A 129,833-nucleotide genomic window follows, 5' to 3' on the forward strand; every position below is an offset into this window, starting at 1 on the left:
AAAGAGTAGCGCATAAGGTTGAAACCCTAAAAAATGCCACAGCTTAAGTTGAAGAAAGAAGAGAAAAGAGAGGATTAGAGAAGAGAAAGGAGTAGAGAAGAGACATGCGAAGCTAGTAAATGAGAAACGCCAAAGATGAAGATGAGCATAAGAATACAGTCAGAACAGAGAAGAGACACATTGATTTAACAAGGATTCTTTGACAAAGAGGAAGAGCTCCATTGATAGCCATTGAAGGCCTTTATGAGTGTAAAGCATAAGAGATAAAAGCTTCTTCGAGACAAAAGCTTGTTACAGAGAAAAACAACTTTGAGACCTCCACGCATCAATGTTCCAGACAACCACGTTCTGCCATATAAAAGAGCCACTTATGCAATTTTAGATAGCGACGTTCTTTTCCTTTTTGAGTGTGTTTGTAATTATTTTTTGTTTTAGATTTTTCTCATTGGTCCATGTTTCCCATGATTTTTTTCCTCATTTTGTATAATTCATATATGTCACCTTTATCACATTGTTATTTGATATTTTGATTTTTTATTTATATAATTATTTATATTTATAATTTTTTTATATTGATATTGGAGTAAAAAATGTACATTTGTTTCTGTATGACCGGTCGTCCGCAAATTTTTTTAGAATAGTTTATTTGGTACTGTTCTTTTCTCTTATTTGTTTGGTTTGCAAGATTTTTGTTTGTCCAAAATCATTCGAATGATACTTATAAAAAGTATAACTTTGATGTTAAAGTTAATAGGTGACCCATCGGAAGAGTATTAATGCATTGATACATGTGTGTACAGTCATACCTTATACTTTTAGTAATAATAGTTGTTATAGGTTTTTACTTTTTTTATTGGTCTAATCATGACACACTTATAACTTAATAATCATTGTTTGGTTGATTCATGATTATCATCGACAAAATGTTAATCTTATCTTTATTATGCCATCAATCGATTTTGCAAGGGTGATCGATCCAAGGGTGATCAATCATGATAATTAGACAAAGTGATTGATTCAAGGATGATCCGTTAGAATGATTGATCCAAGGATGTGTCGGTCTAAGGATGATTAGTCTAAGGATGATCAAAGAGAATAATTGACCGAGATAGTCGATCCCAAGAGAAATCAACCCAAACTAGTTGATATGATTTATTAACCCAAAGAGTATGTACCCTATAACAAATATATATTTTAATATTTGATATTTGATAATATTTGCGGGAGCACATGATCGTGACAATTGGAAATTAAAGAGAAATAACACAGAAAGATTTACTTGGAAAACCTCTTTTGAATGTAAGAGGAAAAACCATAATGAACAAAGTCCTACTATGAAAAGAAGAGTGTATATTACAAAGCTCTTGAATGGGAACAAGAATCCTCACCAAAATACACTCAGGTGTATATTACAAAGTGTGTCTCTCTAAATGTTTTTCTATAAGTCATGAAGATGTTATTTATAGGCTTCAAAACTAAATCAGTAAATAGGCCATATGAAGAGTTTTCAAAACTTAAGTAGTAAATAAATCATATGAAGAGTCTTAAAAACTAAACCGAAATACTAAATAGATTATATGAAAAATCTTCAAAACTAAGCAGAATAATGATTAATAATTAGTACCTAAATAATGTATGGTATTAAGTATTGAATGAGAACCACATATTCTAACAATTTATTTATTATGATATTAACACAAATATGAATATATTATTTCTCATGGAGATTGAGATAAAACAATATTATTTTACAATAATGAAAATAAAACAAAAATCACTTAACCATGGAGATGAATTTTTACTTCAAAAATATAAATAAGATAATCCAACTCACATATACCATACCATTATCATCCTTAATTCTAACAATACCTACCAAAATAAATTAATTTGTCATCTCTTCTCTTAAATATTATTGCGATGAATGCATATAAAAATCTGAACTCATTCTTTCCTAATTCCTCGTTATAGTTTTCTTACCGTTTTTTCCTGTGTGTCTCGTCTCCGGAAACATTTGATTGATATAGTGATATTGTTCGCAAATAATAATGTTTCACGCAATATTGTTTTTTGTTCATGATTAAGATCATGAAAAACAGTTATCGTTGTTGCTTGCTTTCTTCGTTGCAAAGATATTTGTATTATTTGTTCATATATAAAATATGCAAAGTATTCTTTTTTTTCTTTTCTATTCAAACTTTATAATGAATAACTAGACTATAGGTACTAACAAAATTGGTACCAATTTTCTTAAATTGTTGACAAAAATGTGAGAAAATCTGCGTGGAACCCACTATGTTGCTATTCTTGTAATCTAAGCTTTCCATTTTAATATTTTTTTTTTATCACCAAATTGAATCTGGTAAAATGTGGTATTCTCATTTACGCGGTGTTGGAGAGTCAGAGCAGTACAATTACTACACACAACAAATAAAATATCCCGTTCGCACATATCCTCAGAACCGACCATTGCTTTGGATAATAAATGCAGAGTGTGATTCCTTCAGAGAAACAGAAGCGCCATGGAGAATCTCATGAATCTCAAGGATTTTGAATTGAGTCCCAACGATCGCTCCATCGAAGCCCTTGCCAAATGGAGATCCGCCGTGTGGCTCGTCAAAAACCCTCGCAGGCGCTTCCGTTGGGTTGCCGATCTCGCCAAACGCAAAAACGCCGAGGAGAAGCGCCGCAAATTACAGGTTCTATCTCGCTCTTTCTCTTTTTTCCGCACTTCCACGCATGTGCTTTTACCTCAACGGTAGCTGGTAAAAAACAAAAGGCCAGACTCCAAAAGACGAAACCGATTGAACACTGTAGAGTAGTGTAGAATAGAGAAAACGTGAAACGAAACTGAGTCACAGGCAAATCTGGCGGTGCGGATTGGAACTTACAACAGTGTCTGAAATTGAAACCAGATAGCGATTGTTTAGGAGCGGAATTTGATACCGCTATAATCTAAGAAAATGATTTATGAAATAGTGGTAAATCTTAGAACTGTGATTGTAGGGATTTTGTTTGTTTTGTTTGGGAAAAATATTCATATTCATAATAATACATCTGAAAGGATTTGTAGAAATTGAAAAAATGAAAAAAAAAATAGAAGAGCTTTAACGAAATTAATTTCGAGAATGATTTTTGTGTAGATTTTTGTAAAACATATTTCCGAAAATCTTCTGTTTCTCAAAACATTGTATGGATCATACTTTTTCAATTTCTTATTTTTGAAAATTTTTAAAAATCATCTGATGCTTGAAAATATTCTGCAACCGTGATTTTGTTGCTAGGTCACATTTTGTTTGCGATGACCAAAATCGCAATGTGAAATCTTCATTTGATCTCAGTTTTAAATTTGAATCGTAATCGTTACGGTTTCATAGGGGATTTTTTATGTTGTGAAACTTGACAGTGCTAGTGTGGCTGTCCGTTAATTTGGTCGATTGAAAATCTGAAATCTTTGACGATTCAGCGATAAATGCGGATTTTGACCGGTTTTTAAAATCTTGAGTTTACTTGGGAATAAATGACTTTTCACATGTATGTATGATGCATTGCGGTAGTTTTGTCGAAAAAGAAATGGATGATTGACTTCATGCTGTCTAGGGTTTTTTTTATTATTATTATTATGAATCTATTGGCTGCTTTTGATTTAAAATCAGAATATAGTTTGAGCTAATTGGATCTAGCTTCAATTGTACTCTTTAAAAATGTTAGTTTTTAATTTGTCAAACTTCACTGCAAACAATTTTATAAGACATAAAAAATCGAATATTAAATATAACTCTAACCGATTATCCATTGCGTATACTCAGAATGGAAAGAAGAAATTCAGTTTAAGTTAGGGCATGCTAAAAATTCTGACCGTAACTGTATTTAATTTGGAAATAAAAAATTAATAAAGTTTGGTTTTCTATTGTTTCGAATATTTAAATTCTTTAATTGGATTATTTGTAATATAAAAATATATATCTAATGCACTGTTGCAACTTTTTCAAGTACAAATAGTAGACGTTATATATTTACAGGTAATAATGATAAATAGATTATGTTTGTGTGGTCAATTTCCGGAATGGCCCGCTCTTATCTTTCTTGCGGATATTCAGTCATTTTCCGTGAAAATTATACTTAAGAAAATTGTGCAGAGTTTTTTTGTACAATATTACCTATGAATTATGGAAGTGGGTTTTTATAATTAAATATGGAAGAAAGTATATAATTAAGTATAAAACACCAATGTGATTATTGCGAAATTTGCGCTTTACTTCCGCGTTTGAATTCTTTTTTGAGTAATTTGTAGTATTCTTTCTATGATTTTGTATTTTTTTCTTCATAAATTTGCACTTTTTCTATGACTTTATGTTTTCATACTAAAAGTTATACATAGAAGTCAGGAATATAAAAAGCTTAAAAGTCAAAGATGTCTCTCTCGAACATTAACATGATCTTTCTTTTTTAAGAGAAAATACAAAAGTAGAATCACAAAAAGAAACGATATTATCTAAAGGTCAATCAAATGAGGAATTTACCTTTGTACTAACTTAGGCGAACTTTCTACTTTTTTTTTTAACTCCAGATTTTTATTTTGTTTTATATTATACCTCCAGAATTTACCTTAAACGATAACATTTTTTTTTTTAAAATAACAATGACATATTCTTAAATTAAAGATCGTTTAAATAATGCACATTATTTGATTATTCAATACTAAAATACGCAGCAGTAATAGATTGTTTTTTTTATGTGACGAATGTTTTTTAGTCACATATTAAAAACAATTTCTATTTTTTAGTGAGATATTGAAAACCAATTCTATCTATGATAATATATAAATATAAATGTTACTGACCCAACGAATACTTTCCGTAGTCACTAGCGATCTTTATTTTGTCTGCAGATTAAACTATTGGAAAAAGTAGCCATGATATGTGGTTAAAGAAAAATAATATCCACTGTCTTCTAAATACTTGAGAATCATTGTATATATCAATGGACTTGGTCATTGCAGTGGCTAACGTGTCGTTATCACGTTCGTTGGTGCGTTATCCCCAAAAATAGTTGTTGGGTTTTAGTATATTTTAATTGGACTAAGTTGGGAATGGACGGCAACAAACGTGATTGTCTTGTCGACGTTGAGGCGCACTGAAGAATGTGAAATGTGAAATTGTGTTTGTCCTGTTTATTGCGTTGCTCATTGGGAGCTTTTTCTACGACCTTTTATATTTATTTTTTTCTTTTTTAGTTCAGCTTGTTGATAACTTTCAGCAAGGAAGTTTCCTGGAAATTTCCGCGACCAACAAGCATTTTACTTTGGTGATGTCGCTGATGCGATCGACCTTTTTTCGGTATAGTTAATTGATACGATGAAAATAAAATAAAAGAGAAAAGGTTTAGAATTTAAATTTAAAAAGAAAGATATTTTGGTATTTTATTTTATTTTTTAGTTAATAAAAAAGAAAGTAGTTTTTTTATGTTCTTTTTCTTTCTCTACTTTGTATGCATCCCAACATAAACATCTTCTGTGTTGAGTGTTTCAACTAAATTTTGAATCAGAGAAAAAAAGTATTTTGACATTCTCGTTTAGAAAAATACAAATATTTTTAATAGTAGAATATAATAAAATAAGATATTTAATTAAAGTATACATTATAGTATTTAATTAAAAGTAAAAAATAGGTGTGAGATGAATGCAAATATTTTAATGGTTGTTTATGACAGTTTAACCGTTCAGTTTAATAATATAATAATGTTAATTATATCTATGATGACTTCAAGTAAAAAAATAAAAAAAATAATTAAAGCATTAAAATATTTTAAATTTTGAAGTGAGTGTTTATTAAGCAACAAGTACGCCCAAGATGTTTATGGCTCATCCCATTGATCTATCACTCTCATTGGTGCACGTGAACCTGATTTTTTTTTTTACATAAAGTTTGGAGTTTGAGTTTTTGTGGATAAGAATCTATCTACCTGAACTAGGATTAGCTGGAATCTAACGAAGGCTTCCGGTTAGGAAGGGTTTAAGATCAAAAGATGCTGATAGGATGTAGTTTAGCAATTCTAAAATGAATGGATCACATTATTTGAGAATAAAGGAAGATACGTCGATATTTCATCAGAAAATAGAACACTTGGAATTTTAGTAAATTAATGATGTATCATGTAGAAGGAACACTAACAATATTTTCTTTAACACTCTTCTAATATTTTCTCTGTTCTTTATTTGTTAGAAACAGACTGTTGTTAAGATTCCATGTTTACCTTCTATTGTATGTGAGGACTTATCTTAGGAAAGTAAAATGACTTAAATATTGCATTTCATAACTATATTTGAAAACGAAACATAAAAGGGAAAAGAAGTAAATAATATCATACTTATAACGGACTGTGAATGCAAAAATTGAGGTTTAATTTTGATATTCATGAATCAGTATCATTCGTCAGCATTAGACTGGGCTAAGCAGCTTAAATTGATGTACTGTAGAAGAAGCAGGACAAGCAAGCCTTGGCCTAGAATAATTCCAACTTTAATTTACTTGATCATAAGATTCACTCCATTTTTTCTGGAAAGAATTCGCATAAACATTCACAAAGTTCAATTTTAGCCATGATTATATGGAATACATTGTCTATAGAAATGATAAAGGATTTTGCATTTTTCTTTGAAGGGAGATGTCATTCTAAGTGCTAAATGCTAACGCATAGCCATGACCTCTATCAGATGCAACGACCCCTGTTCTCCTATTAAATCTTCTTTTAGATTTTGTTAATTTGTTATCTAGTTTGACAATATTATGTTCATCTACTCCATCAGGGAAAGATTCGGGCCATTATCTATGCTGAAAGGGCAGCAATGCAATTTATGGAAGGTAAGATGCTCCAATTTTATAATTAAAATTCATATGATTTTTTTGAACTAATTATTTTTTCTTAACTTGTGTGGTCTCTCTCTTATAAGTTCATCTGATTTTCTTCTCCAGCTATTGCTCCAGCTGAATACAAGGTGTCAGAAAAGACGAGAGAAGCTGGTTTTGGCATTGAACCGGATGATATTGCCTCACTGGTTCGAGGCCATGATTACAAGAGCTATAAAAGAATTGGTCAAGTTGAAGCAATTATAGAGAAACTCAGTGCCTCAGTTGATGATGGTGTTGGTAGCGACAGTATAGATACCAGGCAGGAAGTTTATGGAGTCAACCGTTATACTGAGAAACCTTCTAAAAGCTTCCTGATGTTTGTTTGGGAAGCACTGCATGACTTGACCCTAATCATTCTCATGGTCTGTGCGCTAGTTTCTATAGCCATTGGGCTCCCCACCGAAGGATGGCCAAAAGGTGTTTATGATGGTCTGGGAATCATACTTAGTATCTTCTTGGTAGTCACTGTTACTGCTATCAGTGACTATCAGCAATCCCTGCAGTTCAGGGATTTGGACAAGGAAAAGAAAAAGATCTTTGTCCAGGTCACAAGGGACAAAAAACGACAGAAGGTCTCAATTTATGATTTGGTTGTGGGAGATATTGTTCATTTGTCAACTGGTGATCAAGTTCCGGCTGATGGCATTTATATATCAGGATATTCTTTGGTAATAGATGAGTCAAGTTTGACAGGTGAGAGCGAACCAGTAAATATAGATGAAAAAAGACCTTTTCTTCTTTCGGGAACCAAAGTTCAAGATGGTCAGGGGAAGATGATAGTTACGACTGTCGGCATGAGGACTGAATGGGGAAAGTTGATGGAAACTCTAAGTGAGGGTGGAGAGGACGAGACTCCACTACAGGTGAAATTAAATGGAGTTGCTACAGTTATTGGTAAAATTGGTTTGACTTTTTCTGTGCTGACATTTCTGGTGTTGACAATAAGGTTTGTGGTTGAAAAAGCAGTAACTGGTGATTTTTCCAGTTGGTCTTCAGATGATGCATTGAAGCTGCTGGACTACTTTGCTATTGCGGTAACCATAATAGTTGTTGCAATTCCTGAAGGATTGCCATTAGCTGTAACACTCAGTCTTGCTTTTGCAATGAAGAAGTTGATGAAGGATATGGCACTCGTGAGACATCTTTCTGCTTGTGAAACTATGGGTTCGGCAACTTGCATCTGCACAGATAAAACAGGAACATTGACCACTAACCACATGGTGGTTAGTAAAATTTGGATATGTGGAAGGAGCGCGGAGATTAAAGGTTACGAGAGCGTTGACAAACTGAAGACAGAGATACCTGAAGAAGTTTTAAGCATCCTTTTGCGAGCTATATTTCAAAATACTTCTTCTGAAGTAGTTAAGGACAAAGATGGAAATACAACAACATTGGGAACACCAACAGAATCAGCATTATTGGAATTTGGCTTGCTTTCAGGTGGCGATTTTGATGCGCAGCGTGCAACATATAAGATACTTAAGGTTGAGCCTTTCAATTCAGTCCGGAAGAAGATGTCTGTGCTGGTAGGTCTTCCTGATGGAGGTATCCAAGCTTTCTGCAAAGGTGCTTCAGAAATAGTATTAAAATTGTGCAACAAAGTTATTGATCCTAGTGGAATAGTCGTTGATCTTTCTGATGAGCAGGCAAAGAACGTCTCTGACATTATAAATGGCTTTGCCTCGGAAGCTTTGAGAACTCTTTGTTTAGCTGTCAAAGATGTAAATGAATCCTCAGGAGAAACTAGCATCCCTGAAGATGGCTATACTCTGATAGCCATTGTGGGAATCAAGGATCCTGTGCGCCCTGGGGTTAAGGAAGCTGTTCAAAGTTGCTTAGCTGCTGGAATAACTGTCCGCATGGTTACCGGTGATAACATAAATACAGCGAAAGCTATAGCCAGAGAATGTGGCATACTTACGGAGGATGGTGTAGCTATAGAAGGACCCCAATTTCGTGACTTGTCTCCTGAGCAAATGGAGAGTATTATACCACGAATTCAGGTCGTGATCCCATTGTAAATTCTTTGATTTTCATCACTCATTTGTGAAGCCTATCTTTCTAAGTTTCTTAACATGGTTTCAGGTTATGGCGCGATCCCTACCTCTTGACAAGCATACCTTAGTAACCCGTTTGAGGAATATGTTTCGTGAGGTTGTAGCTGTTACTGGCGATGGAACCAATGATGCTCCTGCACTGCATGAGTCGGACATTGGGCTTGCTATGGGCATAGCTGGAACTGAGGTTTGTGTCCATGATATATTTACTATGGTGAATCTGACAGTACTACGTGTAGCAGTCTATTATACTATTTTTGAGTCGTTGCCTGCACTTGTTTAATACAAAATTGTCTTCAGTTTTAGCTACATCTTTCCTTTCACTCTTTTGTTTAGAGTGGTGGAGCCTCACTACATCCTTAAACAAGTCTGCTATTATTTAAATTCAGGAAGGATTATAGTCTATACAGTGGAGAAAAGAAAACTTCAATTAGAAAACCTGGCGATAGTTTCTCCCTTAAATTCGTGAACATTGATACCTTTCAAGGACATAATCTCCTATTTTACGTGTTGTACCTTTTTATTTTCAAGGTTTAATTACTCATGTGATTCTTATAGCTAAAAGCTCTTATCCTTTTAAATGCCTAAAGATACCTTTTTTAATCATTTTAGTCTCTGCATATACCATTTTCAGTTCTTTTATTCCTTACACAGAAGATTTAAAGGGACTAAAAATGGTATCTGCAAGGCTAAATGACGATTTTTCAAGTATATACAAGGACATTAAGGAAACATTTTTGTAATTATAGTGACAAACTAGTAATTAAATCTGTTGTAATTATAGTGCCTAGTTGCTGTTATCAAAATTTAATAATGTTTTCTTTTTTGAATTATCCTATTACAGGTTGCCAAAGAAAATGCCGATGTCATTATAATGGATGATAACTTCACTACTATTGTCAATGTGGCCAGATGGGGACGGGCCATATACATAAACATTCAAAAATTTGTGCAGTTTCAGTTAACAGTCAATATTGTTGCTCTGATTATTAACTTTGTTTCTGCATGTATCACAGGTTTGTCATGAATTTCTGTTTCCACTGGTGTTGTTGAAAATGTTTCAATCAACAGAAGACTTAGTCTTTTTCTTATTTTCAGGATCTGCTCCCCTCACAGCTGTTCAGTTGCTTTGGGTGAACTTGATTATGGACACTTTGGGTGCATTGGCTTTGGCCACTGAACCTCCCAACGATGGACTTATGCTAAGACCCCCTGTTGGAAGGACAACAAATTTTATTACCAAATCCATGTGGAGAAATATTTTTGGTCAAAGTATATATCAACTAATTGTTCTCGCGGTTCTCACTTTTGACGGGAAGAGACTACTGAGAATTAGCGGCCCAGATTCAACTATAGTGCTCAACACTTTGATATTCAACTCCTTTGTATTTTGCCAGGTAAAGTACCATATGCACCCTCACTAATATCAATTGTGATTGATAAATATATGATTAAACGTTTTAAAGATGAAAAGTGGAAGAAAAATTTAACATGATTAAACGATTTAGTGAAGTTTGACAGAATTGGTGTTAGAAAATTAACAAATGCATGAAATAAATACTCAATTTGGTTCTAAAACAGATTGAAACGTCAAAAATGGTTCATGAATGGATTTTTTATAACTATTTGCTTATTTTGTTTGCTGTTTTGTTCCTTTGATAGGTTTTCAATGAGATAAACAGCCGAGATATCGAAAAGATAAACATATTCAAGGGAATTTTTGAGAGCTGGATATTTTTTTCGGTTATTTTGTCGACAGTGGTATTTCAGGTAGTGATAGTTGAGTTCCTGGGAACACTTGCGAGCACAGTGCCTCTAAGCTGGGAATTCTGGGTACTGAGCGTGGTAATTGGAGCAATTAGCTTACCCATAGCTGCTATTCTTAAGTGCATCCCAGTTGACAAACGAGATGCTACAACAAATCACCATGATGGTTATGAGGCACTGCCTTCTGGTCCCGACCTCGCATAAAGTACGTCAACACTATTATTACTATATCTTTACCCTTCTTTCATTCTCTTTTCTGTAAATCTGGCTGAAATTTTGGCCTTTCTGCCATACTGCTAATCTTGTTAATCTTGTCTTTGAGTTTTACTTTTTAAGACACTTTCTAAAAAAGAAAAAATAAAAAAGTGGAGGTAGGAATATTACACAGCGTTCTTCATTGATATCTTCATTGATATCGATCAATATGCGAATCCAAAATGAACCAATTTATCTGATTCGGAGTTTTAGTCTTAATGGGACTCTACTCAAATTCGGTCAATAGATTTGGTTTGGTAATTGGATTTATGATTTAGAAATCCCATGAACTTATGCCAAATCTATTATGTACATTTTTTTCAATTGTTAAACATTATGCTTGAAGTTTTATGGTTTGATAATTTTGTTAAATTTTTATTATTTCTTTTTTGTAAATTAATTACATTAAATTATGATGTCTATATCTTTTTAGTGGTAAGTGATTTGATTTGTTAACAAACCATACAACCTTAACAAATCTAATTACGCCTTTCATTTTGTAGTGTTTTGCATTGAAGGTGGGGTGAGGGTTTGTTGGGGTGAAAAATGTTATTTTGCATTGTACAGATGTCCAGTTGAATGTGATGTTAAAGGACACCTTGGTGGATTATTTTGTTTCTTCTAAAATGATAAATCTGAAACATATTTCCAGATTCATAAATACATTTCGGACTCAAAAATATATTTCGAAATATAAAAAAAGAGAAATTTTTTTGAAACAAGTGTTCTAGGAGTCATTCCTGGATCTAAAAATACATTATGAAACATTAGTAGTAAGATTTTTTTTTTGTATTATAGAATGATTGTTTTGAAAGGTATTTTTGAATCTGAAAATACATCTCAGACTCGGAAATAAATTTCAGAATACAGAAAAAGGATTTCCAGAACAGATGTTATAGAAGTTATTTCTAAATTTGAAAATACATTCTGAAACATATATTCTGGAATATTTTTTTTTCTTTTATCTCAGATTGAATATTATGGAAGGTATTTAAAAATATTTTTCAGAACAGTTATTCTGGAATAAAAGAAAAATCTGAAACAGAATGTATTTTCGGATCTGAACCACTTTGTCCCAGAATGTATTTCTGAGATCAGAAATAACTTTCAAACATCTATTCCGCAAAAAAAAAAAATTATATTCCAGATTTGATGTTTCAGAACAAAAAAAAAAACAGAAAAATTCGGAAACACTTATTTCGATTTTTTTTTTCCTATATTTTGGATTGGGTATTTCGGAAGACATTTTCTGGGTTTGGAAATACCTTCTTAAACACCCAATTCCAAAAATATTAAAATAAGGTGTAGAGATTTTTATTATATTTTTAAAGAGGGATAGTTTGAGAAATTCAACTTTAATGGGTGTGCAGAAAGAAAAACAGGGGGTTGCAGGAAGATGCATCCAGTTTTTGTCATCAAATCACTGAATCGTCAAACCCATTTTGATTCGACAAAATAATATTATTATTCGGAATCTATAGTTGTATTACCAGTTCATAAAGACAATACGTACAAACTATGAACTTTTTACCCTAGTCGCTACTAATTTTTTTGTCTGAGGAAACTAAATTTATCATTAAAAAAACCTAACTATCTTAAATATAAATGCCTAATTTTATTTTTAAAAATATATGAAACACAACTTTATAGATATAAAATTTAATTCTTAAGTTTAAATTAGAAAACATAAATTACAAAATGTGTAAGAAAAGCATTAACGCCATACTAAATAGTTCACCAAAAGACAACTTCTTCATAATTTTTTCATACACACACAAATCCATAATTAACAAAACAAAAAAATGCACATTTCGACGAAACCCGAGAACAAGAGACTGGGTTGATAATAGGTCAATTTTGGAGTAACGTTTCATTTGTAGTTCGTAGTTGCAATGGTATGCATGGCAGACAAAAAGGCAAACTATTCACTATAATTATGCAACTAATGCAAGTCCTTTCTCTCAGCAGATGCTCCTTTCATATGCATATTGTTTAGTTATAGTTCACATTTATATCAACAAAAAAAAAAACGAAAAACCTGCAGTCAGTTCATGGGTCCTCACTACACCATCTCTGATACCGAGTGTTTAATCCTGGCTCATTTTCTGTGGCTGTGTAGCAATAATGCCCAATGTATGAGCTAAAGTTGGAAGAAATTTGTCTATCATAATGTATGAGCTAAACAAAGATCTGATTTATAAGTTGGTAAAACAATAAAGCTTAAACATATTTAGCATCGCCACGAATATCAACTATAAAACAAAGTGCACAAAGAAAAAGCAACTGTCGATCTCAGCTCATAAACTCAAGAACTCTACAATTTCATTCTCTGTAGCTGCTCATGCGCTGTAGCCTGGAATCAGGAAAAGAAATAGTGCGAAGCCATGAGCCAGATTTCAAACAACATCATTACATAACTTTCACCCAGTAAAAAGGTATATACTAAGTACAACAAATTTCAATAAATCATGTTGGATAACCATTGGAAGAGCAATCAAACATTGATGCAAATTCTCACCGTCCAGATGGAGTTTCAAAACTCAAACATAGTTTAACACTCTTTTTGACTAAATTTAAAATTTATAACTGAATGGTTGCGTATAAGAGCTTAACAAATTATTAAACTACTTGTTTTTCTGACTTAAAGAAGAAGAAAAAAAGCAGTGGCACATAAAACTAATTTTGGCTGCAAAGCTAATTCTAAGCTATTATTTAAACATCATTCCTATATTAAAATTTTCAATCCATATTAATTTTATTCTTTCTTTTATAAATAGATATAATGGCCTAATTTGAACTTCAAAGCAAGCTACATCTTAAAATATGCAAAATAACTTGAACCATATATTTCTCAAAAGTGTAACAGAAAAAGAAAATCATTTGCCTCATTTCTATATGAAAGGTATAATCCAAATAATTGTATGACACTATGGGTACAAACTTCTAAAGCCACACTCGCTGAAATAATGCGCATTTATTAATTAATCAGAACTATTGAAAGAAACACCGGCGGCACTCACTTGCTCTAACTTTAAATTAGCTTCCTTGTGTGATCTCACGAGTTGAATTATTCGGTATTGAAGTTTTGCATTTTCTTCTGTAAGCGTTCGAATCTGAAAATCAAATTATTAGTAATGAGGTATGATATTGAACCATTTAGAAAATGTAATGTAAATAAACAAGACATCGATGAGGACAACCTTCTCTTTTTCCGAAACAATTTCGGCATTTGCAGCTTTCAGCTTTGACTGAAGATCATTAATCACTTTCGTGTTTTCCTCATTTCTAGCATCTGAGCAAAATCTCATATAAAGGTAATTTAGGTCCACAATCTCAAGAACAGTCAATCAGAATATACTAATGGTTGTGTCGAATACCTTAGCACCTACCTTCTTTATTATTCAAGGTAGCTTCTAGTCTTGATAAGCGCTCCTACAATAGAGATATGCTGGTAAGAGAGTTGTAACTTGTAAGAAATCCTTTTAAAAAATACGTACAGGAAAAACTGAAAAAAAAAAAAAAGAGTTGTGCTGTATTTGGTTGAAAATAAGATGAAATTTTGTAATTAAAATGTCAAAACAAGAAATAAAAACACAAGTAAATGCTCTCTTAAGTCCTTCCAATTCTGACATGGGAATTAAAATTTCATTTCAAAATCCTTTTCATTTTATTATAGAAAAGCCGTGTCTCACAAGTCACAACAGTGCCAAAATGCAGTTGGTATTGCAGCAAGTTTATCGTCAGAGTACATAGTGGAAGCTTGATTTCATATCAGCCCAAGATATGGAAAGCAAAGAAAAAATAATGTCTGGGGGAAGTCCTTCCTTTACATATCTATTTTTTCAGAGTCAAATACAATTTAACCTCAAGCCATACGCAGTTCAGTTTTACATAATCTAGGTAATTGATTTGGCAACTTAGTAAAGAGTTCAACCTAATACTTGAAACAGCAACCTACCATGAGCTAGTCCTATTCGAAATAGAAGGAATGTTGGTGCAGAACATGCAAGAAAGGGGGTCAATTATAAGTTATAACAATACTTTTTATTATGCAATTGTGGTAAGTTATTATCATAAAACTGAATTTACATGAAAGCACTGTAAATAATCAATTTCCTTGAAAAATGATGACCCATAGGTAAAGTGTAAGGTACCTATAAAGGATCTATCTAGTGAACTTTTCAATATAGATAAACATTTTCTTTTCACTCATGGAAATCAATCCAGGGATGTTCCTCGTAATCTAGTGAACTTTTGATCTGAGGTTTCTACTCTCAACCCCTTAATTTTGATACCCCAATCCTTCAACCCAAATTCTGTTTCTAGCTACTGTCTCAGCCTTTCCCTCCAGCATGAAGTGAATTCAAACTACTAAAATACTCAAAACCAACTGAAAATAATTAAAAAGACAGAACTAAGGCTATGTTTGGATTGTTGAAAAGTGATGAATGGAATGGAGTGGGTGAAACAATAGAAATAAACTTCAGTCCTATTGTTTGGATATATTATGAATAGAAAAAAGTTTTATTTCTTTGTTTGTCCAATGAATGGAACAGAATAACTCATTTTTTATTCATATATTATCATCTTAACTACGTAAACTTCAATCATGTGTTATCTTCATCCTCACAAGCTAATGGCAACATTTTGCAACAACTTGGCAGTAAAATATGTTCCGGAAACTAAAATACTTTGAGGATATTGAAACTAACATTTCATAAAAGTCTTGACTTGGTTTATATAAGAACATCACGATTAAAAAAGTGACAAAATCAATTTCCAAAATTAAAAATAAAGAAAATAAATTAGTTGCATATCTACATGCCTAGAAAAAATGTGTTAAGAGATCAGTGTAGTTATTTAAAAGCTAAGCCAGAAAGAGGGCATGCAAAATATAATAATTATTAGGTAAATTAAATCATACTGTTAAAACTGAAAGAAAAACCATTATTGTACTCTTATTTTAAAGCAAAGGTGAGCAGTCCTAATGGAATTGTTGAGTCAGGAGAAAACATTCTGTTAAGTTACAATAGGATATTGTAATCATTACAAGTGTCCTCCTGTATGATACTAGAGATCTCTTCGAATTATTAGGGATAAAGTTCTTTGTATATGGATCTTATGTATTGTTGCATTAATTTAATTCAATAAGAACTTTTCTCTCATAAGTTGGTATCTATGCTTCCGCATTTTTCCTGTTGTCATCTTAACTACATTTTTAATTTTTAAGGATTGCCTAAAGCACACTCATTTCTTTTATTTATTTGGGTTGCCTTAAGTGCACCCAAATTGTGTTTCAAAACCACTATCACTGTCACCATCATCACCACCACCATCATTGGTGCTGGAGCCGCCAACCTAAACAGCAAGCACATTAGATGGGTCATCGTCCTCCAATTTCACGACTCCTGGGGTTGCCCCACCATCAGAGCAGCCATGCACCCATGCACCGCCCCTTCTTTGTGCATGGAGTTCACAAGCCACCTATTATTGGTGTGTGACGGCACGTTTGATTGCCATTCTTGCCACCGCTCACTTTGTCAGAGTCAACTTAAGGTGGCAGTTCCAAACATGCCCCTGTTCAGCACTTTCACCTCTGGTTGCATATGTCTCCTTTAAAAAGGGCATTGTTCACTACTTTCTATGCAAAAACAGAACGACTAAGGAATCTCTTCTTTTTGCAAGGCAACTCTACTAAGCAATGTTGACCTTTCACATTCCTCTAATGATAGCCCTCTTAATGGTCAAAATTATCTCCAGTGCGCTGAATTTATTAGACACACATTGAAGGGTATGAGTAGACTCAACCATATTGAAAGGGAGGTCATACCCTAAGATCTGCCAAATTTCTGAATTTGGGACGATGATGACTTGCAGAGTATTACATGTCCTTGACTACAAAAATCAGTAGAAACTATATGTTCTACTATAATGCCTGTGAAATTTGGGAATATCTTGGAAATACTTATTCTAAGCAATAGGACATCTCTACATGTTATGAGTTATGAGTTAGAAACCAAGATATTAGTGTCAAATAGGAGGCCCTCTCTGTTGCAAAATAGTATGGAATACTAAAGGGTTTGTGGATTGAGTTAGACCAATGTCAAAATTTGAAGCTTGAAAATAGCATGGACGTCATCATCTCTTTCCACTCATCCAAAAGACAGGCTAAAAGTTTTCTTTAGCTATGGAACCAGAATAGAAAAACCAGCTCTATTGCACTAGTGTTTCAAGCAGTGAGACATACAAAAACCCACAATCGTCTTTTTTATTGTTCTCTCGATAAGCCAAAATAATATGACTGTTTTTAAAAACAAGCTACACAAATGGTACAGCTCCCAAATTTACAAGTAAAAATTCAAGAGATGCAAATTTGTAATGCGGGGTTAGTCAAGGTAGAAACCAACCAAACAAAAATGAAGGGTTGAGTGATATACATATAGAGAGAGAGTTTTGAGTCAATCTTGAATTGATCATCTGAGTTCTTTCTAAACGAAGCTATAAATGCTACTTGTACATCTGTTAGATCACTCACATTCAACCAACGAACTAGTTAACCACCTAAAGTCATGTGGTGTGTCTCAACTAGCTACAGGAAATTGAAATTTACATGGAATTACAATCACAATCGATGCACTACATAAAAAAACCACGCACTAGAGGGATTCAAAATGGTGCTAATCTTCGGCTATAATAGGAGCAAAAGCAAAATATAAGGAATATACGGAACCAACAAAATGCTAACTCTCACATCTTGTTGTTTGATAATGGAAAATGACTATCAAAATGTCATAAGAGAGGCACAAATGTGAAAACTCCACCATATTTACAACACTACCACATTTCTGTTCTACAAAGTAAATACGACAATAACTTTCTACCCTCCTATCACACTAAAAAATAGAAAACACAAGATAAAATGTCGTGTAAATTACCAATCACTAATATGACGATAAGAAAGAAAGAAAAAACTAAACTAATAAATGCTTTCATGCTTCGAGTTGAAAACATCGAACAAACTAAATTAATCAAAATTTCCACGTTTCAGTATGCAAAACGGAGTTTCACTCCACTTCATGCTCTGCTACAGTATTATCTTTAACTCAATTGATTTTTCAAAAATTTATCAAACAATTGGATTCTTCGTACCTACGAATACGAGTTTGATTTTGCTTCGATACTAAACAGAAATGCGAAGGGCTCGACTAACGGATTTTGAATCGCAAATAGTTTGAGGAATGATAGGTTTTGAAAGAAAGAAGGAATGAAAGAGAACGATAAGATAAGAAAATGAAGAGTGAGTGACCTCTGCTTCTGCGGCTCTCTGATAGAAAGGCTTTAAGGTGAGTTGAAGGTCCACAATTTTCGCGCTCTCCGCCATTGTTGTGTATCGCACTCACTCAACGCTTCCAACTCTTCCTTCTCGCTTAAATACACAAATATGAAAATATGAAATAGGTTTAGCTTAATAGGGTGGGAGACTAATACATGTGACCACCATGGGAATTTTATTTTATTACCACCATTGGATCCTTTTCAATTTTAAAAAAATTGCATATTTTTCTTTTAGATTTTTCATCTATTTTCGGAACCAACTAAGAGCAAATCAATAGATAAAGTGAAGATGTAATTAGTTATCTCGCAAGCATGGTTGGCATTTAATCCATTACATGTTGAAACAATTAAATAATTTGTTCTAATTGTGTTTCAAAATATATAAAAGAGCAATATAAATATAATCAATAATTATTGAATCTAATTATTTAAATATTTTATTTTTCTATGGATTGCTTTTCATGTTTCATTTTATTAATCAATCATACACGAGTGACTTGTTAAGACAATTATATGTTAGTTTATTAAAACATGAAAGTAATAAATTCTTCATATAATTAAATAGTTTCCAATACTCAAATGACTAAAAGCGGGAGCATACCTGATTATAGGAAACAATAGCTGGAAAAAAATAAAATTGGTATCTCATCAATGGAGACCATAATCTTTTTTGTATCTTCTGTAATTTCAATATTTCTAATTTGACTCCTTAATCAAATTAGAATAGTTGTATCTACACATTTAATATATCATGACATGTATATGTTGTTAATCATAGATTTAATTAATTAGCTCACTTTAATATTTTGGCTAATAATATAATAACCCTAACACATTTAATTATTTATTATATATATATATATATATGTATATATTCTTATAAATATTTATAAATGTGTTGACCTTTATGAGCTCAAAATTGCCATCATATGCTTGAGCATACTCAAAATATCTCGTCCATTGATTACACATGCATATAGAACCAAAACAGTTTTAATTGCATTAGTCGCAACTAAACCTAACAATGATTACTAATGCTGACATAACCAAATGACATGGACTCATCATGATACATGTAGCATGAAAATTATGTGAAAATGATTTATACACATCTATTTTCAATTTGTCCTTACTTTATCTCAATAAGATTAATATAATAACCTTAATATACAGAGTGTAATTTCTGAATAATATCCAAAGTATGTCCAAAGACATTGTATGCATGCATAAAATCAAACATAGAACGCAAAACACGTAAAAATGACTAACTCCCACTAAACCAAAGATTTTTAAAACAATAAAACACTCATATGAGCAATATGCTTATGAAAGACCTTGGGTGGAAGTCCCTTAGTAAGAGGATTTGTCATCATGTCCCTTATTGTTCTATTGAAAATTGTTCACTCTATACCTTATTGTTGTTTGAGTACAACACAATTGATTTATTGTCACAATATAACTTAAGTGGTATTTCAATTACTTTACAATGCACAACCCTGTGACAAAATTCCTCAATCATATTCCTTATTTGATGCCTCATAACATCCTGCAAAATAGAAAACGAAAGGGCAGCGCTAGATTGACAAAAGGGCAGCATTGCACCATCGAGAATTTTGGGGTTTTACTCCCAAATGCGAAAATGGGTTCAGGTTAGCAGATATAAAAGCAATTGTAGCCGAATTTAGAACTAAAGAAATACAATTAAGCTCACATCCTAAAAAGAATAAATAAATTCAAATAATGGTCTAACTCATCTCAAGACATGTAATGCACCATTAATATTAAGTCTCTTGACAGTAATATTAATTGCTAGGCTAGTGGTATATTGTTGTAATGATCAAACATTGATAATAAAGCATGTCAAAAAACAAACTCATCTTTAGATTGATGTATCATCAACAGAGTAAAACCTTATAATTATCATATATTTACCATCACATATGTGTATATAATCCGACCAAATATTTAATCTTCCTTTGGGATTAGAGCAATACCAGAATTGGGGATTTTCTTGATTAGGGCTCAATATACTCATAATTGAGATTTCACATAATTAAGGGACATTAATCATAAACTAACAATGTTATGATACCAATTGTTAGTTTATTAAAACATGAAAGCAATAAACCCTTCAGATAATAAAATATTTCCCAATACTCAAATGACGAAAAGCGGAAGTGTACCTGATTAGTGAGAACAATAGATGGAAAAATTAGTACATGGTCTTCCAACTATGGAGCACCTGAAGGTTCCCTCTTGATTTTTTTCTTTCTTTCTTTGATAAGGAGGAGAGAAAGGAACATGAATAATATGTATCGTGCTCACAGATGGAGACTATAACCCCATTTGTAACTTCAGTTACTTGCTTAATTTCAATATTTCTAATTTGACCATTTCATCAAATTAGAATATTGGAATATTGTTGGAATTTACACATTTAATATATGATGACATGAGACATGTATATGTTCTTAGCCATAGATTTAAATAATTAGATCAATTTCACATTTTGACTAATAATATAATGACTCTAACACATTTAGTTATTTATTATATATATATATAGTGACGGATCTTCAACCAAAATTTTAAGGTGTCAAAATGTTGGTTGAATTACTCTTTTGGTTCATTTTTTGTTCAAAAATGTTAAATTGGTTCTCTATTTTTTTTAGTCTCAATTTGGTCCCAATTTTTTAAAAATTGATGTAATTTGATCATTTTGTTAAATTTCTTAAAGTAGAGCAAGAATTTTTCATCAAAATTGACATTAAGATTATGATAATTACACCAACAAAACAAACTATCATTTGATGAAAAACCCTTGATTTGATTCAAAAAACTGAACTAAAAAGATCAAATTCCATCATTTATTCAAAATTCGTGATCAAATTCAGATTAAAAAAATTGGATGACCAACTTGATATTTTTGAACGAAAATATGAAAAAAAAAGTAATCCTAAAATGTTTATATAAACTAGTAAAAATATCGTATTTACTTTTTTTATGATAATAAAAAATAGTAAAATTATAATTATTGTCATTATTATAATTATAATTATAAAATTAAATACAAATATTTTTTATAATTTTACTATAATTAATTTTCATCAATAATGATTAAATTTAAAAAAAATAGTCAAATCTAGAAAATGGTTAAATTTAACAAATGATCACTTAAAAGATAATATTAATAAAATAATTATTTTTATTTTAAAAAATATTTAAAAGGTAAAATTGAAAAGTAAATATGTCAAAAAAAGGAGTTCCTTTAGATATAGATATATAAAAAATTTTAAAATATTAAATTATATTAAAAATATTAAAAGTTTTAGAAAATATATTTAAAATTACATAAAATATAGAAAAAATTGGGGGAGGGGGACATCACCCCGCTTTGTCACATAAAAGATCTGCCAAAATATATATATATATATATATATATATATATATATATATATATATATATATATATATATATATATATATATAGATAGATAGATAAAATGATGTATTGACATCTTCAATTAATAAAATAGTTTTCAGGTCTTGTATTTGATTATTTCTATTCACTCCTTATGTTATTTTTATGTTATTTGATCATTAAATTGTTTGATTTATTCATTTTTTGGTTGGCTAAAACAATTTACATTATCTCACAATCTACACATGAGCCCAATCCACACATAAGTGATTAACACCAATCTTAACCAAAAAGTTTAAGGCAATGAATTTATGGGTCTTCAATCTTATATGATGTTCAACTTTCTCAATTTACTTAATGTGAGACTTAGATTTATACTTGGATACCCAACAATCTCTCTATGAAGTGTGAAAAGATTTAGAAAAGTCAGCACAAAAACTTGTCAAACGATCACTGGTAAAAAAACTCATATTTCCTGTCAATTTTGTTTTGAAATTTTTTTGTAGGAAATACTTACAAATTTTGTTGTGAAAAAATATTTGCAAGAAATTGCTACCAATTTTGTTGCTAAATATTTTGTATAAAACACTTTTCGCAACAAATTTTGTAGGAAATACTTGCAAATTTATAATTTTGTAGGAATTACCTGCCAATTAAAATTCTTAGAAAAAATGACAGAAAAAAGTATTTTCTTACAAAATTTTTAACAAATTTGCGAGAAAAATCTCATGTAATATGAGAATTTCAAGTAGTGGGTGTATACAACTTGAGTCGTTTACACCGTTTGACACGTTTTCACATGCTAACATTTGAGTTGTTTACACTGTTTGACATGTTTTTCGCTTCAGCCAGAAAACACGTTTGACACGACAAACAAGATTTAACGTAATTTGGTTAAAATGACTATATCCATTCATTTTTAAAGTTTGAGGATCAAAATGTATCAAAGTTCCTCACCGAGACAAATTTCAATTTTGCATCAAAATTCAAATACTAAAAACATATTTAACCATATAATTTAGAATTATGATAGTTTCCTTAGAGTTGTCAAAACGGGTAACCCGACCTGACCTAGCTCGACTCACCACGGGTTGATCACTTAGTGAGTCAATCCAACCCGGCTCACTTATTAGCGAGCCAAAAAAATTCCAACCCAACCCGGCTCACCGCGGGTTGGTGGGTTTGACTCACGGGCTCACTTAATGAAAAAAATATAATTTTTTTTAGTCAAAACTAGATTATAATTCTAATTAAAATCTAAATAAACTTTAATATAATCCAAATACAAACCAAAATCACAAAAATACAAATGATCTATGTGTTGGCTAAAAGAAAACAACCTAACATGACCCAAATACAAAGTCTAACTTAGCAAAAAATAATTGTTTGATCCTTTATTTGCAGGTTGGTGAGCCAATCCACGGGTTCAACCCGAGTGAGCTGGGTCAAAAATTAACCTGTATTGAAATTTGTAAGAAAATTTCAACCCAACCCGATCCGAACCCGCGGTGAGCCGAATTGTCTTGCAAATTCCAACTCATTTTGATAGCTCTAAGTTTCATGCCATTTAAAATTTGAGAATAAAGATAGTTAAAATATATTTTCCTCTTCTAATAATCCTTTAATTTAAAAAAGATAAATTCATGACAAGAATCTCATACTCCAAAATTAATATTTTAAATTTTATAAATATAAAATATATTTAAAATCATATAATATATTTCCTCACCTGAAAATTAAGTTTTCTAAAAAAATTAATTCCCATCATTTCTACGAGGGGAATGGACTAATGAATGCTATAATTGGATTCTATAAAACTAAATCCCTTATTACCTATATCATTACATGAATATTTAGTTAACAAAATAAATAATTGAATAATTTTTATTAATTTAAAAATAATTAAATAAAAATAAGAGCTACATATATATTTTTTCTAATGCAATTCTTACAAAATTATATATATTATTTTTATTTTTCTAATTAATTACTCTTAAAAGTAAGAAAATTTAAAAATAATACTAATAATAAAACTATATTATTTCAATGTAATAAAAATGGAAATATATATATATATATATATATATATATATATATATATGTGTGTGTGTGTGTGTGTTTTTTCGCTAATGAATAATAAAATGATTTGGTGGCATAGATGAGAAAAATTTCTTGAGGGGGTTTAAAAGAAAAAGATATATTTTGAAAAAAAAAAACTTAAATACAAAATTGCATTTTAATTTAATTGTTTTTCGTAAAAACAATGTTTTGTAGCAGTTTAGATGATTCTAGATCCCCAGAGCCCACAGTTTTGTCCTATTATAAAATTATTGCCTTTCATTCTTTCTCTGCAAGCAACAACAACGCAACGTGACACTCAGCTAGTCAGGTTTCACTGTGCATGGCACGCAGAGATTCGATTCCTTTCCGTGCACAGTAAAGATTCGGATTCCCTGCCATTGTGGACTGTGTACGCAGACAAGTAGATGAAGCTTTGGATGTATCGTTGAGTGGTTTATTTATGTTGTTAGTTGTGGTGGTGTCCTTGGTGCCGCTGGGAGTTTCGCGTTCCCTCGAGCTCTCCCTGAAGTGGTGCAGTTGGTGGCTTGCGGTGGTGCCCATGGTGGTTAGTTGGTGGTTCTGTGGTTGTCTTTGTGAGGTAAGCGCCGATGATGAGGAACGTGGATCATTTTGGTGTCTTTTTTAATTGATGAGTTTATTCGTGCTTCTATGGATGAGCATAAAACTTGCTTCAAGAAAACAGTTCAGAAGGTTTGTGTTTATTTGAACCTAAGCTTTCTTATCTCGACAATTGTGTGCACCTCCTTGTTATAACCTACATAGTGTGCGCTTTTGGTTTATTTCAGAGGTTTGGTTTGTCCAAGGCTGTTGCAGAGAGGAACACTAACGTTGCCAAAGAAGTTGAGAGTTCTCTGCCTCTTCAGACAGCTTTGCAAGGTTAGTTTATCGTTTGTTCTGAATAAATAAATGGTATATGTTACTACGAATATGAAGCATACATATATGGTAGATTTACGTACATGAGACAGATTATTTGACCCGTTATTTCGTAAATGGAACGAAAAAAAGAAATACCAGTTCATGATGATTTATGTGTAAATAAAAAAAAAAACAAATAAGTGTCGAGACCGGTGAGGACTTCTTTTGCGAGTCTATTAAGAATGGTAGATTGCAATGTGAAATGACACAATCTTTTCATTCAAGAAACTTTATTCACCGGAAATTACCATTTGATTGATAGTACATCATACATCCTCTGTACATTATATACACTATTTATTATATACCACCTTCTCTACAATTTTTTGACGACGAGGTCAACTAGTTTTAATTCATTATCAACCATCTTCGCTAATCTTAATTAAGCCACTATTTAGGTTAGAGTATTGCACAAGAGCCTCCTCAACCTCCTTCACGGCCCTACCCTCATTATCTTAGATTTTCTTCAGATCTTCTTTATCATCCCTATCAATCTTTTGGCCAGTCTTCTATGGATCATAGTCAAATGTTCGAATTTGTGCAACCTCAACCTAACATCCTATATCCCACACCCCCTTCCTCATTGTGCATTTTTTCCTTCTCACTCAACCTTTATTGTGGGTCCCTCAGATATGTTTGCCCCTTAAGCATGACACCACCATCACAATCCTCAATTTTCATTAGTGTCTTTTTATCTCTCAAGAATACTTTTTCAAGGATCACAATGTTGTTCACTTTCCTCAAACTGAACAGAGTGACGAGGATAACAAAGCCTTCAAACAACAACCACAAAGATGACTAAGAGACCAAGAAAAAGACTTACATGTGATACTGAAGGTCATAGATAAATGTATTTCAACTATTATACAATATAAACTTTTGTCTCTCGTCATCAACACAATCTTATTTATTTGAATCTTACTACTTCCATTCATTTATTTAAATTTTTTATTTTACCAACACATTATAAATTATGTTAATTATACACTTCATTTTTCGAGGAACAAATCATCCACAAACCTCACTATAACAACACACTAATTAAAAAAAGTCCAAAACAGAAATTGTCATGACTCTTGACGACATCTATGCAAGGAAAGTCGTCCCCACTCCTAGCAACTTTCGTTCAGGTAAAGTCGTCTTGAATCATGATGTTTTCCTATTTCTCGAACACAATTAGAAGTTACCACACATCTTGGTGACTTTAGTTCAAATTTTTTATTTGTTCCTTCAAAGATGAAGTATAATTAACATAATTTATAATGAGAAAGATTTAATGTGTTGGTGAAATAAAAAATAAAAATAAATGAAAGATAGTAGTGAGATTGAAAAAAATAAGTTTGTATTGATGAGATACACAAAAGTTTACATTACATAATACTTGAAACACATTTATCTATGACCTCTAGTGCCATATGTTGGTCTTCTTCTTGGTTTCCTAGGTTGTCTTTGTTATTGTTGGAGGGTTCGTTATCTTCATCACTCTGTTCAGTTAGAGGAAAATAAACAACATTTTTGTGATTCTTGAAAAGGAATTCTTGGGGGATAAAGAGACATTGATGAAGATCCAGGATTGTGCGCAGATGGTGGTGTCACTCTTCAAGTGACAAACATTTGTGATGGACTTGCAACACAGGTTGACTGAGAAGGAAAAAATTGGAAGGGACTTATTGGAAGGGGGTGTGGGATGAGATGTTAGGTTGAAGGTTCACAAATTTGAACATTTGACTTTGGTCCATAAAAGATTGACCAAAAGATTGATATAGATGATGAAGAAAATCTGAAGAAAACTTAACATGGTGAGGGTAGGGTTGTGAATGGGCTTGAGAAGGCTCCTGTGCGGTATGATAGTAATTTAATTAAGATAAATGAAGATGGTTGATGAAAAATAATGATCTTAAACTAAGCTGACCTTGTCATTGGAAGATTACATTGAAGGTGATATATAGTGCATGGTGTGCTCGATGTACCGTTGCATGTATAGTGTACTATTACAGAAATGGCCTTTCTTTTAATGACAAAATTGTGTCGGTTATTTTCATTGTAATCCACCATTCATGATAGGTTTGCCAATTTCTATCAACTTTTCCTTCGAGATTGTCTCTGTGTGGTCATTGTATGGGAACTTCATCTTCATTATGTACTACTATAAATATCTTAAATTATGAATTACACGTCATCTTTATTAAATGAACAAAACTAGTTTTCATGCCACAAGAACACACCAACAAAAAAGAAGTCTAGAACCGAAGTCGTCATGATTCACGGTAACTTTTGTGTAAGGGAAGTCGTCATCGATCCTAGTGGCTTCCATTCAGGTAAAATTGTCATAAACGATGAGGGTTTCCTATTTCTTGAACACAATTGGAAGTCATCACGTATCTTGACAACTTTAGTTCAAAATTTTTACAAAGAAGTCATCATCAGTCTGGATAACTTCATCTTTTATCTATTTACACAAAAGTCATCACGAGTTTACATGAATTTGATTTTGAAGTCGTCAAGACTCCTTCACTTTAAATTTTATGGTTTTATCCTTAAATAGGAAAGGCTAAGAAGCTTTATCCCACCTAAAAAAATATTAGAAAAAGAAGTTAAATACTAAAACTTTAAATCAATATAAATGTTACCACTTCACTAACACTTTAGTCGGGGTGTTGCTTGTATGATAAGATCTTTCACTAGTCAACTACAATGATCAACTTAATGGAGTATCTTTTATTCTCTGTCATTCCCTCTGAAAAATTGGTATGTAATGATCAATACATACTGATTTGCCAAAAGAATAAAATATGCTTCATTCAAATGTTATTAAAGTTGACCTGTGGCTGACCATATTAAGCAAGCAACATATATTGATTTAAAGATTTAATATTTAACTTTTAATATATATTTTTTCTAATATTTTTTAAAGGTGGGATAATTCTATTCACTCATAATAAAACCATAAAATTTGAAGTGAAGGAGATGAATTTGATCCTTAGATTGAGTACCCACGGAAAGAGAGGTGAACCTTGATTGTAATGTCCCATCAATTGTGAGATGAATATGTGGTCGAGATATCAGTGCCACCATAATTAAGAGTCTCATGAAAAGCGACACTGTAAAAGAACAACATTGGTAATTTTTGTGGCCTGTACTTTGCCATGATGTTTTAACAAACAAAACTTTTACAAACTTGAGAAAGTTCAAGTGGCTTATATTTATTTATTTTTAAATATTCTTCAATGTTATTTATGTCAAGTCATGAATCTCATTTCACACCATTCATCTTCTCCACCGTGCATTCATATTTACACTCCTTCGTCGCACTCGAATTCCCCAACTCCGCATTACATTTCCCTTTTCCTGTACTCAAGCCAGAATCCAAATTATTTCTAGAAGCACCAAAACCAAACACCCTACTTTTCAACTTTCCTTCTGAATTCGACCCCACCTTCCTTCCCTCACCAAAAACTGTCTCCGCAACATTCTTACCGTTCTTTCTCGATCCCTCGTCACTCTTCCTAACACCAAACACAAATTCCACACCATCACTCACAATTTCCCCTTCAAATCCCTAACGGACTCCACCACACATTCATAAACACAAAGTTGTACTTGTTTCCCTTCTCATCTTTTTTTTTCTTTGTTCTTTTTGTTCAAAGTTTATTTCCGTCATGTTACAGTGGCATACCTTTATCCAGGAATTTATATTTGTAATACCTATATGTCAAAAACACAATGTACTTAAGTGACAAACGTTGTAATAGTTTTTACATAGCACATTAAACTAATTCCGATTGACAATATAGTTGAAAACGTATTTGGGGTGAGTGATAGCTGCATGTGGAATTCAAGAAAGGTTGTGGTGTGTGGGTTTCCCCATGATTTGATATTAACATGATGTGCAAAAAAACACTAAAGTCTTTCCAATAATTATATACCAAATAAAATGTATTTAAGTGCAATGCTATCAGACTTTTTGCACAACAGGTCAAACATATTCAATTTCACTATTTATTTCAGTCTGTGTTTGGGGTGGCTGATATATGTATGTGGAATTCAAGAAAGGTTGTGGGGGTGTGGGTTTCTCCATGATTTGAAATTAACATGATTTGCCAAAAATACTCTAAAATCTTTCCAATAATTACGTACCAAACATAATGTATTTAAGTGGCAAAAATAGTCAGACTTTTTGAACAATAGTTCAAACATTCAATTTCATTATCTATTTCAATCTGTGTTTGGGGTGGATGACAACTGCATGGTGAAATTCAGGAAAGGTTGTGGGGTGTGGGTTTCCCTGTTATTTTATTTTAACATGATGTGTAAAAAACACTGTAAAATCTTTTCAATAATTATATGCCAAACAGAATGTAATTAAGTGACAAACCCAATAATTAAGTGTCAAACATATTCATATTCATTATGTATTGTTGGTGGGTGACATTTTGTATTTACTTTGTCAAATATAAATAATGTAGAACACTATATTCAATTTAAGTACTTCGCAAAAGTGAATATTTTCCCATAAATTCATAAACAACAATATCCAATTGCAATAACCATATCAAATATCATCCTCAATTATGTATTAGCGACTACAATAAACAAAGAAAAACTTGTGTTGCATTAAACATAAACATTTTACCAAAACACAAGACTATCAGAGACTACAAACTATTTGCATCATTGGCTAGGACTATTAAAAGTAAAATGCTTGAGTACAAAGTCTTTGTGGAGATTATCTTCGTCCATAATCCAATCACAAATGCATTGTTCCTTATTTCTTGTAGGTGTTTATGAAGTGTTACTAGGTGAAGTCATTAGGACGTCCAATATAGTGAAAAAAAATAAAACCCTCAAATTAAACATAATTGTCAATCTAATTACAAATGTGTATACATGGATGCTTTTGCCATTATATATGTGATTATCATCCCACATTTGGATATACTTCATGACCATAACCCCACAATCATATATGCCAACATAGGATAACCATTTCAAGATAACATCACAACATCATACTACTGGAAATCATATAATACATAGTTCCTCCACTTACAAGTTTGGTTGTATGGGTACATCCTCTTCATGCAAAACCACTACATTGCACATTTGGAACCTGTAAATGTCACCACGATGAGTTACTTCTTTGACATATAAAATTTTCTCGTCTTTTGGGGACATCTAAAATTAGTTATGAATTACAAAGATACCATATTCATGGAAGATTGAGTCTGAACATCAATAATGGTTTGGAAAAAAGAGTATAATTTTTTTTAATCTTTAAGTACCACATACCTTCTCGTTAAGTGGCAAACACAATTCATGATTTGGCACACCACTTAAACCAAATTAAGATGCCCCACTATTTCAAACTGCATTTGGCATGAGTCACATGTCCATGTTCAACTATAAGAATTGAGAGTGTTGTGAGTTTCCCCATGCTGTGAATCACAAATCATATGGAAAAAATAGTACAAAATATTTTCAAAAACAGAAACAAACATGGCATACAACAATAGACATGACACTAAATCACCAAATTAGAAACCAAGACCAGAAACCAATTAGACATGGAATACAACAACATCACTAAAACAAATATTGTAGACAAAATCAATAAAATGAATCAAACTAGGGGCTGGACCAATTAATAAAGCAGTCTTAAAGTATTAGACACCAAACAAAAACTATTTACGTGGCAAACGTAGTGCAACTTTTTTTCATATATATAATATATAACTTCCTACAAATACAATTAAACATAACATTTATCCATAAAGTCTATACACATATCTAATCACACAATCTAACTGAAAAAACCTCTATATATACATTTAACATTTGTACCATTGCAAAAGAGTGTAAATATACAAATTCATCAATGCCTAATAACAATATCAACATCACACTAATGAAACACAAATTCGTTGTGCATACAAAATCCACAAACATAAAAGTGTTCTCTAATTGCTTCGAGTTCATCCTGCATTGCTAATAAGTGAACGTTCCATAATAAAATCATATATCCTATCAATAATTACAAATGTGTATACATGGATGTTTATGTCTATGAAAGCCCGCACAATAAACGAAAGCCCACCGTCGTTCGAGTTTACGCCGTCTACAAAACCATCCAATAAACCCTAACTGAAACATATGCAAAACACAAGAGAAGCCAAAGAGAACAAAACTTATGGGGAAGAAAGTGAGAGAAATGAACTTTGAACCAAACAGAACAAAATAAAAAAGGATGAGAAGTGAAGCAAGAACACTTTTGCGCCTTTGAATGTGTGGTGGAGATTTGATGGGGGGAATTAGGAGTGGTGGTGTGGAATTTGTGTTTGGTGTTAGGAAGAGTGACGAGGGATCGAGAAAGAATTGTAAGAGTGTTGCAGAGACAGTTTGTGGTGAGGAAAGGAAGATGGGGTCGAATTCAAAGGGAAAGTTGAAAAGTAGAGTATTTGTGGTACTTCTAATTTAGATTCTTTCTTGAGTACAAAAAAGGGAAAATGTAATGCAGGGTTATGGAGAAGATAAATAGTGAAAAATGGAGTTCATGACTTTGGCATAGATAACATGAAGGAATATTTAAAAAAAAATAAAAATTTAAGCCACGTGGACTTTGTCAAGTTTGTCAAACTTTTATTTGTTAAAATATCATTTCTCTTATTTTTATATAGTTTAAACTACATTTTATTTTCTGATTTATATCATGATATTACTTGTATGTTTGATTAAAATAGGAATGGTTTCTGCAACATTTTCCTTGGTTATGAAGAGGAAAGAAACAAATAAGTTCCTCCGCCTTTTGCATTGACGGGTAGTGTACATAAAGGACTTAGGAGTCGAAATCATTCTCAGTGTTGATTGGTAAGCTAGTCTCGATGTTGTGTAAAGTACATATCACAAACCTTCACACACAACAAATGGCAATTCACGTTTTTTTATCATCTTCATCCACTCACCAACATATTCATGGTTCTTCCACGCATTCTTTTAGACTTGCTTAGATGTTCATATCATCTGAACCAATTTTATGCATAATCACATTTACTGTTAAAAACCTAGTGTACTGGTTTAATGTATTTGCTGCTAAATCTTGGTTTCAACAATGAATTTGAGAATTCTAAGTATTTTGACAGTTCTAAACATGTTTCATGCATGTTAATACTCATTGAAATACGTTCGATTAATTAGAATTGCATTCATTAGAATTAGTCTATGATCCTTAAGATAAAAAAATATAAGGGCTGTATCCACGGATTTAGCTCATTTTTTTCTCTTAGAAGATTCCGAAAAATCAACAGGGTCATTTGAAAAAAAGAATTCATTCCATGTGAAATTAAAAATATCTTCAAGAGAGGAAAATTATCGATGACATCCACAGAATCCCGTCACATTGTTGTTGAAGCAATCTGTGAATTTATTTAAAAAATAATAATATTAATAACTAAATAATAAGAACCATAAAGTGAAGAATTAACTTAAAAAATAAATAAATGTCTATTTGGAATAATAACTCACTTGTTAATGTTTTAGATGAGTTGGACGAACACAATCACGTAATACTAAAAATTTTCATATTATATGAAAATTTTCTTGTAATTTGTTGAAAAAATTTGTTAGAAAAGATTTTTTTTTGTCTTTTTTTAAGAATCTTAATTGACATGTAATTTATTCGTAAGTAATTATTTAGTACAAAATTTGTTGTAAAAAATGTTTTATACAAAATATTTTACAAAAAAAAATTGACTGTAATTTCCTACAAATATTTTTTCATAACAAAATTTATAAGTATTTCTTAAAAAAAAGATTAAAATAAAAGTGATATGAAATGTGAATGTTTTTAGTAGTGAGAGATCAGATCAAACGTCTTGTACCTTTTATTGGTTGTCACCACATTAAGATAATTAAATATTTGTATTCTCTTTAACTAAGTTGTGTTTCTAATTTCATAATGTTTTTTCCAAAAAGTGCATTTTACAATTTTACTAGGAAGTTCAAAATATATTATAAAATTATAAATATTAAAAATTTAATATTAAGATAATTAATCAAGAAATATCAACATAAAAAAATCACAATACTTCAAAAGTTGTAAAACAATCCTTTTGCTAAGGATTTTGAGTTAAACGTCACTCAGAGATACACATTACATTTCAATATCCTTCTCATTTCAAATATATCTGTAAGTGTCTAGAATTTTGCTAAGGATTTTTTAATATATCTGAAAAATCAAATATAATATGTAATTGATAAATAATTCAGATATGTATCCTAATTAATATACTGATATTGATAATCTTATTTGATTACAAAATCAAAGAAGATATTATTATATTCTAATAATTAAACAAGAAAATCAAGAAAGAAGATATTGAAGAGTGAAATGATCCTCTTCTAAACATTTGTGATATATAAATGGGTAGAGAGTTGTAAAAATGGTAGAAAAACAAGTGTAAAAAAGAAAGGATTGAGTTGTTGAGAAAAGAAAGTGGAGAAGATGAATGGTAATGGTAGAAAGAGTGAAGAAGGGATGAAATGTGAAAGAAGAAGAAAAGAGGATGCAGTTAGGGTTGATAGAAAAAGTGGTGAGAATGGTTCAAAGAAGAGAAAAGCAGCGTGGGAAGATGCAGAGATGGACCCAGAAATTCAACATCTGATAGAAACAATATGGGAGATTGATAACTGTCCCTCGTTGCTAACAGGACAAATAAGTGTTCAGATTAAACCTCCAAGACCAAAGTTACAGAGAGTTTACAAAATTCAAGATCTCATGCCACGAACTCACCAAGGATCCTCGTCTTCTTTATAGTTCATCAGATCAAACTGCAAGGATCTTATTCTCTAACTTTTGTTTTTCTTGAGTTTATTTGGTATATTTTTCTTTTTGTAAGAATTTGATGTTCGTGTGAACAGTGTTTGTTTAAGTTTTGAGAGAGTAAAAATTCAACTTGTCCTTTAATATTGGTTAACATTCATGTACAATCATCTCTTTCTTTTTCAAAAATATTTCTCATGTATAACAGACTTATTTAGGTCTGTAATATTATTTTATCGCAGAAAAAAGTTCTATGTTTTATCTCTCAAGTCTAATTTTATTTAGATGTTGTTATTGCTTGAAACGTGATACCCAAGAAAGATTAAATCATTCGTATTATAACGTATTACCTGAACAATTCATATTATACTGTGATTTATTACAAATAAAAGGGTATTTCTCCAAATAAATCATTAAGTAATTAGTTTTTCACACAAATATTTTACGAAGGTTTCTGTCAAGCAATTCAGAAAAAAGAGAACTGCATACGAAAAGTATTTATAGTTATGTTATCTGGAATATATTATAATGTATTATATATTTATTATATTAATAAAACACGTCGCATTAATCTTTAATTTTTATAGCAATAATAATCCTTATTGTTAGATACAGAAACTCGTGATTTTAAAAAATCAAGAAACATGGTAACATCTTCATCATAGAGGTTTCACAAACTACAAAATTTCAGTCAGAGAGTTTTATAAAACCTTTATACAGTGTAAATCAAAAGTTGTGAAATATGTGTGAGAGATAGTTGGGAATAAGTTCACCGCATTACAATCCAGCTAGTATTAACTTTCAACATTTTCACCCTTTTAATCTTTATAGAAAGCAAAATATGATTTGAAGAGATATCTAGTTAGTAATCGTTGAAGAAGTTTGGAAACATCAGAATGAAGTTATCTTTAAGCAAAGGAAGGTAGGTTTAGAGGAAATTTTTTGTTCAGCTCAAGTGACTGCATGAGTTTGGATAAAACGTCAAAATTGTAATGTTAAATTCTCTTATAATATACTTATGTCCTTCTTTGTGCTTAAAATCTTTGTGATTCGATAACTTTTGTCTTCTTAAGAATAACAGGTGATCCAATTTTGTTGGGGCTCATTAAGGGGTGATGCATGGGTATATCTTTGAATACTATAAAAGGTCACTTTCTCTTGTTCGAAAGGTAATCAGGACATGGTGATAGGCTTTAGATTCGATTGTCACCTTCGTACCTTGTGTATCATTTAGCTACCTTTTGATATGTATGTTGTTTTATTTTATTTTTTGTTTTTTTATCTAGGATAGACTATGTTTTATGAGCAGGTGTATATGTTTTATGGGCAAATCTATATGCTATGAGCATGTATACATGTTTTGCTCACCCTCTAATAGTTTTTTATGGTTCATATTTTAGATACTCATGCCTCTCTTATGAAATGGGTTGTCTTGTTTTTTTAAAGGGTTAGAACACTCCATAAGTACTTTACTATTTATATTTATTAATTCTTTGTTGATAAAAAAAAAAAAAAAACTCTTCTATAGGAGTGTTTGCATAATATATCAAAATTTAAGACTCAAAATTTGGGTGTTTATAAGATCCTAAATATATTTTGGATATTTTGACTACTAAATTTTGATAACTTTTTCTTACAACATGATATGTCATCTTTTAAGTGGTTTTGGAATATTGAGAATGAAAAAATGAAAAACCACTTAAAAAATGACACATCAAGTTATAAGAAAGTTATCAAAATTTAGTAGTCAAAAAATCATTTTCCATATATTTTTTATAAGAATAAAAAATATATTTAGGTATTGATAATATTTAATTTTTTAATTAGACACGGGGATTAAAATGAATATATATTTATTTGCTTTGTTCATGTTTCCATAAATTGTCCTGATATTTATATCATTTTCATTATATTATAATTTAAACTATTAAAATATTTATAATTTATCAGGTAACTTTTATATATATATATATATATATATATATATATTAATTTGTTAGTATTTAGTTTTCTAAATTTTTTTTTCTACACAAGTTTCCTTTTCCTCTTCTAATTATTTGACTTATTCTAATTCTAAAAAATTCACTCACCTCTCTGATATACATTTTCTATTATGACAATCTTGATTACACATTTTCTATTTATATAATTGTGTTCAAACAATGAATATTATTTTTACTCTTTTTAGAATTTTATTTATCATTTGTTTTCACATGAAAATGTTTAACTTTCTTAATTTCAAACGTTTAATTGTGTAAACCTTTTATTTTTTTGGTAATTTTAAAAAATAAAATATTTTTAATTTTTTTGACCATTAACTTTTGTTTTATTTGTAGAACTTTTTGTTTGGTTCAAATTATTTTCATTATCTCTTAACGTTTTAACGATTCAACTAGTTCTACGTGTTATCATATTCTTAATAAAACTATTCATATTTATCCTTTCTGCAATTTTGCTCAATGATTTATCAAATTATTTATTGGATACATATTTTATCATTTTTACTTTTTTTAGTTATTTTTTATATAATTTTTTTCTAACTCATTCATAAATATAATTTTATCACCATAATTATATAAATACATTTTATTTATTATAATATAATATTTTAATGTTATTATCATGACATTTTAAAAGTTGAAAATTTATGTCTAAATTTAAATTATTATTAACTTAATTCTTTTTTATGTGATTTTATTTAATTAGTTTATTGTAATCTTTATTAATTAATGTATAAACCAATATTTAAAAAACTAAAGAGATATTTGAAATATTTTAAAATTTAAATATTTATTTTCTTTTTATAACTTTTAAAGATATATTTTAACTTTATCTCATTAATGTTTTCAAGATATGTGTGGATTGTGTAATATTTTATATAATTTTTTCACAAATATTTAAAAATTGAATATATATATATATATATATATATATATATATATATATATATATATATATATATATATATATGATAATATCGTTTTTTTTTGTGTTATTTTGTAAAATTTAATCTTGAATCAATAAAAAAAAAGGTATAAACACAGATATATACCTATTATGTGACTAAAATGTGATGAGATGAGAATAAATGATGACGAATATAAATTTTTTACTTAGAAAATGGAGTGATGAAATGATAAAATTTGTCTATCCTAAAATATAAATAAAATTATTAATTTATGGGATATATATATATCCGTTTTCGCGGTTAACACTAAAATGGTTTAGTTTAATAGAAGAAAATATTTTATTTAGGTAATATAAAATAAAAAGACGTATTTGGAAACACAATTTAAATGCAAAATTGCATTTTAATATTTAACCGTAAAAACAACGTTCTATCGTACTTTAGATCATTCTGGAACCATTGAGCCCACCGTTTTCAACTCTTTCATCTTTTCCTATTCTCTCCTCTTATAAATTATTTCCTTCTCTGCAAGCAACAACGCCTTCACTCCCTTTCCTCACAGCCTGCCCTCCGCCAAGAAGGTTCTCTCCCTCAGCATCACTACTTGTCAGCGTTTTCATTCATTCGCTCTGTTTTTCTTTGTTTTTTCAATTTTTTTTTTAGAAATATTGGAGACTCTATTGCGTTGCTAAGGTTTTACATTATAGTCAATGTAATTTCCCCTGTCTCTTGTATTGAAAATGATTACTTGGAACCTATGCATATAAACAATTAGGTTAACAATTGTAGCAGAGTGTTTTGGGAACTAAATTCGTTACTTGATTATTTTACTGTCTTTAATAACGCCGACTGATTTTTGCTTGGAATAATTTGAGTCTTGACGTATGTTTGAATGAAATTATTTTTAAAATCATCTGTGTCAAGAATAATGGTTTGATTCTGTATCAAAATCTGAGAAATGAATTAATTTCTCAAATCTAATCATTTTTAGCTTATTTTTTTTCTATGTTTTTTTAGTTCTTAGCTTCGTTGACTCCACTTCTCTTTTGTAAAAGTTGATTTTCGTACATTGGGATGAAATTAATTATCTTAAAAGTATTTTTTTCTGTAAATTTATTTGAAGAATTCTAATATTGGATTTTATAAAATTGATTGTTGGAATGATTTGAATTTTACAGTTGTCAAACGTATCCTATGGATTCTAAAAAAGGGGACACCGGAAAACCTGCATTAGCCGCAAATGTTGCTTCATGTCGAAAGAAGAAGAATGAAGAAGCCAGTTTTATGGAGGACTTGAAAGATCACATTGACGAGTTTATTCATGCTTCTATGGATGAGCATAAAACTTGCTTCAAGAAAACAGTTCAGAAGGTTTGTGTTTATTTGAACCTAAGCTTTCTTATCTTGACAATTGTGTGCACCTCTTTGTTAACCTACATAGTGTTCCCTTTGGTTGATTTCAGATGTTTGGTATGTCCAAGGCTGTTGCGGAGAGGAACACTGACGCCCCCAAAGAAGTTGAAAGTTCTCTGCCTCTTCAGACAACTTTGGAAGGTTAGTTTCCGATTTGTTCTGAAGAAATAAATGCTCTGTTTCAGAAGCTCTCCAAGAATGTTGATACACTTAAGTGATAGATTAAGTTGGATGATACTTGTTTGAAGAACAGTTGATTTCATGAAAAAATAGTCCAGTGGATTAGGTTTTCAACCTAATCTTTTTGATAAACACTGCTATTTTCTTATGTTTTACTATGCATATACTTCTTTTTTATTTTGACCAAATTTATGTGTAATTTGACATAATTATAAATATGAGAACGGAAGAAGTTTGTGGATTAATCAGCTCCCACGACAATTTTGATATATAAGATTGGTTGGATAATCTATTTCTATTCTTTGAAAAAAATAAAAAGAATATACATTTAATTGTTATTATTTTTGGTAAGGATTTTTTCATCTCTAAACAATTTTTCTAAATAATATTTTAATCAGTTTTATATTTTACCGTATTTTACCTTTTTAATTTGAAATTCAAACTTTTGTATAATTTGGTGCTTAAAATATCAAAGTAGGCATTATAGTTCACCACTCTTTTTTTTTCAAATTCAAAACTAAAGGTTACAATTTTACCTATTTCATCTAAACGAAGGTACATCTTACCAATTCAACATGTGAGCTTACGGAATAGAACTCATCGGACAAAAATAATAAACGAAGTGAGAAATCGGGTCATGAAAAAAGTTTAATCTTTTTCCAAATGATCACATAAGAAATAAAAAAAAACAGTTCTTGACATATCTGCATGGAATGAGGATTTGCTGATGTGAAAAGTTTAGCATAGATGAGTATACACATCGATGAAAATAGGATCAATATATTTATAGTGGTTTTTATAAGATAAAAATCGAAAGATCTCATTTTTAAATTATACATATATAAATGTACACATATAGTAGAGATATGACAATTAAACTTGCTCAAAGGAAAATTATTTTTAATAGTTATATTAACTTTGAATTGTCAACAATATTTTTTTTTTGAAATAATATATAACATTCTTAGTGTTGAGATTATTATAGAAATTAATAAGTTATTTATTAAATTTTGATATTGGACATCTAACAATTCACGACTGATTATTGGGTATGATTAAATTCTTATAAGATTAATAATTAATTAAAAAAGAATTAATCAATTCTTAGTAACGAGTTTCAGTTCTATAAAAATAAAGACCTTGGCCTTGTTAGGATTACAGAAGAGTACCATTGGAGAGATACAACACCAATGAGACCTGAGTCTAACCACATAAGACACTGACACCACTCTCAACCCAAAATCTTAAGGTAATGAGTTTATGGGTCTTTATTCTTATATAGTAATCTACTTTCTCATTTCTAGTTAATGTGAGATTTAGACTCATACTTGAATTTCTAACAGGCCTTGGTATCATGAATAAAAGAAGAAAGGAATTTTTTAAGTCATTTACATGTGTTAACTTATTAAAATTTGACAATTATACAATATTTTAGAGTTAACATGTAAAGATAAAAGAAAATATTATAAGAAAATATTATATTAATTTTATTGTGGTTGGTATTATGAATGAAAGAAGAAAGGAAATTTTTTAAGTCATTTACATGTGTTAACTTATTAAAATTTGACAATTATACCATATTTTAAAATTAATATGTAAAGATAAAAGAAAATATTATAAGAAAATATTATATTAATTTTATTGTGGTTCTAAAATAAAAGATAATTTATACTACTCATTAATGAGTGTTGCATAATTTTTGTCTCCTACATATCTTAATGCATAATTTTAATAAATATAGAAATATAGATCTAATATTTTCGTCGTGCATGTTATACGATTTGTAACCTCTAGAAGGTGGTTGTGTTTGTAGAACGACGCTGACGAGCTTGGTGTGTGGGTTGTGTTGATGTGGTGAAGACGCTTTATTCTCTTTGGTTAGCAATTCGGGTAAAATGTCGTTCACCCGTAATAAACTAATCTAATTCAAAATTACCCAAAATTTACTAATCCAAATTGTTAATTGGTCGGATTTAGATTTAAAATAATAATTTCGGGTTGTGTATGATTAATCGTGTTTGGATCCGAATTGCTTAGTCTGGGTAGAGAAGACAAAAAGCAAAATAGAGATGAGAGACATGTTTCATTTTAGAAGAGCAACACTAATCGATTTGTAGAAAGTTACGCGTCAGTCAGTGTTCCATGTTCACCTTGTAGAGAGCCATATGTTTCTCTTCTAGAGGGTCAAATCCCTTGGTTTCCTTTTGTTTTTTTTATAGATTTTGAAGTGTTTTATTTTATTTTATTTTCTGAAAAATTTGTGTAGGCCATGTGTAATTCTTTTTGGGTGTTATCTTATTTTGTATATTTTAATAAATTTGAACTTTTGAAGGACATACTTATACTTGACCTGAACTAAGGAGAAGACAATACTCCTTGGTTGACATGAGATGTTGAATTTGGTAGAATCTATGCAACTTTTTCGGAGACATATTAGATATGGTGGAGTATCCACCTCTCATATATTTTCTATCAAATATTGAATTTTTGGATCATCTATCTATCAAAAATCTTCTCACCATGCTTCTCTTTATTTGGGAAACATGCTTTTCTCATTTTCTTATGCTTTTCACATTTTCTTCTTTTCTTGGGAAACAAAACTCACTGGCCACCTTTTCAATTCCTTCAACCCTAACTGCATCATCTTTTCTTCTTTCACAACGGTCCTTCCCTCTCATCCTTTTTTTATTCTCCTAACTACTCTTTCCACCACTATATTCATGTTCAATGCCTTTTTATTTAAGAAATCAAATCTTTTCTTTTGCACTTCATTTGCTGCCACTTTTTTCCTGGCTTTGGTTATTTACTATTTCTTAGTTTCTTGATTTTCTTTTTACCAAAATAATAACGCCTTTAAATACATTTTTTTTAATAACTCATATGAATTTATTTCAAAATATCAATACTTACATTCTAAATTATTTACAATTATTTACCAATTATATTTAATTATTCAGTTATATTAAAAATAGAATAAACAATTTTGAAGATGAGATCTCATTTTCAAATATGTTTTTTTATTTTCTCTATATCAATTCATACTTTCTTATTTACTCATATGTTATGATATCATTTATTTAGTTGAAATTATTCTTATTATATATTTATTTCAATATCATACACATCTAAATCATTTTTCAATTATATTTAATTATTCAATTATACTTAATTATAACATTGGTTAATATATGTAATATAATATTAATGATATAATATTAACATATCACATATAAAAAACATAAATTTTAATAGTAGATATTATTTATTTAAATAGCATGTCCTTTTTAGGATATAATAATAAATATTTAGTTTATTATATTAGATATTTATTTATTAATTCTTTTCCATCATTAATTATATCATATGAAATATTATATTATATGTTCGGTGACTATAGCAAAAGAAAAAAAAAACTAAAATATATATAATAATAAAAATAATGAGAGTTAAGATAAAAAAAGAATAAAAATAGTCAAAGTTTTATGGTTTTCTTTATCGGTAGTAGTCAAGGTTGTATAATGGTAGTAGTCAATACGGTCAGGGAAGAAGAAAAGAGGTTGCAGTGACATCCTTGACTGCTTCTTCTTCTGTAAGACCTTCTTTTCTGTTTAAGACAACGGAATATTTAAATATAATTATTATGTAGTTTAGACGTGATATCAGTTGTTCTAATCTCATAGTTGCAAATCGACTATTCTAAGAACAAAAATAAAATAAAATTAACTAATAAATTCATGTAGATTTCACATTTGAATTAGACTTATGGAGACTAGGGGACAGAGACTGATCTCGTTATTCAATTAAAATGTATTTTACAGTTATGTTTACTTCAATTTTTTCAATTTTAATAAATATCTTTTTTATATACTAATAAAATTATAATACATCACTTGATCATAATTATGCAAAAAACAAAGATTAAACTATTAATAATAAAATTTTAACATAGATCTTGTATATTTTGAATTTCAATGGATGGTGATAAAAAAAAAATTCATGACAATTACATTAACTTTTATATTATAGTAAATAAACTTTATTTATACAATTATAGTAATAAAATTATAATATAATAATGAGTTAGAAAATATAAAATAATGGTATCAAAATAATATTTAACATGATAAAAATAAACAACAAATAAAAATATTAAAAACTTATCAAATGTTTGTGTTAGAAACAATTTGAGAGACTATTAAATGAAACCACACAAAAGAAAACAAATGTATGATACTTTCAAGATTTGAAAAACCTTTTAAATATCAATATAGTCAATGGTCAAGAAATAACAAAAGTTGTTTAGTGAAACAAAATAGTTATTCAAATGAAACAAAAATTTATATTACCTAGTAAATGAATTGTTTATACTATTAAACACTTAAATTGAAAGTTTAAACATTTATGTTAAAAGACGGTATACAATAAATAAAAATATTAAAAAAGAATAGAAATATTCAAATGTAAGACATAAAAAATATTTAATTGACATACATCATTTGAACATAATTGTATAAAGGTTATGATAAGATAAAAATATTTTGGAGACGTGGATAAATTTTATGATAAACGAAACAGTTAGAAGAAATAAAAAATAAAAAGTGTTTAGTAATATATATATATATATATATATATATATAATTAATTGATTATCTATTTTTTATGTATTTTTTATTAATTGATTCTTTTATGTGAGGACATTAATTAATAAAAGAAAATATATAGAATTGAAGTCGACTTCAATTCAATTGAGATTACAAAACCGGTCAGAATCATGACAATTTCACTTAAAAAAATGTCGTGTACAATAAAGACTTATATTTTTTATAAAATAAAAGTCAAACCAATCTTATTTTCTAAATATCGATTCAAATTAACCCTTTTTATAAAAGGTATCGACATGGAATAAAAGGCATCGACATGGTAGAAACCGTGAAGTGGATGCAAATTCAATATTCGAAAGCCATGTAAAAATTAATAAGAGCACATTGTGAAAGCACAACTTTGTGTTTCAGAATTTCAAGGATGAAAGGAGAAAGAAGTTGTCTTGGGTTAGGAGGATGAATTTTTGAGAAAAAAAATATGAAGAGACTCTCGAAGCATTAGAAGTTAAAAAGGAATGGAGTAATTTTATAAGACTCGTCAACAACCAGAATCATACAACAAAATAAGACAACTACGAATTAAAGAAGAAGAACAACCAGGAGACAAGAGAAAAAGAATTAGATATCATACCATTCTCAGTCTCTGTTTTGAATTAGATATCATACCATTATCCGTCTTTTTTTTTATCACAATAATTAGAATGTTTAGGTTTAAAAAAACAAAAAATAATAACAACGATAAAAGATAAATTAACATATTATTATTATTATTATTATAGGTTTTCAAAAAATCAAATAAAAAGGTTTTCAGGTAAGGATATAGGCATATTGTAATATTTTGAGGAGGGTTCTGATCATTTTCTTACCGAGTATAATTTAACATTTCATAGAAACATATTTGAGATGGATATAATTTTATTCACTTTAGATTAATACAAAAGTTATCACAAAACCAAATTATAGATTTAGGAGTAAGTAAAACAATATTAATGATATTAAGAGATATTAGACTTAAAAAATTCAATCATTCAGTAATAGGAATATTAGAAAGTAATCTTCATGTCTTTCTTAATTGCTATCCAAACTTTTCTATGAATATTGTTAGAAATGAAAAAAAAACTAGTAATGTAATAAAATTATACGTGCAAATCCCAAATAAAATCATCACTAACACAAAAAAGGCCTTTAACGTCACTCCAATAACGTCTGCCTAAAAAAAGCCCAACGTTAAAAATGCGCGGTGGCATTTTTGTAAATAATGAGACATTTTTAACGTCTGCCCGCTCCACGTCAGACGTTACTTAACGTCTGTTCAAAAACGCCCCGACGTCACTCAAAAAAGGACGTCGGCCCCCAGCTCGACAGACGTCAAGGGACGTCGGACCAGCGTGCGCCAGACGTCACTTAACGTCGCCCCCCCCCCCCCCGGACGTCACTTAACGTCGGGCATAACACCCCCGACGTTAAGTTTTGCTTTATCTCTGCGCGAAACGCAGAACCCTCGCGCTGTTCATCGTTTTCGCGAGAGTTCCCGCCGGCGACGCCATTTCCGACCCCCTCCAGGTGAGTTTCGAAAGGTTTTGGCCATCAAACTTGTTAGGGTTTAATTATGGGTTGATTTTACGCGTTTTGAACCGATTATTTTCCGTTTTCATCCCCATTTGCAGCGTTTTGAGATTCGTCCCACTTGCACTTCGTTCCCATTTGGCCAGCAGTGTGCGGAGACCCTAGACTTCCTCTCAAAGTTCGTCTTTCAATTAGAGGAGGTTAGTTTTTCATTGTATGTATATATTTGTTCATTGTATGTATAGAATTACTTGTATTAATTTATAAATGTCATTATAGTTTTAGTCTTAGACTATTTTTTTGGCCTATTTTTATATTTTATTTAAAATTTTATAATAATATTTGTAAAATTAGTAAATAAAATTATATTTATTATTAGATATATGCATTTTAAATAATTCTCATTGCATTTTATTTTTGAATATTATTATTAGATATTATAGTATACAGTGAGCGAAACTTAGTTCCCGTTTGAGATTTAATACAAATGATTAAATTTTTAATCGTTTGTATTAAATCTTGAATTGTTCGATTGGACAGTTTGAAAAAATTATTTTTCATAATTTGCTACAATGTGTACATTGAGGTGTACGCATAAATTTCATAAAATTTCGATTGAGGCTAATTTGTGTTGTTATATGGATGCATACTTGATTGTGATCATGATTAATCACTTTCATTTCGTGTACTTCAGAGACCAATGCGAAATGCTGTCGAAATTTTGTGAAATTTATGATGTTTGACTTATTTGTACATGTGTTAGCAAATTATGAAAAATAATTTTTTCGAATGGGTAGGGCCTCACCTTGTGAGAGTTAAAAGTTTGAGATTGATTGAGTTTTTTACGAACATATAGTATGGATCGAAGCTGGATGAATGAGCGTCGCATAAGTGAAGAGTATGAAAAGGGGGTTTCTGAGCTTTTGCAATATGTTCAAGAACACGCAATCTCAAGTAACGGGACATATTTTTGTCCTTGTGTTCGTTGTCTTAATCAAATACGTCATGACTTAGGAATAATGCGTGATCATCTATTCATCTTTGGTATAATGAGAAGTTATACACTTTGGACTTGGCATGGAGAAGTATTAGACAAGCCTACAACGTCACGAGGAACAGATTATGTAGATGACTGGATGAATGATCATTTAGAAGATATGGTACGTGATGTTGGGGAGGAGAATTTTGGATATGTTGATGAAACATATCCAGAATTTGGTGCTGAGCCAAGAAACTTAAGACTTGGACTTGCTACAGATGGTATGAATCCTTATGGGAACTTAAGTAGCAAACATAGTTCGTGGCCAGTTTTGCTGATGATTTACAATTTATCTCCTTTGTTGTGCATGAAGAGGAAATATATGATGTTGTCTATGATGATATCGGGTCCTAGACAACCTGGAAATGACATTGATGTGTACCTAAAGCCGTTGATCGATGATTTGAAACTATTATGGGAAGAAGGTGTCGATGTGTATGATTCATATTCTGAAGAATTGTTTTGTTTGCGTGCAATGTTGTTTTGCACCATAAATGATTTTCCAGCATATGGAAACTTGAGCGGTTACAGTGTTAAAGGTCATTTTGCATGTCCCATTTGTGAAAAAAACACGAGTTATATTCAATTGAAGCACGGTCAGAAAACTGTGTATACAAGACATCGAAAGTTTCTTCCTCGAAATCATCCTTATCGTAGAATGAAAAAAGCATTTAATGGAAGTCCTGAGGATGAAGTTGTAGCGAGACCCCGCAATGGTGAAGAAATATACAACCAAGTGGAAAACATTGACATTGTGTTTGGGAAACATCCAAAGAAAAAGACCACGGAAAAAAGCATTTGGAAGAAACGATCAATCTTCTTTAATCTTCCATATTGGTGTAAACTTGATGTACGACATTGTATAGACGTGATGCACGTTGAAAAAAATGTATGTGATAGCGTCATCGGGACTTTACTAAATGTAAAAGGAAAGACTAAAGATGGAGTTAAAGCACAACAAGATTTGGCTGAAATGGGCATCCGTTCTGAGTTACATGCACAATCAATTGGAAGACGAACCTACCTGCCTCCAGCTTGTCACACTCTTTCTAGAAAAGAGAAGCAAATTTTTTGTGAGTGTTTAAGAAGTGTGAAGGTTCCCCAAGGTTACTCTTCAAATATTAGTAGCCTTGTTTCTATGCAAGATTTAAAGTTAGTCGGTTTAAAGTCTCACGATTGTCATGTGTTGATGCAACAACTTTTACCAGTAGCTTTTCGAGCCATCTTACCTACTTCTGTCAGAGGTATTCTAACACGTTTGTGTATGTTCTTCAATGCCATATGCAAGAAAGTTATTGACCCTCGAGTGTTAGACGATTTGGAAAATGAGGCCATTAGACTATTGTGTCAATTGGAAATGTATTTTCCACCTTCATTTTTCGATATCATGGTTCATTTGATAGTTCATCTTGTGAGGGAAATTCGATTATGTGGGCCAGTTTTCTTGAGATGGATGTACCCAGTGGAAAGATACATGAAGATCTTAAAGGGATATGTCAAGAATCAGTATCGACCAGAAGCTTATATTATAGAGCGGTACATTGCAGAAGAAGCCATTGAATTCTGCTCAAGTTATATGCCAAGTTGTGAACCAATTGGAGTTCCTAAGACTAGACATGAAGGTAAATGTGAAGGTAAGGGTGTGCGTGGAGTGAAGATTCAAAGTGTTAGTAGAAAATTAGTTGATCAAGCCCATTTGTACATCTTAAACAACACTGTAGAGGTCATTCCTTACATAACGCAACACATTGATGAAACGAAATCAGCACATCCACGAATGAGTGAAAAATGGGCACTTAATGAACATAACAAAACATTCTTATCATGGTTTAAGAAAAAGGTTTACGCGACTCCAAATGTTTCTGAAACTCTATTGAGGCTAGCTCGTGGACCGAACAATGATGTCATTACATATGGCGGGTACTACATAAACAATCATTGTTTTTATTCAAAGATGGAAGATGACAAAAGTAGAGTTCAAAATAGTGGGGTTACACTTCAAGCTGAATCTGTACATTTTGCCAGTTCTAAGGACAAGAATCCAGTTACAGCATCCATGAGTTACTTTGGAATAATACACGAAATATGGGAAGTTGATTATGTGACTTTTAGAGTGCCAGTTTTCAAGTGTAAATGGGTTGATAGTAATTCGGGTGTTAGCACAGATGACTTTGGCTTTACTTTGGTGGATCTTAACAAGATGAGTGATACAAATGAACCATTTATTATGGCTAGTCAAGCAAGACAAATTTTTTATGTCATTGATCCAGCCAATCAGAAATTGTCAGTTGTATTGGAAGGAAGAAACATGCACGTAAATGATGATGAAGATTGTCTAGACATACTTGAGACAACGTCTTTCTCATCAAGAACCATTCAAGACAAAGTTGATGATGTAACTGATGACATCCATGCTATTCGAAGTGATCACAATGAAGGCATATGGGAGAACACAATTTCTTGATAGGTGTTTATTTAATAATATTGTCACATTTACTTTTTTTTTTATTTTTCTTCCTGTTTTAATATAATAGAGGTTAATTGAGTATATTTTCATTGTTAACATTTCCTAATGATATGTTTCAGGTATGACAAGCTCCGGATCAGACCAGGAGGGACCTGGTAGATCTGTGACTCGGTTGCCGGATGTCACAAACCGACGAGAGAGGATGCCGGTCCACATTGATCCTCGATCGGGTGAACCCAATGGCCCTTGGGAAAAAAAGTACCGTAGCTACATAGGAATGTTGGCCAAAACGAAAGTTTCTATTGCAATTGCATGTTGGGATGACGTCGCGGAGGTCGAGAAGAACCTTCTATGGCAGGATCTTGTGGTATGTTTACTTAAACCAACTATAGTATTTTTTTATGTTACTGTTAACATAACATATTTTATGTTTTAAACAGCACAAATTTGAGATTACTCCGAACACTGAGCGAATTAGAAAGAAAGTCTTATCTCACATAGCCACCAGATGGAGGGACTTCAAGGCAAGGCTCACACGTTTATATGTGTTTGGAGATAGACAACATGACACTCCTTGTGAGAAGTACAAAATCTCGGAGGAGGAGTGGATGCAATTTCGTGCATGTAGAGAGTCTGGAGACTGGCAGGTTTGTTTGTTAAATTTGTTTATAGTGACACTAGTCATACATTTCTGTATTCAAACTATTAAATAATGTTATGTGTGGCAGGAAAAAAGGACAGCAGCCCAACAAAGACAAAGGCTTAATGATACACCACATGTACTCTTTCGAGGTGGTTATGCATTATTGGAGAAAAAATTGAAAAAGTCGCGTGCACAGACTCTGGGACTTGAGTCCCCTGACCTAGTGGATGCAATTCCTAGGTACGAGATGTGGAAGGCTGCTCGGACTAAGTCCGATGGGCAAATGACATCACAATCAGCTCAAATCATATCTCAAAAAATAGTAAGTACAAATCTTATTTGACTATCATAGTTCATATGTTTCTCCTTTTGATTAAACTTTCTTTTGTGGTGTAGGATGAATTAATTGAGCAAGAGACTCAGGGTTCGTTTGTTGGCCATGGTCGGGACGATATACTCACAACGGCAATTGGAAGGCCAGAGCACCCAGGACGTGTGCGTGGTGTTGGAGGTGCCATTGGTCTTCGAGATTACTTTGGTCCTCCACAAAGAAGTAATGAATCGTTGAGTCAAGAGGCCTTGAGGAAGATGGAGCAACAAATGGAGGAAAGATTCAACCAACGCATGGGAATTATGGAGCAACGTTTTATGGAACAACTTCAACAGCAACAACAAATACAAAGAACACTTGAAGAAAAGCTTCAGTCCATGCAGCAACAGAACATGGAATTACCCACTCAAGCTCCAACAGGACAACGTGTGAGTACAAAAGGCTCATGCTCTGGTGTAGATCATACTGACTACACAAGTCAGTATGAGCTATTGGTTGATGAAGACCCCCCGCGCGTAGTGGCCATAGGACGACAACTTCAGGGTGGGGAGATTATCCATGGTGTTCCTCTATTGCCCCATCATGTGCGTGTGATGATTGATGAAGTTCGAGATCCCCATGCCCAAGTGCCTGTGCCAACTTCAGAAATCCAATTTGTTGGGGAAGCTTTAGGCACATTTATTGCTTGGCCTAAAGCATTGATCATGCCATACTTTAGCCCACCAAAGGTATTATGACATCATGTTTTTAGTAGTTCAATCTTACAATTTATAAAACTTTTAACGTCAAACCTTTCTAAATCTTTATTTCAGTCCACTCGTCCTGAAAAACAGCCGGTCCGACGTCCACGTGTTATACGTGAAGATGATGAAATGGCGGAAGCAGAAGATGATCCTCTAGGAAAGCTGCTTCTGAAATTACACAAGTTGAAAAGAGGACCGGTAGAGCTAGAGTGGGAGTTAAGAGTATTTGGCCTCCATTGTCATGTCCCATTGTACATAAACCTGAATGATGCACTAGAGATCATTACAGGAGACAAGATGTTAAATATTTCAGTCATACAACTATGGTGCATGTAAGATTTTTTTTATTGTATTTCATATTTAAAGCAAAGAATTGGTACCTTTTAATATTATACCTAACTGTCTTCTTGTAGGTACATGGACAAAGTCATTGTGGACCAAGGTCGATCTTCCGTCTATGGATTCATTGAACCTCAAACAATTCAACCTTCGGGAAACTCACCTGACCAAATCAAACTTTATTTGCAAACATGGATGGTTGAGTCAAATAGAGAGATCTACTTTGCGCCATACATTGATTCGTAAGTGTTTTTGCTAATAATATTTTGTGAAGTATTATTAATTATTTTGGCTAAGTATTTGTGATTGATGGTAGGTATCATTGGCAACTTTGTCTCATCATTCCAAGACAATGCCTAGTTGTATGGTTTTGTTCATGCCATAGGAAGATTCCACCAGCTTTTAAAAACATGTTACAAGAGTAAGTATTATTTTTTTTTCAATCCTAACCTATGTATCTACTTAGTTATAAAAACTTATATATGTTTTATGTTTCCAAAATTTCATTAGAATTGTGGGTAAACCTAGAGGCCAACAACTTAAAGTCATATATCCAAAGGTTAGAACTCATTCATTTTAAAGTTATTAATTTCTGTATGTCAACTTATGACTTTGATGTGTTTATTTTATTTGTAATGTTCAGTGTAACAAGCAAGAAGATTCATGGGAATGTGGATATTATGTCATGTCTTGGATAAGAACAATCATTCGAGCTGCAGTTAAAGATGAATGGATAGAGGTAATTATATATATCTTTCACATATTATAAATCATATCAAACTTTAAAGAATGATATTCATACATAATGAAATTGTATTACTTTTTCAGCGATTCAAGAATCCATCACCTCTACCAAATGACATTATCCACACACTAAGACAAGAATGGGCAGCATATCTATTGGAGAGATGGAGTTGATACCACATGAATTAGAACTCGTTTTAAAAACTTTATTGTACAAGAATTTCATGTTGAAACTTTTAGTTTGTTGTTATTTATATTAGTTTAGAATATATATTGAAACTTTAGTTCTATTATATATAACTGTAACTCTAAAATTGTGCTGAAAGTTTTATGAAATTGTTCTGGGAATTTTCTGATTTTCAGGTGTGTGGATATTGTAAAAACAGTCAAATTTTTTTAAAAAAATGGTGCAGTTTGACGTCTGGTGTGCCCTAACAGACGTAATTTAACGTCGGACTGTTGCAGGGCCGACGTTATTTAACGTCTGACAGTCTCTGACAGACGTTAAATTGCTCAGTTTTTTCCCTCTTTCTGGTGCAAAAATTGACGTCTGCTATTACTGGCCCCGACGTTGGATAACGTCGGACTCCCAAAAGGACCGACGTCAAGTGACGTCTGCTATTTTACCGACGTTATTTTGACGTCACCCGATACGACGTCGGTGTTTGGGCAGACGTCAAAGGTCGAAAATGTCGGACGTTAAAAGACTTTTTTGTCCAATAGTTTATAGAATTTATTACAATGTTACAAAGATTATAATTACAAAGACTTTCAAAAGATGAAACAATTAGTACATTCCATAAGGATTTAATCATGAGGAAGGAATAAAGTAAATTTCCTGGATAGAAAAACAAAATTTATAACACTCAAATTAGATAAATAGTTTAAAGAATGAGTAGATTATCATCTTTAAAAATAAAAGTACTATAATATATAAAGAAACTCTCTTGAATATTTGCTGATAATAATTTTTAATGTAAGGGGTTTAGATAATATTACTATAATAATAACAAAACCAATATATAAAGAATAAAGAATATAAGAAATTAGAGCCCCTCATTATTCCGAATCACATCTCGAATATTAAATACTTTTAAGTAGAGAAAAAAACCCTTTAAAATAAATAAAGAATGGATGATATCTATATAATAAATACAAGATATATTGGTATCTTCATATACAACCTTCTCTATAATCCTTATAATAAAATTTTACAGTTATCTAAACCAGAAAAATATAAATTTATATTTTTTTATTGGTTTTCAAATCATACCAAAATTAATAATTTAGACTATCAATTTAATTATTCAAATTTAGTTTTAGATGATTTATCAAAACAGTTAACCGAGGCCAGGAAATCCTTATTCATTATTTTATTTTATATGTATTTATGATATGCATTTAATGTCTGAGTAAATATTTTGATTAAATATATTTTACAATCCGTTATGATATATATAAGATCTGAGTATATATTTTGATTTGAAATATTATCACAATCAATAATTAAATTCAAAGATTTGTTTTTATAGTGATGATAAAATTCTGTTTGTTATATAATTTTTTCTTTTCGTCTATGACAATGTATAACGATATAACAATATATAAAATGGATAGTACTCCGTGTTTATCAATATATGTGAATATGTAAGGAGAACGTTTTAAATAAGGAAAAAAATGGAGACAGTTGTTATTTCTTAATCTTTTATATTTTTGAAATATTTTGTAAATCCTATTTAAATAAAATATAATTTACAATATTTTTAAAAATATAATAGGTTGATATTATATAAATCTTGAAAACAAACAAAATTTCAACTTTTGATGGTTGCAATGAAATTAAAACCTATTTAGATGTGTAACATTTAAAATTATTTTTGATTACAAAATCAAATCAAATTATTACTAGAAGCAATATGAAGATGGATGATAAAGATAAACCGGGCTTTTTTGTATTTGGTCCCTTTTTACTCGAATTTGTAAAAAAAGGTTTCTCAAATTCTTTTTTTACGAAAGTGGGTTATGTTGCTCGGAGGGAGGACGACTTTGAGGCTGAAGTCGTCTTCCATGATAACGGTTTATTTTATTTTTTTAAAAAACAAAGTCGTCAGGTAGGGGAACGATTTTTGTTTGGCGCGTGGTAAAGTCGTCTTTGCAAATGACGACTTCATTTTGAGTTTTTTTAAAAAAAAAATTTCACAAAATATTATAAATAAAAATAAAAATAAACATTAATATATTTTTAAATTGATTAAAAAATAAAATACAATAATTTAGTTACTGGAAAATAATAAAACAGTCATCTATGTCCTCCAATTCCACATGTTGGTCTTCTTCTGGGTCTGTTGGGACGTGTTGGAGGTTGTTGTGGTTCATCATCATCATCATCATCATCATCTTCATCTTGATGACTTTGGACATTTTGCGAAATTTGTGGTGATTGGGAAGGCATTGGCGGAGGATAGAATGACATTGATGATGAAGATCCTAGATAATAGGCAGATGGTGGTGTCATAGTTGTGGTGCCAAACATATGTGATGGACCAGCACCATAACTTGACTGATGCGGGAAGAAACCATATGGAGAAGGGACGTGTTGGAATGAGGTGTTTGATGGGTTGCCAAATTGAGAATGTGAATGTCCAAACATTTGACCCTGACCCATAGGCAACTGTCCGAAAAAGGGTTGGGGATGATGTATGAAATCTGGAGAAGACCCAACATGGCCAGTGTAAGGTTGTGAAGCAGGCTGGGAAGGTTCTTGTGACATATCGTACTGTAAAATAAATAACATGGTTATTGTTATGAATAAGTATGTATGATAAATAGATGTACAACATTGTAGTATAAATAACCTCATCGTCGGAAGATTCTGTCGATGGAGATATATAGTGGATAATGTGTTTTATGTACCACTGCATATACGGTGTTTCATCACGCAAATGGTCGTTTCCGCTGAAAGGTGTACCTTGAACGATCCGATTTTGTCGATCATTCCAAATTGCAATCCACTGGTGATGATGTCCTACCCAATCTCTGTCGTTTCTCCCCCTCAAGTCATCCATGTGAACTTGATCCAGGTTAACTGGCTCAGGCGAAATGTTTTGTCTTAAACCAAATTGACGCATCACCCTATCCGCCTGATGGATTTCTACTGTGGCGAAGCAAATTATTGGGACTGTTGCTCTGGATACCGGAGGGATGTCAACCACAATCAATCGACTAACTTCTTGTCAAGTGTAAGGCCTCCACAAGAACTGAAACAAAATTGTAGACATTAGTTTGAAATGTTAAAAAAGAAAAAAACTTTGATTTACCTTAAGTATTACCTGTCTTGTACGTAGTTGATCAAATCTCAACCGAAATTCAGTTACTGAAATTGAAGCTGGATTTATCCGATGCGTTACATTCATCCGCCTAAAAAAATGTAGCAATTTCAAGTTAGTTAAATGGCAAAAAAAAAAATTTAAAAGTTAGCTTTTTACCTTCTACAAACAGGGAAACCATCCCCATCAGCCACCTCCTGATCACTTAAAGGTTGAAGTTGTGGGGCTATAGAAGTAATCCTCTCCCAAGCCCAACATTGTAACAAGATCATGCATCCACCAATATTTTCTTGGCGTAGGTGAATGCCATGATCTAGGCAACAATATAGGCAGACCAAAACTGTAGACCCCCAACTATAATTCCTGAGTACATTTAAGTCAGCTAGCCTAAGTAGATACATGACATGTACTCTAGATGCAGACGTGTCTGACATTAAAATGCTTCCAATCAATGTGAGAATGTACGCTCTCGCATATTGAGCAATAACCTCATTGTTTGCATTCGGTGGAAGCTGTTGGAAAGTAGAGTTTAACCAAGAAACTCTAATTGAGTTCCCTCTTATCACCGTCAGTGGTGGGATGACACCTAGGTGTTCATGGAAGGTGGCAAATATGTCTTCAACTGTAGTGGGACCAGTGACCACATCTCCATCTATCGGTAGGCCAAGGAGGACGACTACATCCTCTAGTGTCACAGTAGTCTCTCCATGGGGGAGGTGAAATGTGTGAGTTTCTGATCTCCACCTTTCTAATAAAGAACTGATGAGGAAGTGGTTGACATCCATGTCCAGGATATATAAGGCGTGTCCGAATCCAGTCCGTTGAATTAAATTTATGACATGGGGATCAAGTATGTCTTGGTTGTTTAGTATCCAAACTCCAGCTCTTCTCGGTCTAAGAACCCGTTCTCGTCCTTCCCATAAGTCGTGAGTGATATGTTCGTGTTGAAGCCGAAGTAGTGACATATCCTGAGATAGACGTCCATTTTGTGTCATGCTAAACGTGTTTAGAAATTGAAAATAAAAATTAGAACATAATTTGGAATTAATTGACAACAAAATATTAAAAGATAGTTGAACCTTGAAAGTAGAAGCAATGAAATGTGTGGTGAAGTGTTGAAAACTCTCCCAATGCGCGCAACCTCAAACTGCTAATCCAAGCTGAATGCACAAAGTGATGAATATGTGCAACTTGAGAGTATTTGAACCAATGCTCGAAATTTCTTGACGTGATTTTCCACAATGCACTGTCTATCAAATTTTAAAAGTTGTTCGTGGCTTGTGGTTGTGAGAGCATTCAATTAAAGGTTTAAAGGTTTAAAGGCTGCCACCATTTTGGACGAATGCATGCAAATTTTTATCTGTGCATGGCATAGGGAGTAGGAGGAATCTCTGCCACTCCATTAATTACACTGATTCCATGGTGGTGGTGTAGCGCACAGTCAACAGCACAATCAAGCAAAATAATTGCGCGCGCGTGATGGTGTCAGGTCGAGTGAAGGCAAAGTCGTCAATGACGCGGACGACAACCCAATTAAAGTCGTCATCCACGCGGACAACAATCAATTGAAATCGTTAGGTGGCCTAACGATTTCTCTTTAATGGCCACCAACTCCGTCCTGACATGCACCGGTTTGTGTTTAATGAAGTGGGTCGTCCGTCCTGACATGTGTTTAATGAAGTGGGTGGTTTAATTAATGAAGTCGCTTACTTTTAAGAGAAAGACGTTGTAATTAAAAGCGGCTTCAGCCATACTAAATGTGCTCGTGGGCAGGAAGCAGGGTCTCTTAAAGTTCATATTTATACTCATTTCAGTAACATTTTAGTAGAGACTCATTCATTTTGTTTTGTTCGTACCTTCATCAAATTTATACACAAATGACAGATCAATTGAATCAATATCTAGATATTTTGTCTGATTTTAGTGAAGATGATTTGGTTACCAACCAATATACAATCCATACAACGTATCATAGTGGGTCATCAAGTCACACCTCACTTGAAGCTTCAAATCCAGTGACTGAAAATTCACTATGTGTTGGCATGTCTTTTGACACAAAAGAGTCCACAGTGTCATGTATCAAGCAATACCATATTGACAATGGTTATAGATTTGCTGTTGTTGAGAGCAAATCTGAAAAATTTATATGTCGATGTGTCGACTACAAAAAAGACTGCCCGTGGCGTTTACGGGCTGCTTATAGCAAGCGAAGTTTGAATTGGGAAATTAGAAAGATTGACGGATCACACACGTGTTTGTCAACCATGCAACCTGCAGATCATGTCAACCTTGATTCCAATCAAATTGGTTCTATTGTGATGAACTCTGTAAAGGAAAATCCTTCCATACCTATCAAAAGTTTGGTAGCTGAAATTAAAAATCGTTTCGGATATTCAGTTTCATATGACAAAGCCTGGAATGGTAAGCAAAAAGCGCTTGCTAAGGAGTTCGGAGATTGGGAAGAGTCTTACAATGAACTTCCCAGGTGGTATCAAGCTGTACAAGAAAGCAATCCCGACACAATAATTCAATGCACTGGATCTCCTATACAAGTAAGTGGCCAACCTGACCCTTCTTGCTATATTATGGAATGTGTATTTTGGTCTTTTGGACCATGCATCCAAGGGTTTAACTATTTCAAGCCAGTTGTCCAAGTAGATGGCACATTTCTGACAGGAAGATATCAAGGGACATTGCTAACAACACTAGCTCAAGATGGGTCACGTAACATATTCCCTTTGGCCTTCGCAATAATGGAAGGAGAAACAAAGGAGGCCTTAATATGGTTTTTTCAACTCTTAAGGGAGCATGTTACACCACAATCTAACCTCTGCTTGATAACAGACAGGGGGAAAGGCATATTGGCAGCCCTACAATCTGAAGAAGTACAATGGGAAGCAGATGGACTGCAATCAGTATACTGCATATATCATATTGCTTCAAATTTCAACAAAAAATTCAAGAATCACGAATTGAAGAACTGGTTAAAGAATATGGGTAATAATTTTTTTCTTTCATTCACCACATTCAATAATTAAACTAACTAATATAATTGTATTTTTATAGCTTACGAGGTGAAACAACCCATATTGGATGCTAAATTGGCAGCTTTGAGATCCTATTCACCAGAAGTGGCATCTTGGATTGACAGGATACCACTACAAAAATGGACTCAGGCCTACGATGGAGGTAGTAGATTCAGGCACATGACAACAAACCTGGCAGAATGTATGAATTCTGTTTTAAAAAGAGCTCGTTCATTAGCAATTTGTGCTCTAATTAAGGCAACATTTGAAAGGACCGCAACATGGTTTGTTGAGAGAGGGGTTAAGGCAGATTTCATGTTACGAGCAGGCCACGAATATACAAAGGAAATTAATGCTATCATTAGAAAAAATCAACAACAAGCGAAAATGTGTCAAGTTCGTTTTCTCCACATGATCACCGCCTACCAATGTCTTTTACAGTTAGATTAAATGATTGGTGGTGTGATTGTGGTCATTTTCAAGCTCTTTGACTGCCTTGTCATCACGTAATAGGTGTTTGCTCTTTCTCGCATATAGAACTAACCTCATACATCCATCCAGTTTATAGCCTCTACAACATCAATAAAGCATATGAAATACAATTTCATCCGGTTAGGAATAAAGAATATTGGTCACCATACACCGGATCAAATTTCATTCCAGACCCAAACATGTGTCGTAGGGTAAGGGGAAGACCACCAACTAATAGAATCCATAATGAGATGGATGAACCAAATCCAAATAGACGAAGCAAATGTTCATATTATAGAAATGAAGGATATCATAGGGGTAACTGTCCCTATCGTCAATAATTTTATTATGTAATTTTTATTATGTTATGTTTATTATGTAACTTTTATTCTGTTATTTTTATTACGTATCATTTAGGTTGCACATTTAAATTATGTTATTTCTGTATTTTTTAAAATTTATTTATTTTACCAATAACAAAATTAATTCCCAATAAATTAAATGTAATAACTACTTTTAAGAAAATTGTGTAAAATAAATTGAGGTTAAAAATAAAGAAAACTGAAAATTTTTAAAAAATAAAATAAAAGTGCAACGTTAAAAAAAAAAAAAAACTGAAACTGGTCTTCTGCCTGACAACTCTGGTATCCTGCCTAACGACTTCGATTAAAAAAAAAAGGAAACCGGCCTTTGGGAGGACGACATAAGCCAAATTTACAAAAGACCCATATTTACAAATTATTGGTTAATATTTACAAATTATTGGTCAAAATGACCCAAATTTACAAAAAAAGCCGATAAACTGATATACGAAGATATGATTATTCTAATAAATAAACAAGAAAATCAAGAAAGAAGATATTGAAGAGCGAAAACATTTGTGATATATAAATGGGTAGAGAATTGTAAAAACGGTAGAGAAACAAGTGTAAAAAAGAAAGGATCGAGTTGTTGAGAAAAGAAAGTGGAGAAGATGAATGGTAATGGTTGAAAGAGTGAAGAAGGGATGAAATGTGAAAGAAGAAGAAAAGAGGATGCAGTTAGGGTTGATAGAAAAAGTGATGAGAATGGTTCAAAGAAGAAAAGAAAAAGCAGCGTGGGAATATGCAGAGATGGACCCAGAAATTCAACATTTGATAGAAACAATATAGGAGGTTGATAACTGTCCCCCAATGCTAACAGGACAAATAACTCTTCTGATAAAACCTCTAAGACCAAAGTTGCAGAGAGTTTACAAAATTCAAGATCTCATGCCATGCACTCACCAAGGATCCTCGTATTCTCTATAGTTCATCAGATCAAAACTGCAAGGATCTTATTCTCCAACTTTTGTTTCATATGTTTCTTGTATGAATTTGATGTTCTTATTATGAACAGTTTTTGCTTAAGTTTTGAGAGAGTAAAAATTCAAGTTATCCTTTAATTAGTATGGGTTAACATTCGTGTACAATAATCTCTTTCATTCTTATAAACATTTCTCATGTATTTAGGTCTGTAATATTCTTTTATTGCAGAAAGAAGTTCTATGTTTTATCTCTTAAGCCTAATTTTATTTAGACCTTGTTATTGCTTGAAACGTGAAACCCTCACATACGAATATATTATTTAATTATTTGAGTTTATTTGGATTTAAATATATGAATATTTTGAAAATCTCTACAAGAACTGTTATTCCAACTTCTCTAATTTTAAGTGATAAAAGTATAGTCGGTTTTTATTTGAAAATCTCTACAAGAACTGTTATCATATCTTAACTATAGATAATTTTTTTTACAATTTTGTTGGATAATGTATTAAATCATTTTTAGAGTTCGATCATTCTTACTATCTTTTAATTTTTATTTATTTATTGTTTTTATCATGCAAAACATTGTTTAAATGATTTTTTACATAAATATGATTTTTTTTTTGTAATTTTATTATCATAATTATGTAAATATATTTTATTTGTTATAATATAATATTTGATTAACATTGTCATGAGATTTAAATGATGAAAGATGGATGTCTAAATTTAAATTATTATTAGTTTTATTTTTATTTTCGATTTCGTTAGAGTAATATATTATAATTTTTATAAAGGCATAAAAAAAGATATGTCATTATAATTTAAAGAATACAAATAAAATGTTAATGAGACAAAGTTGTTAAAGGTAAAAGTTACTATTACTATCTTTATAATTTTTGTTTGTTTGTATAGTTTTTTGTTTCGTTCATATAATTTTAATTATTTCTTAACTCATCAACTACTTTAATATATGAAATTTTTTGTCTTTAAGGTATTTTTATTTTATTATATTTTTAATTATAAATATTTTTTTCTTTGTACAATTTTGTTGGATGGTGTATAAAATCTTAGGACACACATTTAATCATTCTTACTTCTTTTAAATATTGTCATTTGTTATTTTTATTATACAAAATATTGTTTAAATGATTTTATACATAATTATTTATATTTTCTAATTTATCATAATTTAATTTTATTACCATAATTATATAAAAATATTTTATTTACTATAATATAATGTTTTAATATCATTTTGATTGACATTTATATTATGAAAAATATATGTCTAAATTTAAATTATTATTAATTTAATATTTTTTATTATTTTGTTAGAGAGTATATTATAATATAATCTTTATAAAGATATACAAAAAAATATGTCATTATAATTTAGAAAATACAAATAAAATGTTAACGAGACAAAGTTGTTAAGGTAAAAGTTACTATTCTTATAATTATTAAAATAAGTATGAATAATTTTCATAATTTTATTATAAAAAATTTAGTTTTAAGAAAATAGTTAAATCTCAAATAAAAAAATCAATTTTTGAAAACAATCACTTAAAATATAAGATTGACAAATTAATTATTTTAATTTAAGGAAATAATTATTTAAATGGTAAAAATAAAAAGTAAATATGCATATCAAAATGTATTTAGAAAGAAAATTGAAATGCAAAATTACATTTTAATTTAAGCGTAAAAAGAAGGTTGTGTCTTAGCTTACAAGTTAGATGATTCTAGATCCCCGTTTTCTCCTATTTCATCTCTCTCAGCCTGTGTTCGTTTAAACAAATAGTACTGTAGGAGTAGATTTGGAAGAACGGATTTAGAATTGAAATTCTGTTCGCTTTAAAAGATATGCAAAGATCTGTGCAGATTGATTTAGAAAAAGTTATCACAATTTCATCTCACCATACCAGCAAAGATTTGTGCGGATATATTATTTTTGACATTTTTCTCCTCACGCTTTAAAATTCTGTTATACATTATAAATAATTTTATAATAATTATTATATTAATTATTAAATATATATTATTTGTTTTTATAGTTTATTATATATATATATATAATAGTTTATAATAATAAATAATATAATAATATAAATTTAATACTTATTTTTAATAATATATATAATAATTATTAATAATTATAATATGTATAATTATAACTATATATAATAAGTAATAATATATTTAATTATTATTAATAATATATATATATATATATATATAATAATTAATATATTTTTAATTTATTTAATCATAATTTTATTAAATTTTTATTTTGAGGGTACTTTGGTAAATTTTAAATTTTTTATCTATTATAATTTTTTTAATCTATCACATCAATCAAATTATTCACTAACTTTCATAAAATTCATCTCTAAATTCACTCACTTTACTTTCTAAATCCTCTTAAAAAAACACACATATTCATCCACTCAAATCTATATAAATCAATCCTCACACTCTCCCCCAAATTCATCTTCTAAAGTGAACAGAGCCTCAGTCTCTTATAAGTTATCGTCTTTCCTTCTTTCTCTGCAACTAACAACACCAACACTCTCTCTCTCTCTCTCTCTCTGCCAACAAGGTTCTCTCCCTCACCATTACTACTTCTCATCGTTTTCATTCATTCGCTCTCTTTTTTTTTTGTTCAATTTTTATTTTTAGAACTATTGAAGACTGTATTGCGTTGCTAAGGTCTTACAGTATAATCAATGTAATTTCCCCTGTCTTTGTATTGAAAAAGATTACTTGAAACCTATGCCTATAAAGAATTAGGTTAACCATTGTATTGTGTTGTAGCACAGTGTTTTGGGATCTAAGTTCGTATTAGTTTACTGCCTTTAATAATGCTGACTGACTTTTGCTTGGAATAATTTCAGTCTTGAAATATGTTTGAATGAAATTATTTTTAAAATCAACTGTGTCAAGAATAATGGTTTAATTCTGTATCGAACAAAATTTGAAAAATAAGTCAATTTCTTAAATCTAAGCTTTGTTCACTCCACTTTTCTTGTGTAAAAATTGATTTTCTTACATTCAGATGAAATCAATTATCTTAAAAGTATTTTTCTATAAATTTATGTGAAGAATTCCAGTATTTGATTTTTGGAATAATTTCAATTTTACAGTTGTCGAACATATCCTATGGATTCCACAAAAGGAGATATCGGGAAACGTTCATTAGCTGCAAGTGTTACTTCATGTCGAAAGAAGAAGAACGAAGAAGCTATTTTTTTGAGAACGTGAAAGATAATATACTTTTTTTGAGAACGTGAAAGATCATATTGACGAATTTATTCATGCTTCTATGGATGAGCATAAAACTTGCTTCAAGGAAAAACTTGAGAAGGTTTTTGTGTTGTGTTGTGTTGAAATTGTAAGCTTTGTTATATGGGGAATTGTATGAAGCTCTTTCTTAACCTACATTGTGTTTGATTTCAGATGTTTGGTATGTCCAAGGCTGTTGCAGATATGAAGAAATAAATGGTATGTTTCAGAAGCTCTCTCCAAGGAAACGGATATAAATAAGTGATATTTTAAGCATATAGGAATTTCCCATATCATTCTACCTACTTTAAAACTATGGCTGTACTAACCCTTAGCATATTACTATAACTATCAATTTTCTCTATTTACTTTTTAATATCCTTTATATTAGATACCATATTTCTCAGTCTTTTAATAAAATCCTTTACATTTCTAATTAACTAGGAAAGGCATCAAAATAAAAATTAATATCACGTTATTTAAATACATTAAATATATGAATACGTGATCAAACGTTTAACATGCTGATTTTTCTGCGGAGTTTTTAGATAGGAAACTTTATACGATATTTGTGGAAACTATTTATAATATCATATTTCTTTTGGAAATAATTTTTTTTAATAAGTCATATTATAATATGAACTATTTTCGGTAATACATGATAATATAAATCATTTCGTAATCCTTTCCCCTTCCTTTTTTTTTAATTAAAAGAAAAATCTTACTGCTACTGCTAATACTCTTATCTCGTGAAACTAGTTCTTGAGTGAGAAATTTTCATATATTTTCCTTCAAATAAAGCCAAATAATTAAATAATATAGGTGAAACTAGTTCTTGAGTGAGATTTTCAAAATTTTCATATATTTTCCTTCAAATAAAGCCAAATAATAAATAATATTGGCGTATTTTCAACCAATTTTATCGTCATGTTTCAACCATTAAAACCGTTTAAATAAAATATGCAAATAAAAACATGTAAATAAAATTACGCTTTAAGAGATATGATCAGTGTATTTTCAGTAATAAATTTTTTTACATTACATAAATATAAATATGTCTGGTATATATCTGAAAAACATTACTGCATATAAATTTTAACTTTATAAGGACACCTTAAACTTTCACACTCACACGAGTTACTTTTAGTCTACACCTATATACTTTCTATCAAATAGTGGAGGCAATCCTAATTTTAGTTTGTGTTCTGTGTACCTCACATTTTCTATCAAATATTATTTTTTGGGATCATCTTTGTAGCATCTATTTATTAAATATTTTCTCACATTGCCTTTCTTTTCTTATCTCAACTATTATCACCACATGCTTTTCACATTCCTCTTTTTCTTGAAAAACAAAAGTTTCTTTTTTTAATGTAAATTGATTCAATTTAACATTAAAATTATAAAAATAGTGTAAATGTTAACATGACTTTATTAAGAGGAAGTGGTTTGATTATATGTGATTTTACTTGAGTTGAATTAAAGTCCTTTGTATATGACATAACTTTGGTGTGGGGGGAGAAAGTTGGTATAATGTGATATGACTTTGATTAATATAATAATTTTTACATTAGGAGTAAGTTGTATTGAAATGATACGACTTTGGTTGTTTATTGTTTTTTAAGAAGTCATGTGATGTTGATATGACTTCAGCGTAGAACGGAAGTAGTTTTAGTTTGGAGTGGCTTATGTACTAATGGGTATGTATTAAAATCGTGTGAAGTTGACATACCATAAAAAAATCTTTCATTAATAATCTAGTAAAAATAATAATTAGTCACTATAATTACTAATTTAGATACAAATTTATAAATTAATAGTTATCAGTAACTAAAATAGTTTCAAAAAATTATAATTAATATTTAAATTGATAATTAAAAATAATTTCTATTATGAATTAATCTCTAAATTGATCATTAATATTATCTATTTATGTTTGGGTTGTCAATAAAGAATTGATTTCTCAATTAATCTTTAATTACGAAATTGGTTTTTAAACATTTTTTTTTATCATAAAATTTGCCACTCCTTGATATTTTTCTTGTAATGACAAAACTTTAGTTTTAATCAGGTGTTTTTTTACTCCTGATTAGATGGTACAAGTTAACCATAATTGTTTAGGTATGGCATGATTGTTGTGTTGTAGGAATTTAATTGCTTTTTTTTCAAATTCAATTTAATTGAATAGAAAATAAATATTTTTCTAATTATTTAATTAATTTTTTTAACTAATTAAATGAAAATAGAAATATTAAATAGAAGTAAAATATAATTATTTTTTAATTAAGGTTGAAGAATAATATTGTTACATTTAGGAAAAAAATTATTTATGAGATAATATGTCTCAAGAAGGTATGGGTGGCAAAATGGACTGACCCGATTGATTGTTGGCCCAACAAAAATGGACCGGGTCGAATTAGCTTACGACCTAAAAATGGGTCTGGTTAAATTGTGTAACCCATCCCACAACAGACTGACCTAACAAGTTAGCTTGCCAGTTTTGATTTTTTTTTTATGCACATAGATTATAGAAGACAGAAAATTTGCATATAGGAAGATAATGAAACAAAATGGAACCCAAATTAGCAAAATGGAGAAACACCAAGATCAGTACAACCCAAATCAAACAAAACAAAATTTGGGCAAAATCAATGTAAAACGTGGGAATCGTTGTCGTTATAAGCCTCCTCTCTCAATCTCACTCTCCCTCGCGTCGAGGTGGTGGTGGTCGTTGTCCGCCCTCTTTTGATCTAGTTGTCCCTCACGTTTAGGTGGTGGTCACTGTTGTTGTTTTGCGCCTCCTCTCTTGGTCTGCTCTCTCTCGTGTAGAGGTGATGGCCGTCGAGGCTGTGTGCCTCCTTTTTGTCTCACTCTCCCTTGTGATTTCTATGTTTTATTGTGGATTGTTCTAGACAACTTTGTGAGCATGTATTAAACCAACCTCACGATTGCCTCCAAGACCAAAGTTATAGAGAGTTTACATACACTAATGTAAAAGTTGGATTTTATGATGATTTATTATGGCAGTTGTAATCCACCCACCATAATAAGTGAAACAGTAGCAAAATTGTAAATATGATGAGATTATTTATGTCTGTTGTACATAGAACCAGCATAAAGGTAGAAACAATGACACTTTGTAATAAAGTACATGGCTTTCTATACCGATTATATCTAGAACCAGCATAGAAAGTGAGAATGATGACATATTTGTAATAAACTACAATGTCTATGTCAGTTTTGCTTATAACCAGCATAGAAAGTGAGATATTATATTATTTTAAATTTAAAGGAAAGATACTATGTCGATTTTTCACTATATTAGGCATAATATGTTTAATTTCCTTTTTTCCCTAACATTCTTCTGCTACACTCACACTTTCCTCCTCTCTACACCATTGCACCATCGCTATTCCTTTCCTCGTTATAGTGGTTGTCGCCTCCTCCTTAGTTTGGTGGTTGTCGCTCTCCCGTGGTGCTCCTGCTCTCGCACTCATAACTCTTTCATTTGGTAAGTGGATGTTTTCTCTCATTTGGGATTTCCTTCATTCCTATTGAGATCAATGCATGTGTAGTAATGTGTTTGCTATGTCAGTACCAGAGTCCTAGACCTCCTTGGCAAAGAAATATGCAATGAGAGGGGTATTGAAGGCGAAGAAAGGGACAAGGAGAAAGCAGACCTCACAAATGTGAACAAAGAGGTTGGGGAAGCGAAGTAGGAAGTGAATGATAATGGCAATGAGCATGAAGCTAGAATAAAGTATGTCATCTATGAGGGAAGTTTGAGATCTTGCACCATTGTTGAGGGTTTGAAGGTAACCAACAATGATGGAATTAAGGTTTTATGAAAAATTTGGAAAAGTTTATAAGTTGTTTGTTCCAGAACTGACATAAAAAGTGAGAACCGACATAAAAAATGAAAACTTATTAAGACTTACGTAACTATGTTGGTTTCAAAACCGGCATACCACTAGTGATATTATATTACATATATCTTATTTAGTTATATTTAGATGAGCATGTCAGACTATCAACAAAAGAAAAAAGTGATGAGCTCAATACATGGAAACCCAATTAGCCAATTAGGAGACAATAAGATCCATAATAGATTAAAATTCACTATACTTGTATGAATTGCAAAATCCGTCATAAAGTGCTGCATTCTAAGCCATAAACAAGAATTCGTGAAATGGTATGCATAGAAGTAAAACATTGAGAGATGCCCCACACAAATGGATAATTTTGGCAAGGTAAAAAAATAATCATGGTTGTCCAAGAAGTGAAGGCATGTAGAAAGCATGGCTTTGAGCAATCTCAATGCGTTCACGGGGATCATTCTGATTTTCATCTCTGAGAGCTTGGAGAATAGCTTCTGATGAAGAGTGTTCCCTGAGAAATGCAAATTGCATCAGTAGCAAGGTAAAGAAACTTGTGGCATAACTATGGTGCATTCAGCCCTTATATACTTTAGTTTATGTACAATTTTCATTTCTTTACTTTGTCTAATATATGCAAGCAATTGAGTAATTTCTCTAATAAGTAGAAAATATTTACATAATTAACCAGTTAAAGGTTATTTAGTGGAAAACATGTACATGATTAACCAAGTAATTAAGTTATAATTAACCTCTACTTTTATAGCTCTATGAAGTAGAATTTTATCCTCTACTTTTATGTGTCTATTTCTGGATAAAATTAATCAGTTTTGAATATCATTAGCTAGAAGGGTGGTGTGAAGAGACATGCAATGGTCGGAAGAAATGAATTACCTGGATATCAATATTTTATAGAGTGTCTTCAGAATGGGGCAAAGTTCAACAGGAGCAACCGGTTTTTTTTCTTCTGGGTGCAACACATTCAGGCTTGAATGGCTCAAAAGTTCAAAAAAGGCCTCCACTGCCGAAACACCCTACAAATATAAACAGCAATCATATTTTTTGAATCAGAAAATTTTCAATGAGAATGAAATGCAGTGCACAAACTAAGAAAAACCACAACTTATGTAACAAAAGCAGTTGAGAGCCAACCATCCACAGTAATTAAGAAATTTCACCTTACTAAGCTGGTTTTATAAGATTATGTTAAATTTAATTCCATTACTTTAAGATGGTTTCAGAGCTTATTCTAATATGGTGTCACTAACTATCAGTCCTCTTTAATCCCACGCTCTAAGATATCATATCCTGATATGAGAAATGTTATAATATATAAGTGAGTGCACTTCACCTTATTAAATCAATTTTATAAGATTTAGTAGGATTCAAATTTCACAGAATAGTAATATCATATACGTCAAAGCAGATGATGAAATTTTCCATTTGTTAATATCACTTAAATCCAACTACAGATTTTAAGCATCAAATTCATGGGGAAGTCCCATTGTAGATATCTAACTAGAATGTAAAAACGTTGATAAGAAGAAATTCAAAGCCAAATCTGAACATTTAAGAATAAATCTACATTGAAAATTGAAATTGCATGATGCTTAAAACCATAATAACATACAAAAGTTCCACTAAACTACAACTAAAATTACTGAAAGTGGAATTATACTATTTGTGCATAATGTTCACCTTTTAATGCATATTATACTATTTGTACATTCCAAGGTGCGGCAATTAGAAAGTTAAGGAATTTAGAGAACAAGGGGAAAATTACACAACATACCTGAATCATTCCTTTGCCACTGATGCTGTCACCCATGTCTGGGCTTAATTCACCCTTAGCCAGCATCTGGCCATACCATGCATTACGACCTTTTAGCAAAGTCACATAAGTGTCAGCCAATAATGGCCCTGCAAGTTTCTCAGGTCCTTCAGCCAACAAGTGAGTGATAAATATCATCTCTGATGTGCAGTGTGCAAAGTATACAGATTTGCTTGTAGCACTCTCATTGGTAAGGGCTGCTACCATACCTGACAATAATAAGGACAATATGAAGTAAAGATTGTCAATCAGAAAGTTAATGGAAACTATGGAAATGAATAAGGGGAGTGCTATTATCACAGTAAAAATAAAAATCCCATTTTCCATTTGCTACAACAATAATAATCAAAAGGAAGACAACAAGCAATGTTAGTTATTACCGAAAAGTGTATTAGTATTACCAAAAAATAACAAAGGTTAGTTATTCGTGTACTGATCTAACCACTTGCCACTGGGAGAATCAGACACACTTTGGGAGCAATGGAAATTCAATTTTGGTAAAAACTGCAATAAAAGTAACTCTTCTATTATGACTTCTTAACAAGTTCATAACCATTAGATACCGTATAGTTGCAGAGCTATGAAATTACTTGATTGTTTGCAATAATAGCTATGAATGAGATTTGGTCCAAACAACAGCAAATATGGAGTTCAGACATTTGGAATGTGAAGAAAGCGAAGTTGAATACAATGTCAGAAAAAGAAAGCAAATCAACAAGTGAAATTGACTTACAGCCAACTACACAACTTGCACATCCAAGGAGAAAACAATAGTAAGAAAAAGGGTAATATCATATTAAAGCAAATTGACCAATGACAAAGCCCTCAAGCCCTTATTTGGATTGGGCATGTTTCTCAACTAGTTTTCTTACTTCTGTTCATTTCTCCTATTGTCATTAATCAAAATTACTTTTTAGCACATTGTAATGCTTGAATAGCAGTCAGAACGAAAATTGGGGGTGAAAACTGAAAAACTAGAATTAAGTATCACAAAGGATTATCTTCAAGTGCTGCAACTATTTGTAACATATAAAAGTCATGGCAAACAGAATACAACAAGTTTTACATTAGCCATAAAGCTATGTTATTAAAGACATGTTTAGACAAGTTTCTTCAGAATCACTTCTGAAAAGGAAAAATATAGAGAAAATAATGAAATCAACTTCTCTAGGTAAGATAAAGATAGCTTATGCACAAGCTAAAATTATGAATTTAGAGAATTTACATGACAGTTTCTACAAATTAACTTATGCCTATACTAACTTTAGCTTTTGTAAAAGCTTATTTAATCTTTTTTTCATTTTACTTTCTTTTCTGAAAGTGTTTAGGGAGAAGTTTTTCCAAACAATCTCTATCTAATTTGAAGCTTACCTGCACCAATAGCATAGACATTCTTCAAGCCACCCATGACTTCATGGGTGACAAGGTCACTGTTGTCCCAGACAATAAAATGAGGTTGTCGTAGAAACTTTGCCAGAGGTTTCCTCCATTTATCAGCTCCACATATTCGAGCATTGGCATACTCCTTGTTGTAGATTTCTGAGGCAATATTTGGACCACCAAGATAGAGTATGTTCTCCATAGGCACTCCAGCTGTCAAAGTATATATTCATTGTAAACAACTGAGAATGAGGGTAGATGAAAAAGATATACTACCAAGTTACTAGTTTCTATTGGTTGGCATAATGTAAATAAATTATAGATAACAAATAGCAGTACCTAGCCTTTGGATTATCAAATTTTATATAGATTTACCTCCTATAAAGTGTGTTGCAAACTTTATAGGATAAGTGCAGAGTTATCAATTTTGAAATGTAAACAACTTCATAATATATTTTGTATGCATTGATCATATTTTATGCTGTTAATTTCTGAATCAAGATTTATTGCTTCACTTTATTATCCTTGATCTGTAGTATACCTAAGTATGAGTGAGAACTTTAATTGAATTGAACTTGCTAGGAGTGGGTGGGGAAGGTTGAGTTTGACATTCATTCAAAATAAACAACATTGTCTCCACCAATAAAACTCACAAGAATGTTGCAGAAGTTTCTTTGGCTAGACTTCTTCTCTAGCTGTACTGGTCAAAAGATGAAAAGTTATTCAAGAAGTAGTATGCCATATATACCAAAAGTCGGTGGATGTGACTATATGAGAAATGCTACAAAGTGAGATACCAATGAGTCCAGAATCTTGACACATAAAAGTGTCTTCAATGATTTAAAGTTATCATCTTGTTCTGAGAGACAAATGTTTTCTAACTCCTACCACACCCAACCAGATTGATAGCAAAAAAAGGTACAAAACCACCCATCTATTTACTAATTAAATAATGATATCTTTACCATAAAAGTAAAAAGTTAAAGCTATATGAGAGCTCATGCAACCCAAGGTTTTAAATTGCATTTGCCTGCAATTTTGATGAAAAAGATTGCCCTTCAATTATAAGAAAGAAGCCACAAGAATGGAGAAAAGGTAACTCATGATAGTAAGAAGAAAATCTTACTTGCTTGGTTAATCATTTTTGTGGGAGTTATAATATGGGGAACAGGCTCCAATGCAGCCTCTATACCCTTTGCCAAAGAGATTATCACAGGCACTGTGATTCTCTCCTTCCAATATTTACTCATCTCTTCAAAAATCTCCCTTGTTTCTGTTGAAGGCAAACCATTAACCACAATATCAGCATCCCAAACAGCTTCTTGCAAGTTTGTGACCACCTTCAACGGACAAAGTGGTGTATCGATCATATTCAAACAAAATCCATCTTTCAGAATCTCATCGGCTAGAAGAGTCCTATCACCAAGCCTGGCCTCAACATATTTCAGATAAGCACAACGCCTGATCAACCTTCTCAACACATCCTCCCTGGAGTTGATAACTTCAAAGAGGTGTTTTGCTGTTGCTCTATCAACTGTTTTTCCTGGCCTTCTCCATATCCTGATTTGCACCTTATCACGGAATTGGCCAAAAGAATCTTGCAACAAAGCAGCAAAAACACTGCCCCAAGCACCAGCACCAACACTCACAATTCTCAAAGGATCACCATCAGCCTTCCCAACAAGGCTGCGAAGATCATCAAGCTTCTCCTCTGAGCCATTGCAGGCCTGAACAGAGCCATTTGAGTACTCATTACTAACTACTTCCATGATGCTTCCCACCATGCATAAACACAAGCCTTGAAATCTCAACACTTTATTTGCTTCAAGTTCTATGAACTTCTCAAAAGGTGACTTCTTTCTGTTCCAGGTTTTATGCCCATAAATAAACTAAACACATCACAGAATCCTATATGACCCCCTTAAATCTTAGGCCCTTCACTTTCCTCTAACTCAACTACCCAATTTGACCCTTTTTGATCAGAGATTTGTGTTACCACTAAGATGTAAACTAAACTGCAAAATCAAATCTTTCTGGTTGAAAATCGGACAGAAATTCTCCACTCCCAAACTTTAGTTGAAATAGAAGAATGAATGAAATATATCATACAATAACCACTAAAAGGTGCTCCTTTTTGCTTTCCAGACAGCTCACATGCCTAAAAACCAGAGGCAAAAAACAAAAACATAAAATGCAGACACTAATGTAACTTTGTTTTCTCCGTCTATAGTTGTTTATCTACCCAGCTAAGAACGCAGCCACAACCAGTAAAAAACAAAGCAGAATACAAAAACACCCTTAACTTTTTCTGTGGGAATAACAGTTATGTTTATCCAACCAAAGGGTTGTTTTCTTCAGTCAAAAAATATTTTGCTTTATATGCAAAAACCGATCTTTAGACAAAGGACACAACAAACAAAGATTAGGTGAGAAATAATATAGCACCAAAAATGTAACTGAAGTTGGGCAAAATAAGTGAAAACCACTAATGGAAGTGAAAACCAGAAGCAGCTTCTTCACATTTGGTGATACCACAAACAGAAAGCAAGAGATAAGAGGTACAAAGAGAAGAGAGGGTGTAGTATAAATTATAATGAAGGTGTATGGTTGAAGCCTATAGGCATGCATTTAAGGTTTGTGGCTGTTTCCAACTCCCCTCGGTGATTCATTAATATGGGATGACTTTGCTGATCATGCTCCATGTGACATGCCTCATTAGCACTGAGTAAAAAATTTTTCTTACCAAGCATAAAATATGATTAGACAAACAATGATAATTATATGTAAATAATATTTATTTTTTAAATTTTATATTTATGTAAATTGTAATATTTTATTTTATGTGAGTATATTATAATTAAATTTTTATTACACCTTTTTGTTCGTTTTTAGCCATTTGGTCGTCCAACTTTTTTTATATATATTTTGTATTTATATATATTTACGTTGTTATTATTTTTAAATATGTATTCATATTGTTATTTACCGTATAAATTTGCTAAATTAATTTTTCAACTTAAAACATATTATTTTTATTTTACAAATGGAATCATATCAAGAGTAATAAGAAAATGTTAAAAAAATTGAAAGAACACGTGGTTATACATGTCTACAGTAGAAATGTTTCAGTAAAAGGTTATTAAAAATAAATTTTTAATTGCGAATAAATTTAAATTCAAAAGTTAGATTGAAATCCATACAAAATATATTTTCAATGTTAAGGTGTATATATAACTCTTCAATAATATATGATATACATAAAGTAAAGTACAAAATTCATAATTTTTAAAATAACAGATTCATGCATAGTATATAGGGCTTAGGGTTGTTAATATATATATATATATATATATATATATATATATATATATATATATATATATATATATATATAAAATTGAGTATTGAATATCTTTTTAGAAAAATGACAGTTTTTAAATTGTATTTGATACATAATCCATTTAAAATCTTTTTCACTTTTTACTCATTTGATACTCTCATATTTAAAAATATTTCTTGGTTAATAGTTAAGTTTGAAATAATTAATATAAAATATTTACTTATAATTATTTGAATCTTTAAGAAATGATTTCCCTAATCCAATTATTGAATCTTAGTATCATATTTGAAGATATGTAAAGAAGATCAAGAAGTAAATCTATCTTATTTTCATCATCAGGGATATCTTCCCTTCTCTCACTTAAACCAAATCAATCTATTATTTTATCTTTCATCAATATATTTATTTAAAAAAATTAAGACTAGAAATGATTTATCAAAATTCAATAAAAATTGAAATACAATTAAGTTTACCATTATATTTGCTTTTACAGCTTTAATTAATATATTTTTTAGATATCCTATTAACTGTTACAGTTCTTTATAGTTGGGTTGGGTTATGTATAGTCTTAATTTTTGAACTTTTACTCGAATTTAGAATTTATTTATGTTCGAAAATTTTATATAGAAATTGATTTCAAAGTTTAAAAATAATAGATATAATCATTTAAATTTAGTTACATCAATTTTTTTTATGTGTTATTTTTTATGTGTTAAACATTAACCTTTTAACATTTTTTTTTTCACTTCAATATTTATTAAGAAACATGTTATATACATAAAAAAAATTAATGTAATTAAGTTAAAAAAATTATATCAATTTATATTTTAAGTTTAAGAATAGAAATGTATCAAAAATTTTAAGACTAGAAATTAATTCTTATTTTGTATCAAAGTTAAATTCTAATAGGAATCTTTTGTCTTTTGATATTGTGCCTATTGACCTTATGTAACAATTTTTCATTATTATTTATGTCTAGCTATCTTTTGTACACTTTTTAATTTTGGATACATTCAAATAGCCCATGTATAAACTTGAAAATTGCAATCAATTAAAAAATGGATCACACTTTTCTTTTTGTTTTGAATTTGGGCCTATGTGTTACCCAATTATCATCTCACGAAAGGTGGCCATGAAAATTACATTGGAAATGAGGCATATAAAAGGTCACTGTAATGAGAGATTTTCCCTCACCACTCAAACCCAACTTCCTGTGTGAGTGTCGTAATCAGAATCGAGCGATGGAGACGAAGCCCAGTGAGATCAGCAGCGGCAAGATGTTCGGAGGCTACAACAAGAGGTTCAAACATTTCAGCCCCACACTCGGCTGCTCCATGAACTTCCACATCTACTTCCCTCCTTCGCCTTCTCCCTCTCACAAATTCCCAGTGAGTTCCTCTCAATTTTTCCCTTTCTCATTCCAATTCACCCCAATTCAACCTCTCACACTTTCTTCGTTTCCTCCTGTTGTTATGCTGTCAATCAAAAGGTTCTGTATTTTCTGTCTGGCCTCACATGCACCGATGAAAACTTCCTATTCAAGTCTGGTGCTCAACGCGCAGCTGCTGCTGAGGGCATTGCCTTGGTTACTCCCGACACTTCCCCAAGTAAATCAGTTTTTTAGTTTTTTTTTTTAATTTTTGCCACGAATTCCCCAAATAAAACTGCGAAACTTTATAAAAGGGGCTTGGGTAATTTTTTTGTTCAGAATGTCATGTTGAATTAGTAATGCATGGACAGTGTGAGGGTGTTTTTATACTTTCCTTCAAGTATAATGAGTTTGTTTATTTTTATAATAATTACTTAAAATTCACATGAAGATTTTTTTTTCTGATTGCATGTCTGTTAAACCAGTAGATGTTTTCGTTTTTTCATCCTAAAATTATTTTAGTGCTTTTTTTTTTCCGTTTTAGTCTCGGATGATACTTATTCTGCCCTATAAAATTGTAAACTTCTGATAGATTTTTATGGGAAGATATTTATTTTAGTCCATGGTAAGAACCATCATGCATATTTATTTTCTGAAATTATTTGTGTTTTGATACTTTGTAATTTTATTTTTTCATTTTACTCTCTGAAGTTGTTTATAAAATGGTAAACTTTTGGTATGGGCTATTGTGGGTAGATTTTTATTTTAGTCCATGTTAAGAAGCAATGCATATTTTCTAATATTTGTTAAGTCATGTCGTTACTTAGAAGAGAATACCGACATGAAAAAGAAAATTTTAGAGACCAAAACAGAGAAAAAATTAAGAGGGCTGGATGCGAAAAGTTATATTCTACATGGATATATTTTTGTCTACTATATGAATTGGTTGTGGAGTTTATACTTTTCCTTTCGTTGTTAAGCTTTTATATGTTCTCAGTCTTCACTTGATGATGCAGGAGGCTTGAATGTGGAAGGAGAAGCCGACAGCTGGGACTTTGGAGTAGGTATGCCGTGTGAGACCATTACATTTGCGCTTTGAATTTTGAATAGAACTGGACATTAACCCTGTGCCTGGCTTGGTTGGGCTTGGGGATGGGCCTGTTTGAAAATTATCAGACTTAAGCTTTGGCCAGCTTCATGTTTGATTGTTTTTATTTTTGAAGGAAGGAAGTCTTGTTGTTTGTTTGTCATATGAGAATGTTGAATTTCTTGAAATTGACATTTTGGTATGGTACTAGACTTAATGATGTTCTGTATTCTTCTGCCTCTGTTGTTTGTGGCTAAGTTGGTAAACTTTCATTTTGTATTACCCAATTATGTGCTGCACACTTGGGGATGAATATATTGTGCATATAGAAGTACTATTGTGAACGAGTGTTGTTTCTCTCATCCTTCAATGTCATTGCTGTGTGGGATAATTTTAATTGTTATGGGCTATAACTAAAGAGTTAACTTGCAATGTTCAATGTATACGTTTTAATATACAGAAGATATTTTAATTTCATGTAAATTCTGAAACAGGTGCTGGATTTTATCTCAATGCCACACAAGAGAAATGGAAAAATTGGCGCATGTATGACTATGTTGTCAAGGAATTGCCAAAGCTTCTCAGTGATAATTTTCCACAGCTCGAAACATCAAAGGCTTCTATATTTGGTCATTCTATGGGCGGACATGGTGCTCTGACTATCTACCTGAAAAACCAGGATAAGTATAAGGTTTTGATCATTATGCAACTGAAAACTTTAAGTTAAAGTGCTAGTTTGAAAATATTTGAATTTCCTGAAAATAAAGGATAGTTTTACTGTTAAGCAACATATGGTTTTTTATTAGTTACCTTCCCTAACTGTGATATTGCACGTTAATAAATTTGTATGTTTCATGCTCATTGTACCGGTATTACTATTATTTTATTTGCCTGCAAATACATTGTACAGGTTTCTTATTAGTTACCTTCCCCTATTGGATTTTTTATACTAATGATGAATTTTTATTTCTTGAGTTCACTTTGCATCGAGGTTAGAGGCTTAAGATATTTTTCAGGATATGTGGTACTCTAGATGTGATGTGTATAATGCTAATCTTTTATGTTGAACTTGTCCTATTTAACTGTTGGAAAAAATGTCAATGGACGATGAATGTTTTCCTTATTGGATTTTTGGTACCAAATTCTAAATGATAATCATGTTTTGTTTCATTTGAGGTCCAATTAGAACATTCCCTTTTCATATGTTTTAACTAGGCAAGTTTGGAATGAATAGGTAATGAGTGCAGCGAACTTGATGTTTATTGCTTGACCTTTATCAGAACAGCTGAAAATGAATACTGATAGCAACATGGCAGTCACTCAGTCATAAAACTTGTGAGCTTCAAGATATGAGAGCCCTGTTTTCTGGTTAAATGACACCAATTATCTTCTCTGCATTGAGATTGAATACTGAATGTTAGGATATTTCTTTAGGAGTTTTACTAGTTTTGAAGCTTCTAAGTTAGAGTTGGGAGTCAACAAAAGGATTTCCTGTAGGTTTGCACCAACATTTGACATTGTGACCATATTTTCTTACCTTAGTATAGCTTTATGTACATTATGGGGGCACATTAAAGTGCATAATACTAATGATACTTCTTAGAGATGATTGAGTCTTAGTTGATGCGTCCAGGAGTGTGTGCTATGCAAACTTAGCAAAATACCAGTTAACCATGTTTTGAAGCTAAAATTAGGGATTATATCACCAATTGTATTGTTAGCAGTCTTGCGCATCCATCTTATGAGGTGATGGAGATGCAACACATACAATATTCTAGTTCAGTGGATGAACTAAACAATGTTCAACCATATCTTGTCTTTGCGTATGCTTATGAGAGGAAAACTGTACCGGATTCTTTTAAGTCTTGAAGTCTTGAAATGCTCTATAGTGGTGTGGTGCATGTTGTAGAACAGTACAGTGCTAATAAGAGAAAAAAAAAATGCAGTGGAAAAGAGTATGTTGAGGGGGAGATGGTGGGACAGAACGGATAAGACTAGAAACGAATGTATTGAGGAGAAGTTGACATTACAGCTACTGAGAAGAAGTTAGACACCCATTTATAGTTTATTTATAGTTTATTGTTCCAAAAACATGTAATGTAAACTTGACGCAATCTGCATAGCATTTTATGTCCTTTGTAAATTAGAACCAAACCAATTATTTAATCCTTTGGGTGACCTTATGAAATTTGTAGAACATAATTTGTAAAATAAGATATATAGACCGTACTTTGTCATGATAAATAACTTTTATTTACTTATTCAGATTCTTACTTATTTTGGTTTACATAACATGCTTGTTTCAGTCAGTGTCTGCCTTTGCTCCGATTACAAATCCTATAAATTGTCCTTGGGGACAGAAGGCATTCTCAAATTATCTCGGTGACAATAAATCTGATTGGGAGGTAAATTTGATGAGGAAACTGCATGTTGACTTTAAACAAGTCTTTATATTTCATTATAATAAGAAGTGGAAAAATGCAGGAGTATGACGCGACTTGTTTGGTAACGAAGTTTCCCAATGTCTCTTCCTCCATTTTGATTGATCAGGTAAAAGATTTTGGTTTTGGTTTACTATTTTCAAAATACTTGTGAATGATTGATTTAAAGTGGTAAATATTTTAATTTTTGTCCTGCACGGTTTCATCTAATTGTACTTAATTTTTTTATGTTTTAAGAAATCCATTAGCATGAATATGAGTAAATCAATACGATCTGATCTGGCAGATATTGTGCTATCTGTCGTATGGCATGGTTTCAGTTTATATAAGCATGTACTTAAATGATCTTATCGAGTTTTTACTGGTTTTATATTTGTCACTGTTAATCCACTTTTCAGGGCGAAGATGACCATTTTTTTCCTCATCAACTGCTGCCACAAAACTTTGAAGAGGCTTGCAGAAAAGCCAATGTTCCGCTACTGTTACGTTTCCAACCTGGTTATGACCACGGTTACTATTTTATAGCCACATTCGTAGATGATCACATCCGACATCATGCACAGGCTCTTAGGCTTAATTAAGATGTGTGCACTTTGATGAATTATGTACTTTTCTGAACTCTGCTGAATCTACTCTGTTAATTTTCTCCTAGTACTTCCTTGGGTTGCATTTCAGTTTGGAATGAAACTTGTTTCATTTTAGTTAAAAACTAATCCTTTGTCTACTATGAAATATGCTTTTTCTTCTTCTGAAAAGTTTATTATACATTATATTATCTTTTATTACTAAAGTATGTTAAATAATTTACTAAAGTATCTCTCCTCGCTTGCATCAATGAATCATGGAGATTGTGTTTTAACTGTGGAACAATGTATTATTCCTGAGGATTTTTCTATGGAAGACAATTGAACTTTTACTAAAACTAGATCATACCAGTGCGAAGTACGAAAAATAATCATGTTAATATATTAGTTCAAATTCAAAACGATAGTATGATATGATTTGTTGAAAAAAAAAAACTCTGATCAAGATGAAATCTAATAATCAAGTCTTATAGTTGTTAGTGGAAAAATTGAGAATTAATATCGGATAAAGATAATGATCAATTATAGTTTTAATGTAATGTATAAAAGTTGTCACTGTCTAATTGTAATTTGTAAATTATTAATTAATATGATTGTTTAAAGATTAGGATAATCGAATATTGTTGAAGACAGCTTTATTTTCATGTATAGGATACGTAATAAAATGGATTAAATTATTTTTGAAAATTAAAACTATTTAAATGTAATCATCTTAGTACATCAATCTTATCTTAATGTCCTAAAATACTACCATTGAAAAAAGAGAACAAATTTTGTAGAAAACTAAAGTTAGATATCGAAGTTATGTATAGTAAGAATTATTATTAAAATAACAATTATTTATCAGCATTATTAAAATAACATGTTAACTATAATTGGGATGTGGGTTTATTTTTTTCTAGATGCTTGAAAAAACATGAAGCATTTGGTAGATGATTTAATAAACTGGCGTTTATATTTGTTAGAGTTTTTATTTTAATATATAAAAACGATTTTCACAAAATTATAAAATTATATAATTATATAATTATAAAACTATAACATAATAAAATTAAAAAATTTAAATTTATCGTAAATTTAAAATATAATTAAGTTAATAATAAGATTACCTATGACGAAAACTTAGTAAAATGACATGACAACTAAGTTAACAGAAGAAATTAGCCGTAGAACAACATGACAACTAAGTTAACAAAAGAAATTAACCACGTGAGTTCAATTAAAAATTTTAAGTTTATTGAGTCCTCCATCAAAATTTCTTATGAACTCAATTAAAATTGTCCAAATTTATTAGAAACTTCAAACATAATTAAAATTAAAAATATTGAATATTTTTTTTATAGAGATTACTTCTTGATTTAACCAATATTTTTTATGTTTTTTTTTACAAAAGTTATATTTAAATTAAGGGACTACGTATGGGGAAGGCTATACAAATATACATTATTGAATGAAAACTAATTTCATTAGATGAAAAATATAATAATGTGTTTGTCTTAAAACTAGACGGTTTGATAGATAGTCATACTAGTACGTGTGCTTAGGAAATTTAAGAGCACTCTTTTTATGTTTAGGAAATTTAAGAGCACTCTTTTTACATAAAAGAAATGTGTATTTAACAAAGTGTCACTTGTTAATAATGTTTTACTATAGACTCTGTGTTATAAGAATCCTAAAGTCTTGGAGTAAAATAGTTACAAAGATGGGATAGAGAAAAAAAATGTTTGTTTGGCAAAAAAAATAATAATAATTTTGTGACTGCTAAATTTTAACTACTTTCTCTTACAACATGACGTGACATCTTTTAAGTGGTTTTGGAATATTAAAAATTGTAAAACCCTCTTTTTTCTGCCCTAAAAATTTAAAGGGGCTGCCCCACATCAGTTGAGCCTAAGGTTGGCCCATAGGAAGCAAAGCCCCTAAACCAACTGAAACACTTTCACTCTCTTCATTTTTCAGAAAAACAGCCGCTTTGCTCTTCTATTCCAAAACTGTGCTATGCTAGGGTTTGCTCCTCGTCCCGTTCAAGTCAGTTCAACTCAGTTTTTCCTACACCTCTTAAATATGCTCTTGGAGCTGCTATGGTGGTGGGCTTAGATGTCGTAGTAGTTACTAGCTCATTCCAGGTAAGGGAAGTTAGGGTTTTGCTAAATCGTTGTTTTCCATGATTGCCTTGATAATATTTTCGTGATATGATGGATGGTATACTGCTATAAGCTTATGAAATGTGTTATTGCATTGTTTGGATTGGATTTTTGGTCTGTTACGCGAGTGAGCAGTGGCGAAGGCTGATAATCTCGCCTAAGCGAGTATGCCTCGCCTAGGCGAGATGAGCAGAGACTCGTCCAAGCCTTTTCACGCGAGTAGTCGATTAGGCGACCAGCTCAGTTTTGAGCGAGCGAGCGTCTCGCTCAGGCGAGGAGAGTCTCGCCTAAGCGAGAATGCGCAGAGGCCACTGTTCCTGTATGTCGAGCTCTCGCCTAGGCGAAGGGAGCTCGCCTGAGCGAGAGACCCTCTCGCTTGAGCGAGACCCTTCAGCCTGAGCGAAGAACTAGGCGAGAGTGCGTTCTGGTTTGGTATTTTTCCCTGTTCTTGGATGTTTGGCATGTAATTGATTAGATTATTGTGTAATGGCATGAGGGGGGATGAATATGCATGAGTGGGAGGGTGTATGGGTTGTGAATGACGAACTTGGATAATTCTTGGTATGTAATGAACATGAGTTGGTTGGTTATGAAAGTGGCATGGTAATGAGATGAGTTAAAATTCTATATTCATGGATGGAGTATGAGGAATTGGTATGGGTTTAACCTGGAATATAAAAGAGGTTGATTATAAAGGTTGACATGAGATGTATATGCGTGATAAATATATTACTTGGTTGTTTGTATATGTTTGGTATGTGGTCAATACGTAATCCCTTGAAATATCTAGGTGAGATTTCAGGATCGTGCTTCAGTGGTCAGGACGTAATTCCATGATCCCTGTTAGTGGGAATTCATGGTGGTGCCCCATCTATATAATTTGGTAATGATTCAAGGTAAGGTTGCATCCTGACACTCTAAGGAGTCAGTTAGTCTCACTTAGAGCGGATTGACTCTTGTGGTGAGAGTAGCAGGAGGCCTGAAACTTATTAAGGGCTAACCTTGTGTGTAGGGGATTGAAACATTGTAACACTTAGCTCGGGGGTGAGCAGGGTAATCCACCACAAGTGCAAGCATCCGTTGAATCCAACTAGATTATATGTATCCGGATGAGTCGAGTCTGAGTCTTAGTGTATTGTTTGAAAGGTCATAACATGTTTGGATATATATATACTGATTGGAAATGTGGAATGGCATGTAACTGTATGATAGACTATTGTATACTCTAGCTTACCCTTTTGCTTGTTTGGTTGCTTTGTATGTGGTTCTTCTCCTTTTTTGCGATAATCATCAATTTATTGATGTGAGCAGATGCGAAAGGCACTCGAGGTCAACCAGGAAAGGTTGATTCCGCTGCATTGTTTGTTGGGACTGGGCTTCATGTTTTTTTGGGCTTTTCATCTAGGGCTAAGGCCCATGTATTGATTTCTCTTGGGATTTATTTAAATTATTATCTCTCTCTGACATTACTTTGTATCTGGCATTATTGTCCTTTAAGTGCTTGGGATATATGTAGGAGTGACATTATACTCCATTGATCTTGCTTCTTATATTATATTGTGTGACATTTCCTTTAATTAGCTTTATTATTTAAATGAGGTGTTAAAAAATAAAAAAATGAAAAAAGTGAAAGCCACTCAAAATATATCATCTAAAATTATAAGAGAAAATTATTAAAATTTAGTAGTGAAAATATCAATTGTAAAAGAAAAACTAAAGTTTATGGATGAAAATCAAACGTGTAATTATCCATAATTGGAAAGCATGTCAAGTCAATACAAAAAAGCAGAATCGGAAATTAAGCGTATTAGAAAGGGTGGAAAATGAAAAAAAGTTAGTTTGATTGGTTTTGTCATATGGCACTTAATAATAAATATATTATATTCATTCTGTACATTATTAAACTATTTCAAAATTATGCAGATATTTCAGGAAGAAAGTGGAAGATTACCTGTGAATTCATTATGATTATTTGATTGATTTTTAGCACAACCAAAACGAAATCTATCTATAATAACTGAATAATAATAATTAAGTTGAAAAAAAAAACACTATAACCCTTTAAGAAAAGACACTGCAAAATTTGACAAGAAAAAAATAGTATATAGATTCATATAAAAAGACGTCATCTTTTTTATCTAAAACCTTAAATAAAATTTTGTATATATTACTCTTCTTATTCAACTACAAATAAATAATTATGTTGAAATAATAGTTTCCATCAAAATTGATGTGGTGCATGTTAATAACAAAATGAAATTAAGTTCAGAACTATTTAAGTAGCAATGCTTCTTATTTAGATTCTTGGACATTTTTAATGAAGCACATAATAAATTTCACACCTGTTTCTTTCTCTATTCCTTTCATTTATTTTCAATTGTTACTTCAACTATTTTAAATTATTTTGGCCAATTTAATGCAAACACTGTTGGACAAAACCAATCACGAATGAAATAAACTAAATAGTTGAAATCAGACAACAAAGAAAACTGTTTTGATATTTCACTCAATAACTTCAGTGGCCTAATCCCAAAAACATACGTAAAAAATTTTAAGGCCATGAAGAATCAATTTCTGGTGGATGGTAGTTTGCAATACATTGAAAGATATATAACAACGATTGGAAAATCATATCTTGATTATGTGACTGTCACAACAAAAGCTATGAGTTTGACATTCACCAAAATTCCTGTAAGATTTGCAGACATTGATTTATCAAACAATAATTTTGAAGGTGAGATTCCAAATGTTGTTGGTGAGTTTGAAGGAAGAGAAATTTGGATTTGGTTGAAAACCAGTGGCTATAGGATATGGATGTGGAGTATTATTTGGAGTTAAAAATATCACACATGAGCTGTAAATCAATGTTTTTTTTGTAATATAGTTGTGCGATACATTAGTTTACAAAAATGTTGTCATAGAATAAGTGAAATCATATTTAATTTACAAAATGTTTTAATATTATCTCAATAATTATATACATTAGTTTTTGGATAACGTAGACTTTAGGTACAGATAATTTTATATTCATTTACTTAAAGAGTGAAAGTATATTATTCATTCAATTGAATGTATATTTAACAAATCTTCTACTAACTTTAAATTTTATTAAAAAAAATCGTATCTATTCAATTCAATAATATCTTTTAATCAAACAGTTGGAGGTGGGTTATTAAAATGAAAAAATATCTAACATAATATTAATAAGTTCGTCCTAATCATTACATGAAAAAAAAATTCTTGCTTGATATACGTTTAAAATTATTAAAAAAAATTCATATTTTCTACTAATTTTATTTTAAATTTTTTTTACAAAAAATATTTACAAATTTGATTATGAAAAAAGATTTGCAAAATATTACTACTAATATTTTTGTAAAATATTTTGTATAAAATACTATTCACAAAAAAATTTGTAAGATATACTAATAAATTTTATAATTTTATAAGAAATAATTATTCACGATAGCAGAAATTTTTTTTTCTTGTAAATTATTTTATGAGAATTTTTAGCCGTGAAAATACACTTTTATTTATCATAATAACCATCAACAGTTACTATTAATGATTCAATTGATGCAATTGATGCTTACAAGTACAAATAAAATTTATATCATATGTGGCATATTATGTATATAAATACATTAGCGAAGCAAGATTTAATGGTCTTGGTTTGATGATCCTCCAAAAGCTGACATGATTACATTTTTGACATAAATTCCCATGGCCAAGAACAAGAAGATGGCAACAACCAAGTTGGGTAATTTGTTTTGCTTCATAATATCCCCAACCAAACCATAAAGTGTTGTTGGTAACTTCTGGTAAACCTTTTTCTCAACCTGGTTAACTCCTTCATGCATTTCCTTAGCTTTAGAACTGGTAGCTTTCACTCTATCTTCATCAACCTTTCTATCATCTTCCCCTTTCTTTGCTTCCTCTGGTGTTGGTGTTGGTGCTTCTCTGGTTTCTCTTGGATATTTTTGATTTTCATAAGGTTGTTGTGTTGGTGGCTTAACTTCAGTGATGTTTTTGGGAATCCTTATGTATAGAAGGCCACCTTCTAACTTGGCTTTGATCCCGTTGGTGCTAGAATGAGAAGGAATGCTGAATTCTTTGTTAATTCTACGCCGTTTCTTCTCACTTATCTCTTCTTCACCACTCAGTTTTAGTCTACGGTTTGTGCCTATTTGAACCCTCAAATTCTCCTTTCTGAACCCTGCACATTGTTCAAACACTTTTGTTTCAGAAAAACTAGAAACAACCATGAATGAAATGAACTAAATTAAGTTAGAGGGAATTAAGAAGATGATGACCTTTGAGCACAAGAATGAGCGTGTCGCTTTCTGCATCTTGAGCCCATTCATAAGATGGTTCAAAATCTTCGTATTGTGCCATTGTTGAAGTAAGTTTGATCTCTTCTCTTATGCTTCATTTATACATCATCATTTTGCTCCATTACTTTGCATTCAGGAGAAACTGAAGACATGTGCTTTCATTTTTGTGAATTAACTTCCACGCTAGCTCTACGTTTCTTTTCGTGTTCTTCAGGAAACATTTATACATCTCTGCAATTCCTCTCTTAGGGTTTTGAACTTATTCTTCCTTACTCTGCTAGTTATGATTCATATACGCAATGAAAAAAAATAATCATTTTTTTATATCATAAATTAAGGGACGAAAGCATACTAAAAATTTGGATACTAATCCAAAGTTTAAGTAATTCCAAATATTTTAAGAAAATGAATATATACATCTTTTCTATCTCGAGTTTTCTTTTTCTTTTACGTAGTAATTAACTTTTTTGAATATATAAAATATAAAATTTAGACTTACATTTAATTTAGTTAATATCAATTAATGATATTTTGATTCATTTCTTTTGATTTTTCACTTTTGATTCATCATTTCAATTACACTTAAATTCTCTATTTTAATTTCTTTTAGTGACGTGATATGACAATTTAAAGATACTAAAGTAGTGAGTTAAAAAAAATAGGTCAAAATATCATTATCTGATCAATTGTCTCCATTAAAGATTTTTGCATATATTTCTTACACCACTTCAATGTCAAAAAATATAAATAAATCATATCAAATTCAATAATTATATTCTTAAATGGCTCCTGGTAAAAATAAGATCATCAATTATAAATAAACAATAGTCACCTTATCTCCATTATCAACCTTGGTAACAAGTGTACGTTCTTATAAGATTCTACTATCAATTGTTGTTAAAAAAATATCACTAGTATTTTGACACCATTCTTTTTTTACTATCATTTGATATTATCCCTCATAATTATTTATTTTCTTTTTCTTCTAAAAGTATAAAAATTAACTTTTATTAAAACTGTTTTACTCTTATACAAATTATTAAATGGTATCAAACAACTTTTTTTCAAAAAACAAAATTCTAGGTTTTGGCATGTTCCTTATATGAGAATCTGATAAAATCCAAAATGGAATAGTGTCCTTCTCCTCCACCATCCACACAAATTGAGTGATTCCTTATTTGCGAGTCTTGGGCTCCTCTGCCTATTCTTTTATTGCCCCCAACAACCACAATCTGATTTTTTTTCTACTTATGAATATTGTCCAAAGTTGTGCACATCACAAAAAATTAGAAGATGAATGTTTAAATGCTTGTGTGATAGATGAAAATTTTAGTATGTAGATTCAATAATAGAATATGTCATTGAGATGCAAGAAAGATGTATAATTTAATAGATGATTAATGAAATTAAGACTTTGAAACATCACAAAAACTAGAACAAATATTACATCTAAGATCTATAAAGTTACGCACATGGAATGGCCAATGACACGACACACGTCTTTGCGGACCATGTGACTCAAATCGAACATCCAATCAAATTTCGAAACCGTAGCCGTGGGTCGTGGAAACCATCAAACTTGTCTTCTACAACTGACAAAATTTATTTACCATTTTTTTCTTCCAATATACATAATAGTTTTATATTGTTTCAAAATAAAGGAATAAATATGATTTTAGTCCTTTAATTTGAAGTAAATGTTAAAATTAGTTTATTTCGAAATTTTGGATTAATTTAGTCTTTCATCTTTCGAAATACGTGAATTTAGTTCTTTTAATTAAATTTTGTTAGATTTATTTGATGTTTTGTAGACATTTTCAGGATTGTATTTGACTTGTTTATAATGTTTTATATATTTTTGCTTTAATGTTAAGTCAAATATTATTATAAAACGCACTTCAAATGTTAAATAAATTTAACACAATTTGATTAAAATGACTAATTTCATGTATTTCGAAAAATAAAAAACTAAATTGATCTAAACTTTTGAAATGAACTAATTCCAAAATTCACTGAAGATTGAAGGACCAAAAACATATTTAACCCAAAAATAGATGTTAACGATAATTTAAATGTATTATTATTTTTTCAATATTTATGAACTATTCTAATTTTCAATAATAAATTTTATTTTGACATATTTCAGAATAATGAAAATTTAACTTCAAAATATTTTTTTCTATTTTATTTTATGTATCATTAAATCTTTACGATAAATTTTTTTCCTGTCATTTATTTCTTTTAACACAGTGATTGCAATTTCATTTTAATGTTATCGTAAAAAAATTACTTACACTAATTTCCATTCTTTCATTGTTAACCACAAATTAGTTAGATACGAAAGATCGTTACGAAATATTCATAGATGGCTGCAAATTAATTATATGAAAAAACAACTATTTCATGTATTCATAAAAGTAGGGTGGAAAAGTGGTTTGTACGATGCATCTTAACCCTCCTACCGTACTCCTAAAAAACAAGATAAATAGAACGACCAGATCTACTACTATTATTACACACAATGAGATCTTGTTTGTCCTACAAGCTTTATTATAATTTTTTTTTATTTTTAAAATAAATATAAAAAATAAACTTAATCATATAACTATCTTTTAACTCTTTAATTACTTAATTAATGTTTTTAATTAAATAAATTGAAATAATTATTATAAATTTAGAAATCTCACATTGACTCAAGAAGAGATATAACCAATTTATAATATATATATATATATATATATATATATATATATATATATAATTACAAATAAAGAATGTATATTTATACTTAAATAAAAAATATTTCAATTTTGAAATAGTATTTTTATTTATTTATTTGTAATTATTTACTTTTTAAAATCATTTATATATCAAACACCTTTAAGAAATAGAAATATTTAATAAATTTTGTAAGATATTATATAATTTAATCATTAAATAATTTTTAATAGTGAAAAATAGACATAATAGTACATATTAAATCGGTTGCAATAAAATCAATATAAAAATGCAGTGACAATTATGTAAATTCTCAAAAACATATTAGATCGGATGTTGTGAGAAGTGTGAAATCCTTTTCACTTTTTTCTTTCTTTCTCGCGCCCTCTCCTTGCATCAACAAAGCTTCTTATAGTGTCGCTCACCACCATTGTTTACCAAAGTTGTAGGCTCAAAGAAATATGTCGTCGTTACCCCTAACGTTGTCACGCCACTCCCTTCCGCAATTTCCAAGCCTTCTGCCACTCATCATGTGCAAGGAAGAGCATGCATCGTCGCTCACCACTGCACTTCATCAAACTTGTTGGCACTAAGGTTTTAGTCGTTGTTGTGTCCTACCTCTGCCTCACTGTTCCGTTCAACATTCTCTAAGACACTCTAAACCGTCATGACCCTCTGCACAACCACGATCAAACTATGATCTCTTTCACTTTCGATTTGTGAGTTTTTAGTTTTTGTTTTTCTCTTGTCAAATTTGCATATAAAAGGTGTATTTGACAAATCAGAGATGTATTAAAGATCCAAGATCAAACACAAGAATGGTGTAGATTTTACAAATGAGCAATATTTTTAAAATGCATTTTTGTCTTTTCAGTTTAAGATATTAGATTGGTTGTTTTTGAACTGATCTAATAAAAACTCCAAAATCGATTTAATATAAATTCAATTCATATAATTAAAGTAAAAAAATTATTATATTTGTTTATAGATAAATTGAATATCTTATTTTTTTAATATATTTTCATATAATAAATATAAACTTAAATCATTAATTTCTCTTGCAATAATATTTTTCATATTTTTTACTATATTAAAGGAATATTTGGGAACTTTTATGTGTTAGGTTTATTATGTATAGATTTCAAAGATGTTAAAATTTTATTACATTTTTTTGCATTATTTAACAAATTTCTATGCCAATGGATCTTATATAGATATTTACAAATTTTATATATATAGACATTTGCAAATATATATTCAAATAATCATACATTTTCAAACATTTCATATGATTTTAATTTATAAAAATGTATATTTATTTGAATTTTATATAACTCATATATAGACACGATTTTGTTGAGATATATTAATAATAAAAATAAATTAAAGTGTAGAGACACATAACTTTCTTTAAGAGAAAATGATATAGACAGATAAGTATTGGATGATTAAGTAATTTCAGGAATAATGAAAATGGCGGAGGTCAAGAGATCAAATATTATTTTTAATTAACACTTTTTATTAACTGTTAAAAGGTTAAAATCACTTTTAAGAGAACAAAAATTTGACTAAGTTTGGATGGTTGATACTCTTCTCTTACCTCCATGCATTGTATAACTGAAATTAAATTTGGATGGTTTTATCTTCACTTAACTTGTGAAATAAATTAGTTGTATATAATTAACATGATAAACTTTGATATTTGCAGGCCATCTTATACCTATCCACTTATTTTGTATCAAATTGTTGAACTTTAAATAGGGATTGGATGATTATGCTTAATCATTTTTGTTGGAGTCAAATAAAGTGACCATCTCTTAATCATTTATTAAACTTTGACAAATCTCACCCTTTATTGTAGGGTGATCGTCTTTCCCTCTACTCTTACAACTTTGTTGCTTAGGATTGTTTAATGTTCCTTTAATAGATAAATTAATGATTTGTTGAATTGATTAACTATGTAAGATTCCTATTCTAGATACATAATTATCTTTCAGGTTAAATATCTGTTTAATCTCTTAACTTTAAGTGAATTTTAGAATTAGTCTATTTTAAAATTTTAGACCAATTTAGTCATTTATTTTTCGAAATATGTGAATTTAATCATTTTAATCAAATTTTGGTAAGTTTATTTGACATTTCAAACGCATTTCATAATAGTATTTGACTTAACATTAAAACAAAAATGTGTCAAACAGTATAAACAACTCAAATACAATCTTGAAATGCGTATAAAACATCAAATAAAAAATTTGATTAAAAGGACTAAATCCACGTATTTAAAAAGATAAAAGATTAAATTTGTCCAAAATTTCGAAATTGACTAATTCCAAAATTTACCAAAAGTTAAGGGACCACAAATATATTTAACCCTTATCTTATATATATATATATATATATATATATATATATATATATAAATAAACATTCCAAATTGTAAATAGTTCATAAAGTTCAAATTTAACATAATGTTAAAACAAGGCATTGTTTCACAATATTACAAGTACAATGTAATGATTATAATCTAACATTTGTAATCAATCAATTATAATATTCAATGAACAATATTGTTAAAATCATATATGTCTAATTATCTTAACCACAAAGGGATCTGAATTGATTAATAGGCTTTTATCTGGTTTAAGATGAATCTTGAATGAATCTTTAGGTTTTAAAGCTCAATTAATCAATTTCACAGTTCTGGGTTAATGGACTGTTTAAATCAATCAAGGAAGATTATGAGAGAGAAGAAAGAAGCAAGACACACAATTTATACTGGTTCGATTCAGGGCGAATCTACATCCAGTCTTCTCCTAAGTAACACACTTAGGAGGATTCCACTAAACAGATAGGATTCAAGAATTACAAGCACACCTATATAATTCTAGACCCTAAAAACCCAAGAACTTGATCTACCAATCAAGAACTCCCCCTAGGAGCAATGCATCCACACAATTGCACCTAGGTCCACACTTCAAACACTGAAGCAACTGTAATCAGAAATACAGTAAACAAAATCAAGAAACGAATACACTTATGTTGTGCAGATTTGACAAAAAGCTCATTGATTCAAGCAAGACCCATCATGGTAGAATCAACCATCAATCTTCTTGGATCTGCACTTGAGTGATCTTCCAGACTATTCAATCTCTCTGTGACTATCAGAAGATTCTCTCTCAGAAGGAAAAACTGCGTGATTTATCAATTTTCTCTTGTCTCCAAACAAATTCTAAAAACAGCTTTTATACAGAGTTTTCTGCTGTCACTAATTGATTAGCAATTTACCTAATCGATTATCGTGAGTATATTTTCACTTCCTTTGTGCCATACTCACAGCTAATCCATTAGTTAAAAAACTAATCATATGCAAGATTACACAACAGGCCTAAAATACATTTGATAAATAGAAGCTATTTGCCTAATGCATATCATAACTAGACCAAGCTATGTTTTATTCTAAACCAGTAGACATCATCAAAATCATTCTTCATTCATAGGTGAAGTAGCTCCTCCTACCAACAAATATAAATAAAATCACTATTAATTTCAAACAATTTGATGAAGGATGAACACCTAGTCAAGCACATAATTTAATATACACAAAAATAAATCACACACCTCAATTAAATTATTAAAGTTCACATTCTCTCGATGTTATTTATTTGTCATCTAATATAAAGTTATACACTAAAAACAAAGTTAAACCAACACAATAATATCTTTTATTATCGTACAATACTTAATCAAAAACAAGATCACAAATAATTTTAATTCCAAATGTTTACATAAATCGTGTTCATATTTCTAAAGTTATTTATAGGGATAGAGATTTCAATAATCATCACAAAATAATACAAATAACATTTCTTATAATACATTTTTAATTAATAACAATTTTAAAGGTATACAAACAATAATTCTAGTATTAATCACAGTTATTATGCTCCATACTAAAACCAAATTCTATTACAATTAAAAAAGAACTAGTTTTACGTAATTCATGTTAAAAAAATATACATAATAGAAAATAGAGCAAACTTCTAAAGACTCAATTTATCTAAACAATAAAGAAAAAAAAAACACGTCAAAACATTTCCCAATCACTTAGAAACAACATTAAACCAAAAATTTAAGAATTTAAAAAATAATGGAATCATGAACGTCTATGAGGACTAATTTTATAAGAATGCATTATAGAAAGAAAAAAAATGAGACCACACAACTAGTCTTTGTATTATTATCTCTAAAATAATTAATCATAGTTTGGTCCCTTCATATTCCATGCATCCAACCCTCACAACAGCCGGCAAAATTTGACCAATTCCAAATCCAAACCAAACACGTCTTTGCAGTAGCAGAACAGAAAAAGCACGTTGACTATTAGCTTTTAATTATTAAAATTTAAAATGGGCAACTGATTAATTCCATAGTCAAATAATTACGTCATTCAACATTTAAGATGCATTCATACTTTAAATTGTATTATATATTTGTGTTTGATACTTTTATATATATATATATATATATATATATATATATATATATATATATATATATATATAATATTTTAGAATACTTTACTATTATTTATCAATAAAGTATTTAATATATAAATCTATAATATTTATATAATAAATAATAATTTATAATTTTTATGTTAAAAGTATTTAATATATTTAATTTTAATTTTAATTTATACAAAAATAATTATATATTTTTTAATATACATATAACATATGTTGTATCTTTTTATTTTTAAAATTAACATATCGATTACGTATTATATATTCGATACATATATCATAATAGGAAAAATAAATATCTAATTTACTTTATAAACGTACCCAGATAAAATTACAAGACATTGAAGTTGATGAGTTGAAAGATTATTATTTTGAAAGAAAAAAAAAAACTTAAAACTCCACGTTTAAATACCAAGTTGAACATTTGTCCGATTTAAAACCCTAATAAAATGTTATTGGTTATAGATAAGCCTTACGTGTTACTTTTAACCATTATAGAATCAGATCCCAAAGAAACATAGAAACAAACAGAAAACAACTGCGAAAATAAAGTATAATAATGTAAAAGTTTGAACGAAGGGAACTAACGGATAAATTCTACTGAAAAAAGTAGCATCTAACATACTTTTTCAACTATTATTTTCTTAAATTCTTCTCAATTGTTATTAATATTTATTAATTTATACAAGTTGTCAACACTTATTATCTACTTGCTTTTAAGTGAGTATAAGTCACTTCTACTTTTAGTTAAAAAATGACTTTTCTCAAAATATTGAGATTAGTCGATTTATTAATTTATCTCGTGTGTGAGATAAGAAATTAGTTGATGTCGAATTTTTAACATAGTATGTGTACGTGGGATAAAAAATTAATGGATAGTCCGTTAGCGGTTCGATATGGAGTAAAATAGAGTGTTCAAGAAAGTTCACTAAGATAGGTTCTAACATGATACCATGTTAGAAGTGAACTTTAAGCCTAACTCAAACCCACAAAATCGAGATGTAAGGTAAAGATTGCACTCACTCATATATTGTGAATTAACCTTATCTCTAATTGACGTGAGACTTCCAACAATAATTAACGAACATTATTTTTCTAAAATTTTAATTACTTATTTAATCAATTAATTATTATTGTTTTGTAAAATCTACCACCTAATACTTTTAACATTTATTATTATTTTTTTCATATTTTTACGAGTTATGAATTGATTTGTTTTAAATAAAGCTAATGTGAACGTTGGGGAATGTTCTGTTTACTTTAAGGAAGCGCGTTTATTCAAGCAAGAGACTGTATCTTAGCCATGTGCTTCCACCAAAAAATTCCAAAATTATTTGTACTTTCTTTAATTTTTTATTCTATTAGATAAAGGCGATGCGAGTTTTTATAATTAATTTTTATACTTATAACTGTTTCTTTTATTACGATAATGGTTATTTTTATCATGCTATTTTTTTTTTTTATCATTGTGTGGAGTGTCTTTGGAATAGTGTATATATATTACTAATTATAACGAAGAACCAAAAATTTTGAAAGGAAAATAAAAATTTGATTTTCTATGTTCTGAATCAACCAAAAGACACGTTTGAATATTTGAAAGAGGTGTTAAATTTTTCAATGCTTTTGTCCAAAAGTTTTCATTGCGTAAACGAAGGTTGAAGTGAAGTGTAAGTTTGTTTTTCATCTGTAAACTTATAATTATTTTTCCTTTTTATCATTTTTATAATAATTGTACCTACCTTAACCGAGTATCTATTTGTAAGATTATTATAGACGTGATTATAAATATTTTATACTTTTTATTATCACACAACTAAACTAATATAATAATTAATTATATTCCAAGAAAAAATATAGGTAATATAATTTGTTTCAGTTGGTTAAATTTATTTTCTAATCTTATGTAAGTTAAAAAGTATATAAATGAAAAATATCACTAAGAAAATATTCATTCAATTTTTTTCTTATTTAATAGTGAAAACAAAAACATTACCCATATGTGTATTCAATTTTTTCATAATAATAGAAAATTATTATTTGTATTATTATTATTATTATTATTATTATAAAATTAAGTATAAATAATTTTTTTCATTTTGTTGCCAAGTAATTTTTTTTATTTTGTAGATAATATTTTAATTAAAAAAAGTAGAAGCATAAAAAGAAAGTCAAATAAAAAAATAATTAAACTAATTAATTTTTTACTTAAAAATAATATTGATAAAATAACTATTTTAATTCAAAAAAATACTTAAAAGGTCAAATTGTAAAACACATGTAAACAAAAAAATTCATTTTTATATAGATATAGATATAAATATATAGGTATAGACTATCATGCATAGATATGATATGTGTATTGTATACGATACGTATTCAACGCGCTGATATGTTTATTTTGAGCTGTCAAAATGGGTTGGAACCCGCGAGCCAACCCGGCTCATCACGGATTCGGGCCGGGTTGGGTTGAAATTTTTTTATAAATTTTAATACGGGTTGATTTTTGACCCGGCTCATTTAGAACTCAGCTCATCCGAATTGAATCCGTGGTGAGCCGGGTTAGCTCACCAACCCGTAGATAAAAGGGTCACACAAGTGTTTTTATTTTTTTATTAAGTTGGGTTTTACATTTGGGTCATGTTAAGTTATTTTTTTATCCAACACATAAATAATTTGTATTTTTTTTTTATTTTGGTTTGTATTTGGATTGTGTTAAAGTTTATTTAGATTCTAATTAGAATTACAAATTAGTTTTGACTGAAAAAAATAATATTTTTTTTTAATTAAGCGAACCCGTGAGCTAATCCGTTTAACCTGCTAACCCGTGGTGGGGCGGGTCGGGTTCGAATTTTTTTGGCTCGCTAAAAAGTTAGCCGGATTGGGTTGGCTCACTAAATCAACCCGTGGTGGGTCGAACCGGGTCGGATCGAGTTATTCGTTTTGACAGCTCTAGGTGTGATATATGTATATTAAATATTGTACAATAAATTTTAAAAATATGATAAATATGTTATTGTTATTGGGTGCATCCAAAATAAAATCATAGATATTAAAGTTCTCAACATAAAAAATTATAAATTATTATCATCATTAAATTATTGTTACTTTATAGATCATATGCTTCATTAATAAGTATCAATAAAATATCTTAAAGTATCAGATATTGACACATGTCAAACAAATATACTTAACCTAAATTGAAATATTGAATATAAATAAAGATAAAGTATACTAAATTATATCTCTTTTTATACGTTACTAACAACTTAATTACTTGCTTGACACTAAAGAACATCACTCTCACTTTTAACTTTAAAAAAATATTTTAAAATCTCAAAGTAAGTATAAAAAATTTATAAATGCTAAATATATAAAGTATAATAAATTAAACAAATTTACTTTTCCATATATATATATATATATATATATAAATTTGGAAACCATAAACATATATAAGAAATAACAAAGCCCGCTCACTAGAGATGGCAAATAAACTCGTCCCCGTGGGTATTGCCCGAACCTGTCCCCGTTTTGACGGGGAATCCCCGCATTGACTGGGTATGGGTATGGGTATGGGGAATCCCCGACTTTTTCAGTTGGGTATGGGGATGGGTATGGGGATGTACATATACCCGCCATAATACCCGTCCCCGCCATATCTCCATTCTCGTTTAAATTATTAAAATATTCACAATTAATCAAGTAACCCCTATATATATATATTTTTTTTTTTCTATTTTTTATTTCTTTTAATTATTTCATTTGTCATGAAACTCATTCTCATCTCCAATATATTTTTTATCTTATCATAACCTTTATGTAATTATGTTAAAATGATGTATGTTAATTAAAAAAAAATTATGCCTCACATTTGAATATTTATATTATTTTTTAATATTTTTATTTATTATAAATTTTTCTTTCACATGAGAATGTTTATACTCTCAATTTAAGATAATATAAAAAAAATTCTTTACTTATTATTATTATTAATTTTTATTTAATTTGAAGAACTCTTTTGTTTCATTAAAATAATTTTCGTTATTTTTCAACCATTAATTATATGTTAATATTTGAAAAGTTTTCTTAATTCTCTAAGATATTTTTCGTCTTATCATACCTTAGTTATACATTTGATTTCCTTTGTGTGATTTTTTTCGATAGTCTCTCAAATTATTTCTAAAACACACATTTGTTAGTTTTTTAATATTTTTATTTATTTTTTTTATTTTCATCATGTAGAATAATATTTCGATATATTCTATCTAATTATTTTTTATTTTATAACTCATTATTAATCATAATGTAATTTTTTCACTTTAAATTCTGTTTGAAGTGGTTAAAATTTTATATATATATATATATATATATATATATATATATATATATAATGATATTTAGGAATAGTATATGATAATTCACTACAAGAAAAACATGAAATGGTGACTGATTTAGTCAGTAACCCATATCAGTCACTATTTTTCGTCATTGGTGGTAGTAGTTGATTTATTGTCTGAATCAATGACTAAATTAGTGACCGATTCAATGATCGAATCTGTACTTGATTTAGTGACCAATTTAATTACTAATTTATATGTAATTTAATGACAAATTTTTTGGTCACTAATGATATTTCTATTTAATTTTAACCACTTCAAACATAATTTAATAATTAGTTCTGTAAGGTACTTTTCATTTTATCATACCTTAATTATACATTTGATTTCCTTTGTGCGATTTCTTTCGATAGTCTCTCAAATTATTTCTAAAACACACATTTGTTAGTCTTTTAATATTTTTATTTATTGTTTATTTTCATTATGTAGAATAATATTTCGATATATTCTATCTAATTATTTGTTATTTTATAACTCACTATTAATCATACTGTAATTTTTTCCACTTTAATTGTATAAATAACTTTTATTTACTACAATATAAAAATTTAATGTAATTGCTATGAATATTTTTTTGTCACTATCCAACATATATTGAAGTTCAAAAGATACAAAATCTATGTCAAAATTTTATTATTATGTTTATTATTTGTTCTTTGTGTCATTTTGATCAAGTGATGTATTATAACTTTTATTAGTGTATAAAAAAGAGATTCATTATAATTTAAAAAATTGAAGTAAACAAACATTTAAAATATATTTTAATTTGAATATTTGTTTTCCTTTTATTATTATGTTTATTATTTATTCTTTGTGTCATTTTGATCAAGTGATATATTATAACTTTTATTAGTGTATAAAAAAGATATTCATTAGAATTTAAAAAATTGAAGTAAACAAACATTTAAAATATATTTTAATTTAAATATTTGTTTTCCTTTTATATTTTTTTGAAATATTTTTTAATTTTATCAACTAAGTTCATCAATGTTGTAGTTTGCAAATTTAACAAATGTTTTGGTTCACATGAAATTTTATTTGGTATTCTAATATAAAATGTAAACAATTATAATTTATTTTAAGGTATTTGGCATCGAAGAAAATCCTCCTAATATTGAATATTTCATAATATTATGTTTTCTTTACCGTAATTTTTTTTCTTTTATAAAAATTAATATTGAAGTAGTTAGAACACGGGTACGGGTATGGGTACGAGATTATACCCGTTACCCGGTGGGGATGGGGATGGGAAAAAAGTTTGATACCCGTTGGGTTTGGGTATGGGGATGGGGATGAATTTTTTATGCGGGGATGGGTATGGGATAGCGAAACCCGTCCCCGCCCCGCCCCGTTGCCATCCCTACCGCTCACTTGTTAACCTCTCAATTTAAAACATTCAAATTCTCTTTTCAGTAAAAATAATATTTTAAATTTTATCTAAGTATTTTAAATAGTTTTAATTTGATTTTATTTTAAAAATATAATATAGTTCCATGGAATTTGTAGTTCCAATGTGTCACCGAAAGTAAGATGAAGTAGTTCAGTCTCCAAAATTGATGATACACATGTAATTCGTTATTCGCGTAACGAAAAACTAATTTATATATTTTAAAAATAAAGAGGGATTAAATGGAGAACTTTATTGAGTGAAAATTTAGCCTTTAAAAGAGAATAACAAAAATTTGAAAAAAAAAATCATCATGTAGATTACAAGAAACCCAGTTAAAGAAATATGTGGGTGGAAAGAGTTATTACTACAATGTAATGATTTAGGGCGCATTCAATGCAACATGTTCTTTATTTATTTTATTTTTTGTACAAAGACGGTGACATATATGATATTTTCCACTTTAGCTAAATTAGTGGTTCTATTTTAAGTTGTTTTAGTCAAAATGATGTTTATGAGAAACAAATTCAACAAGAAAATGGTGAAATCATCGTCTGAATTTTTCACAATCATTTTTGTTGAATACGGACAAAAAAATTTCAAAAGAGAGAATACAGAATAACACGTAAAAGTTATTTGTTGGGAAAATAAAAAAGAAATGAGATTTTTTAATTAAATTAACAAATTAAAAGTAGATCAAGTTCAGAAATTTGAGGGCAGGCACATGAAAATCCTTCTGTTGAACCAACACGCAATACTAAAATAAACAGATAAAAAGAATATTAAACGATTTCGGGTTTTCTTAAATAAAATCTTGAAATTGAATATTTTGAATGATAAAAACAAACTTTAAAAGGTAATATTAATTAAGGTATTATAAAATAATACAAGCCTATAAACACAACTTAAAAGATTGATTAAAAATTATAAAATAAATGAGAAATTAATATTGTAATTTAGCATTTGTTAAAATAATTACAAGAATAACAATAAAAAAGAAAAGAAAATAGTTACATACAACAAAGAAAGATGCCATTGTGAATAGTGGGGTGGGACCATGGCTGCTTCTCTTCTTAATAGCTTCTCCCTCTCTCTCTATTTAGCAGCTCTGAGCTTGGGGGGTACACAGGACACTAAAGTTTAGATCTTTATGTGTCTAGTGTCTTGGGTTGTTCTTCATTGAGCTCTTTCTCTAAGGTAAAAGCTAGCTTTTTTGTTGTTTTTTTGTGGTAATTGGTTTTGCATGTTGAGCTTATTTAGTAGCTATACACTGCATTGCTACTGATTTTTAAAGGGCATGCTTGTTTTGCTTTTGTTTTGATTCTTTTTATGTTAATGTGGTTCACATGTTTTTGGTGGGTTGAGGAGATTCAAGTTCATGTGTGTCTTAATGTCTTTCTGCTACTGTTTTATTCTGCATTCAAGAGTTGAAATGGGTTGTTCTTATTTTCCAGCTTTCTGATCCCTTTTGCTATGTGCAGATTGCATATAGGTTTGAGTGTTGAAGCTTTAAAATGGGGAGATATTCAACACCCTTTGTGGGTCTTCTTCTGCTGTTTTGCCTGGTTTCATCTTCAGAGGCAGAGTATTTGAAGTATAAAGACCCTAAGGTGCCACTGAATGTCAGAATCAGTGACTTGATGAAGCGAATGAGCCTGGAAGAAAAGATAGGCCAGATGACACAGATTGAAAGGGAAGTTGCTACTCCCGATGTCATAAAGAAGTACTTCATTGGTAAGTACTGAAAGTTTCTCATCAAATCCGTAACCAAATCAAGTGTTTGGTACCGGTTTTTGTATCTGAGTGTGTGCTGGATTTTTTTGTTGTTAAAGAAATCTCTGTGCATGTTTTCTGATGAACAGGGAGTGTGCTCAGTGGTGGAGGCAGTGTTCCAGCACCAAAGGCATCTGCTGAGACTTGGCAGAAAATGGTGAATGAGATGCAGAAAGCAGCATTGTCTACTCGCCTTGCAATTCCGATGATCTATGGAATAGATGCAGTTCATGGCCACAACAATGTCTACAATGCTACAATTTTCCCTCACAATGTTGGGTTAGGAGTTACCAGGCAAGTTTATGCATGTGCTAGAATAGAAAGAACAGTCATGAAAGAAAGAGGAACAATTGACAACAAGAATCTGGTTTTCCAATTACTAATGAAGTAATTCTGGTGGAAGCTATATTTGAACATGTGAACTTTTTTGGCACCCCAAATCAACAATTAAAAGCATTTCTTAGTGGTATTCTGATCTTTAAAATGAATGTTATTTTTCTCTTTAATTATAATGAGATCTAGTGTTTAACAGGGATCCAGTGCTCATAAAAAAGATTGGAGATGCAACTGCTCTTGAAGTTAGAGCAACAGGAATTCCATATGTCTTTGCTCCATGTATTGCGGTAAGTAAAAGCAATATCTAAATATTTTGTTGTTGTTTTTACCATAAACAACACTTATATGTTTGCTGACATAACATGTTCTTAACTGATTCATCCACAGGTCTGCAGAGATCCAAGATGGGGACGTTGCTATGAAAGCTACAGTGAAGACTATAGAATTGTTAGAACTATGACTGAGATTATACCTGGCTTGCAAGGAGATATCCCTGCCAATTCCGTCAAGGGAGTTCCCTTTGTTGCTGGAAAGTAAGATTTTTGTTTGTGGTTAGATATTGCAGTTTTTTTTTTTATGGTTTAGAAGAGGCCTTGGCCATTAACATGCAAGCAATGTGTTTATCATACATACTGTACTGCAACATAAAGCAATCAAATAATCTAATAACAATTTTATCTTCTCAATGCATATCTATATGTGAGTTTGATTAGTTGTTATCAATCATTTTGTTGAGAATTTGAACCTCATATGTTCAGACTTATCAATATATTTTTTTCTAAGAATATGGATGTCATATGTTAAACTCATGCATTTCTCTGGCCATCAATGTGGGGACATATTCTTAAGCATTCCTCATTCAAACTTTATCAATAATTTTTTGTTGACACTTGAAATAAAAAACTTCTTCTCATTTTAATTACTTTGATCTAGGAACAAGGTTGCAGCTTGCGCCAAGCACTATGTGGGAGATGGTGGCACATACAAGGGTATCAATGAGAACAACACATTGATCAGTTACAATGGATTGCTTGGCATTCACATGCCAGCATACTATAACTCTATTATCAAGGGTGTTTCAACAGTAATGATCTCATACTCTAGCTGGAACGGGGTGAAAATGCATGCTAACCGAAAACTTATCACTGATTACCTCAAGAACAAATTGCGTTTCAGGGTAAAAATTTGTCTATTCAGTCCTATAATTTAAATATTGACACATACAAGTCAAAACACAGAGAAAATAGAAATGAGTGGAGATGCTTCATGTGACGTGCTTCTTTCCTACCTTTCAGGGTTTTGTCATATCAGATTGGCAGGGTATTGACAGGATCACCTCGCCACCTCATGCTAACTATTCATACTCTGTTCAGGCTGGGGTCAGTGCTGGAATTGACATGGTAAAGTTTATTATCATTTTGAAAGAGTAAAGTGGCTTTTCATCATGAGAATTTAGCATTGTTATTTACTTTTTAGTTAACTGTTTCATTATTTATCAGATTATGGTTCCCTTCAACTACACTGAGTTCATTGATGAATTGACCCGTCAAGTAAAGAACAATATTATCCCAATGAGCAGGATTGATGATGCCGTGGCAAGAATCTTAAGAGTAAAATTTGTCATGGGGTTATTTGAAAATCCACTTCCTGATCCAAGCCTGCTAAACCAACTGGGTAAACAGGTATATTTTCTTGTTTTCTTGGAAAAATGATTTTTGACAATTAAATTTTGACAACTTTCTTTTATAACCTGAGGTGTCATCTTCTAAGTTCTAAGTGACTTCCTATTTTTTCATTTCTCTATATTTCAAAACTACTTAGAAGATGTCGCCTCAGGTTGGAAGAGAAAGTTATCAAATTTAGTTGTTAAAATATCATTTTCCTTTTTCTTGAGATTATCCTTTGGACAAATGCATGTTCTTTTTGCATTTCTTTCAAATGGAAAGAGTTTGTTTCTTGATAGAGCATCATTCATGTATAAACAGGAACACAGAGAATTAGCAAGGGAAGCTGTGAGGAAATCCCTTGTGTTGCTAAAGAATGGTAAATCTTCTAAGAAGCCACTGCTTCCTCTTCCCAAAAAGTCTGCAAAAATACTGGTAGCAGGAAGTCATGCTGACAATTTGGGCTACCAATGTGGAGGATGGACGATTGCCTGGCAGGGACTCAGTGACAAGAATCTCACTTCAGGTAAGTCAGTAAGATTAATGTTGGTGTCTGCCAAAATACTCTAAAACGACACAAATCTAGAATCCTCTACCAGGGTGGTTGAGTTTGTTTATGTTACTGTCAGAATATGAAGAATCAAGAGACTAATACTAGATTACTAGTATAAAGTTAGTTTGATCTCTAGTTTCTTCCTGTGGGAGTTATAGAATCTGATGATGTAATTTCATTTCTTACATTACAGGTACAACCATCCTCAGTGCTGTGAAACAAACTGTGGATCCTGCCACTGAAGTTGTCTTCAATGAAAACCCTGATGTGAACTTTGTCAAGTCAAACAAATTTTCCTATGCCATTGTTGTTGTGGGAGAACACAACTATGCTGAAACATTTGGTGACAGTTTGAATCTAACTATACCTGAGCCTGGTCCAAGCACCATCACCAATGTGTGTGGAGCCATTCGATGTGTAGTTGTTGTGATCAGTGGCCGCCCAGTTGTGATTCAGCCATATCTATCAAAAATTGATGCACTTGTGGCTGCATGGCTTCCTGGAACTGAAGGTCAAGGTGTTGCTGATGTTCTCTATGGTGACTATGAATTCACTGGGAAGCTGGCAAGAACATGGTTCAAGAGAGTGGATCAGCTCCCAATGAATGTTGGTGATAAACATTATGATCCTCTGTTTCCATTTGGATTTGGGTTGACTACAAACCTCACTAAATACTGAAAGTGAAAACTGATATTTTGATGTATTAGTATGAAAAAGGAACCACCCTTTTGCACTAGGAGAGCCTTGAAATTGTCCATTGATGAGGGTTTTGATAACTTATGCTTATCTGGTGTGCAGCTAGAACCAGAAGCTTCAAAATATGAATTCAATGTCAACCATTGCAGACTTTTCATTTTGATTACAGCACGTTGCAAGTTTGTTTAATATTAGAAGGGAAGTGGTTTTAGTATAAAATAATTTAGTGATTCTATTTTTTTATGAGATTTTATAGTAATTAGAAGTTGATTCATTATTATAATGAGAAGAATTATTACTTTTTGAAAAAAAGTAATCGATTAGGGTTAAATATGTTTTTGGTTCCTTAATTTTAAGTGAATTTTGAAATTAGTGTATTTTGAAATTTTGGAATAATTTAGTTCTTCATATTTTAAAATACTTGGATTTAGTATTTTTAATTAAATTTTATTTAGTTTATCTGATGTTTTGTACACATTTTAGGATTGTATTTGAGTTGTTTATACTATTTGACATTTTTTCTTTAATGTTAAGTCAAATGTTATTTTGAAACGTGTTTGAAATGTTAAATAAACTTAACAAAATTTGATTTAAAGGACTAAATCTATGTGTTTTGAAAGATAAAAAGTTAGATTGATCCAAAATTTTGAAATGGACTAATTTCAAAATTTACTGAAAGTTTAGAGACAGAAACATGTTTAATCTTGATTTTATAACGGCTCATAAGCAAATTTTTTATTCCCTTTTAAGTTTTTTCCAGTTTCTAATTATTTTGAACACTTGGGAAAAACAAATTAAAAACAAAATAAAATGATTATTTAATAAAAGGTAGTATGGAAAAAGTTTAAATAGGAAAGAAGTATCTTATCTTCTGGAAAAATACACTCAAGTTCTCCCTGGTAAATGAATAAAAATACTCTCGTTCGGAAATAGAAAGTTTTCATTAAATATTCTCCTTAGTGATAATAATTGAATAAAGGAAGAGAGAACTTTGGAACACAATCGTAAAAGATGACGGAAGAAAGTGGTTTAGCAGAACATCAACCCATTGATCTACAAGTGGTATATGATGCACTTCAAGCTTCTTAGATAAAACTTTTCCCATACAAATAACCTTAGTATATTCTCACTTATAAATTTAATAAAATTTAATTAAAAAATTAAATTTACATATTTTTATAAATGGGACTAAATTTGTCTAAAATTGAAAAAAAAAATTAATTTTAATTTTTATTGAAAGTTAAGAAATTAAAATCATATTTAATCTAATCTTTAAATACAAATTTCTAAAAATTCCTCTTATTTGGAAAAATTCCTGCTCTTTAGATGATGGACTTCATTTCACTTTAATAAATTTGAGAGGAATGGAAAAGACAAACATCTTTTCAAATAAATTATTTTTGAAAGAAAAATTTACTTATGAAATAAAAAGAAATGAAACATTTTATTTTGATATGAGCATTTTAATAAGACTTTTTATCTTTATAGGTTTTTTAAAATTTGTGGATGAATTCTCTTCGAAACGTTGAACGGTGAGTGCATAGATAAAAGGATCTTAAGTAGTTATTAAATAAAGAAATGTTTATAGAGAATAATACTGTTTTAATTATAAATTTTAGACATAAGAAATTTAGTTTCACATGAAAAATAGTTGTAAATAATAATTTTGAAATTGGGCTTATTGAGCCCAACAAGGGAGGTGTGGACATTGGAAGAGTAAAAGGTAAGAATAAAATATTGGCTGAAGCTAGTGAAAGGTGAACAAAGAAAAGTAAAAAAGGCCATGAAAAACATGATCCTAAGAAGATATGAGAAACATGATCCAAAGAAGACATGCAACGAACTAACATGGTTATCACTTGATATTTTCAGCCTAATCTCTTAATAATCTAATTATCAATTTCTTTTGAATTATGAAATTCAAATATTCCCTCAATTTACCTTAAATGTAATGAGGTTAGAATTTGCATCCCAATTTCAAGTGGTTATAAATATCTTTTAAAAAAAAAATACATTTGGATGTTTGACGAAAATGAGAGATTTCTAAAGTTTTTTTAAGGAAGACAATTATCTTCTTAATCGAGTCTTTTCTTAAATCCTTGGATCAAGTAGATTCCATTAACACTTATCTTAGATATTTTCCTTTGAGCTACCCAATTGACTTTTAACTTTTCTTCTTCATGTTTTGTTCATTTTCTAAGTTCAATACGTATGTTCATGTTCTTTTTATAAAAGCAAGTTCACACTTGAATAATAGCACATGGATGAAACTCATGTTTAATAAGAAACTCTAACAACTAGGGATAGCAAAACAGGATAATTATGCTAGTTTTGGCTTGACTCACCCTTGGTTTGTCAAAAATGTGTTAGGTTGGACTGACTTGCCATTGTAAAATGAGTCAGGAAATACAACATACCTCAGCACAAGACAAGTCAGAGGGCGGACCCGTCACTTTTTTCTTTTTTAATTCTTTGAAATTTTTATTATAAATTTTGTTTGTGTATATACTTATAAAAGAATATTTAAAGTATATTTACTCATACAAATATTTTCAAACTTTTAATTAATCAATTAATATTTTTAATTAGATAAAATAAAATAATTATTACATTTACATGTTAAATTACTCTATTATAATTAATAATTGAAACTTAGTTTGTAAGGATTAATGATTTAAATTATAATAGTATGCATATTTACATTTTTACAAAAATATATTATAAAAAATCTAATCTTTTTAATTATTTTTAATTTAAAAATATAAAAAAATCAAAATAAAATAAAACAGGCCAACGGGCCAAGGTGGGCTGACCTACATTTGACCCGTCAGTTTGGTGGACTAGGCGGACCAGGCCAAAACGGGCTGGCAGGTTAAAAATGCTAACCCGAGCCACCTTGTTTTGAGGGACTGATGGGGTGGCTCGTCGGGTCCATCCCCACTTTGTCACCCATGCTAACAAATTTTATTATAACTGTCCATTTGTGATTGTTCTTTGTTTTTGCAAGGTTGGCCAATCTCCACTGTATTGGTCCCCAAAGGCTCACTTGGTGTCCCTTGCTCCAACTGGTCATTAAGTTTTATGTCTTATCAATTGTCCAACCCGTTCGGAGGGTAACTGCACAAGGCACTTTTACGATCAAGTTAGAGAGTCTCAGTAAATGAGTATTAAATGTTGTAATGCATGTGTTAACAATCGTATTTGAGACCTTTATTTACTGTTGTTGATATGAGCTTCCACCTTTTTTTTGCCTAATCATGGTCCAATCACACTTTAATCAGCATAGTTGGTTGATATGTGGTTATTATTGGCTAAGAGTTAATTTGACCTTTATTTTGCAATCGGTTGGTCGTGCCAATCGACTAGGTGATCGGTCCCAGGGTGTACTGGTCGGCCTTGTCAGTCAGTCTAGATGATTGGTCCTAGAGTGTACTGGTCGATCTTGCCAATCAATTTGAGTGATCGGCCTAAGGGTGCAGTGGTCAATCTTATTAGTCGGTTTGGATTATCGACCCAAGGGTATACTAATCAGCTCGCCAATCAATTTGAGTGATCGATCCAAGGATGTACTGGTTTATTGACCAAAATGATATATACCATACATTTTTACTTTTTTGTCGTCCTACTTTTAAATACAAAAACACTCGTATTTATATAATCATATGTATTTATATATTCATGTAGATTAAATATGTACCTAAAAGTGAACATCATTGAGTTTTATATTCTTGTATTCTAAATTATGAAAAAACAAGACAAATTTAAATTTCATAACTCTAATATACTAATTCAAGTTAGATTTTTATCATCTATCAATCTTCATTTGTTGCTTTGGAATCTTTCTCCAATTCTCCATAGTAACTTTAGCATACCGAGAGGCCAATATGGAACCATTTTCTTCAACTCCTTCAATTGTGCCTCGTACATAACACATTTGGCCTCATGAAATAATTTGTTGTTATGTTGAGTTGAAAATGCATTATGAATTCCGTAATTCGAAACTATTACAAATTACACAACTTAAAATATATTTTCATGATATAAAATCCAAAATATATTTATAAACTACACAATTTAGTATATATTTTCATATTATATTAAAGGCATAAATACATTTTTTGTTTCAATTTTCGTGAATTTTGTTTCGTTTGGTGTCGAAATATTTAAAATAGTCCTAATTTTTGTAATTTGTGGTCAATTTGGTCCTTTTTGCAGACGTCATTTAAATCGTTAACTGAAGTGAACAATAACTGCCACGTGTCATTCTGTGGTTTTTTTTAATTTTAAAAAAGTTGTCCACGTGTCAAGTTAGCATTGTGACACATGACAATATCTCATGGCTTATATTCAATTTGGTCCCACTTTTCGTTAATTTTGTTCAATTTAGTCCCAATTTTCGTTAATTTTGTTAAATTCAGTCATAATTTTGTCTCTATCCAAAATGACCAAATTTATTTTTTATATAAATGTTATATTGAAAATTTTATTTTTATTAAAATTCACATTTATTTTAAATATTTCTTTCATTATTTTTATACCAAACCTAACTATATTTTTTGGAGGAAAACTATTATATATGGGTGATTTTTGGTACATGTAAAAAATAGGGTTAAAGTTAGTTTAAAATTAGAGGAAAAATTCTTCATTATTTTTAAAATTAGAAAAAAATTTCTTTATTATTTTTTAAATGATTCAGTACAACACTTATATAGAAATTAAATTTGATGAATTTAGAGAGAAGCAAAATTGTGACTGATTTGAACAAAATTAACAAAATTGAGACTAAATTGAACAAAATTGATGAAAATTTGGACCAAATTGAATATAAGCCACGAGATACTGTCATGTGTCACAATGCTGACTTGACATGTGGACAACTTTTTAAAATTAAAAAAAATTAAAAAAACCACGAAGTGACATGTGATAATTACTGTTCATTTCCGTTAACGATTTGAACGACGTCTGCAAACCAAATTGACTACAAATTATAAAAATCATGATCATTTTAAACATTTGAAAAAAATGAAGACCAAACGAAGCAAAGCTCACAAAAATTGGGATCAAAGTATTTAAGCCTATATTAAATTAGTAATCGAAAACAAGTTTCTAAACTAGAGTATAAACATGAACATTGTAAGTACTTTCAACCTTCTTAACAAAAAGTAATTATCTAAGAAAAAGAGGGGAAATGGAAACCTAAACCAAATGTAATGGCTTGACCTCTGTGTTTTACCGGCAGAAATAATGACTCTGTTTTATCCACTAGTAACAATAAAATTTCCATAAAAGTAAATTATACATTACCAACTTATGAAATAAACGGTGCACATATAAGAAAAAAAAGTAAACATAAAAAATATTAAGAGGAACTAAACGCAAAAGGTGGTAATTTATTAAGTACAGAAAAATATAGATTTTTACATATTTCTAAAATTCCGTGAAAAAAAGACACCATGCTAAATTTTGCACACACAAGTGGCAAAACGCCAAAACCGGCCCTGGAAATATAAACTAAACACTAAGGTGAATTGGTACTCCAAATATCAAACACTTTCTTCTCCGTCCTTTTCTTCACCAAATCGTAACATCCAACTTTTCTCAACTCAAATTCCCTTTCGACATGTCAGGCTACCCTAACCAGCCTCCCGGCTACGGCTACGGCTACGGCGCCCCTCCGCCATCACAATACGGTGCTCCTCCGACGTCGCAGTCCTACGGCGCCCCACCGCCCGGCCAGTCCTACGGCGCTCCGCCGTCTGGCCAATCCTACAGCGCCTCCCCCTACGGCCAGCCGTCCGCTCCCTACGCCGCTCCTTACAGCAAACCACCGAAGGAGGGGTCCCACTCCCAAAGCAGCAGCGGAGGAGGCTATCCTCCAGCGGCGTCGTACGGGAGCCCGTTCGCGTCGCTGGTTCCGTCGGCGTTTCCGCCGGGCACGGACCCCAGCATAGTGGCGTGCTTCCAGATTGCGGATCAAGACGGAAGCGGCTTCATCGACGACAAGGAATTGCAGAGAGCGTTGTCTTCGTATAACCAAAGCTTCAGCCTCAGAACCGTTCATCTTCTCATGTATCACTTCACCAATTCCAACGTCAAGAAGATAGGTACCATTTCCACTCTCTTGAAAATTTTAGGTTTTCCGGCGCACGGTGCTAAGCTGCGCCGGTGTTTGGAATTTTTTTTTGTCGTTTTGTTATTTTATTTTATTTTTTGCGCGTTTTGGTTTACCTGCATGCGAAACGCGTGTCGTGCTTTGAATGCGAATGCAGTTATTTTTTTTGCGCGTTGTCGCTTGCTAGTTTAATTTTGGGTATGACTTTTCGAGGGAGCACCTTCTTGGTAGCACGAAGGATCCACTCTATGTGCTGGTTTCGTTATTTCCGCGTTTGGTTTGTGAAAATTTACTAATATTAAATGAATTTAATTAATTAATCACTAATTAGTGCAGATTGGTTTAATTAACCGTTTCATTGATTGTTGTACCACTGTTGACTTGTATAATCAGTAGGACTGCACTAGTGTTTCAGATACTTTTTTAATTTCATTAAGTTAACTGGCCTTTATTTTAAACAAATTTGGTTTTACTGAAAATTAGGAACTGTAGAAAATAGAAATTATATTCAAGTGAAGTAGTTAGAGTATTGCAGTGGGGACTTAAATGCTTTCAAATATGCTAATAAAACAAACAACTTTTGAAAAAGTAGCTAAGGGTTTTTTAAATATGGAAATAACAAAATGTGGAAATAGTTTCTCGTTGTATCTATTTTCTTTGTTGTTATTTCACAATGAATGCATACTAGTAGCCTTTCATTTATACTTCCATTTAAAAATATGTTAACTAATGTATAATTGCTCACACAATTGCATTTTTCATTTAAAGTAATTAATAGTTGGTAAAATCTAAGGTATAATTGGTAAGATAATAATTAATCTCATCTTAGATCAAATTTTGAAACAAAAGATCAATAGAGGAGGAAGTTTTTTGTTTCCAATAGAAGTCATATACGTGTACATATATTAATATTAAACTTATATTGGAAAAGTGTAAAACAATTAAAAAGTTGGCTGTAACGTGTTTACATGACGTGGCTATAGTGGCCCCCTATGTCATGACTTTCCTTTGGTTCGACTACATCTTTTGGACGATTATATGGTTCTGAAAAATTACTGGGTCTCACCTGTTAAAATTTTATTTTGTAACGTTGATTTGATGTTGACTGTAAGGATTTGGTTTGGAAAATTATGTGCCCTCTTGAATAATTGTTTTTAAACTTGAAAATTTATTTTGAAACACTGTATAGTCTATGTGAGATTTCTAGCAACTGTTCGTAATCAATTATTTAAGATTGTAGCAGGTAAAGTGTAGGAGCAGTTTTGTTACCGTCACCCTTCTCTTATTATAGATAGTAAATGGTAGTCTGTAAATGTTTGGTATTAATAATATGATTAAATTAAAGGAAAGTTTTTCAACTTTTGACTTCGTCGTAATGCATTGCAGGACCCAAGGAATTCACATCTTTATTTTACAGTCTTCAGAACTGGAGGGTATATGTCCTTTTCCCCTTTTATTTTTATTCACTGTTAATTATGATTTTTCAATTTGCCAATTATCCTGTCTGTAAATTTGAAAATTATTCTTGTAACTCAGAGATATTTGTTGCAGTCCATTTTTGAGAGATTTGACAAGGACAGAAGTGGAAAAATCGATTCCAATGAGTTGCGAGATGCTCTACTGAGTTTGGGTTATGCTGTTTCTCCTGTTGTATTGGATTTGCTGGTTTCAAAGTTTGACAAAACTGGGGGAAAAAGCAAGGCTATAGAATATGACAATTTCATCGAGTATGGCTTTTCTACAAATCTTATCTTTTTATTTTGGATACAAATTTATTTATATAATGAAAATCGAAATTTAGCTCATCTGAAGTAAGAATAAAATAAGTAGTTTTAGTTTTGAAAATTGACGATTAATACTCCAATAAATTGACGATGATTTGTTATGTACATGTCTATAATTTCATCTATTGATTTTCCTATGATTAGATTATTTACTTTATCATGTTAAATAAGTTATTCACTTTGGGGAAACCATATCCACTCTAAGGATCCTCCCGTAGGTATCTCTTCTATTTTTATTTATTTTTGGTTTAAGTCCAATGTTTTGCTTTTACTATGACAGAGAAGACAGAGCAAAGTCGTCCCTGTACAATACCCACATAGACTCAGACACTTTTATTTTTAATTTGTTATATAGTGTTAGTTAAGGAACCGCATTTTCCAGATTTAAAATGGGAACAACTTACAGTAAAAATTCTATTTCCAGGAGCATTGCCACTACTTTTTTTTCTTGTTGTGTTGTGTGTATAACTTGAATATATAAACTGATTTCTTCCCATGTTTACTGATGCAGGTGTTGTCTTACTGTTAAGGTGAGCAAACAAACCACTGTGACTTATTTATTATTCTTTAGTTTCTGCAAATAAACATCTAATTGTTCTCATCTGATACCGAAATCCGAAATAAACAGAAGCAAAATGACAATTCTAGTGATGGTGGGGCTGCGGCCTTATCGAACTGCATGCATATTTACTCAACCATACATAACCTTTTAAAAATTTGCTTTATTGCCAATGCATTTTTGTTAATCTTGATCAGTAAAAGTTAGCAGTGTTGGGTACGTCTTGGATAAGTTTTATAACTATTATCAGAGGCCGACAAATGAGACATGAATATACTCTGTTTCTTAGATAAGTTGACTCTAAGATATCTTTGCAAAAGCATATGATCCTTTTCGTGAAATTTACTGCTTTATTTAGATGATTAGTGAAACATATTCAACCTGGTCCGATTTCTTAGTGTTAATCACAAATTCTTGTCTAATGAAACGGCTAATTTTGAAAAAATGAAATGAAAGTGATGAATGTAATTGAATTTAATTATGGTATTTGGTATTGCAGGGACTAACTGACAAATTCAAGGAGAAAGATACAGCGTATACGGGGACTGCAACCTTCTCCTATGAAGCCTTTATGCTGACAGTCCTGCCATTCCTAACAGCGTAGGAAAGTAATGGTGTGTGGTTGGGTATGGCCAAGCTCTGTATTTGGTTTGAAAATGTGTGATTGAATTGCTTTACTATTGCCTGCTTTTAACTATGGTAGTATTCCTCAACTTGTTTACTTTATAAATAATTAAACACTATGTTTTATGCCTCTTCATAATTTTTTCTTTGGGGGCTGCTGTTTGTGAATTAAGCCACAAAAATTAGATTCCCTTCTACTGCGAATCCGTCACCGGATAATGATTAGGTTACAAATATTTAGAAGGGTTAAATATGTTTTTCTTTCTTAATTTTAAGTGAAAATTAAAATTAGTTCTTTTTCGAAACATTGACCTAATTTAGTCCTCTAACTTTAGAAATGTTTGGATTTAATCTTTTTAACTAATTTTTTTTAAAACTTATTTAATGTTTGAAACGTGTTTCATGAGAGCATTTGAGTGTTTATCGTGTTTGACACATCTCTCTTCAATATTAATTAAGAAACTGTTTTGAAACATCAAATAAAAATAAAATTTTGTTAAAAGGATTAAATCCAAACATTTTTAAAGTTAGAGGATTGTAAAGTTAGAGGACTAAATTAAGTCAAGGTTTCAGAGATAGATTAATTCTAAATTTTACTGAAAGTTAAGGAACCAAAAACATATTTAACCCTATATAAAATATAAATCCTCTCTAATTTTCTTTAAAGAGGTGGGAATATTTTATAATTACTTTAAAACATATTTAAAAACATTTATGTTAATTATATTTTAAAAATATTTATCAGTAATATGATAAAAAAGTTAAATGAATTTCAAAATGCTATCCTTCTTCCATATAAGACAGACACAGGTACACAATCATTTACAATTATTCAAGGAGATAATTTTTAGATAATTTCATGATAATTTCATGCTAGTTTTATGTATATTATTGAAAAATAATTACATAATTATTTTATTTGCATGTTATAAATATATCGCATAGAGAGAGACAGAGAGTGAACTGATATTATATTGGTTATATTTTTTAGACATTGTGTAAATTGATATTGGTTATATTTTATACTGTCATTTGATTATGAATTTTAAAATTATTGCTTTTTTATAAAAGAAAAAAAATCAAATGTGGATCTCGGATGATTTTAACTGATTGATAATATAAAAAGATATTTAACTCGTCAATATATTACAATTATAATTTATAAATTGGCTGGTAATTAATTGAAATGCAATTCTTTCTTTTGTTAGAAAAACACACATCTTACTTTTGACTAGTCATAGGGACTAATATCGGAACACGTGTATGACAATAAACGGAAAAATAAATAATTATAATACATGTTTTACTAAAATGAACCGCGTAACAAATTTACATATTGAAATTAATAAAATGAAGTAGCATCTAAACAATTTGTATAAAATATTCTTGCAGGTCATTTAGATTTATTTCTATGTTGAAATAGTTAATAATAGTTTTCTCCAATGTCCAAAACAACTAGATTATAACTTCCTAAGTTTTGAGTGAATCAATAGAAAGACCAGGTAATTCCTTTCATTGTCTATTACATGTTGCAATAGCTCTTTATTATTTGTTTAACTCTTTATAAAAAAAAATTATAAATACTAATGTTCTATAAGTCATGAATAGATGTCTTTAGAGAATGTTAGAAGGTGTATTGTGAAAAAACTTTTAAAATGTTTTTAGGTGTATTAAAACCCTATTTGTAGAGTTGGTCATTTCTTTCATCGTCCATGTACCCGTTTTACTTACTCGAATAATCAAAATTGTTTTTGGATTTCAGTGATTTCCTTGTAACATACTCAACTTATCAATGGAACATCAACCTTCTATAGAGTAACATAATTTAATCTGATCACCTACACTTACACTATCTCAAAAAGTTGTTAAAAGTTCATATTGTTAAAAGTCGTCTCATCTTTATTAGGGCTTAGTGTTGTGATTACATGTATAAGTAATAGTAGTAGAGAGAGACAGTTCAAGTAGCAGTCTAAGAGTTTGGAAGGTCAAATTTTTTTTAAAAATAAGATCTTTCATTTAAATTTTTTTTTATATAAAATTATTTAGTAATTATCATAATTAACTATTTCTCTTTCTATTGTTATATATATATATTTTGTTATTATCTTGATCATTCAAAGAGCACATACATATATTTTCTGATTAGAGATAGTAAATAAACTCATCTCCATGGGTATTGTTCAAATTCGTCCCCGCATTGACTGAGTATGAGTATGGGTACGGAGAATCTCTGACTTTTTTAATTGGGTATGGAGATGGGTATGGGGATGTACATATCCCCGCCATAATACCCGTCCCCGTTTAAATTATTAAAATATTCACAATTAATTAAGTAACCATATATATATATATATATATATATTTAATAATTTATTCATAGCTTTCTAGTTGACATATTCATATATTTTATATGAAACAAAAAATTGTAACATATAAAACACTACTAAAAATAAGTTTATACAAAGAATGAGTTAAAACAATAAAACCTAGTTCTGGTTGTCAAGAAAGTAAACTCGATAGTATAATTATAATATCTTGAAGTCCTAAGTTTCTTTCTCCTTCTCAAGTCTCAACATTTTTACATACATCCAGAGTTTATAGTAAGATTAATAATTAATAAAAATAATTATATATATACAAACTATATGTTTCTCCTTTCCTATAAAAAGCACCCATGTTTAAATGGGAATCCATGGAGTCATAAAATTGAAAAAAACTAATAAGTACAAAATAATCAATTTTAAACATTATGAACCATAAAAAAATGGTAACTTTTTATTTTCCTAAACTTTAATTATCTTTTTACATAAAACTCAACTTTCGATGTAGAGTTTAGTTTTGATCTTATTTAACATTTGTAGTCTTTTAATTCTTATTGTTAGAATTAATGTATTGTCCACGAAAAAACTAAATTCTAATATAATTAATAATTTTGTAGAAAATTTTCAGCAATCAAGATATATACAAAAAACTCTCAAAATCTGTAAATTGAAAAATACCGAAAACAAAATCGAACAAAAGAAACACATTTTTAATCCTAATACAAATCCAACAAACAAAATAAAAACAACAACATAAATAAAAGAAAAAACATATTAAAAAGAAATGAGAAATGAGGATAAAAGTACTAGTATACACAATCAACATGAGATTCAAAAACGTAATATGTCAAAACTTTTGAAAAAAGACTCTAACATAGAAAAAAACAAAGAAAGGCAAGAGAAGTCACAAAAAGATAAAAGTTTACGATAAAATCAATATTGATGAGAAGAAAATAAACATAAGTAATCATTTTTTAAACAAAATTATAATTTACTATAAAAAATTTTTAACTCATTAAATATTATTTTTATTACCAATAAAAGTTAACAAACATTGATAATAATTTTTTTTAAATATAGACTTATAATTAATTTAATGGAAATATATATTAGTACTAAAACAATTTTGTTAGAGGTATTTTTCTTTTAACCATTATTTTATAATTAATTTAATAGAAATATATTAGTACTAAAAAAATATGATACCTTTTCTTTTAAACATAATTTTATAATTAATTTAAAATAGAAATAATAATAATACTAAAAATTTTAAGATTTCATTTTTTGAAAAACTTAAAACAAGTGCTTTATTTATTTTATTTTTGAGTCGGTCATCACATTACAATACATATATCGGTGGAGAAAGACAAGTCTATCCGCGTAACCTTAAATAATAAATCTTAATCATTTTACTTAATGATTAAATGATTACTTTCAAAATATTACTTTAAAATTTGCGACTTATCGATACTTCCATCCTAATCCAATATAAAAACTATCTTTATTAATTGTTTTAATTAATTTTTTGTTTTATTTTTGTATAAAAGTGTTAAATTGATTATTTAGTTTATTTAAGTTTTAATTTTTAAAAAATTAATGCAATTTAGTTTTTCTTTTTAAATATTTTGAATTAAATAAATAATTTTTTAATCAAAATTAACGCTATAATTATGTTAATTATATTAATAAAGAAAATCATCGTCATTAACTATTTTAATTTTGATGAAAAATTGTTCTGTTTAAAAAATTTAAGGAAAAAATTGAAATTTAAAAAATCTGCAAAATTAATTTAACATGTTTAAACAAAACCAGAAAAAAGAAAAAAGTAATTTTTTTTTTAAACAGGTCGGTACGAGTTTCTCCATTATTATGGAGTTGTTGAACTTTATTATTTCAACCTAACACGGATGAATTGATGAGGCCTACTTAAATGACTTCAACTATTTCATTTGTTAGGGGTTGGCGGGAAAGAGACCTATATTCACAAAAATATATACAAATTATTATACTAAGCTTGAGAACCCAGGACTTACATAATCTTTACAGTGGATTTGTATAAGAAATTTTAAAGGAAGAGTAATTTATTTTTGTTTTTAGAAAATTTGAAATTCTCTTACGATAAAAATATATTATTTGGGAATTAATTTTAAAAGAAATTAAAATTCTTAAATTTTATTAGAGCAGTTGAATTGTTTAAAATTAGATAATTTTAAAATATTTAAAAATGTAAGAATTTAAAATTTGTATTTTTTATTTTCAAATTTATATGGTGTTCTTCATAATTTCCTCGTAAGTTGATTTTGATTGAGATTTAATCGGTTTACCCAGGATTGAGAACTTGTCAGGAGGAGTACTTTTCAGTTGAAGACCATTATTTTTTTTATTGATGGTAATATGAGTTTTTTTTTATGATTTAAGTTGTCAAAAAGAGATTCAGTATATATCACTATTATTTTTACTTGATATTAGTTACAATTATCTCGGTCATGGTTGGAAACATTATTCATTTTTGTTGACGTTTGTAATCACTTTTCATCATCAATATAAACGTTAGTTTTTGTCTATAGTTAATATTTTTTCTACTATTAATTAACTTTTGCCCAACATTAACTATAATTACTTCTTCTTTTTATTAATGTTAATTAAGAAAAATTTCGACCGACATTAATAAGAATAAAAAAATCATATAAAACCCCTAATTTAACATCGAATTCTTTATTTATAAATATCAGATGAAAAAATCTTGACGAACCTTAGCCGATCGGGTTAGCATTCTGGGAGACAACATCGAGGATTGCAAGGCGAATGAGCACATGATTTTTAGTATTTATTAAATTAAAAAATAATTATTTGTTACTTCTATTTAATATTCATAATGTTTTCATTAAATTAGTTACAAAAATTTAGTTAAATAATTAGAAAAAATATGTATTATCTATTCAATTAAATTAAATTAGAAAAAATTGAATTAAATTTCTACAACACAAAAATTATACCATACCAGAACAAATTTGGTTAAGAATATTAACTCCAAACATGTGCCATCTAATCACAAGTTTATAAAAACTGATTAAGACATAAGTCAAATAACTTTAATACATACCCATTAATACATAAGTCTCTCCAAACCAAAACGACTTCTGTTATACGGTGAAGTCATATCAACATCACATGACTTCTTAAAAAATAATATACAACTAAAGTTATACCATTTCGATACAACTTTACTCATAATGTAAAAATCATTATACTAATCAAAGTCATATCACATTATACCAACTTTCTCCCCCCACACCAAAGTTATGTCATATACAAAGGACTTTAATTCAACTCAAGTAAAATCACATATAATCAAACCACTTCCTCTTAATAAAGTCATGTTAACATTTACACTATTTTTATAATTTTAATGTTAAATTGAATCAATTTACATTAAAAAAAGAAACTTTTGTTTTTCAAGAAAAAGAGGAATGTGAAAAGCATGTGGTGATAATAGTTGAGATAAGAAAAGAAAGGCAATGTGAGAAAATATTTAATAAATAGATGCTACAAAGATGATCCCAAAAAATAATATTTGATAGAAAATGTGAGGTACACAGAACACAAACTAAAATTAGGATTGCCTCCACTATTTGATAGAAAGTATATAGGTGTAGACTAAAAGTAACTCGTGTGAGTGTGAAAGTTTAAGGTGTCCTTATAAAGTTAAAATTTATATGCAGTAATGTTTTTCAGATATATACCAGACATATTTATATTTATGTAATGTAAAAAAATTTATTACTGAAAATACACTGATCATATCTCTTAAAGCGTAATTTTATTTACATGTTTTTATTTGCATATTTTATTTAAACGGTTTTAATGGTTGAAACATGACGATAAAATTGGTTGAAAATACGCCAATATTATTTATTATTTGGCTTTATTTGAAGGAAAATATATGAAAATTTTGAAAATCTCACTCAAGAACTAGTTTCACCTATATTATTTAATTATTTGGCTTTATTTGAAGGAAAATATATGAAAATTTCTCACTCAAGAACTAGTTTCACGAGATAAGAGTATTAGCAGTAGCAGTAAGATTTTTCTTTTAATTAAAAAAAAAGGAAGGGGAAAGGATTACGAAATGATTTATATTATCATGTATTACCGAAAATAGTTCATATTATAATATGACTTATTAAAAAAAATTATTTCCAAAAGAAATATGATATTATAAATAGTTTCCACAAATATCGTATAAAGTTTCCTATCTAAAAACTCCGCAGAAAAATCAGCATGTTAAACGTTTGATCACGTATTCATATATTTAATGTATTTAAATAACGTGATATTAATTTTTATTTTGATGCCTTTCCTAGTTAATTAGAAATGTAAAGGATTTTATTAAAAGACTGAGAAATATGGTATCTAATATAAAGGATATTAAAAAGTAAATAGAGAAAATTGATAGTTATAGTAATATGCTAAGGGTTAGTACAGCCATAGTTTTAAAGTAGGTAGAATGATATGGGAAATTCCTATATGCTTAAAATATCACTTATTTATATCCGTTTCCTTGGAGAGAGCTTCTGAAACATACCATTTATTTCTTCATATCTGCAACAGCCTTGGACATACCAAACATCTGAAATCAAACACAATGTAGGTTAAGAAAGAGCTTCATACAATTCCCCATATAACAAAGCTTACAATTTCAACACAACACAACACAAAAACCTTCTCAAGTTTTTCCTTGAAGCAAGTTTTATGCTCATCCATAGAAGCATGAATAAATTCGTCAATATGATCTTTCACGTTCTCAAAAAAAGTATATTATCTTTCACGTTCTCAAAAAAATAGCTTCTTCGTTCTTCTTCTTTCGACATGAAGTAACACTTGCAGCTAATGAACGTTTCCCGATATCTCCTTTTGTGGAATCCATAGGATATGTTCGACAACTGTAAAATTGAAATTATTCCAAAAATCAAATACTGGAATTCTTCACATAAATTTATAGAAAAATACTTTTAAGATAATTGATTTCATCTGAATGTAAGAAAATCAATTTTTACACAAGAAAAGTGGAGTGAACAAAGCTTAGATTTAAGAAATTGACTTATTTTTCAAATTTTGTTCGATACAGAATTAAACCATTATTCTTGACACAGTTGATTTTAAAAATAATTTCATTCAAACATATTTCAAGACTGAAATTATTCCAAGCAAAAGTCAGTCAGCATTATTAAAGGCAGTAAACTAATACGAACTTAGATCCCAAAACACTGTGCTACAACACAATACAATGGTTAACCTAATTCTTTATAGGCATAGGTTTCAAGTAATCTTTTTCAATACAAAGACAGGGGAAATTACATTGATTATACTGTAAGACCTTAGCAACGCAATACAGTCTTCAATAGTTCTAAAAATAAAAATTGAACAAAAAAAAAAGAGAGCGAATGAATGAAAACGATGAGAAGTAGTAATGGTGAGGGAGAGAACCTTGTTGGCAGAGAGAGAGAGAGAGAGAGAGTGTTGGTGTTGTTAGTTGCAGAGAAAGAAGGAAAGACGATAACTTATAAGAGACTGAGGCTCTGTTCACTTTAGAAGATGAATTTGGGGGAGAGTGTGAGGATTGATTTATATAGATTTGAGTGGATGAATATGTGTGTTTTTTTAAGAGGATTTAGAAAGTAAAGTGAGTGAATTTAGAGATGAATTTTATGAAAGTTAGTGAATAATTTGATTGATGTGATAGATTAAAAAAATTATAATAGATAAAAAATTTAAAATTTACCAAAGTACCCTCAAAATAAAAATTTAATAAAATTATGATTAAATAAATTAAAAATATATTAATTATTATATATATATATATATATATATTATTAATAATAATTAAATATATTATTACTTATTATATATAGTTATAATTATACATATTATAATTATTAATAATTATTATATATATTATTAAAAATAAGTATTAAATTTATATTATTATATTATTTATTATTATAAACTATTATATATATATATATAATAAACTATAAAAACAAATAATATATATTTAATAATTAATATAATAATTATTATAAAATTATTTATAATGTATAACAGAATTTTAAAGCGTGAGGAGAAAAATGTCAAAAATAATATATCCGCACAAATCTTTGCTGGTATGGTGAGATGAAATTGTGATAACTTTTTCTAAATCAATCTGCACAGATCTTTGCATATCTTTTAAAGCGAACAGAATTTCAATTCTAAATCCGTTCTTCCAAATCTACTCCTACAGTACTATTTGTTTAAACGAACACAGGCTGAGAGAGATGAAATAGGAGAAAACGGGGATCTAGAATCATCTAACTTGTAAGCTAAGACACAACCTTCTTTTTACGCTTAAATTAAAATGTAATTTTGCATTTCAATTTTCTTTCTAAATACATTTTGATATGCATATTTACTTTTTATTTTTACCATTTAAATAATTATTTCCTTAAATTAAAATAATTAATTTGTCAATCTTATATTTTAAGTGATTGTTTTCAAAAATTGATTTTTTTATTTGAGATTTAACTATTTTCTTAAAACTAAATTTTTTATAATAAAATTATGAAAATTATTCATACTTATTTTAATAATTATAAGAATAGTAACTTTTACCTTAACAACTTTGTCTCGTTAACATTTTATTTGTATTTTCTAAATTATAATGACATATTTTTTTGTATATCTTTATAAAGATTATATTATAATATACTCTCTAACAAAATAATAAAAAATATTAAATTAATAATAATTTAAATTTAGACATATATTTTTCATAATATAAATGTCAATCAAAATGATATTAAAACATTATATTATAGTAAATAAAATATTTTTATATAATTATGGTAATAAAATTAAATTATGATAAATTAGAAAATATAAATAATTATGTATAAAATCATTTAAACAATATTTTGTATAATAAAAATAACAAATGACAATATTTAAAAGAAGTAAGAATGATTAAATGTGTGTCCTAAGATTTTATACACCATCCAACAAAATTGTACAAAGAAAAAAATATTTATAATTAAAAATATAATAAAATAAAAATACCTTAAAGACAAAAAATTTCATATATTAAAGTAGTTGATGAGTTAAGAAATAATTAAAATTATATGAACGAAACAAAAAACTATACAAACAAACAAAAATTATAAAGATAGTAATAGTAACTTTTACCTTTAACAACTTTGTCTCATTAACATTTTATTTGTATTCTTTAAATTATAATGACATATCTTTTTTTATGCCTTTATAAAAATTATAATATATTACTCTAACGAAATCGAAAATAAAAATAAAACTAATAATAATTTAAATTTAGACATCCATCTTTCATCATTTAAATCTCATGACAATGTTAATCAAATATTATATTATAACAAATAAAATATATTTACATAATTATGATAATAAAATTACAAAAAAAAAATCATATTTATGTAAAAAATCATTTAAACAATGTTTTGCATGATAAAAACAATAAATAAATAAAAATTAAAAGATAGTAAGAATGATCGAACTCTAAAAATGATTTAATACATTATCCAACAAAATTGTAAAAAAAATTATCTATAGTTAAGATATGATAACAGTTCTTGTAGAGATTTTCAAATAAAAACCGACTATACTTTTATCACTTAAAATTAGAGAAGTTGGAATAACAGTTCTTGTAGAGATTTTCAAAATATTCATATATTTAAATCCAAATAAACTCAAATAATTAAATAATATATTCGTATGTGAGGGTTTCACGTTTCAAGCAATAACAAGGTCTAAATAAAATTAGGCTTAAGAGATAAAACATAGAACTTCTTTCTGCAATAAAAGAATATTACAGACCTAAATACATGAGAAATGTTTATAAGAATGAAAGAGATTATTGTACACGAATGTTAACCCATACTAATTAAAGGATAACTTGAATTTTTACTCTCTCAAAACTTAAGCAAAAACTGTTCATAATAAGAACATCAAATTCATACAAGAAACATATGAAACAAAAGTTGGAGAATAAGATCCTTGCAGTTTTGATCTGATGAACTATAGAGAATACGAGGATCCTTGGTGAGTGCATGGCATGAGATCTTGAATTTTGTAAACTCTCTGCAACTTTGGTCTTAGAGGTTTTATCAGAAGAGTTATTTGTCCTGTTAGCATTGGGGGACAGTTATCAACCTCCTATATTGTTTCTATCAAATGTTGAATTTCTGGGTCCATCTCTGCATATTCCCACGCTGCTTTTTCTTTTCTTCTTTGAACCATTCTCATCACTTTTTCTATCAACCCTAACTGCATCCTCTTTTCTTCTTCTTTCACATTTCATCCCTTCTTCACTCTTTCAACCATTACCATTCATCTTCTCCACTTTCTTTTCTCAACAACTCGATCCTTTCTTTTTCACACTTGTTTCTATACCGTTTTTACACTTCTCTACCCATTTATATATCACAAATGTTTTCGCTCTTCAATATCTTCTTTCTTGATTTTCTTGTTTATTTATTAGAATAATCATATCTTCATATCTCAGTTTATCTTTTATCATCCATCTTCATATTGCTTCTAGTAATAATTTGATTTGATTTTGTAATCAAATAAGATTTTAAATGTTACACATCTAAATAAGTTTTAATTTCATTACAACCATCAAAAGTTTAAATTTTGTTTGTTTTCAAGATTTAATAATATCTATTATATATTTTAAAAATATTGTAAATTATATTATCTATAACAATAAATAAAGAGAATTTCGCTTTTTATGTACACTTTTCATTTTCTAATTTTACCCTTAATTATTATTTTAAAAATTAATTATTTTATAATTATTTTTTCTTTAATCGTTTTCTTTAATTTTTTTTATTTTAATCGTTATTTTAAAAACTTTTTTTAAACATTTATTTTATTTAACAACTATTTTAAAATTTATTATATATATTTTAAAAATAAATATTATTAATCTTATAAAAAAAAAGAATCGATTGATAAATATATATTATTAATAAAATTTATTAATTTAGCTTAAGAAATGTGATTTTTATATTTTCTTTACGTTATCGATTAATTATTAAATAAAACAAGTTAAAACTTTGAATTTATATTATTATTAATATTCAAAACATATGTGTTTTGTATATCTGTGTTTAGTATAGTAGAAGAGTTATTATTATAACTTTTATTAAACTAAAAAATATAATTAAATGAATTTTTATAAAAATATAACTACGGAAGCGAATAATTTTATATTCGTTTAATGTGTAGGTAGTTTTTTTTATTATGAGATTCTTGTATGTAATTTATTTTTTTAATCTTTTAAATAATGACTTTAAATTAAAATAATTATCTTATCAATCATTTTTTATTTTTATTATTTTTTCTTTATTACCGAATTCAAACTAAAATAAATACTTATAATAAACAAATTTAAAAATTATTTATTTTAATTTTTATAATTATAACAATATATTGATTATTTTTATCATAAAAAAGTGAATATACATACTAGTCATGCATATGTTTTCACTATTGAAAGTGAATGATTTTTTTTCTAATACATAATCTTCAAAATTCGTTGGTATTTATATTTTTAATATTTGATATTTGTATTTTTAATATGCATTAAAATTAGTGTCAATCAACATATTTTAAACACACAATATTGTGATCATTGATATTATTATATTTGATTTTATTTATTTTTTATATTTTATTATTATTTTATTTTTGGATTTTGTTTAATATTTCAGATTTTATTCAATAAGAATGGATAAAGATTATATTAAATGAAGAATTCATAATAATACATTACACCCAAGTCACCTTAATAAAGAAGTCAGCTAATCTTATACATATTGAACACAAAACTACAATACTGATGTTAAAATTTGAATGTCTTCATAATGTCCTTCTACTTTAAGTGTATATTTTTTAACCTATGTATTAGATATAATGAATATAATAATAATAATAATAATAATAATAATAATAATAATAATAAATAGATAAATAAGAAGCAATAAATACATCTAATAAAAAAAACATTAACTAATAACGATCAATAAATAATATATTAAATAAATAGATTTGAACGTTTCTTTACATTAATAAAAAGAATATTCTATATTAAATGAGTATACCTCTTAAGATACTATAAAAGTTAGAATTGGACTTCTGATTTTCTCATCTAGAAATCCAAAATGGCCACTACCTTAATTCCATTTCTTCTACTCATTGTTGTTTCAAATATAGTGATAGCAAATGCTACATTTGAATCGAATGAGGCTAATAATGTGGTCATAGATTCTGCACAACAACGTTTTATTAGCAACATTAAAAACAAAAGATTTCATGTTCTTCCGAAAGGACCTGTTCCACCTTCTGCACCTTCACATGGTTGCAGCACTCCACCTTGTCAACCTTCAAATGTTGTTAACAACATTAAAAGCAAAGGATTTCATGTTCTTCCCAAAGGACCTGTTCCACCTTCTGCACCTTCACATGGTTGCAGCACTCCACCTTGTCCACCTTCAAATGTTGTTAACAACATTAAAAGCAAATGATTTCATGTTCTTCCCAAAGGACCCGTTCCACCTTCTGGACTTTCACCTCCATGCACCTGGACCTTGTGGAAATAGAGTCAACTAAATCACTATAATAGTGACATTATTGCACCAACTCAACATCTTCTTTAGATACAAATGTGTGACTTTGTTTTCATTCTCCAAAATCAATAAGGGAGGATCAAGATACCTATTTGTAATAAAACAATTGAATAATGTTAATATTAAATAATTTAATATTTTCATACTGAATCACACTCTTTAATCACTAACTCCTTAATTTTTCTTCTTATCTTTTGTTCCATTGAATTGAATTAAATTAATATAATATGTACCGGGGCGACTCAAGGGTTTGGGAGGTCTGACGCAAACTTAAAAAATGAGGCTTTTTATTTAAATTTTATTTTTTAAACTTTTTTTATGCAAAATTATTTATTATATTGTCATAATTAATTTCATTTAACATTTTTTTCAATTGATAATATGGCTAATTCATTTAATCTTTATTGGAATATTGTTATGTTAAATAAGTTTTTATTATCTTTAGCTTGTGAAACTTCTTAGGGCTGAAACAACTGACACGGGGAATTGTTAACATCCTCCTCCTCACTACTTCTTTTTCTCTATTGTTGTTTTGATCTAAATTTATACTGTTATTATCTTGTTCATTCAAAGAGTAGTCACATCTATTTTTTAATTTAATTTATTTTCATATATTACTAAGTTATAATATTTTATTAAAGCTATTTGATTTATTATTATTATTATTATTATTATTATTAATGTTCAAACTACATTTATATAACACATATGCTTCGATTATTGAAAGTGAAAAGTGAATGATTTCTTGTTGTCGTTGTTGTCATCTTATGCTGATAGTTCAAAATTCACTAATACTTGTATTTTATGTATATCAAAATCAAAATCAATTAATAAATTTTAAAAATACATTAGATTGACAATAGAAAAAACATAGAAGATAATTTGTATTTATATAACTTTAAGAGAACATTTATTGAAAGAGTAAAACCAAAACATATAATCTTTATTAATAGTATACATACAATATATATATATATATATATATATATATATAATTTTTGAACTTTTTTCTTTTGACTATGTATTAGATCTAATAATTTTGGAGTGTAGAATTATTGTTGGCATAACACATTTAAATGTTTAAAAATGTTTCAACTAATAGTATAAACCTGCTAAGATGGGATGTTGCAACACATTATTTTTATATAATACATGTGTTTACTTCTTCTTTTTTGTGATAATAAGAAATTGTAAAATTAATTTTATTATTATTGTATATTATTATAATTAGAAAATCAAATATAAATAGTTTTTATGATTTTATTGTAAATAATTTTTATGTTTTTTTGTAGGCCATTTTATAATTATAAAATATTTAAATTTAAAAAATATTAAACTGATAAAAACAATTAAATTTAAAGAAGTAGTCATTTAAGGAGTAAAATTAATAAAATAATTTTAATTTTAAAAAAATATTTAAAAGAGTAAATTTGAAAACTAATTATGGATAACATAAATATTTCCCTTTATATGTATATATAAACAAGTATATATAAAAGTAAAGATGTCTAAAATTTAAGTATTTATAATGATGCAATTTAAATATGTAATATATTTAATAAAAGTATATGAATACATTGTATTTAATGAATACTTTACATTTAAAGTTATAATATAAAGTACATTCACTAAAGTATATTAGTTATTGTATTTTTAAAAATATAATATATCTATAACAATATATAAAGAAAATTTCTTTTTTGTGTCCACTTTCCATTTTTCAATTTTACCTTTAATTATTATTTTAAAAATTAATTATTTTATAATTTTTTTAACTATTTTTTTTAATTTTTTTTATTTTGACCGTTATTCTAAAAACTTTTTTTAAACAGTTATTTTATTTAATAACTATTTTAAAATTTATTATATATGTTTTAAAAATAAATATTATTGATCTTATAAAAATTAAAAAAGTGGATATACAGACACGACAACGCATGTGTATTCGTAATTTATTTAAACAGGGTTTAAAAAATATTTAAAAAAAAATAAACGATTAAGAAATAACAACTGTCTCCATTTTTTTTTTCTTATTTAAAACGTTCTCCTTACATATTCACATATATATTGATACATACGCAGTACTATCGATTTTATATATTGTTATATTGTTATACATTGTCATAGACGGAAAGAAAAAATTATATAACAAAATAAAATTTATCATCGCTATAGAAACAAATCTTTAAATTAATTATTGATTGTGATAATATTTCAAATCAAAATATATACTCAGATCTTACATATATCATAACGGATTGTAAAATATATTCAATCAAAATATTTACTCAAACATTAAATGCATATCATAAATACATATAAAATAAAATAATGAATAAGGATTTCCTCGCCTTTATCCAGTTAACTGTTTTGATATATCATCTAAAACTAAATTTGAATAACTAAATGGATAGTCTAAATTATTAATTTTGGTATGATTTGAAAACCAATAAAAAAATATAAATTTATATTTTTCTGGTTTAGATAACTGTAAAATTTTATTATAAGGATTATAGAGAATGTTGTACGAAGATACCATACCAATACATCTTTTATTTATTATATAGATAGCATTCATTCTTTATTTATTTTAAAGGTTTTTTTCTCTACTTAAAAGTATTTAATATTCGAGATGTGATTCGGAATAATGAGGGGCTCCAAATTCTTATATTCTTTATTCTTTATACATTGGTTTTGTTACTATTACAGTAATATTATCTAAACCCCTTAAATTTAAATTTATTATCAGCAAATATTCAAGAGAGTTTCTTTATATATTATAGTACTTTTATTTTTAAAGATGATAATCTACTCATTCTTTAAACTATTTATCTAATTTGAGTGTTATAAATTTTGTTTTTCTATCCAGGAAATTTACTTTATTCCTTCCTCATGATTAAATCCTTATGGAATGTACTAATTGTTTCATCTTTTGAAAGTCTTTGTAACATTGTAATAAATTCTATAAACTATTGGACATGATAGTTTATCTATGATTTTATTTGGGATTTGCACGTATAATTTTATTACATTACTAGTTTTTTTTCATTTCTAACAATATTCATAGAAAAGTTTGGATAGCAATTAAGAAAGACATGAAGATTACTTTCTAATATTCCTATTACATAATGATTGAATTTTTTAAGTCTAATATCTCTTAATATCATTAATATTGTTCTTGTTACTCCTAAATCTATAATTTGGTTTTGTGACAACTTTTGTACTAATTTAAAGTGAATAAAATTATATCCATCTCAAATATGTTTCTATGAAATGTTGAATTATTCTCGGTAAAAAGAAATCTAAAAGGCTTATAATTGATATTCAAGTCTCTTATCTTTGATTTGATTTAATGTATATTGCTAAACTTATATAATCAGTGGATCGACAAATTCATTTTAATATCTAAGGCTAGACTTATCTAATAAATATATGAACACACTTATCTAATATGAATTAGTACGCTCATCTTAATGTGTGACAAACTCGTCTAATGTGTATTGCAAGATACGTCTAATCAGAAAATAGAGTTGTCTAATGTGTATTAATATACTCTTATAATATGTGTATAAATATACTCATATATGAAAACAAAATTATGAGAGAACAATTTTTGTATGACAATATAAATAATTTGTATTGTTAATAAATATATATATATATATATATATATATATATATATATATTATTTTTTAAATAATATTATTTTAAAAAATAAAATAAATATATCTTTCTAAATTTAATTTGATCAAATGATCAAGTAAGTAGAAATCATAAAATAATAAAATTAAAAATGAAAAGAAAAATATAGAAAATAATTAATACTTTAATATAAATAATTCTTTAACATAAGAATAAAAAAATGGTATAAACAAATTAATTTAAAAATAAAATAAATTGATAAAAAAGTAAAATAAATTCTATGCACGTTTAACAATCTAACAGAAAAATAAGTATGGATAAATAAAATTAAAAAAAAAATAGATAAAAATAAAATAATTTCTATACACGTGGTAGCAAAACAAATATAAATAAATAAATAAAAATTAAAAATATCAAATAATTAAAAAGTTAACTTTTAGAAAACTTGTTAACATAAAATGGACAATAAAATAAATTTTATAATATCTTCTTTTCCTTGTATTATAATAGATAATAAAAAAATATAGAATTATTATTATCATAAAATTAAATATAATAATTTTATAATTTTAATATAAAAAATTTATTTATTTTATAGATAATTTTTTAACAAAAGAAATAGTTAAGTTTTTAACAACTATCAAAAAAATATCCTAGCATTAGATAAAAGATGAAATTGAAGAATAAGTATGGACATAAAAAATATCTTATATAGGTACAGATATTAGATTAAAGATTATTTTTCTTAATTTTATATAATTCAGAACCCAAAATTAGAGATGGCAAATAAACCCGTCCCCGTTTTGACGGGAAATCCCCGCATTGACTGGATATGGGTATGGGTATGGGTATGGGGATGGGTATAGGGATGTACATATCCCCGTCATATTACCCGTCCCGTTTAAATTATTAAAATAGTCCTAATTAATTAAATAACCATATATATATATATATATATATTTTATTTTTTATTTATTCTAATTATTTGGTTTGTCATGAAACTAATTTTGCATTTCAATTATATTTTTCATCTTATCATAATCTTTATGTAATTATGTTCAAAAATATGTATGTTAATTAAAAAATTTTATGTCTCACATTTGAATATTTCTATTATTTTTTAATATTTTTATTTAATGTATATTTTTCTTTCACATGAAAATGTTTAATACTCTCAATTTAAGTATTTAATAGCACAAACATTTCGTTTACTAGGTAATATAAAAAAAATCATTTACTTATTATTCTTATTATTAGTTTTTGTTTCATTTGAATAACTTTTTTATTTCACTAAAACATTTTTTTTTATTTCTCAACTACTGAGTATATATGTTGATATTTGAAAAGTTTTCTTAGATCTCTAAGATATTTTTCAACTTATCATACCCTTAATTATACATTTGTTTTCTTTTGTGCGATTTCTTTCAATAGTCTCTCAAATTGTTTGTAAACATTTGTTAATTTTTTAATATTTTATTTGTTGTTTATTTTCATTATATATAATACTATTTCGATATATTTTATTTAATTATTTTTTATTTTTTAACTCATTATCAATCATACTGTAATTTTTTCATTATAATTATATAAATAACTTTTATTTACTACAATATAAAAATTTAATGTTATTGTCATTAATATTTTTTTATCACCATCCAACATAATTGAAGTTCAAAAGATACAAGATCTATGTTAAAATTTTATTATTATGATTATTATTTGTTTTTTGT

The 129,833-nt window shown here is 29.5% G+C and overlaps 11 protein-coding genes and 4 long non-coding RNA genes across 23 annotated transcripts; 10 read left to right on the plus strand and 5 right to left on the minus strand.

Moving 5' to 3' along the window:
- Nucleotides 1–2,393: 2,393 nt before the first annotated feature.
- Nucleotides 2,394–11,209, plus strand: LOC114189489 (calcium-transporting ATPase 4, plasma membrane-type-like). Its single transcript, XM_028078062.2, has 7 exons — nt 2,394–2,699; nt 6,809–6,863; nt 6,975–8,914; nt 8,997–9,155; nt 9,813–9,984; nt 10,067–10,365; nt 10,631–11,209. Exons 1-7 carry the CDS (start codon nt 2,523–2,525, stop codon nt 10,937–10,939), a joined length of 3,111 nt encoding a protein of 1,036 aa, XP_027933863.1. The 5' UTR covers nt 2,394–2,522; the 3' UTR covers nt 10,940–11,209.
- Nucleotides 11,210–12,924: 1,715 nt separating this feature from the next.
- On the minus strand, nt 12,925–18,455 carry LOC114190530 (threonine-tRNA ligase 2). Its single transcript, XM_028079456.2, has 5 exons — nt 18,297–18,455; nt 14,380–14,422; nt 14,191–14,282; nt 14,011–14,103; nt 12,925–13,343 (listed from the first exon to the last, which is right to left on the minus strand). The coding sequence occupies exons 1-5, from the start codon at nt 18,369–18,371 to the stop codon at nt 13,305–13,307; spliced, it is 342 nt and encodes a 113-aa protein (XP_027935257.1). The 5' UTR covers nt 18,372–18,455; the 3' UTR covers nt 12,925–13,304.
- Nucleotides 18,456–24,147: 5,692 nt separating this feature from the next.
- Nucleotides 24,148–31,690, plus strand: LOC114190119 (uncharacterized). The gene is made up of 5 exons (XM_028078888.2): nt 24,148–24,182; nt 24,278–24,372; nt 24,424–24,518; nt 24,614–24,704; nt 31,484–31,690. Exons 1-5 carry the CDS (start codon nt 24,148–24,150, stop codon nt 31,555–31,557), a joined length of 390 nt encoding a protein of 129 aa, XP_027934689.1. The 3' UTR covers nt 31,558–31,690.
- On the minus strand, nt 29,570–31,316 carry LOC114191956 (uncharacterized). The gene is made up of 2 exons (XR_014996727.1): nt 30,036–31,316; nt 29,570–29,856 (listed from the first exon to the last, which is right to left on the minus strand). It is a non-coding gene; the product is annotated as an uncharacterized LOC114191956 (long non-coding RNA).
- A 5,206-nt stretch (nt 31,691–36,896) lies between the features above and the next one.
- On the plus strand, nt 36,897–40,396 carry LOC114190615 (uncharacterized). 5 transcript variants are annotated; one of them, XR_003605833.1, is made up of 5 exons: nt 36,897–37,050; nt 37,648–37,840; nt 37,933–38,023; nt 39,216–39,311; nt 39,876–40,396. XR_003605833.1 is itself a non-coding variant. In XM_028079571.1 (5 exons), the coding sequence occupies exons 2-4, from the start codon at nt 37,664–37,666 to the stop codon at nt 39,283–39,285; spliced, it is 330 nt and encodes a 109-aa protein (XP_027935372.1). In that variant the 5' UTR covers nt 36,897–37,050; nt 37,648–37,663; the 3' UTR covers nt 39,286–39,311; nt 39,876–40,396. The 5 variants fall into 5 exon arrangements, 4 of the variants coding, with proteins under 4 accessions (XP_027935372.1, XP_027935374.1, XP_085531862.1 ...); XM_028079571.1 differs by having other exon boundaries at nt 39,224–39,311; XM_028079572.2 differs by having other exon boundaries at nt 36,920–37,075; nt 39,224–39,311.
- Nucleotides 40,397–42,699: 2,303 nt separating this feature from the next.
- Nucleotides 42,700–50,777, plus strand: LOC146884532 (uncharacterized). Of its 4 annotated transcripts, XM_085675585.1 has the most exons (12): nt 42,700–44,226; nt 44,331–44,429; nt 47,855–48,102; nt 48,176–48,382; nt 48,464–48,700; nt 48,775–49,437; nt 49,522–49,784; nt 49,866–50,033; nt 50,108–50,212; nt 50,302–50,350; nt 50,435–50,530; nt 50,620–50,777. In XM_085675585.1, exons 3-12 carry the CDS (start codon nt 47,857–47,859, stop codon nt 50,707–50,709), a joined length of 2,124 nt encoding a protein of 707 aa, XP_085531711.1. In that variant the 5' UTR covers nt 42,700–44,226; nt 44,331–44,429; nt 47,855–47,856; the 3' UTR covers nt 50,710–50,777. The 4 variants fall into 4 exon arrangements, with proteins under 4 accessions (XP_085531711.1, XP_085531712.1, XP_085531709.1 ...); XM_085675586.1 differs by having other exon boundaries at nt 42,700–44,429; XM_085675584.1 differs by lacking the exons at nt 42,700–44,226; nt 44,331–44,429 and adding an exon at nt 47,574–47,735.
- Nucleotides 50,778–56,179: 5,402 nt separating this feature from the next.
- On the plus strand, nt 56,180–57,337 carry LOC114190134 (uncharacterized). The gene is made up of 2 exons (XM_028078916.2): nt 56,180–56,858; nt 56,928–57,337. The coding sequence occupies exons 1-2, from the start codon at nt 56,180–56,182 to the stop codon at nt 57,335–57,337; spliced, it is 1,089 nt and encodes a 362-aa protein (XP_027934717.2).
- Nucleotides 57,338–61,145: 3,808 nt separating this feature from the next.
- LOC146884533 (uncharacterized) lies at nt 61,146–62,252 on the plus strand. The gene is made up of 3 exons (XR_014983882.1): nt 61,146–61,245; nt 61,790–62,010; nt 62,103–62,252. It is a non-coding gene; the product is annotated as an uncharacterized LOC146884533 (long non-coding RNA).
- Nucleotides 62,253–64,240: 1,988 nt separating this feature from the next.
- Nucleotides 64,241–65,886, plus strand: LOC146884534 (uncharacterized). The gene is made up of 3 exons (XR_014983881.1): nt 64,241–64,759; nt 65,359–65,439; nt 65,524–65,886. It is a non-coding gene; the product is annotated as an uncharacterized LOC146884534 (long non-coding RNA).
- Nucleotides 65,887–66,010: 124 nt separating this feature from the next.
- On the minus strand, nt 66,011–71,614 carry LOC114190043 (putative glycerol-3-phosphate dehydrogenase [NAD(+)] 1, cytosolic). The gene is made up of 5 exons (XM_028078797.2): nt 70,141–71,614; nt 69,006–69,227; nt 67,596–67,843; nt 66,698–66,837; nt 66,011–66,317 (listed from the first exon to the last, which is right to left on the minus strand). Exons 1-5 carry the CDS (start codon nt 70,796–70,798, stop codon nt 66,191–66,193), a joined length of 1,395 nt encoding a protein of 464 aa, XP_027934598.1. The 5' UTR covers nt 70,799–71,614; the 3' UTR covers nt 66,011–66,190.
- A 1,910-nt stretch (nt 71,615–73,524) lies between these two features.
- Nucleotides 73,525–78,006, plus strand: SFGH (S-formylglutathione hydrolase). The gene is made up of 7 exons (XM_028082431.2): nt 73,525–73,742; nt 73,844–73,961; nt 74,740–74,787; nt 75,305–75,501; nt 77,117–77,215; nt 77,295–77,360; nt 77,650–78,006. Exons 1-7 carry the CDS (start codon nt 73,530–73,532, stop codon nt 77,830–77,832), a joined length of 924 nt encoding a protein of 307 aa, XP_027938232.1. The 5' UTR covers nt 73,525–73,529; the 3' UTR covers nt 77,833–78,006.
- Nucleotides 78,007–83,485: 5,479 nt separating this feature from the next.
- LOC114192351 (uncharacterized) lies at nt 83,486–84,449 on the minus strand. Its single transcript, XM_028082049.2, has 2 exons — nt 84,293–84,449; nt 83,486–84,195 (listed from the first exon to the last, which is right to left on the minus strand). The coding sequence occupies exons 1-2, from the start codon at nt 84,372–84,374 to the stop codon at nt 83,639–83,641; spliced, it is 639 nt and encodes a 212-aa protein (XP_027937850.1). The 5' UTR covers nt 84,375–84,449; the 3' UTR covers nt 83,486–83,638.
- Nucleotides 84,450–98,365: 13,916 nt separating this feature from the next.
- Nucleotides 98,366–102,526, plus strand: LOC114191968 (uncharacterized). Its single transcript, XM_028081447.2, has 10 exons — nt 98,366–98,535; nt 98,820–99,072; nt 99,201–99,405; nt 99,644–99,734; nt 99,835–99,980; nt 100,381–100,624; nt 100,743–100,847; nt 100,947–101,129; nt 101,433–101,637; nt 101,858–102,526. The coding sequence occupies exons 2-10, from the start codon at nt 98,853–98,855 to the stop codon at nt 102,340–102,342; spliced, it is 1,884 nt and encodes a 627-aa protein (XP_027937248.1). The 5' UTR covers nt 98,366–98,535; nt 98,820–98,852; the 3' UTR covers nt 102,343–102,526.
- A 5,324-nt stretch (nt 102,527–107,850) lies between these two features.
- On the plus strand, nt 107,851–111,578 carry LOC114191818 (calcium-binding protein CBP-like). 2 transcript variants are annotated; one of them, XM_028081224.2, is made up of 5 exons: nt 107,851–108,464; nt 109,859–109,905; nt 110,009–110,199; nt 110,768–110,786; nt 111,315–111,578. In XM_028081224.2, the coding sequence occupies exons 1-5, from the start codon at nt 107,981–107,983 to the stop codon at nt 111,417–111,419; spliced, it is 846 nt and encodes a 281-aa protein (XP_027937025.1). In that variant the 5' UTR covers nt 107,851–107,980; the 3' UTR covers nt 111,420–111,578. The 2 variants fall into 2 exon arrangements, with proteins under 2 accessions (XP_027937025.1, XP_027937026.1); XM_028081225.2 differs by having other exon boundaries at nt 107,857–108,464; nt 110,024–110,199.
- Nucleotides 111,579–118,240: 6,662 nt separating this feature from the next.
- LOC146884535 (uncharacterized) lies at nt 118,241–119,347 on the minus strand. Its single transcript, XR_014996819.1, has 3 exons — nt 119,248–119,347; nt 118,483–118,703; nt 118,241–118,390 (listed from the first exon to the last, which is right to left on the minus strand). It is a non-coding gene; the product is annotated as an uncharacterized LOC146884535 (long non-coding RNA).
- Nucleotides 119,348–129,833: the final 10,486 nt, after the last annotated feature.

Source organism: Vigna unguiculata, chromosome 7 (genome assembly GCF_037176805.1).
Source record: "Vigna unguiculata cultivar grain cowpea cultivar isolate G323 ecotype 2 chromosome 7, ASM3717680v1, whole genome shotgun sequence".
NCBI lineage: Eukaryota > Viridiplantae > Streptophyta > Magnoliopsida > Fabales > Fabaceae > Vigna > Vigna unguiculata.

What these genes read in the sequence shown, in the direction of transcription:
- SFGH (XM_028082431.2), top strand. Translation starts at nt 73,530, where the DNA reads ATGAGAGATTTTCCCTCACCACTCAAACCCAACTTCCTGTGTGAGTGT. An exon ending in CTCCCTCTCACAAATTCCCA is followed by an intron (nt 73,743 to 73,843) that starts GTGAGTTCCTCT and finishes GTCAATCAAAAG; the next exon opens with GTTCTGTATTTTCTGTCTGG. An exon ending in CCTCCATTTTGATTGATCAG is followed by an intron (nt 77,361 to 77,649) that starts GTAAAAGATTTT and finishes TCCACTTTTCAG; the next exon opens with GGCGAAGATGACCATTTTTT.
- LOC114192351 (XM_028082049.2), bottom strand. Translation starts at nt 84,374, where the DNA reads ATGGCACAATACGAAGATTTTGAACCATCTTATGAATGGGCTCAAGAT. An exon ending in GCTCATTCTTGTGCTCAAAG is followed by an intron (nt 84,196 to 84,292) that starts GTCATCATCTTC and finishes AACAATGTGCAG; the next exon opens with GGTTCAGAAAGGAGAATTTG.
- LOC114190530 (XM_028079456.2), bottom strand. Translation starts at nt 18,371, where the DNA reads ATGGCGGAGAGCGCGAAAATTGTGGACCTTCAACTCACCTTAAAGCCT. An exon ending in AGAGAGCCGCAGAAGCAGAG is followed by an intron (nt 14,423 to 18,296) that starts GTCACTCACTCT and finishes TCTCTATTGTAG; the next exon opens with GAGCGCTTATCAAGACTAGA. An exon ending in TTGTTTCGGAAAAAGAGAAG is followed by an intron (nt 14,104 to 14,190) that starts GTTGTCCTCATC and finishes TTTGATTTTCAG; the next exon opens with ATTCGAACGCTTACAGAAGA.
- LOC114191818 (XM_028081224.2), top strand. Translation starts at nt 107,981, where the DNA reads ATGTCAGGCTACCCTAACCAGCCTCCCGGCTACGGCTACGGCTACGGC. An exon ending in TTCCAACGTCAAGAAGATAG is followed by an intron (nt 108,465 to 109,858) that starts GTACCATTTCCA and finishes AATGCATTGCAG; the next exon opens with GACCCAAGGAATTCACATCT. An exon ending in ACAGTCTTCAGAACTGGAGG is followed by an intron (nt 109,906 to 110,008) that starts GTATATGTCCTT and finishes CTTGTAACTCAG; the next exon opens with AGATATTTGTTGCAGTCCAT.
- LOC114191968 (XM_028081447.2), top strand. Translation starts at nt 98,853, where the DNA reads ATGGGGAGATATTCAACACCCTTTGTGGGTCTTCTTCTGCTGTTTTGC. An exon ending in CATAAAGAAGTACTTCATTG is followed by an intron (nt 99,073 to 99,200) that starts GTAAGTACTGAA and finishes TCTGATGAACAG; the next exon opens with GGAGTGTGCTCAGTGGTGGA. An exon ending in TCTTTGCTCCATGTATTGCG is followed by an intron (nt 99,735 to 99,834) that starts GTAAGTAAAAGC and finishes ATTCATCCACAG; the next exon opens with GTCTGCAGAGATCCAAGATG.
- LOC146884532 (XM_085675583.1), top strand. Translation starts at nt 45,087, where the DNA reads ATGGATCGAAGCTGGATGAATGAGCGTCGCATAAGTGAAGAGTATGAA.
- LOC114190043 (XM_028078797.2), bottom strand. Translation starts at nt 70,798, where the DNA reads ATGGTGGGAAGCATCATGGAAGTAGTTAGTAATGAGTACTCAAATGGC. An exon ending in AAAAATGATTAACCAAGCAA is followed by an intron (nt 69,228 to 70,140) that starts GTAAGATTTTCT and finishes ATACTTTGACAG; the next exon opens with CTGGAGTGCCTATGGAGAAC. An exon ending in TGTCTATGCTATTGGTGCAG is followed by an intron (nt 67,844 to 69,005) that starts GTAAGCTTCAAA and finishes TATTATTGTCAG; the next exon opens with GTATGGTAGCAGCCCTTACC.
- LOC114190615 (XM_028079571.1), top strand. Translation starts at nt 37,664, where the DNA reads ATGGATTCTAAAAAAGGGGACACCGGAAAACCTGCATTAGCCGCAAAT. An exon ending in TCAAGAAAACAGTTCAGAAG is followed by an intron (nt 37,841 to 37,932) that starts GTTTGTGTTTAT and finishes GGTTGATTTCAG; the next exon opens with ATGTTTGGTATGTCCAAGGC. An exon ending in TCTTCAGACAACTTTGGAAG is followed by an intron (nt 38,024 to 39,223) that starts GTTAGTTTCCGA and finishes TTAGGATTACAG; the next exon opens with AAGAGTACCATTGGAGAGAT.
- LOC114189489 (XM_028078062.2), top strand. Translation starts at nt 2,523, where the DNA reads ATGGAGAATCTCATGAATCTCAAGGATTTTGAATTGAGTCCCAACGAT. An exon ending in AGAAGCGCCGCAAATTACAG is followed by an intron (nt 2,700 to 6,808) that starts GTTCTATCTCGC and finishes CTACTCCATCAG; the next exon opens with GGAAAGATTCGGGCCATTAT. An exon ending in ACTCCTTTGTATTTTGCCAG is followed by an intron (nt 10,366 to 10,630) that starts GTAAAGTACCAT and finishes TTCCTTTGATAG; the next exon opens with GTTTTCAATGAGATAAACAG.
- LOC114190134 (XM_028078916.2), top strand. Translation starts at nt 56,180, where the DNA reads ATGAACTCTGTAAAGGAAAATCCTTCCATACCTATCAAAAGTTTGGTA. An exon ending in GAACTGGTTAAAGAATATGG is followed by an intron (nt 56,859 to 56,927) that starts GTAATAATTTTT and finishes GTATTTTTATAG; the next exon opens with CTTACGAGGTGAAACAACCC.
- LOC114190119 (XM_028078888.2), top strand. Translation starts at nt 24,148, where the DNA reads ATGGCACGCAGAGATTCGATTCCTTTCCGTGCACA. An exon ending in TCGATTCCTTTCCGTGCACA is followed by an intron (nt 24,183 to 24,277) that starts GTAAAGATTCGG and finishes TTATGTTGTTAG; the next exon opens with TTGTGGTGGTGTCCTTGGTG. An exon ending in TTGCGGTGGTGCCCATGGTG is followed by an intron (nt 24,373 to 24,423) that starts GTTAGTTGGTGG and finishes GCCGATGATGAG; the next exon opens with GAACGTGGATCATTTTGGTG.